Below are 121,700 nucleotides of genomic sequence, written 5' to 3'. Positions count from 1 at the left end.
TCCTCTCTCTCTTCTCCACTCGTCCTCTGTGGGCCTCGAGATAACCATGGCAGGCCCAATGCTGTGTGGCAGCAGCGCGCGCTGTATCGCGGCGACCGTTGCACAGGCCTAATCTGAGCCCGCTGTTTTCTAGGTGGGCTGAGAATTTTTCGTGGTGGTTTTTTGATGTAATCCAATGCGCGGCGGGCGTACCATGTCGATCGAGCGAGGCCCGCGCGGGCCACGTCTGCATTTGCCTGGCCTGGCCGCCGCCAAGTCGCCAACCAAGCGCGTGCGGCGTACAAACAGAGTCAGGCGCGCGAACTGTCGATGGATGAGTCGGGCGATGCGACGCCGCTTTTAGCCAGACGAACAAACCAGCATGCAACCGGTAGGCCACGCACACAAAAGTCAGCAGAGAGGTGCATCATCACGATGGATGCGTACGTCCTCGCCTCGATCACCTAGGATGGCAATGAGCACCGGTTGGATCTGTATCTAGTGACCAGTTCGATTGATCGGTGTCAGTGGAGTATCATTCTGCACTTCCACCTGAATTCGACCACCCGCCAGCTTTGCTTCCGCGTTCGGAAGATCAGGTGACGTGCTACTACCTCTCTTATCCAAACCAACTATAGCATACGCATGCAACCGTAGTATCAAAGGATGAAGCGTCCTTGTCTCGCCGGATGGCAACTGGCATCATATATATGCAAGTTGTACACGAAGCACCACCATGACTAGTAACCAAAACTCAAAAGGAAAAAAAAACAACAATTCCGCAAGAACTGCATTGCTGGATATCTCTAAAACCGCCGTCTAGATTGCGGCTCACGCTCAAATGGTTGTACGTAAAGTGTGGGAAATTACTTCTTGTACGCATGCATTTGCCAATTTGATTAAGCATGCACCAATTTATCACTTGCATCTCTGAAAATTCCCTCGTTAGCTAGGGTCATATGACATTCCTAATATAACCATATTATGTGTTAAATTAAATGTTTATAGGATTAGAACGATTAATTTTGTCAAAATTGTTATCATTTTAGTGACATCCTTAAATTAGATCTCGCAATTAATCAACTCTATATAATCCCCTGAATTAATGTACACTACTCTAAATGCATTGCAATTCAACCTCCTTCGATTCCAAACCAAAATGCATGGATGCTCCTCACCTAGCTTGCCTCCCCGGACGGCAACCAGCACTAGTTGAATTGCAACCGCCGCCGCCACCATGACCAGCAACAAAACTGAAACACTCCGTTCCGCAAGGTTTGTCCATTTGTCTCAGAGGATATCTTTAAAACTCCCGCATGACATCTTTAAAACTTCCGCCTAGATTGTAGCTTGCCCTCAAATGGTTGTACACTATGTATTTCTTGTGAGTATACTTTTAGCGGATCTCAATCAGCCACGCAACAATCTTTCGCTAACACACTTCTTAAATCCTTCATCTGGGGTGAACCGAATGACAAGCATTTTATGTGCATGCATGTGTCCAATGTCTATATGACCGATTGAGAAATTTTACTAAAATATTTGGTTACTCTATTGACGCATTTGAATTATATGGTGTAAACTCATTGACCGTATATTAATTAACCCTCTTAAATTAATATACAATACCCTATAGGTTGCACTTGCACTGCATCAAGCACCTCACCTCACCTCACCAGATGGAAATAACACTTGCATGGCACCTGAAAGCACTGGCATGGCTAGTAACCAAAACAATTCAAACACGCAAAGCTCGCATGTTGTCCCACTAGACATCTATAAAACCATAGTCTGGATTGTGGCTCGCACTCAAATGGTTGTACACAAAGTATTTCCCCTACGTATTTTTTTTCTAGATCGATCATGCACGCAACAATTTATCACTAACATCCTCCCGAAATTCTTCATCACAGATGCTCCTCATCTTGCCTCACTAGATGGCAAGTAGTTAGTTGCCATGCAACTGAAGCACCACCATCACCATGATTAGTCCGTTGCCTTCACAAACATCTCTAAAACTGCCGTCTAGATTGCGGCATGCACTCAAATGGTTGCACGCAAAATATTTGCCACACGCATACATTGATGTGGATCGATCGAGCACGCAAGACTTTATCGCTAACATCTTCCCAAAATCCCTCATCAAGGTCGGGTTCGGGATGACATACGTTTTAAGTGTAGTTGCAAATGCTCATACAACCGCCCAAGTAAATTACTAAAATTGTTGTTGTCCTAGTGACGTCTTCAAAATTCGTTCAAGTTCATGAGCCGTATATATATATAATTACCAGCCCCTTGGAGCTAGGTTCGTTGCACCTCGTCAGGAGCTTGAAGTACTGAACCGCGCCTAATGGCTAATGCGTCGCGCATAATTCGTCGCGCACTAGGGGGTTGGGGACGCCACCGGGGGACGCACTACTCGTGGTGGCCACGCGCCCATCTGAACTTTTTTTTGACAACAAGGGCCGCACAGTGCACGTTCCGCAGTTTTTATATAGGAGATGGACACCTCTCTCGTCTCCATCGAATATTTTCTGTGTCTCCCACTCGGCACTTGACTGTCATTTCTTTGGAATAAAAGATGCAGAGATCGCTACAGTTTTCGCCAATTGCCACACCCGAACGGCCTAAAAGTCCAAAACAGCCGCGCTGTGCGCAGTGCTCAACGTGGATTTCTACCACCACTACCAGCTAACAAAGTTAGATCGATGCTAACCCCACGAGATCAGTGGTAACCCGGGCAGTAATGCGCTCCGACTAGATCTACCAATGCAGTGCTAATTAGGCCGGCCAATTTAAACAACCATAGCTCATGGATGGATTTTTTTTTAAAAAAAAATAGATACGCCTGTTCTGATGTACTGTTGGTCACGCATTAAATTTATAGTCAATATAGTAGAATATTTAAAAAGATTACGCACTCATTATAGTTTTATACTACCTTGTATCTTTTATAAAAGAGTTTTACATTGAATGCGTGCCGCGTCATATTATAGCCTTGGATATCGGCGGCAACAGATGTGCCGCCGTGTGCGCGGAATCCGCGGGTGCGGCTGGGCTCACGTACACGGCACACATCAGCACGGGGCGCGTGCTCGGCACAGGGCGGGGCGATCGCGGCCCTCCATTCCTGAGAACCCTAGCGGATTCCGCTATAAATACCCCGCCCCGGGGCGTGTGCCAGCCACGCTCCAATCCCCATCTCCATCGATCTCCACAGCCGCACGCAGTCCTCTGCACACTCCTCGGCCTCCAGCCGCCTCCGCTCGCCTGCTCGGATCCATCCCATCCCATGGACCCTCAGCTCAGCTCCCACGTCCACGCCACCGCGGCGGCGGGTGGCAAGAATGCGGGAGGCGGCGTGCTTCCACCGGCGGCGGTCGTCATCCTCGACGTCGAGGCTAACGCGGCCGCGGCGGCCGTGGCGGCGCCGGCCGATCCGAGCGACGGCGGGGACGGCGGCGTCGACTACATGGCCCGCGCGCAGTGGCTCCGCGCGGCGGTCCTCGGCGCCAACGACGGCCTCGTCTCCGTGGCCTCCCTCATGATCGGCGTCGGCGCCGTGAACGCGTCGCGCAAGGCCATGCTCGTGTCCGGCATGGCGGGGCTCGTGGCCGGCGCATGCAGCATGGCCATCGGCGAGTTCGTGTCCGTGTACGCGCAGTACGACATCGAGGTCTCGCAGCTCAAGCGCGACGGCACCGACGGCGACGAGGACGCCAGGGATGGCCTGCCGAGCCCGACGCAGGCCGCGCTCGCGTCCGCGCTGGCGTTCGCGTTCGGCGCCATCCTGCCGCTGCTCTCCGGCGGGTTCGTGGCGCTGTGGTGGGCCAGGCTCATCGCGGTGGCCGCCGCCAGCACCGTCGGCCTGGCCGCGTTCGGCGCGGCGGGCGCGTACCTGGGTGGCTCGAGCATGGTGAAGTCAGGGCTGAGGGTGCTCCTGGGCGGGTGGTTCGCCATGCTCGTCAGCTTCGGCGTTCTCCGGCTGTTCGGGGCGGCGTTCCACATGGACGTCTCCTCGGTGTGATGGCTGGGGTTATGGGGGAATGGAATAATGAGAGCCAGGGGCCTAGTAGCTCTTGCCATGGGGATGTGAACGAAGAACCCTGCATGTCTTGAGTATAGCAAACTAGCAGTCGCCTGGACAGGGAAAGGGGAATAATATGGGTGCGTATGTGTGTAGCGGATCTATCTACCTGATTGTAATGTAATGTCAGGGCTAATGGTATCTGACGAGAAAATCAAAAACAGAAAAAAAATTATAACTATATTATATAATACTGATCGTCTCGTTTGCCAATTGTTTGTGTTTAAGTTAATTCGTCTTGAGATCTTGGAAGGTTCATAGACCGTATATGCGCAATGCTGCGTGGTTTGTGAAAATCAAGGTCTACACGTTTTCGGCTTCACATGCATTTTAACAAATGAACTAATTTGTTCAACACATACCCATGTATTTGCAGATAAAAAACAGTAGTTACCCCCCCCCCCCCCAAAAAAAAAAAAACAGAAATTTTATCTGGCCAGATAAAGTGAAAGAGAGAGCTTGCTTTGCTTCTGCTTTTCTGATTGTGCTAGTTTCATGTTCCCATTGATCAGCAGAGACTTTTAGCTGCCGTTCATTTGGATAGCCAAATACAATCATACAAGTAATTCTGTTTTGGAAATGACGCGTGACACATTTCCTCCCACATCATGGCTACAGATGGATCAGGATGAGTTGTCACGCACCTTCCAGTTTATCATGCCTCAGCACCTATCCTGACGATTGTTGGACGTTGAACAATAAGTAGGCCGGTTTGGAATAACAAACCAAGAAAGAATGTAAGAAACATTTCTGTACATGAATGATGAACATGTAGTGGACAATCCGGTAAAGTTGGGCCTTGCAGTGCTCGCATAACCTTTCTCTTAAAGTGCTTACTGTCATTGTCCTTTTAGCACTTCTTGGTTACTTCAGGAACCAAGACAATGAAGGTTTGCTAAGAAAACAAAAGGAGAGAACCTTTTATGGTTTTGCCATTTGATGACTGGGCTTCTTTCCTTTTCCTTTTCTTTTCTTTTTGCTATCTGGTACCTGAATTTTTTCTTCCTCTTTCTTCTTCCTGAGTAACATGCATGAAGGGGATGGAAACAAAAATTGAGTGTTATTAGATTTTAAAAATTAAATAGACATGCATGGTGTAACTAAAAGTACAGTATCCAACTCCTCTCAAATACTTGATTTTTCAACACTTTGATTCAGGTGCTAAACACATAAAAAGTTTCTGTAAATTCAGGAACTATATATGGCTAGAAACACCGGCCGGTGTTAGCTTGCTACTCCCTCCGTTCTAAATTGTAAGTCATTCGAACTTTCTTGGAAAGTCAAAACATCTCAAATTTGACTAAAATTATGCAATAAAGTACTAACATTCATGATATCAAATAAGTATCATTAGTTTGTTCGTTAAATATATTTTCATAGTATATCTATTCGGTGTTATAAATCTTTGTGATCTTTTCTACAATTTTAATCAAATATAAAATGATTTGCAATTTGGAATGGAGGGAGTAGGTTGCAACCCCAACTTCCATGCACAGCCAGCTCAAGTCACTCTCAGTAGCTCGTCAGCCTTAAACGCTAAAGATTTTCCGTACGGAGGTTGCATGTGAGCAAATACATATATGGATTCTGCTTCTGCCTTGGGCAACGAGCATGACAGCACGCAGTATCATGCTAGTCCGGTTTCATTGCACTGTTTCTAAGGATGTCACATCATTTCATGAGGTGTATTTTCATGAATGAAATAGGGAATCCCAGTGCATAGTTTCATTTCATAATTTCATAGGATGCCCATAACATTTAATTGTGAGGCATGTGATTGGATATGATTAGATGAAATGAAACACTATAGCCCCCAGTGCAAGTTTCAATAGGTTTCATAGTCTTGGAAACCGTGTATACACAGTTTCATCCTGATGAAACTCCTTCCCTCTCTCACTTCATAACTACCATGCCATATCATCACATATGCTGATGTGTCACCGTATTTAATGTACATGAAACCTTTATAAAACTCGCACCGAGATTAACATCGTATGAACGATCAGCTTCATATGATTCGTAGCTGGTGCACCGTTTAGTCGTAGCTATCTCGTCGTTGTGCGGGCCTGACGAGGACCTGTTCGTTTTTAATTTGCTGCCATAACGCATTGACGGCTACAGTTTTCCATACCGGCCTCCCCTCGATTCCTGTTGAATTCCCGTGGCCACCACAAGTTTTCACTGGCCGAACCGCCCCGCCAGGCGCCGGAGCCGCGGCAGAGCCGCGCCCACGCCGCCATTGCCGGCCGGCTTCGTTCGCGGGCGCGGGGGGATCGGGTTCGCACCGTTCCCGTGGTCGCCACACGCCCCTGGTTAGTTTAGTCTCGACCTGCGCGTAGGATTCGCACTGGGTCGAGCAGAAAGCTGGCTTTCTGCGTGGCGGCCACGCGCCCGGCGATTAAGCTACTGCCCTGTTGCGCCATGGGACGCCGAACCTGGACGCTTGACGCGAACTGCTCCGCCCGCCGTGACCTGTGAAAGTTTACCCCAGATGGCTATTATAAGCTCCGTTCTGGAACGCGTTAGGTGATGGCAAGAGGTTTTTAGCCTTGATTTTGGTCAGCTTCTGCTTATTGGAGCATCAGCCTCGGATCGGAGATGTCTTCTTCCTCGAATGGTCCTCAGATTGGTCGGTCCAAGATTTTTCTTCATCGCACCCACCCACCGCATGAATGAGGGCATCACGCGAGCATATACATTTCTGATGATAGTCCAGTCACCAACTTCAGGTTAAGAAGTGTGAGCAAACTGACGTGCAAAGCTTTCGCACGTTCGAAAAAAGAGAGGTATAAGCAGACAGCATTCATTCCAGCATCCACTGCCGTGCAAGATAACACCGCTTTTGCAAGCACCAGCGGGCCAATCTTACATATGCAAAGGCTATGCTAGCATGCTGGGCCAACATCCAAACGAATCTGTCAACAAGACTGATTTGAACAAAAAAAAGGGTCGTCCATGCACTGCGAAGTGCTCTAACGCACTGGCAAATAAAGGTGACAAGTACTTGCAGAAATTTATTGGGCAGAAACGAGCATGGAAGTTATGGAACTGTGGTTTAACATCAATTGCATAGTTAACTGATGCCAGAAATTCTGAAGAACTGGTGGAAGGTACTATCAACATATCCTGATAAGAAATGAAACACCAGCACTTAGCAAAAAGGAGCAAATATATCGAAGCAAAACAGCCGGCAAACACAAGTCAACAACAACTAGGAGAATTCTTCAGACATTATGCACCACTTACTGAACAAAAGGAAAGGACTATAAATACTGGACTCTTTGTTCATTGGGGTAATACCATTACTGACTTACTGTCCATAGGTAGTAATCAAGAACTCCAACCCACTGGGCCAACATCCAAGACGACTGTATTAACTGATTAGTACTACTGTAGCTCTGTGGTTCTAAGTTCTAACACCAATGGTGCAGCATAGTTACTAATTAAGGGGGTGTTTGGAGAGGGGTGCTAAACTTTAGCACCCCACTTTTTAGCACCTTTTAGCACTTGGACTCCCAAACAGGAGTGCTAAAGGCCTGTTTGGCAATCACGTGTTAAAGTTTAACACCCGTCACATCGGATGTTTGGATGCTAATTAGGAGTATTAAATATAGGCTAATTACAAAACTAATTGCACAGATGGAGTGTAATTCGCGAGACGAATCTATTAAGCCTAATTAGTCCATAATTTGATAATGTGGTGCTACAGTAACCATTTGCTAATGATGGATTAATTAGGCTTAATAGATTCGTCTCGTGAATTAGCACAGGGTTCTGCAATTAGTTTTATAATTAGCTCATGTTTAATCCTCCTAACTAGCATCCGAACATCCGATGTGACACTGTTAAAGTTTAACACCTCGTATCCAAACACCCCCTAAAAGGGGTGTGCTAAAGTTTAGCACCCCCATTTTCTTTAGCACACTCAAGGGGTGCTAAAAGGTGCTAATGGGTGCTAAAAGTGGTCCCAAGCCCATTTTTTACCCTGTTGCCCCCCTCTCTCCTCTATCTCTCCTCCCCGCCACCTGCCTCTTCCACCTGCCCTGCTGCCTCCGCCGGCCGTGCCTCTGCCGCCCGGCCCCGCTGCCTGCGCCGGCATGCCACGCCGCCTCCGCCGGCCCCACCTCCTCCGCTGCGGATCCGACCGGCGCCGCCTCGCCCTCTCCGGCACCGGCCGAGGACCTGGAGCGGGAAGCCACAGAGCCCTGGTGGAGGCGGATCTGGCGCCTGCCATCCCCATCCACTCCGCCTATCCCGTCGCCTGCGCCCAAGCCGCCAACGAGGTCGAGGCCGTCGCGGATGATGTTGCTGAGGTCGAGCGCCTTGACGGCGCGATCGAAGAAGTCGGCGACGAGGCGGTCAAGCGGAGGCCGGACGGCGGCGCCAGCCTCAGGGCCGAAGAGGAGGGTGCAGAACTCCTCGAGGCAGAGAAGGAAGGCGTCGAGGAGGCGGGCCGTCCAGGTGAGGGAGAGGAGGTCGTCGCCGTTGGGGGCTAGGAGATCGTCGAGGAGGTCAGCGACGCGGCGCTGGAAGGCGTCGGCGACGGAGGGAGCTGATGGAGCGGCCGATGGAGGCGAGCGGTGCGGCCGGGGAAGAGGAGGAATCGGTGGCTGAAGGAAGAAATTGAGGAGGGGTAAGGAGAGGAGAGAAAGGAGGGGTATAATTGTCTTTTGCCACTAAATGTGCTAAAGTTTAGCACCCTATCCAAACACTCCAAGGTGCTAAATTTTAGCTCTTCATTTGAGGGTGCTAAACTTTAGCACGGTGCTAAAGTTTAGCACAAGGTTTCCAAATAGGGCCTAACTGATACTAGAATTCTGAAGAACTGGTTTGTGCCTATATATAGCTATCTCCCGAATGTTGTAGGGTGGAAGGTACTATCAACATGTTCTAATAAGAAATGAAACATCACCACTTAGAACAAAAAGGAGGAAAAAACATCGAAGGAAAACAACCGGGCAAAGACAACAGCTAGGAAAATTCTGCGGACGTAACACGCCACTTACTGTCTTACTGAATAAATGGAAAGCATTATATATAAATACTGGACTCTTTGTTCTTTGGAATACAATACCCCTAACTTACTGTATGTGGTCTAATTTTACTCAGTCTCTGACTGTCTTCCTGATTCAGTTACAATAAGGCCGGTCCGCGCAAATTTAGTAAGGACTTCAATTCAGGCTATCTGATTCCCTTTGGCTTCCTTGTGCTCGCACCACCATCGTCTAAGTGTTTAGAGCGCATCATCGTACTCGCCACATGCCTCGAGAGTAATTTAGTTCCTAAGATTCCCGCTACCCATCAGACTATTCAAGCCTTCCCGTGTCAGCCACGCGCCTCGGATTAATTTAGTACTAAGAGTGCCATCACATGAGCTGGATACATCTTACTTGGTCACTCCTCTTTTAACCCAGTGGCACTAATTGGTCCATCCTTGACCAGGAAAAGTTTCTCACCTCATTGGCAAAGTGCTAGACAGTCCAGATGGATTAGGTAGGAGGTTTCGCCAAGTGCTGTGAACTTGTGATTATAAAGAGCTGTGCCCCTAGATGTGTCCTTCACCACTTACTCATTTCATAGCACGCAAACCTTTCAGAGCAAGAGAAGAGAGCTAACGTCAGAGTCGCATACCTTGGGGGAGAGTTTATAAGGTAAACAGAGCTGTTCCAAGTTTTAGTTTTCTTCTTAACATTTTTCATATGACAGGTGTTTACTGTGTCAATATATAACCTGCATAAACTGCACACAGATATTTGGGTTGTTTGTTTTCTTTTCTTGATCTTGTGGCATATTCCTTTTCATATCTCAAAACACTGAAACAACTACACTGTATTGTGATTTGTGACAAGTAATGGTTCAGTAAATCTGATCTGTTGCCTCATTGCCGAACATTTATCTGACATTTTTTCCTTTGAAGAACAGATCATCATATGGGATTAATTAATTTGTTTCCATGGAATCTATCATCTTGCGGTACAATTACAGAAATTGAAAAAAAAACCTGATGCCCATCATCAGATACTGTTAGTATTTCTGCTGTCAGAATAAAACCAGAATGTGTACTACCATCTCAACAGGCTCTCAGTTTTTTATGAAACAATGAATACATGATCTATCCTCTGGACATGAAATTTCCAGATCCAAGCATTAGGACAAAGGATGCATTGATCCTTATTATTCAGTTATTTGTATATACTTTTATATGATTCGAAGCATGCACTGTCAAAAATCCTAGTGCCACATGTTACATCTTGCAGTTCTTGTTAACATCTGATCTGACATTACCAAATGCAGCTAGCACAAGGACAACCATCGTCAGCTCTACTGAGGTGAGGTCTTCAGGCAGATCAGGCACCATGCAGCGGTGGACTCGCAACGGGATGCTCAACTTCTCGCAGCCGTCGGCGTCGTCCCCGTTCGGCTTCTACGACACCGGCCAAGGAGCGTCGAGCAGCCCCGGGCGATCGCACGGCTGCCGGGGCCAGGACAAGGAGCAGCGCAACCTGGAGAAGAACCTGAGCAAGGTGCGCAAGGAGTGGATGAAGGTGAAGGAGGAGATGGGGTACGCGCGGCTGCTGAGCGAGCACCTCAGCGAGACGGTGACGGAGGTCGACCGGAAGGTGGCCGCCATGCTGGAGGAGCTCGACCGGACGGACAAGTACATGCACGACGTACTGTCGTCGTCATCGTCATCGTCCCAGCATAAGTGATTTAGCCGTGGTGACGCTGACGCGGATGCTCTCTTTTTTGCCGGATGTTGGTGTGTTTAGCTAGCTAGAGTTTCTCTTTGTCGGGGGATTTTGCCATTTGGTATTCTTGTAGATGTCCATGCTGGTCCGGCCGGCGTATGTGTACATCATATGTGTAGTCGACGTGTCTGCTGATATGTTATTCTTCAGTTCGCCTATATAGAGTATTTGAGTTCAGTTCAGTGCTCAATGATTATTATGGGCTAGCTTCATCTTTATCTTCACATAGCTTGCCAAATTTTAGGCCCAAATCCTTCAAGTGCTTCAAGATTTACTACCGTTGACATATGCGAAAGCGATGAACAACCTCGCTTCAGCGTAGGAGCCAAGTCACAGCATCCAGCGTGTACGGAAAAGGAGTTGCTATCTTCCACTGGATGCGCACAGTGTGACCATCTGTACTACACGGAACGTACTCGCCGTACGAGTATTGATTTGACCTCCAAAACTGCAAACGCAAACAGGAGAAACTCTCTCTTTCAGAAAGGGACATCATTAGCTCATAGCTGACAAATCAGGCGTCCACTTCTACCAAAAAAGCTCAGTAGTCATTTGCAGAAGCAGGCGACAACAAGATCTCGCGCTGCCATAGTTTAATGGACGCGATGCAGCTTATTACCCACTTGGGAAGGCGGCTGCATTATGAAATCAGCAAAAACCGGTTTAGGGTTCCTAATCCGGTGGGCGGGCTTCTCTTTCTTGCATCGCATCACATCACACGCATGCCAATGGCGATGGGTGTGGCAACTGGCAAAGTGGCAAGCCAAGCCGGGCGCGCGGCAGCTCGTAGTTTTAGCTCGGGTTGGGGCCACCACGAACGGAATGGGGTGTGAATTTTAGCTGGGCTTAACTTGTCTGGGCTGGTCTTGCATGCTTCGTGCGCTCAGGGCCCATGGGCTCGTAAGCTCATCTGTTGTGAAACCGCGCTTCCCCAACCTCTGAACTGTTCACCATATAGCAAACCAGCATATTCCTAAACACGTCAGTACGTCAACAACGATAGCGCCATCCAGCCATTGCCTCGCGTGACAGAAACATGGCTTTGTACTATGTCCGTCATGCACAGGCAGACGTGGCGAGTGCGTGGCATGGTACCAGGCCATCAAAACTCATGTGCAGTACGGGAGAGAACTGAGCTCACAGGTCAGAAAAGGCGCGTGCGACAACGAGATGAAAGCAAAGTATCTGGTCGCCGGCGGTAAGAATTGGCAGCCGTTCTGCCAAGAAAAATGCGCGCAAAACTTGGTAAAAATATCGCGAGTTTTCTGCGGGTGCTTGTGGGCCATAGTGCAGGCCTCCGAACTCTCAAGGTTGGCGGTGTAGGAAGCCTTTGTGTGGTGGGCGCCTGAGCTGAGCACGGGAACGTCCAAAGCTTGGATGACTCCTGCGGTCTGGGGCTGCATGGACACTCGTGGTCGGAAATGTGGAGACGTGGCCGCTTCGCTGGCACCATTTGATCCTACTCCATTCCTCGGTTGGGAGAATTTGGGTTACTGCTGATCAGATTGTTTGTGTGGTTGTATTTTTTAACCCAGGTGGCAACTGACTGAATCTCAAATTACAGTGTTTTTTTATACTGAAATTACAGTGTTTGAGCGTACTTTGGCAGAGCTGCGACATGGTTTGCGCTTTGGATATACAAATACAAGTTCACAAACTTTATAGTGGCAGGATCGCAGGAAGAAGAGGAAAGGCTGCTGATTATGCAAGCGAAAAAACTGGGGAAAAAAAAGTACTGTAAAAAAGAAGCGCCAATCCAAAACGTGAGACGGGGAGGCGTCCTCCTCGCTGCACCCGCTGCTCACATTATCCTCAGCCTCAGCGGCCGCCGCTCGCGCGCATAAAACCCACAGCCTTCCGCTCGCGACGGTCCTCGCGGCGCAGGCAGGCGAGGCAAGGAGAGAGAGCTCGCGGCGAAGAGCCACGAAGAGAAGGGACAAACACTAGGAGCAGTCTCCATGGCAGCCGAGGCGCCCGTGCGAGCCCCCGCCGCGGCGGCGCGGTCCGCGCGCCGGCTGGCCGCCGCCGCCGTCTCCGCCTCGTCCGCCTCGCGCCTCCTCCTCGGCCACCGCCCCTTCCTCGCGCCGCGCTTCGCAGCCGGGCGCGCCGCTGTGGCCGGCCCCGCAGCCGGACTCCGCCCGCGCCCGCGCAAGCCGCGGCTCTCGGTCGTCGCCATGGCCGGCAGTGGTGAGTGAGCGTAACTTTCCCTCTTTATTTTCGTTCTCTTGTTGCGTGCGCCGTTGCTGTAGTGCGCTGGTGCGAGTCTTGTCGATGGCGCGTGAGTTCTATGCGTCGATGATGTTTGTGGAAATGACCAGGAGAGTATCTCTGTAGAGTTGTGGTTCATTGCAATTTAGTACGATGAAATTAAAATTGTTAATTACTGTTTGTGCTGCTTACGGCTGACCGCCTTACCCAAAGGGAGCAGTTTGCTTGTTGAGGACCTTATCCCCGCAGCGCTTCTTTCATGCTTGTTAATCGGCTGTTAATGGGTGTGCTTTAGGCTCTAGCAGATAAACATTTTAAAAGTTGTTTCATGGAAATTGATGGAACGATACTGCTCAGAGTTGTAGTAAAAGCAATGCTGGACGTCATTTCTGTACAAGCTGTTGTGCTAATTAAATTTGATTCTCACGAATGAAAGTTAAATTAGTTGTTGCATAGGGAGGTCCAATAATGAAAGTTCTGCAAATATTCAGAAAAAAAGTGTCTGAGACCTTGTAAAATGGGTGTGGCTCTCTTTTCATTTGATTGATGTGAATTTGCTGCAAGTACAGAAGTGAAATTAATATGCTGTGCTGTTGATGCCACTTGATACTAGAAGTTTCTTCATATGTTACTCGCCACTTTGACTGGATATCAATGCTAAAACCTTTCCATACAAGTACATCTGTAAGAATCACCAAATGCATCTCTGAAAATTGCAAGTCACTTGTTTTTTGTTTACATGTTCTTGTTGCCACATCCACCATTTTTGTTCGAAATAATATATTGCTTTGTCCACTTTGTTGGCTTTATGAGTTAGATATTCACTTGCTTTTGTTGTATATCCAGATCGCCAAGTGCCCTTGGAGGATTATCGCAATATCGGTATTATGGCCCATATAGATGCAGGAAAGACGACAACTACAGAACGCATTCTGTATTACACTGGAAGAAACTACAAGATTGGCGAGGTTCATGAGGGAACAGCTACGATGGATTGGATGGAACAAGAACAGGAGAGAGGAATAACCATTACATCTGCAGCAACCACGGCCTTCTGGAACAAACACAGGATCAACATTATTGATACTCCTGGGCATGTCGACTTCACTCTTGAGGTTGAACGTGCTCTCAGGGTGTTGGATGGTGCAATATGTCTCTTTGACAGCGTTGCTGGGGTAGAACCACAATCTGAAACTGTGTGGCGCCAAGCAGATAAATATGGGGTTCCAAGAATATGTTTTGTGAACAAAATGGATCGCCTTGGAGCTAACTTCTTTAGAACTAGAGACATGATAGTTGCAAACTTGGGTGCCAAACCTCTGGTGATTCAGTTGCCTATTGGTTCAGAGGACAGTTTCCAAGGAGTTGTTGATCTAGTCAGGATGAAAGCTATTGTATGGACAGGGGAGGAGCTGGGTGCGAAATTTGAATATCAAGACATACCTGCTAATCTCCAAGAGATGGCTGAAGACTATCGTGTTCAGATGTTGGAAACTATTATTGAATTGGATGATGAAGTTATGGAGAAATATCTTGAAGGAATTGAACCAGATGAGGAAACTGTTAAGAAACTAATCAGAAAGGGAACGATTTCTGCCAGCTTTGTCCCAGTTTTATGTGGTTCAGCCTTCAAAAACAAGGGTGTCCAACCATTGCTTGATGCTGTTGTGGATTACTTGCCATCTCCACTTGATCTACCTGCAATGAAGGGTACTGACCCAGACGACCCTGAACTGGTCCTTGAAAGGAACCCAAGTGATGATGAACCATTTTCTGGCTTAGCTTTCAAGATCATGACTGATCCATTTGTGGGGTCACTAACATTTGTTCGCATATACTCCGGGAAGCTGGTAGCTGGTTCATATGTTCTGAATGCAAACAAAGATAAAAAGGAAAGAATTGGAAGGCTTCTAGAAATGCATGCAAACAGTAAGGAAGATATAACAGTTGCTGTGACCGGGGACATAGTAGCGCTTGCTGGCCTGAAAGACACAATTACTGGTGAAACACTATGTGAACCAGATAAGCCTGTAGTGCTTGAACGTATGGAATTTCCTGATCCTGTCATTAAGGTTGCTATTGAACCCAAGACTAAAGCTGATGCTGACAAAATGGCTACTGGGTTAATCAAGCTTGCTCAAGAAGACCCATCATTCCACTTCTCTAGAGATGAGGAAACCAACCAAACTGTTATTGAAGGAATGGGAGAATTACATCTTGATATCATTGTAGACAGACTAAAGAGAGAGTTCAGGGTTAGTATTCTGACTAGCTGTATTTGTGCAGCACATTCATATGCTTCTTTATTTCGATATATGTTTATTTTGGTTGTTAACTGTTGTTATTATCAAAGAGTTTGTACCATGTTGCATCACCCCTAACTCTTTTTGGAAACAATCTGTACAGGTTGAAGCAAACGTTGGAGCTCCACAAGTCAACTACCGTGAAAGTATTTCCAAAGTCGCAGAAGTACAATACGTCCACAAAAAGCAGTCTGGTGGATCTGGGCAGTTTGCAGACATTATTGTGCGCTTTGAACCTTTGGAAGCTGGAAGTGGGTACGAATTCAAGAGTGAAATCAAGGGAGGGTCAGTGCCCAAAGAATATGTACCAGGAGTTATGAAGGGATTGGAAGAAAGCTTACCCAACGGTGTCCTTGCCGGTTACCCAGTTGTGGACTTCCGAGCAGTGCTGGTTGATGGCTCGTACCATGATGTTGATTCAAGTGTCTTAGCATTCCAAATTGCAGCCAGAGGCGCTTTCCGTGAAGGAATGAGGAAAGCTGGTCCAAGACTTCTGGAGCCTATAATGAGAGTTGAAGTGGTAACTCCTGAAGACCATCTGGGCGATGTTATTGGTGATTTGAACTCTAGAAGAGGTCAAGTTAACAGCTTCGGGGATAAGCCTGGTGGACTCAAGGTATGAAATAGTGCATCCTCCACCTTCATAGCCTAGTTTATCAGAGTCTGCTAATTGAAGTGTGGCCAGAAACATTTACCTTACAATGCTATTGATCACAGGTGGTTGATGCGTTCGTGCCACTTGCCGAGATGTTCCAGTACGTCAGCACCCTCCGGGGGATGACAAAGGGGCGTGCATCCTACACGATGCAGCTTGCCAAGTTCGACGTCGTCCCGCAGCACATCCAGAACCAGCTCTCCGCGGCGAAAACAGAGGAAGCTGCTGCTTAATTTTCATTTCCCGTAGATATACCCACACGCCGACAGCAGAGCAGGTTTATAGGAAGGACATCAAGATGTATGTAGCGTTGTAGCGAGTCCAACCCTGCGAGGGGACATTATGTGCCATTGATTTTGGACCTGGTAATGGCCTTGTCGAGTTTTCTCAATGAGAAAAACAGTAATTGTAAGTTTTTTTGTTTCCTTGCTCCAGTTGAGAGTTCGTGCGTCATTCTCCCGTCTTCTTGTTCGGTTCTCCATTTGCTTGTTGCACTTGCATCTTCAACAAAGATACGTTGTCTTTCACATGTGACGTTGTAAAGACTAATGCATATGAGCACAGCACAGAATACTGCTTACCTTGACAACAAGGTCCTGATCATTTCCTGTGGCTCTAACAGAGTACTGAGTTAGCACTATTGTCGTTATAATCCTATTCATATGAGCATTCCTGCAAGAAGGCACAAGTTTGGACATTGGTATTCTCCTGGAAACCGTTCGGCACCTGCAGAAAACATCCGCCATTAGATAGTCGGCAAAGGTGAAATGCAGCTTGTCGTCTGGGATCTTTCATGCTCCAGTCGAGTCCAAGAATGGGGTGAAACTTTGCCTCACGGACGTCCAACTCTGATGTGTGTGAGTAGCGGCGAGTTTATCAGTATAACGGATGCTAAAGAAGGGGAGTTTTCTGCATCCTGATGCGTAATTCTGCAATGTTACGAGATGGAGGGGAAAAAATATGGAATGGCAGTTTCTCAGGCTCACGAACCCGAGCTAGCTTTACTAAGGCCACTCCTCTTCTCATCCATGGCGCCATGGCGGCGTCGAGGCAACGGGTAGCTCCAATTGAAAGCGGCGGCGCGCGTGGGGCTGAAGGAGTGGGGGACGGCGCCGGAGCCGCATATGGATGGTCGCTGTTGACGAATAGTGGCGCGGAGCAAACGGCGATGGGGCTGCGGTGGTCGCCGGTGGCCGCTTGACCTCATCATCCGCCATGTCGCCGACCTGGAGATTTTTTGAGAAGATTTGGATCGCTATTAATAATCGCGATCCAATATAATACGAAAAAGACCCTGTATATTTCCAAATAGCCCCTCCTTCGTATGGGCGGCTCCTCCGTCTTCTCCTCCCCTCTCGACGGCCCAGCGGCGCCGACGACCGCCGCAGTTTGCGCCCGCGAGGCCCTACCGGTCGCCATCTCACCCTCCCCCTCCTCAATCCCTAGCATTAGCTCCGATCCTCACTTCTCCGCTCCTGCACAAGGACGGAAGCGCGGCCTTGAGGAGCCGCCTCGAGCACCCGACGTACCGCGGCGCGCGGCGGGCCACGCAGCTCGACGCGCAGGGCGGAACGGCCTGCCCGCCGGCGGCCACCATTCGAGGATGAGGCGCAAAGGACAGGCGCACGATACCGAGCATAGTTCCACACGCAGGCGGCGGGCTCCCGGTGATGAAATCGTTCCACACGCAGGTGGCGGGCTCCCGGTGATGAAACGCTGCCCCTGCCGCTGCGGCTGTTTGCCATTCCATTCCCGACCAACAGGCAACAGAGCATGGTATCGAAGGCCGCATTCCATTTTAACAGCTACAAACCAGATTCAGTTGCCACTGTGAAAATGATGATCAGAAGTTCACATTACGTTGATCATCGGTCTCGTCCAGGTCTTCCCGGATCAGTTGTTGGCCTGCAGGACACGCTCGTCTCTTGGCATTATCAGATCGTCATCGGGCTACTACATGGCTATAAACCTACATTTCAGATCAAATGCAGACGCCCGATGGTACCTGCCGCATGGTCGGATCAGTCAGAATGGCAAGCGCAAGGCCGCACCTACCAATCCCGCCTACAAGCAGAGTTCAGGCTGCAAGCGCAAAGCCTGACGAGCCGAGTCGATGCGAGCGTGGCAGCTAGCTGCTGACGCTACCATCTGCTCGAATGCGAGACGGAACACCCTTCCTACTCTCACAAGCATTCCGGGATAAAAACAAGGACGGATCTGAAGCATGTTGAGTGGAAAATCACATGGAACGTTAACACCGCCATGACCAAGCTATGCTTACACGACCCGGTTCAGGGGGGCCAAAATGCGATCACGGTATATTCAGTAGAGGTCTCAACTCTGAATCCGGACCTAGCAGCAACAGTCTATTTCATCTGAACTATCCCTGCGCTAACGAGCTTCTGGATCTTTTGCATCACTCCGGGGTTCTTGAGGTGCGCCTGGGCAGCCCTTGGGTTCTCCTGCAAATCGGTCAACACCTGCAGACACGCTCCAACTAATCAGATCATCATCAGACTTATCCCAACATTTCGAACCAAATGCAGACGTATATTGTTACCTGTCGCATGATTGGATCAGTCAGGATGTTCTGGATTTCAGGGTCTTGCATAGCTTTGTTCTGCATTAAAAAGAAAAAGGGGTGATCGTTAACCATTGTGTTCTTGCAGCAATAGTGGATGGAGTGACTGATGAGTGCTCCACAGTGACTGAAGCAAAGCTTTTCAGATGAAGAGTCAATTCACCTGTCTCTCTTTCAGTTCCTCCTCACTGAGTTCGCCTCTGCTTGCCTTGTTGATCTGTTCAACACACCTGAACCAAGAAGATAGCAACAATTACAACTGTTGCTTAGTGAAAACTAACATCTAAAGATGGGCATGATCTCTTCCATTAGTATTATACCTCCTTACACCATCAAGCAATTCCTGGTTCTTCGGATCATGCTTTAGGCCGGCTTGGTAAGTTTCCAGTGCTTTGTCATATTCCTTCATGAAGAATTGGATCGCACCTTTCCTTGTGTATCCCTTGGAGAATGTAGGATCTAGCTCTATGCACTTCTCAGCATCTTTTAGACCTTCAGGTAGGGCTCCGAGCTTGGTGTAACAAGCAGCCCTGTTGCTGTATACCTGAAGAACAACCCATGAAGATAGAGGCTTAAAATATGCCCAATGCATCAAGCACAGGACATATGGACGGTAGAAAGTAGACCTAACGTGTGTGTACTAGCATTATATGTGGAGTTCAATATATAACACCAATTCATGCTTCCAGATGATCAATTTCCCAGCAGATGTAAAGGATCTGTATGAAGTAGGCTTCAACACTCAGCTGAACTAATTGACAGTGGAATGCTAAGAAATTACCCTTGGGTCCTTTGGGTTTCTTCTGAGTGCTTCAGTGTAATGCTTCACTGCTTCTGGATATTTCTGCTGCTTGAAGAACTCATTACCTGCACAAGATTAACAAGAGATATGGTTCATCATTAGCATCACCTAACAAAAAATAACTGCATGGACGATGAATGAGTGATAACAAACAGAATGCCTGCGCAAGCATACCTTTCTCTCGCTCCTCATCAGCAATTTTTGGATCATAGTACTCCTGTTGCTCCAGCTCTTTCTTTGCTCGTTCAGCCTCGTTCAGTTTCTTCAGGGTATCTGGGTTTCGGTGCTCAGTTAACGCCTTCTGAAAAGTCTCAATGGCAACATCATAGTCTTTGGATGACTTGGCAAGTTTGGCAAGAGCAGTCCCTTTTCGGGTCAGTGCCCTCGAGATCATCTTGAAATCAGCATGTAGTTCCCTTCCCCTCTCAACAGCCTTATCACAATCCTTAATGCACTCGTCATACTAAAAATCAAAGATAAAATATTAGTTTTAATCCTATGACATCATATAAAACTAATACAGTATAGGATTGAGAAAATCATAAACAGATATCATTGAATTGTAAACTTGCTCGGAAACAGGGCATGCCCCAAAGGTTTCCCCCAACTACAAGCAGTTCTTTTTTTAACTCCTCTACTGCTTGTGCATGGAGTGTATCATCACATCAATGGGAACAAATGTAGCTGAGATAGTTTCTACCAAAGTTTACTATAGTACTCCTCATTTATGAGCTACCAAATTAAGGTTCACAGGTAAGCAAAATTCACAAATAAGCCTTTGGCATTGATGTCAAAGCGTATTCCAATGATTCATTCACAGGTTGAGGTAGTAAAATACAAGGAATCACTTCGACGATAATCATTCTGGCTTGAGCCAACACATCAAACTAAGTGGTCCCTATCAGAATTTCAGGAATAGGGAAAACTAATGAATGATTGCCCACTTATTATCGCGATCATCAACTCCTACCACAAAGCATTCTTAAACACGCAACTCAAGTTCTCGAACAATGCAAGTAGATCTGGAATACTATTTGCCTCTATTACTCCAACAGAGCAGACGATAGTTATCCAATTCCATATCTAAAAGCTGTTTGCAGTATGTCGTGAAAAGGTCTCAATATTATCTGATCGCATTGACGAATTCACAGACACTATCCCAAATTCGTACGTTTCTTTACTATTTAGAATTAAATTGCTCGTAAATTCGAACGAAAAGGGCCTTACCTTTCCCATCTCAAGATAAACAGCAGCACGATTGGTGATGTAGGAGATGTCCTCGTCGTCAAGCTCCATGGCCTTTGTGTAGTGCTGGATCGCCGTATCGAAATCCTTCTTCTTGTAAGCGGCGTTGCCCGCTTCCTTCTCCTTCTGCGCCGCCGCCTTCCTCTCCTTCCGCTCCTTCTCCTCCTCTGTCACCTCCATCGGCTCGGGCTCAGGTTCCGGCTCCGGCTCCCTTGCCTTCGCCTCCGGCTGCTGCTTTGGCGTCTGAGGGGCCGATTGCGCTGACGCCGGCTCAGACGCCCCATTGCTCTTGTGCTGGATGTTGATGTTCAGCATGAGGGTGAGCACCTGGACCATGCGCTGGTCAGAGAGGTAGGTGTTCAGGCTGCTGGGGTTCCGCTGCACCTCCCGCAGCATCTGCACGAAGTCCGGCTGGTCGAGGTAGCCGCGCGTGGTGGGGTCGGCGGCGATCTTGCTCCAGAGCTCGGGGCCCTGGAACACCTTGCCAAAGGCGTCCGCGCCGGAGCCCCCGGGGCGGCGCGCCGCCGACGCGGCCTGGCGCGCCTGGGCGAGGCCGGACTTCAGGGCCTCGTTGGACGGGTCGAGCGCGAGCCCCTTCTCGTACGCCTCGACGGCCCCGGGCGCGTCGCCGAGCCCCAGGCGCGCGGCGCCGAGGCGGGAGTAACCCTTCGCCCAGTCGGGCCTCAGCGCGACGGTCCGCTCGGCGTCCGCGAGCGCCTCGGAGTAGCGCCCGAGCGACGCGTACGCCGCCGAGCGGTTGGAGTAGAGGACGTGGTTGTCGGGCGCGAGCGCGATGGCGTCGCCGAAATGCCGGGCCGCCTCATCGAAGCGGCCGGCCGAGAACGCCGCGTTGCCCTTCGCCTTCGCCTCGTCGGCCATCGCGGCGGCGGCGGCGGGTGCTGATTGGCGTGCGATCGGGGAGGTGGAACGATCGAGACCGTCTGTTTCGGATCGGTTGGCGTGCGCTTTTCGGGCCTTTTGGTGGGATCGTCGAGGAGGGGGGCGAGTATAAAGACGGGGGAGGACGACCGGGTTCTAGTCCCGTCCGGTCTCGGAGATTCTGGAAGGTTCCGGAGGGCGGGAGGAAACGGGAAGTCGCGAGACCGATCACCGATGGTAGCCTTGCGTGATTGCGTCCCTCCCGGCGGGTTCCGTTCCGACTTCTGGCTCCCATGATGAGAGCGACTTTGGGTTTTGATTTTTGACTTGCTTTGTCAGTATTGAAAACTGTGTGTTTTTAAGGTGTGTTTGGGACTGCTCCGCTCCAGATTTTGTAGCTCTGCTCCAAAATCATTCTGCCAAACACCTCCAGCTTCAACAATACCAATTCCAGGAAAAAGGTGGATCTAGGAATTAACTCCAAATTTTTTTTGAGCTCCTCACAAGGGGCTCAAAAATAAAGTTTCATACCTTTTATTAGAGTTGGATGAAAATCATCCACCAATATGATTGGTTACCAACTAACCTCTTCGCGAGGGAGAAAAGAATTGATTTGCTCCCTCTGGCGGCCCCCTACCCCTCGCGAAACAGTACCGCCGTCACCCCTTCTTCCTTGCTACGGTGTCCAGAAATTCAGCCAGGTCCTCCATAATCCTTCCTGCATGCGCGTGTGTAGCTCTGCCGCATCGACGTCGGCGAAGCGGTTCTTGGGAGCTAGCAGCCCAGCACTCCGTCTGGGTCCCTCGTCCAGAAGATCTCCCTGGATGATGACGCCGCGCTACTGCCACCCCACACGCCGAAGACCCTTGCCGACATTGTTGCTGCCGGCGCCGCGCATTGGTGCACCTCCACCCCACCCGCCGCCGCGTAGCCCCTCCGGCTGCGACACACAAGGAAGCCAAGAAAAACGGAGCATCAGCAAATGAGATGCACATACGGACAAGAGGACTCCGGTGGAATCGGAGACCGGCATTGGGCACCTAAGCATGAGCAACATGGCGACAGGAGCGCACGACATTGCTCTATGCTCCCTCGGAACCACCGGGGACTAGGAGAGTGGTGATGGTGTGCTCTGCTTTTAGGCGGCGGCTGTGCTCTACCCTGCCAACTAGTAGAGCTCAAAAGTGCAAAAAACACATACCCTTCTTTGATGAAATTCGTCCAAATCAAACACCAACTCGCCATGAGCTGGTACAAACAGCTACAAGTAATAGATATAACTTTTGCTCCAAAAATCAATAGATTTAAAGATACAAACCGCTGAAATTTGAGATCAAAAACACATGGCTGAACGTGACTCGTCCGTCCGTAACTCAGGAAATGCTTTAACAGTGTAAAGTTCAATCTTGGACCTCCAATTTAAATATCCAAACTCATTTTTCTATGCTCAAGAACTACCGAGATATGTTAACACGTACCATTTTTAATTAACTTATCCGAAGTGTTCACCGCTTAACACTGTAGCAGTTGCGTACTGTAGTTCACGAAAAAAACACTAACCCTAACCAAGAGCAATGGAGACTATTACGACCAATTCCTACAATTTCTGAGCCGGAGTTTACACCATTAATCAAATGGGTTCATGGCTCCCTATCTGGAGTTGGTAGAGTGAAGTAAAATAAGTGAAGTTGGTGGAGCGGAGCGAAACAGTTACAAATGCCCCCTAAATGTCACCCGCGATCGATCATATCCCCTTCTTTTCTCCATTTTCACTGCCTCACGGTGTTCCTCCATTCATGTTAAAAGAATAAAGTGGAGCGCGTCCCATTCGATAGCGCTAAAGAGCGATTTTGGCGAGCCTGCTATGAACTCAAGCTGATTTAAAAGCCTGCTAACCCACGCATCAGTGACATATAAACTTTTCGACTGACATTGATACACCGATGATGTGTCATTAAATTCAGTGTACATAGCAAACGGTAAGTTATCCGTTTTCATCTATGAAAATCTCCTCGTTTATCATGGTCATGGACTCATGGAAGTCCTTTTTAAGGGATTTTAGTTTTCCACGATTTGGGCTTCCAATGTAAAATTGCTGTCATAGATATATGGGCCTATTACGCTTTATCTCCTTGATTTGGTTCTGTAGGGCTTGTTGTGTCCGGAGTAGTTGGCAGCAGTTCGGTGGCCCAGGTAACTGCAGAGTAGGCTGTTGGGCTACGAACTCCCGAACATATTAATGGCCCAAACAAATTTGGTACGAAAATGTCTAACCTGCAAGGAAAAATATTCGGAATACCAAAACATGCCTTCGCCTACAAGTCAAAAGGAATTCCGGTCAAAAGAGGACTGCAGGAACGATCTCTCCCAACCGTTGACCATCAGTTAAGACAATGATCTCTGATCATCTTGATCTCCTGCGTGGCGCATACCAAAATCCGTGGTCGATCGATCTCATCACGCGTGAAGCAATCGCGTTGCCCTTTCCAGGGCATTCACCGCCCCCGTAGGCAACATCGATCAAAACCTTTCGCAAAGGCAGCACAAAAAGCACGCCCGTTCCCTCGAGAAGAGACGGAAACGTTCCAAGATCACCTGCAGTCTGCAGGGTCATAGCCCACCACTGCCACTTTCGCCATCAGGAAGCGTCGGCTTCGCTGCTTTTCCACCTCTCCCTTTCGTGGCGATGCTAAAAAAGCTCAGCAGATCCGCGCGGTCGCCGCCAGCTCTTCCTCTTCGCTTGATTAGCTTCAGCAATCTCAGTTGACGACCCGATTTGCGCAATTTTTTAAGGCGGAGCCTTCGGAATCTTATCCTGTGACCACGCAGCGGGCTCGTTCCAGGCAGCGATCCTTCCAGTTCCGGGCGCTGCTGCTCCTGCTGCGCCTGCGCGCTGTGTGGGGGGCGTGACCGCGTGACCGGCCGCGCAGCGGGGACCCCGCCGCCCGCCCCGGCTGCCTCGCGGGCCATGCTGCCGCCTGCCGCCACGACACGTCAGTTCGGGTAGTTTTTTAAAGGCGCCCCCCCTCGGGTCCCAGCCTCGCCGTCACAGCTCTCTTGGCACCTACTCGGTCGCCCTCGTCTCTGGCGCCGCCCCCCCTTGGTGACCGGTGATGGCAGCTGCTGCGTGGCTGTGTGGGCTCCTCTCGCTGCTGGCGGTGGCCGCCGCGGCGTCGGTGGATGGGGCGGAGGAGGAGTGGGAGCCGCTGATACGGATGCCGACGGAGAAGGGGGGTAACGCTGCTGCTGCTGCTCCGGCGGCGGAGGAGGATGAGGTGGGGACGAGGTGGGCCGTGCTCGTCGCGGGCTCCTCAGGCTACGGGAACTACCGGCACCAGGTGAGTCCGCGGCGGCCCCATCAGTAATTCAGTACTGCTGTGATCTAGTATGTGAAGTTGGGGAACTTAGGAGAGCCAGGGTATGGGTCAGATACTAGCGAGTGGGTTACATTTGGGGACTGGGGACTAACAAATTTTGAATTCAAGCAGTCGGTCGATTTTCCCCAATTGCAGTCTTTGCATGCCCGTAGCTTTGGTAGTATTGTGACTTTCTAATCGATTCAAAGCGTTTAGAGTTCCGCTGCTTCGAATTTGTTGGATATTGTAAACTGATCTGCTCTTGCGGTCCCTGTCTGAGTTTGAAATTGCCTGTGTAGGCACGTTTTACCCGTGGGATTTAGGTATGGAGGACCGGATTATCCAATCATTAGTTGCCTTGCTTTGCTTGAAGTGTCCATACATGATTTGCCTCAGCTGATTCGGGTGGTTTCTGTCTAGGTGGATAATTTTAGGTGAGAGACATGCTTCGTTGGTGACAGAAATTTTGTCTGCCTGAATATCGATTAGTAATGTGGTGGTGGTGGTGGGGGGGGGGGGGGTATTTGGGATCTTTTTTATATTATAGGCTACTAATGAATAATGATTGAATGCCACACATGGAAAATTGTTCTGTAGTGCTTTCTGTACAGTTATATTTTTTTTATTGCATGCTTGCTAAAAAATTGGATGATATGAAATCATGATCTCAGTGCTTACTTATGGTACAATTGTACACTTGATGCTTGGCAGGCCGATGTATGCCATGCATACCAGATACTGCTGAAGGGAGGAGTGAAGGAGGAGAACATCGTGGTGTTCATGTACGATGATATTGCCCATAACATTCTGAACCCAAGGCCTGGGGTTATCATTAACCATCCTAAAGGTGAAAATGTATATCCTGGTGTTCCAAAGGTAATAGTTTCTTCTATTCAATGTTAGTTTCGCACAAGATCTTGAGTAATTTACTCTTGAAATCAAAAGATGATTGTGCTTTGTGATCATATATGGATTGACAGTTCCTTTTTTTAGGGAAGGATTGACAGTTCTTATTGCTCATGTTTTGTAGTTGTTGATCAACTTCACATGCATTGCAGGACTATACAGGTGACCAGGTCACTACTGAAAATTTCTTTGCTGTGCTCTTGGGCAATAGAAGTGCAATTACTGGAGGGAGTAAGAAGGTTATAGACAGTAAACCAAATGACCACATATTTATCTATTACTCAGATCATGGGGGTCCTGGAGTTCTTGGTGTGTATTTGTACTTAATGCATAAGGGAAATTGCTTAGGTTATTTTCTGTTCGGTGCTTACTTAACTGATCAAATTTATAGGTATGCCAAACTTGCCATATCTCTATGCTGGTGACTTCATCAAGGTTTTAAAAAAGAAGCATGCTTCCAATAGCTACTCGAAAATGGTATAGATTCTTCATTTTTATTTTCCCCTTTAAATAAGGTTCAGTACACGTCTAGATTGAAACAAAAAATTTCATGCTATTTTTCAGGTTATATATGTTGAAGCATGTGAAAGTGGCAGTATCTTTGAGGGATTAATGCCACAAGATCTAAATATTTATGTCACTACTGCCTCAAATCCTGTTGAAAATAGTTGGGGAACATACTGTCCTGGGATGGACCCATCACCCCCTCCTGAGTACATTACCTGTTTAGGTGATCTGTACAGTGTTTCTTGGATGGAAGATAGGTAAGATCATAAGACTCATTTGAAATCCATGGTGTACGACATTTATATCGTGTTAGATCAAAGCAGGTTCCATCTTTTTATACTTGTGGAAGATAAATCTTATGGAGCCTAAATATTTGATATGCTGTTTTGCTCTTTGCTGTTTTGCTCTTTTCCTTCAATTATGTAGTGTGATACAATTCCAGTTACATTAGGTATTTTTATGCTTGAACTATTGTGTCATTGCCCATAATGAAACCGTCTTTTGTCATGATTGGTTATTTATTTTATCTTACTATATGTTCATTCTGCGCAGCTGAACTTTGTATACGCACTGTTATTTGGAACCTATTCATTTGTTCATTTCTACATTTGTACAAAACATTTCTGTCTTTGTAACTTGTTAAAGAAATGCTATTACCTATGAAGGTATATGCGGGTGTTAGTATAATAACCATCCACTTTAATATCATAAAAGGTATTTACCGAACACAGTGTCTGTAAGCGGTAATAGAAAAATACATGAAAAGAGCAGATAATTGAAAAGGACAGGGAAGTATTAGTTGCCGAGCAGCAACAGGACCGTTGACAAGCAAAAGCATATTGCTTTTGTGCTTATCCAAGCTTGGTAGCGATTATTTATGACTGGTATACCTACTAAGCCTGCTGTTTTGAACTGATCTGATTCTAATTGGCAGTCAAACCCACAATCTAATGAAGGAAACAATCAAGGACCAGTACGAAGTGGTAAGTCTTAAACACACCTCCTCCATATTGGTAAATTGCAGCTTGAGCTAGTCACCTGCTTTCTTAGGAATATGGAACAAAGAACTTCAAAAAAAAAACAAATAATTTGTTGGACAGGTGAAAACAAGAACCTCAAACTTGAAGAAGTACAAAGAGGGTTCTCATGTCATGGAGTATGGTGACAAGACCTTCACGAATGAGAAGCTTTTCCTTTATCAAGGTTTTGATCCTGCTAATGCTAACGCTGCAAACACGCTGCTTTGGCCTGGCCCAAAGGGTGCAGTAAATCAGAGAGACGCAGATCTTCTCTTCATGTGGAAGAGGGTAAATTCTATTCTTTCAGTCTCCCCCATAATCCTTTAACTGCTCCTCTAAAAGAATAACTGAAATGGTATATACTTGCTGATTATACAAAAAAGACGGATGCTGTTCTGAGTAATATCATGACAAGTAGAACTATTGGTTTTTCGTTATTTTTAATTCTTGTCCTCTACTCTGTTGAGCTAAAACATGATATGTTGCAACAGGCAACATGCATAAACAATTTCTTAGACGAAATATTTCATTTTAAATGATTTGTTTTTTGTTGTTGGAAAGTATCCTACATTGTCTGAAATAAATGGAGTCATAACATTGTGTTGTTACAATAATATTTTTTTTCTAGTTTTATAACTGTCCTTATACCTAAATCTATGGATAGAGTTATATATTTTCTGTTTACTTGATTGTCTTCCAGACATTCTTATCACAGAAGATCAGATTTTTCTTTTGGTGTGTTGCTGGTAATAAGTACCACAGATCTGCTTTAGTTTTTACAACCATTTTAAATTGTTTTATTGCCACGTGCAAATAAGTCCTTAAATGCGCTTATTTGAAAAACCAGCATAGATGCTCGCAGCTGACGCATTTTATACCTCTGCTTTACAAAATTTTTTTTTTTGGTGAGGAGCTTTAGAAAATATAATTGACAAGACAGTTCAGAGAAGGGGTTTTACTTGTTCTATCACTGGCCAAAAGCTTTGTGCCTTTTCCTCCCAAGTTCACGCTATTACCAATAGAATATTTGGCTTGTTTGGTGTGGCTTAACTAAGTCTGATAGATGGGCTTCTTCTTATAGAAGATAGGAAGAAGAACTAACTTAATACAAATGTCCTCTTGTTGAGAAGCTGTTGTGATAGCACTTTGATATAGCACCGCACTTAGAGCTCATACACTCATTTCAATGTCACTCGCTTCTAAGTTTTGTCAATCACTTGTGGTAGCCTCATATTGTTCTTGTTTGCTAATATTCACTTCTTGTTTTCAGTACGAGCAGTTAGACGGGGGATCTGAAGAGAAGCTGAGGGCTCTCAGAGAGATTAAAGAAACTGTTCAACACAGGAAGCATCTTGATAGCAGCATCGATTTCATCGGGAGACTTGTCTTTGGATTTGAGAACGGGCCTAAAATGCTTGAGGCTGTTAGGGCCTCTGGTCAACCATTAGTCGATGACTGGGATTGTTTGAAGAGGATGGTGAGTATACTAACCTTTCTTATCCGGCACTGACATAAGGCATGCATGAAGTTTCCGTTCTATCACATCTTCGCTACTTGCACACTTGCATTCAGGCTGTCCCCGGTTGAACTTATTTCATCTTGACTGCTATTGCTAGGTGCGGATTTTCGAAGCCCAATGCGGCTCGCTCACTCAGTACGGCATGAAGTACATGAGGGCGTTTGCAAACATTTGCAACAGTGGTATATCTGAGGCAAAGATGAGGGAGTCAAGCATCAGCGCTTGCGGCGGTTACAACTCGGCGAGGTGGAGCCCAATGGCTCAAGGACACAGCGCTTGATCCGCTGCAGCCTATAGCAAAGGTCCCCGAGGTCTATGAATTATGATGACATCCTTTGTGCGAACTCGTGTGATCTGGGGAATGTAAGCCGCTCAGAATGTGCGTTGGTTGATCAGCTGTATATATTGCAACGTGTGCCCGTACCATGGTAAAGTCTGATTTGCAACCAACTGCCGAAATGATTTAAGATCAGATGCGAATGTTTTTGTGACAAATGATCGCTAAGTAGGCCACTACCGGTGGACCACAAATGATGACCCAAATCAAGACAGTGCTCCTCAGATAGCCGGCCCACATCCCATGCTAACAAAATGACCCACATCTATTCCTAACAAAATGAGATTACATGTTCTTCACCAAGCTTTTGGAGGCTTCGCTAGTTGATCGATCTCTTTCGCAAGCTCAGCCCTTTGTTCTCATGCCATCATCCGAGAGTGGAAGCAAGGTTCCAGTGGCCCAGCTAGCCTGCATCGAGACACCAGTTTAACTGAGGCTAGTGCTACAGACTCAGGGACACCGGACACCCACAGATTGTACAGGACGACACTTGTGAGCATAGAACTATAGAAGATGCTAGTTACATGTTTTCCTAAGGAAAGAGATGAAGACCACGAAGAGTGCCAGCCCCGCCATGATGCCGACGACGATGGCGAGGGTCCTCCCGATATCGTCCTGCGAATAATCTGCGACAAGAGGAGATCAGATCATCGGCTGCGTGCAGGATTAGAATAGCATATTCAAAGAAGCCGCGCACTCGCCCGAGTGCTGCCTTTGTTGGGGAATATATTCATCGGCATGGATGAGGAGTGGTTGGCTTCGGCTGCCGCCGTCAGGCCCCCCAATCCCACAATGTGCGTGCCTATCGCGGCCTCCACGCAGCCCTAAACCCGATTGATATGCTTGGACATAATTGTAGGTGTTTTCTTTTAGTGGCCCAGTGGATCAGGACAACCCTGTCGATCGGTATATACGGCGAAAGAAAAAGAACTCGACGGGTAGCTTAAGGGTGAGAGTGCTTTGCGTCTGCAGGTGACGATGCAGGAAATACGAATCTAGCATACTCGAAATGTCCTTTTGTTACTGTCACTTCAAAGCGTGCACGTCCCTGATTATATATACTGGGTCCAATTGTAATGTAAGGTCCACTAGAAAGTTCAGGGTGATTAGCGTAGCGAAACCCGTAATCTATTGGACACCAGAGAGTGGTCTCTGGCAAGTGGCACGTCTGATCAAGGCATTTGATATTTTTGTTGGAGTCACTCGGAGTGAGCTTTCCGGTGAAACTTAACTACTCCCTCCATTTCAAAATATAGGTTGTTTTGACTTTATTATATTTATAGACTTTGTTATATACTTAGGTACACCCTATATCTAGATGCGTAATAATATCTATTTATTTAGAAAAATTAAAATAACCAACGGAGTAGTCGCTGGGCCTCGGACATTCTCTGTCCTGACCTTCTTCCACTGACAGTCTGACATGCCCACGGGGAGAAAAGGACTGTCAGTGGACATATTCTGCCTCACCTCTTTAGTAACTTTGGTAAGTTTACCCATCGCGCAATAGAATCAATTCCTACTGCAACTCGTGCTAAGAACTCGCAAATTTGTAATTTTTAAATTATGCACAAGAAACAGTAGAAAATAGCACCGAATCCGATTGATTGTCTGAAAAAAAAGGAAGAAACCGCATGCGTACCTTGTGTCGGGCGGAAGTAGTAGCCGTCAGCCCAGTACCTGACGTAGCACTGCGCCAGGTACACGTCGGCGGCCAGCGCGTTGCCGCAGGTGCCCTTGAGCTGCCCGGCCGCCTGCGCCAGGCACGCCGTGCAGTCGGCCGCCGCGAGGTCTCCCAGGCACTGCGCCAAGCCCCGCACGCTGCCGGAGCTGGCCACCTTGTACCCGCCGGCGCCCACGGCCTGCAGGTCCCCGAGCACGGCGTCCCGGCTCCTGAGGAAGTCGCCGTCGCTGCTGCTGCTCGTGCTGCACTTGCGGTATACCATGGCCGTGTCGGGGGCGCCGACGAAGTTGCTGCTGTCGTAGCGCACGTAGCACCCCTCCAGCTGCAGCGACGCCGCGTACGCCGCGGGGCAGACCTGGCCCAGCTGCCCCACCGCGTCCCGCACGCACGCCGCGCAGTCGCCGCCGTCGAGGTCGCCGCGGCACTGGTAGAGGCCGTACGCGGCCGGCGCGCCGCCCGTGCCGTTGGCGCCCGCCGTGAAGGTGTTGTACCCGCCGTTGAGGGCCGCGCTGGAGATGGAGGTGAGGAGGGACTCCAGGTTGGCCTCGAACGGGGTGCCCGGCTGGTACTTGGACGGCGAGCACCCGGCGTAGATGAACGTGCCGGTGCCCGCGTCGGCGACGCCCGCCGCGCACATCAGCGCGGCGAGGACGGCGGCGGCGGCGACGCGGGAGCCGCGGCAGGGTTGGTTGTTGCAAGGCCGATGCATGACTGATGAGACAGAACTACGCGCGTTGTTGCCGTGCGTTGCCGGCTCGTGTGAAGGGCGTGGGGTGGCTTCGATGGCTGGATGGTCTTGGAGCTGGGGGCAGCGGCGATCGCCCGGTGCTTTTCCGAGTCCTTGTCTGGGCAGTGAGGAGAAAGGTGGTGGGGAGCTTACAGAATAAATGCGCGCCTTCGCTAGGACTTGTGGTGCGCGCGGCGTCTCTGGTAGAATCTTATACGCCGGGCGGCCGGTGGCTCTGGTCGGGTTCCCGTCCGTCCACGAGCAGGAGGCATCAGGCGAGACGACGCGAGGTGCAAGCACAGGGAAGCGGTCAGTTGTCGTCCTGCTCGCTGGTGATAGGATGCACAGCATGGGTAGTGGCGTGGCGCGAGCGCGACTGCCTTCGCGCGGTACGATTTGAAGATAAAACCGGTGGAATGGCCGATCGTTTGCTCATCGGTTCACGGCGATCGCGACACCCCTTTTTCGCGTGATTGGGTGACTTGTGTCCGCGTACCTGACGACCGGTCCTGGGCCGGCGACGCGGGGTTTGGGTCGGTCCATCGTTTATTACTTGTCCCGGTGTGAGCCGCTTCCATGACTGGTAACAGTAGCACGTACCGTGTGACAGTAACGTCGATGGAGCGATTACCTCGGATGTTTCAGCAGCAAGCCGGCACTCGATCCCCGGCTGTTGGTACGCGCAAGCTCGCATCGGATGTGGAATGATGGATGCAGCTACGCGTGAAATTGGGGGCGGTGCAGAAGCGTCCAGAGGCCAGGGGCACGATCAAAGCGCTTTGCCACTTACTGATGAAACCTTGCAGTCACTACTAAGCCCATGACTGCGAGGTAAGTGTTGGGGTTGCTTTGCTAGATTCCTCGCGATAAGGGGGTGAGCACTGAGCACGTACCAGCTAAGGTATGGGACGAGTCGAGACCGGACTGGACTCTCGCGACAGACGGGCAGACAGCGACGGCACTCTAGTCTCATCCCCCGCCTTTTCAGCGCATTTGGTTGTTCCCGAACGTTCCGACGCCACGGGTAGAACGTGGAAGGGCTCCACCCGGGAACGACCAGCATGCACCTGGGAACACGCGAGTCCTGGCCCCGTCTCGGCTCCGCGGCGTCGCGTCGATTTCGTTTAGCGGCATGGTGAACGGGGCAGGTGCAAGCGCAACGCGGGCAAGGGCGCACGCCCGAGATGAAAGCGCTGAGCGGTTTCGTCCACTGGCCGGCATGTGTTTCCGGCGATTTTCAGCCATCCTGTAGGGCGATGACCTGAGTGGCTGTCACCTGACGGATGGAGGGGCGGGCCTCTGAAGTCTGAACACCGAACTGTTATTTGGACTTGGACACGGCCACATCTCTGGATGGGCTGGAACATACGGGCCAACAAATTTACGCCGAGGGCCCAACTTCTTTTGTAGAAATATCTGGTTTCAGAAATGTTCTCCGATCCAACCAACGCCTGTCCCCTGTGCAGTCTGGTATGTCAAGGCGTACTGGCATGTTAAGCGGCCGGGAAACTCTCGGCAAAGCTGAAAAGTTTTCCGTCCGATCTCCGAAACCAAAGTGCTGGATGATGGGAAACATGCATATAACTCCACAGTTCGTCTTGCTCTTCGGCATTTCAGTGGGAGCGGCTGTATCAGATTCCTTCTTTTCGCCTGTCATCCAGACATCCCCAGTGTCCTGTGATCTGACGCTGGGAGTTCTTTCCTCCGGAAGTATCAAATTTTTACACCATAAAATGCTACTTAAAATGCGCACTAGCTAGATCAACCAAAATTAGCTCAAACAGCGTCCCTCGCCCGACGGATCGGTAACTCTAGCTCACTTGCCTAGCGTCAGAAAGCTGTTTTCGGCAACCCTGTATTCTGTATACTTCTGCCGAAGTTGCAAGATCAACAGCCGGGATCAATGTATGCAAGGACTTATCATTGGAGAACTTCAACTGGAGCTGCGAGGTGCGCTTTGTATTCCTTTTGGCGGTGGCGTATCCCTGCAGCAACCAGTCCATCCTTCTTGCTGGTATTGTGCCAGCAGCCTGTGCTCTCAGGAGGAACAAAGCCAAGAAATCTATAAACTGAGCCGTTATGCTGGTCAGTAATTTATAACTGCATGCACACCAATTTGCCCCCAAGTTTAATTGTGCTGTATCAAATGTTGATGAATTTCTTAAATTGAGATTCCCTGCGACTTTGGCGTTGAACTTTACCCCAGATGTACACAAGATCTGGCGAGGTTGCGTCAAGGGTGTATCAGCAGTCGATGGCATCTCCTTTGCGTACGCACAAGCAATAGTTCGTGGCCTCTCTTAAGCCGCGCCCCGAAGAGATGCCATTTGTTTAGTTTCTCCCCATTTGACCAAGCCCATTGTTTGAAGAATTTATACACGAGAAAATCGACCCGCACTTATACATTTCTACCGGGAATTCATGACGGGACCAAAGGCTGTACCTTCCTAGATGTACGCCTGCTAATGACGAAACAAATTAGTGAACGCTACTTATTTTCTTTTGCATTAACAAGCCATATGTTAGCTTTCAGAGAGAGCAAAGCGGCCGGAATCCTGCATGTGTGGATGCCTCAGTGAGGCAGTAGTATAACTAAGGTAGCTGCGTGTCTATCTGATGCGCGATAGCTACCATCCTGTGGCCAAGCCGTCAGCCATGAAGAACGACAGAAACAAGCCCTTGGCCTTGCCTCATTTACGCAGGATACTCCTCTTCGTGCTACCACTACCAGTAGCGCTTCTCTTCTTCTCCTTGGGTTTTGTCCTCGGCATGACCTCCAGCGCAAGCGTCGAAAACCTCTACTTCCCTTTCGTTACACCCTCGCCCTCTGCTAAGCCGCCGTCGACGGCTACGTCATTGCCACCGACCACGATCAGCGCCATGCACAACATGACCGACGAGGAGCTGTTCCGGTGGGCGTCCATGGCAACGAAAGTCGACGGGACGCCGTACCACCGGGTGCCCAAGGTCGCCTTCATGTTCCTGGTGAGAGGGGACCTGCCTCTGCGACCTCTGTGGGAGAAGTTCTTCGAGGGACACCATGGCCTCTACTCCATTTACGTGCATGCGAATCCCTCTTACACTGGGTCGCCGCCGAGGGACTCCGTGTTCCACGGTCGCATGATCCCAAGCCAGGTAACTAAGATAGAGTAGTCTAAGCCATTGTCAAAGAAAATTTCGTACACTGCAATCTGACGCTATACTATATGTTCGGTGGGCGCAGAGAACGACGTGGGGAGGCGTCACCCTCGTGGACGCGGAGCGCCGGCTCCTGGCGAACGCGCTGCTGGACCTCGGCAACGAGCGCTTCGCGCTGCTGTCGGAGTCGTGCATCCCCGTCTACAACTTCCCCACCGTGTACGCCGTCCTCACCGGCTCCGGCGGCGCCAGCTTCGTGGAGAGCATCGCGACGCCGGCGCGCTACAGGCCCCTGTTCGCGCTCCGCAACAACGTCTCCGTCGCGCAGTGGCGCAAGGGCTCCCAGTGGTTCGAGGTGGACCGCGCCCTCGCCGCCGAGGTCGTCGCCGACGGCGCCTACTTCCCGACGTTCCGGGAGAACTGCGCCGGCGAGAGGTTCTGTGTCGTGGACGAGCACTACGTGCCGACGCTGGTGAGCGTGCTGGGGTGGGGGCGGCGCAACGCCAACCGGACGCTCACGTTCGCGGACTGGGACCCGAAGCGGCGGACGGGGTCCCACCCGCGCACCCACAGGGCGGAGGAGGTGACGGAGGAGCTGATCGGGAGGATCAGGAGGGGAGGGGCGGGCAGGAGTAACTGCACCTACGATGACGGGGCGAGCGGCGTCTGCTTCCTGTTCGCGAGGAAGTTCGCGCCGGACACGCTCCAGCCGCTGCTTCGTTTGGCTCCAAAGGCCATGGGGTTTGGGTGAGATGAAGGTCGTCGACAAGGTTTGTCAAAACAAAATTGCGTTGGGATGTTCTAGGGTAATAAGCTCATAAATGTTCTTAATAAGATTAGGAATGCAAAATAAAGACAATCCAAAACATATCCACCCAGGTAACTAGGTAATCATTTTAATTTAGGATCGACTAATTGTTATTTTAGTGATAGCCGATGTTCATATTGACAATTGCCTATGGTGACCTTTTTCATTCTTAAGGTATTCCGGGACCAACAACAGGCACACCACATCCACATTTATATCCCGGCATAGCTTGATTAGGCCCCTTTCACTTGGAGTTTCATTCTCCATCAACGAGATGTCACATAGGCAAATATGATGACATGACATCAGAATTATGGGGGAGAAACTCAGTTCACACAGCTTTCCAACACATGACACCTTCCATTGAGAGTTAGAGGTTCATTTTATTTGATCATGTGTTCAGTGAAAAAATTTTGTGACATACATGAATTAAATATAACAGCTGTCTATAAAACAATAAAAATGAGAGTTGCATTGTGGGATATTTTATTTCACTCTAAATGATATGGCGGTTCTGAAAACAATGAAATGAAACTCGCCAGTCTTAGGATGGAGGATAAGAGCGGGCGGAAAACGGAGTGGAAAGGTCGCTGGAAATGTGGACGGAATATATGCGGAGACAGGAAGGCCGGCGAGATGATGAATTTCAACTTACTGAACTTATGGAGATGTGGGCGACGCGCGGTTGGCCAAGGCTAACAAGATGCCTTCGCCATGGCCCATGGGTTGGCGTATATGGCCTGGATGAGCTGAAATGGCTGCTGCTGTGTGCCGGGCAGGAGTGTCTCTGTTACACACCGGCACCACAAGGCCCATTACATTGTGAAATGAGAGGGTCAGAACTCTTTCTGAAACAAGGCCCGGCATTCGAATTGGAAACATTGCGGGCCAGCTGGTGTGCCGGCTGGCCCAGTTCTTCAGCCCTTTCCTAAAAAAAAAAAAGGTCCTCACCGACTGGGTAGGAAATGAGTTCCCAGATTGTCGTCTGAAACTCTGAAGGCGTCAGGTGAGGCAGCTCTGCAGCTCGGTATTTTGCGACTCGATTAGTTCCGACGGTGCCTGAGATGGCGGGAAGCTGCAACCCCGCTGACGGTCTCGAGGAATCGGCAGTATCAGGTTCTTTTCATCTGCCCAACTCCAACTTGTGTGCTACTAGCCTACCGAGAGTGCTAGATTCTTTACGACTGAGATATGAGATATGGCTAGAAATCTTTGTTTCCCCTAGAGGCCCTAGTTGCCTGCTCTTGTCATTTTCCAAGAAGATCTTGCGATGCCGCCGGGATATTCCCTCATAGTTCGTTTGCCGTCAAAGGTTTGGCCTTGCACTGAAATGGTAGTTCTTAGGATAAAAAGAAGAAGAAAAGAAACAGTAGTTGTTGGCTCAGCCATTCCTGCACATCACAATATCACATCAGACTGAACCGTACCCGTACTGTAGGCCTGCAACTACGCAATCATGCACTGAATATTAGTATTATGATTCATCCGGGTCTATCTATGCTTGTTGTTAGTCTGCTATTTCTTTTTGACATTTCTCGGAGCTGGCTATACATCTAGGTCAAAATAAACATTTGACGCTCCTGCAACCACATGAAAACACCGTGTTTTGACTCGATCCACAGTGAAGAGGATCAAGAACAAGAACTACTGCTATGAACACCGTGTCTTCCTCTTGTTCTCGTCCTGTTTTCCCAGTGCAGAAAGAATGAAAGATACATACGGATAACACCATGTAACCCGGTCCATATACAGATATAGTACCATCCGGCACAACACAATGCCACGACGGGCTCGCGCATCGGGATCTAAGCAGCAACGGATCGGAGCTGCTTGCTTTAGGGTCCGTTCGGTTGGGTCCGAAATGTAGCCTAATTCGGACGGATTGGAACGGCTTGGAATGGAGTCAGATCTGGCTTGGATTCGCTGTTTGGTTAGATCTAATTCAGAATGGAAACATATCCGATTCAATTTCCCCCTCTACTCACGGTCCGAAATCATTCCCCACCTCCTTCCCTCACGAACAGAGTCTAGCCACTCGCTCGACTCGACGCTCGCTGCTCCCCCGCGCCTCCGCGCTCCATGGCCGGACCCCGCCGCTGCGCCTCCACCCGCAGCCCTGCTGTGCCGCCGCCTGCACTTCCGGGCACCTCCGCACCCCATGGCTGCCGGCCCGCCGCTCGCGCCCCCAGCACCGCCACCGACTCGATGCTGCCGGCCTGCCGCACGCACCCTCCAGCCACGGCTGCGCGCCCCTCCGCTGCACCAGCTGACTGGCCGCGCTTGCTGGCATCGGCGTCGGAGAAGAAGCCACGACTATTTGAGTGATTTGTTTGTTCGTTTTGAGTGGATTGGCAGAATTAAATCACGATTAGATTAAGTGATAAAGGTGCAATCACTGAAATCAGATCCGGAAATAATCCTAGCCGGAATTCAATCCGGCTGAGACGAACTAGACCTTAACCTGCTCGCTTCTCTAACCGTGCTGCGCTCTCCTCTCTTCGCTAAAAGCAGAACGGAGCCGGGAAACTGGAAAAGGACACCACCGTTCGAGCCGTAGGCCCTGCAAAGACGACCGGTCTCTGTCTTTTTTTTGGAAAGATGGACGGCAGATTTTCTAGTTCAGCTTTCCTGATCGCCTCAATAACGCACACTAGCAGCAGGAACATCGTTTTTTTCGCGGACCCGGCAGGTGGTGTGAAGTGTGAAAGCAGATATGCCCGTGCGGCCGTGCCCCGGGCCGGGGCGGAGACGGAACCAAAACTCGAAAAGGGACGGGATGGAAGGCCACGCGCGCCGCGCGAAACGGCGATCACAACTTTATCTCGCAGAGCCCCGGGGAGATGTCGCGGGGATGCGCCTGCACCTTTCCGTCATATCTCCGCCCGCGGCTGGGCTGCGCTTGCGTATCGTGGTGGTGGTGCGCGGGGCTCGCGGCCGCATGATGGATTGATATGATTGCGTCCGTGCAGCGCCCACGCCGGAACGGTGAGCGCGCGAGGATGGGATGATGGCAGCAGGGTGTATCTGGCTCCCCTGCGCGCCTGAGCAGAGAGGGAGGTCGAGATCCTGGTCCTGCCCGGCGATAAGACGGCCGCGTTTGCCCCGTGAACGGACAGCGGCGTCCTCGTACGAACCCATGATTGCTGCTGTAGAATTCTGGTAGGGCACGGTAGCCACTGGGCGGCCGTCCCTGTCGATCAGGCACCGGAAGATCCCGGCCTGCCGCCACCGCCAGGGCGGTGCTCTGTACTTGCCGGGCACACGCACCGCGGTTGCGCTCCGCTTTGCACCTCGCCGCCACGCAAGTACAGGAAGAAGTGCTTGTGCGAGCGGGGCATGACGGTAACGTGCTGACGCGCCGTCGCGTGGTTGTTCATGCCGAGCAAGCTGACGCGGGTGAGCGGGGCAGGGCGGCAGGCACACCGCACACTGGCGTGCTGCGTGAAAAGAGTGGCACGGCCGCAACAGCGTGCACCAACTGCCGAGCTGATCGTGCGTGGGGTGGGGTACGGATGGGAGGCGTACGGTTCGTACAGTGTTGGCTTGTTGGGGTACCGTTTCCACCGTCCGACGGAGCTGAATGGCACGCGTTTCCGAGCATCCGATTCAGGAGTAGTAATTGGCATGAGACAAAAATGACGAATTGAAGAGCGAGAGTGGGTGGGTGCTCTCCTCTGCCTCTGTCTCGACTTCTCATTAGAGTTTTGCAGGTTGCAGACTTTGGCTTGCAGTCAAACGATTGAGGCGAACAGAAAAACAGAGCATGCTCGTACCAAAAGGTCGGGGTAGCACTCCTTGTGGGCGAGATTTGGATAAGCTCGGCTAATCGGCTATGTGAAACTGCCGGTGATTGATGGTTACTGGAATTGGCGAACGTGGAATCTTCATCGCGCTCGGGTCAGCCGTTGGATGCTTGGATTCGCGAGAGAAGCGAAATTCTAGTGATTTGATTGGAAGAACAGATAACCAGGGTGTTCTGAAATCTGAACAAGAATAGTAATAGCATCGAGAAACAAAGAACAGCAGGAGGCATCAGTCAACACACATGACCAAGAATCGAACGAACAAAATCAGCTAGCTAGCTAGCCCCTTTCCGATGGAAACACACATATGTACACCATCCGCCGCCGCCGCCGCCCGGCCGGCCGGCGGCGGTCAGGGGCATCTCTCCCTCCCTAACCGACTGCTGCAGCGACTCCCCTGCTACTACCACTACCACCTGGCGAGTCCCTTCTTCCCGGCGGCGGCCAGGGCGGCGGCCTGCTCGAACCGCGCGGCGGGGCAGGGGATGGTGATGCCGCCGGGGTGGTGGAACCCGAACTCCTCCTCGGCCTCCCTCAGCAGCTCCCCGAACATGGGGTGGTTGAAGTACACCACCGGCACCACGTACCGCAGCGACGCCTCCCCGCCGCCCACGTACACGGCCACCTGCCCCTTGGGCGTGGTCACCGCCGGCTCGCCGCCGTCGCCGCCGTCCTCCAGCGCGCGCTTCCCGCCGGCCCTCCACCCGAGCCTCAGCCGCCGCGCCAGCGACCGGCCCCACCGCAGCACCGGCGCGAGCCTCCTGGCCGCGCGGTCCCCGCAGTCGCCGCCGCCGCAACGCTGCTGCAGGCGGAGGTAGCCTCCGTGGCGCCGGCGCTGGCCGCAGAGCGCCCACCGCCACACGCCGAGCAGCTTCCGGCCCAGCCGGTAACCTCCTTGGGACTTCCTTAGCATGGTGACTTGGTGAGGATTGCAAGAAACCGCGGAAAACAAAAGGTCCCTTCTTTCCTCGTCCCCCACTAGCAAGTCCTGAGCAGGGAGGGCGTTAATGGTGGGGTGGGAACCGGAACGCGCAGGAGACGAGACGAGACGTCGTGAGGCTGAGAGGGAGGAGTGGGACGAGAGGGGGACCCAGGCCGTTTTATAGGCCACAACACTGGGCGCGAGCGAGTGATCCAGCCGCGGTGTTTTGCCTGTGCTGTGTGTCCCCTGAGTTGAAATTCGACGGTGTTTTGTTTGCTACCCCCGAGAACTCTGCTTGGCCACTGGCACGATTCATTTGGCTTGGATTTGCCGTTGTTTCGTCGTGGCCAGGCGGCGTTTGTTCGGTAACGGCTGGAGCGCCTCGGACGGGGGCGTGGTGCCGTGGTCCATGATTCCTTCCGCTCGACAGAGAGGTTGCACGGCCATTTCCATTTGGCGGTCTAGGTTGTTTGGTTCGCGTTCCTGAGACCCACAAGAAAAAAAAAATTCACGTACTGTTTATGTTGTCTTTTTTTTTCCTTCTTCCTGACAGCTTTGTGTTCGTGAATCGTGAGCACACACATGGTTGAGCTAGGATAGCGCTAGTTTGCTAGGCTCCATCTAGCTTAAAAAGTGTTGGTTTATGGGAAGCAAAAATACAGTTTTCTATGTCGCCGGATAGCTTGCGGCTAGTCACTGATGTTAACATTATTTGAGATTTTAAGTTGATGGCTTGTCAAAGCTACGTATGTTTCTTCTGTCGGCCATGTCGGTCTCTGATTGGATCGAGTTCTCTTTTTCCATCTAAAGTGTAGATTGTTTAGTACCAGGAACATTTATTGTTGTAACCGGCCGGGAAGCTATCAAGCTAATCACCCTTTGTTACTGCTCACAAATTAGTAATCACGTACGGATCGCCAAGCTCAGGTCCAAATCCACCTCATTTTCGTACGGATCGCCGAAAAGTTGTCCGCACTGTCATTTTTCATCGGGGTGACTGAACAAGCGCACTTTCTGGCTGCGTATGCAAAAGCTTATCTCTTCATACACTTTTACTGCCGAGTGACAGCGATAGTGGACATTGAACTGTGCCTCCAATCAGCTCTACTCTGAAAAAAATCAGAGTGATGAATCACGGCATTTGCTGGGACCTGGGACACACAGACCTTATCTGGCACACGTGTGATCAGCCTCCCATGCTGCTGCGAATCTGCGATGAAGCCGCACAGGGGCACAGGACAGGCTGCTGTGAACTGAGATCCGCCGATCCGTACGGTCACAGGCCAGGCGACAGAAGCTTCTGCCCTGCCCTCCGATCTGTCTGTCCCAAACCCAGAACGGTGTCAGGTATTCATGGAGCAAAGTCTGAACTGTTGCCACGGATTTACCCAACACCTGCTAAATGTTGGGAATTTCAAAATCGGAGCCGTGTTGGCCACGTCCGGGACAGGAAGCAAGCTAGGGACACGACTAGCGTACCCGCGGGCAAAATTCAGGACGAGGATACGGGTTTCTATTTTGTCCCACGTGTAAGGGTACGGATTTGAGTTTGTGCCCGCGGCAAAAAAATTAGCGGGTATAAAAATATCTTACTCGTGCCCGCAGACCCGTGAACTCGCTATATGGTGCCTGACATGTGGACCCCTTACAACTATATAAGCGATTTATAGGGTCTCTCCTACATTCCTTCCAACCGCACGTCCGCACCCCGCACACCAAGCGGCCACCGCCACCTCCCTAAGATCCCGACTCCCGCTCCCACAGTCCCCCCTCCCCCTGAGGCTGCTCCAGCGCTCCCCGCCACCTGGTTCGTTCGTCGCCGCCCGACACCCGGCCCCCCATCACCCGACGTTGATTGCCTGGCGGACACAGGGATACCCGCGGGTGACGTGTGCGGACACAACTTCTTATCCATGATGGGCGGCGGGTGCGGACACGGGTAAAGGGTTTGTCTCGCGGGTGAGGGTCTGTAAACCCTCTGCCCGCGAGTAATGTATCTGTTATGTATCTGTTGCCATCAATACACACGACTTGTGAATCCCCTGTCCGGTTGCGTTCTCCCATGCCAGTAGCGAGCTGCTCAGGTTGCCACTCCAGACCGAACGTTCCTGGAAGACCGTTCGAGCTCAGTGGACTAAACTGAACGGGGAACGGCCTTTTCAGATTTGTCAATGGGTTAACACCACCTGACACCATGTGTTAGGCATGTGCTAGACCGCGATTAGTATATGCATGCGTCAGCGTCACTCTCGGCGCCTGCAGGGCGCAGGCTGCTTGCCCGGTGAGTCATGAGTCATCCCGCCAGCTGTGCTTGTTGACTGTTTGGGCCTAGCAGAAGCAGATTCATTCACCTACCCGGGTAAAAAATGTTTGGAGACGACGGCACGGCAGCGTGGAGAGAGACGCCTGTCTTCCCCGCGAGGTGAAAACACGCATCGTTAGTTCACTGGTCTAAACTTTAGCTCGAAAATCAAACACACCCTTAGATCGCTCTCGATAAAAAAAGTAATTTGTCCTGTCGATCCAGATGGATCCTGAATCGCCTGCTAATGCAATCTATCCCATTCCTATGACTGTTGAATGGTTGTTACTGCTCTCCGGTAGTCCAGTTTCCACTGTGCGTGATAGTGTGAGTGTGTAAGGTGACACGGACAAGTCGACGTGGCGGCCGAAAAAAGAATGCCGTGTCCAAAGGCATCGGAAGGCCGAAGTGGAACGTCGCGGTAACTGCTGGATGAGTGAATAGAGCGTCTGATCGAGTGATCAGCGACAGGGCGATGCTGATATGTCGTTAAGAATCTCCACACAGTTGAGTTCACGGCGATGCGCCATGCGCCCAGATGGCCCCCATCCAATCTAGTACCCGACAGTACGTCTCCCTTCCTCTCGCGTACGGAAATATCTGTGCGCGGCGCGCGCGTCTCCCATCAGTCCATTCCATCACGACGTTGCGCCACCGGTCGCGTAGCCGCCGGACGTTTTGGCCGCGAGGAATCTCCGCGGAAAAACGCACGACTCGCCCCCGCTACTTACAAACGAAAAACGCCGATTTTCCTCTAGCCCCCGCCGCGCGTGCGCGCACGTCGTCGTCCTCGGCGAGCCGGCGCCCGAGCACAAGTTTGCGGGCCTGCGGGCAGCGGGGCGCCTACGGCGAGCTACGGCTCCCAGGAAAAGATTACGGAGGTCCGAGGGCCACGCGCGAATCCACCCAGATTCCGGGCGCACCGCACGCACGGCGCCGACGCGAGCGGGGTTTGCTGTTTGCGCTGCGCTGCTCGCTTCTTGCGGTGCCGGGGAAGGTTGGTAGAAAGTGACAAAAAGAGACGCCCCGAGGCAGCAACCGGGGGAGGCAGGCAGGCACGAACGCAGGCTGCGGATGAGCCGATGTCGACGGCCGGGCGCATCCGTGCGCGGCGCGAGTAGTTGCGGCCGCAGCCGCCGCAGCGCCGGGACCTTGGAGTGAGCGGGGGACAGTTAGACAAGGCGCCTCACCGGGCTGCCAGCATGCCGGCGAGGGGGGTAGTACGGACCACTTGGCGAGCGGACACGAGAACTGCCTCCGTGTCGACCCGCCCGTCCTCCTGCGTACGGCGTCGGCGACTGACAACACGTTGACGAAGGCTTTTGAGCATTTTATTTCCAGCTGGTTGTTCTCTGCTCCTGCTAGATCTCGCTTTCCTGTACGGCTCGATCATGTGCGTGCGTACATGGGCAGATCGTTAGAAATTTCCTAGGATGTCACGGGTCGCGACAAGCTTGGAGGTGTAGCATGGGGAGACAAGTCAGGTGGTGTGGACGGAGAGGAGACACCAGCTCAACGAGCATATTCTATGTTTGTTGTGGCCGGGTGCATGCCGGGAGCAGAAGTGCAGAACGCACCAAACATGGCCAAGCAGGTTCGCGGCAGGTGTCAAGTGCAGCCGGACACACACACAAACAAGGCAGAACTTTGTCTAGTTCCTGCCTTCTCCGGCGAGGATTGGGGGAAGTACCGATCAAACTCGTCAGGTTCAGCGTATCAAGTGTTTCAGATGACTGGTAATTAAGTCCCGGCGTTGTCAATTCAGCATTTCCGCTTCCTGGCGCTTGATTCATTCGAAAATTTGGTGATCGGCGTCTTGATTACCATGGAGGTAGCAATCAAAACCCGTTGCGATCATATGGATCTCTACATGGATGTGGCACACACAACATTTCCTAGTGCCGAAGTGCGATTTGTCTAGCTAGTAGCTCCATGATGCATGCATATGCACTTGCACTGGTCCCCAAATGGTCAGCGCCAACTTTACGAACACTTGGACCTGAAGAACTGCAGCACAAAATCCCTCTAGCCTACTACAGCCTACAGGATAAGGCAGGCCCTTTTTCGTGAGGTGCTGAGGATGCAATTATTCAGGCTAGCTAGAGGAAGAATCCAAAACGTATCCATGATCAGATACGCACGAAGCCGCCAAGACTAGTCCGCCACTCCCCCAACTCGGCCACTCACCAGTAACCTACTGCACCACAAGGCCCAAAGATCCAAAGCACCAGCACCACTTGGGGTCCAGAATACTCGGCCGTGTTTGAGTAACACACAAGCCTTTTGACTGGCGCAGCAAGGAACACTGGAACAGGGCTCAAACTATTCTCCGTGCAACGGAACCGTACGGCAGCGGCTGGTTCTTCACGTCCGTACGCGCGCGGCGCAAAGTCTAAAAGATTGGCAGGATTAGCCCGCCGATTGCCAGTTTATTATGTCCCTGGATTAGGCAGAAGGGAACTCTACGTAGGGGTGGTAATGGATCATGGTCCTCCTATCTCCTTCACCAATCCAACTCAACGCTATCTAGTTCAAAATCATATAAAATTATGGTCCGGCTCTTGTTAAATCCGATCCTTAAATTTGCTAGACTAAATTAGAAGGTCATTTACCACCCCTAACTGTACGTGCTCCAAAAGTCTTCTCTTCTCAAGGTCAGCTCCTGCAATCTGTTTTCCTTTTCCTCGAGACGAAAGTCAGCCGCTCAAAAGAAAAAAAACGAAAGTCAGCTCCTGTAACCAACACAAAACACATCAAAATAGCACAGCCTGTACGTACAGCGAGGTGCCACCTCAAATCCTCAGACCTCAATGGCAAGTTGGCAACCGACGGACATCGGATCGGATCGGAACGTAATACATCAAGACCCCTCGATAGTCATCCTCATAAGAGATTGTGGGCTTGTACTGGTTTGTACCGGATCGTACAGTGCCATGCTCACAAGATCACGTTTCGGTGAGTACTGAATCGTGCGTCGGCAGCGAGGGACATCCGGTTTGCTTGTCAAGATGGGGAGACAGCTACGGGTAGAAAAAGGCGAGGGGCGTGCGCCACGCATCGCCACTGGACCACGGCCTACTGCTGGGCTACTCACTCGATCTAGGCATCTAGCAGACGGGCAACCATCGGATTCGGCGGAGCCGTACGGCGACCGTACTCTCCACCTCCTCGCACGCCCGCCTGTACTGTACGTGCACCCATCGATGGACGCGAGCCGCTGACTTTGAACAGTCCAGTTGAAATGAAATGGTGGCGTGCTAAAGTTTAGCACTGGACGCCGGACACCGGACACCGGGTTGCTTAAACTTGGAAAGCACAACCGCACGAACGTGGAAAGCACAACTGACATGAGGCTGTTTGCAGCTCTCTGAGTCTCTGTCCTAGCTAGTGCCCTAGGGTGCGTTTGGTTGGTTGTATCATTTGATTCATGTATGAAATGATTCAAAATAATAATGATCCTTTTGTTTGGTTGGGTGAATTGAACCAACTCATCCAGGATGAGTCCATCCCACTTAATACATTATTCTACTAATTAGAGTGAACCATATGGTACAAGCAAATTGGTTGAACCATCCCATCCAGGATCATCCATACATGCATCATGTGGTGCATGCAACCAAACACACCCCTAGTCGTTCGACCGAAACTGAGAAAACTAAGCGAAAAGTGCCCTTTATCTTTCGGGAACGGATGTATGGCTGGCAAAATCTTCGCTGTTTATCTGCATGCAGAATCCACAGTCGCACATATTCAGTGGTGCTGGGAAAATTGGGAGTTTTAGAAGAGAGAAAATACAGGCACACGTTCCCTTGGTCCCCAATGGCATGCAGTACATGAGGGTCTTGGGTTTTTGCTCCACGGGAAACGAGGTTGCTGAGTACTCCTTTCGTCCCGAAAACAATGCAATTTTGGAGAGTGTAACAAGCTTACTTCACATCAATCGTGCCTCTGCTTCAAATGCCTGGTTTGGTTGGTTTGCTTATTTTTAAGCACCCATCACATCGAATGTTTAGATACTAATTAGGAGTATTAAACGTAGACTATTTACAAAATCCATTACATAAGTGGAGGCTAAACGGCGAGACGAATCTATTAAGTCTAATTAGTCCATGATTTGAAAATGTGTTGCTACAGTAAACATTTGCTAATGATGGATTAATTAGGCTTAATAGGTTCGTCTCGCTGTTTAGCCTCCACTTATGTAATGGGTTTTGTAAATAGCCTACGTTTAATACTCCTAATTAGTATCTAAACATTGATGTGACACTTGCTTAAAAATAAGCAAAGGGAACCAAACGCCCCCTTTGGCTGGACCTGTCATAGGATTTTTCATCATTTGGGTATGCAGGTGCCAGTTAACGAGCTCTAACTTTCGCGCCAGCATGAAACTATCGCGCTCCGGAAGTTAAAGTGTGCACAATAAACGATACTAGAATCGACAGAATGAACGTCAAAGATCGAAATGGTATATGCTTCAAACTTTCCGACAATGCACACAGCTAGCGTTCGGTATTTGAATGGCAGCGGAGGAGGGCTGGACAAAACTTGCTCAGCGGCTGTTACAAAAATGTTTCAATTATATTTATTTTTATTTTGAACTCATAATTAGGTGATTTTCTGCGAAAGTCAACTTCAGCTCGACTCGTCGTTAGGCTTGTCTTACTATATATATTACTAATTGGAGGCTCCTTTTGAAGCCTCCAGATGAAGCCACGTAGGATTCCTAGGTGGACACTCTAGAAAAAGAGAGAAATCCTAGAAATTCTCACAAAAAAGCAAAACATCCGACCATCAATTGACAGATTCAAATCATCATAACCATTGGATCTATTATGTTTTCTAAAAAATTACCCACCTATGCCATTATGAAAATAGCCTAAAGTAACCCCCTAAATCTATATATAAATTACCCACCTCTGCCATTATATAAAATAAACTAAAGTAACCCTCTAATCTTCATCAAAATTACCCACTTATGCCATTATAAACAATATTTAAAATAACTCTCTAATTTGCAACTGAATTGCCTACCACTGTTACTTTAAAAAACTTAAAGTAACCCCTTAAATTTGCATCTATATTACCCACACATGCTATTATTAAAAATAACATGAGGTAACCCTACGTTTGAATCAAATAACCTTAATTAAAAATATACAACAATATATGATTCTAAATCGTCTATATCTAACACTATTGGTATACGATATAATAATTAAGGTCTATACGCATGATGTGTGATGTGTGTCACCATTTATAAGGATATAAAGTTATGGGAATATACATTTGTATGCTAAAATTATATTTAGTATTATGGATAGTTCTATTAAATTTATGAGCACTCAAACCTAGGGTTCATTAAACAAATTCAAGCCCATACATGCGGTCCAAAGTGGGAAGTTAAAGATTATAAATGTGGATGAAAATATTATAGAGTAATTACTAACTGAAATCTATCACAATTGGATGAAGATATTAAGTATAATATCTACATAAGTATTGTGTTCGAATATTTAACAAACGAGAGGTAGCTTATGGTAATAGTTTTGTAGCAATATAATCTCATTTTTTCCATTGAAGCCTCCGCATTAATTCCAATGAGACAAGCAAGAAAAAAGAGAGATTCTCATAAAAATTAAAAACATTAAACACAAATCCTGTAAACTCTAATAATCATAGCCATTGATTTATTATATTTTCTAAAAAGTTATCCACCACTGTCATTATGGAAATATTCAAAAATGAGCTCTAAACCTATATCTAAATTACCAAGCTCAGCTATTATAAATATAATCTAAAGTAACCCCGTAATCTTCATCCAATTTACTAATACACATCATTATAGAGCATAACTTAAAATGTCATTCTAAAATTTTATCTATGTTACCCACTTATGTCGTTATTAAAAATAACCTTAAGTAAATACCTAAATCTTAATCTAATTATCTTCATGTGCATCATATAGAAATGTCAAAAAGTAAACTAATATATGATTCTAAATTACCTATTTATATCATTGTTAATATAAAAATGCTACATTAAAGTATATACACGTGATGAGTGCCACCATTAGACCATGTATACATGTATGTGCGGAATCGATGAAAAATATTGATTTGTATGCTAAACATAATGTATAGAGGATTGGAGGTGCGATGCAAAATGGAAAAAGTATGAATATGAATGAAAAAGTGCATAGAATAATTATTAATTAAAAATCAATCACAACTGGACAAAGATAGATACATATCTATATAAGTATTATGTTGAAATATTGGAAAAATAAGAGTAGTAGGTAAACAATTTTGATTATTAGCTAAACGTTTAATTTCTAAATAATTTTCAAATCCAATAGCTTATAAAAACATTAGCCCGTGTGGGAGCACGGGTTGATGGACTAGTTATAATAAATAAGAATAACTCATTTTTTTTTATAAAATGACCTCTAGTCTAATGGTTAGAGCACCTGAGTAGCACCCAGCAGGTATGATTTCGACTTCCCGTGAGAGCGAATTAAACGGGTTTTGAATAAAATAATATGAAAAAGTGGATGTATTAGCTCATTATCCACCTGGCGTAGTCTTAAGACATGAGAAAATTTATCTATCCTATAGGGAAGAAAATTTGAGAGGGGCGAGCGCTTGGGAGTGTCTGACCATCAGCCAGTAGCTCTGTACCGGCAGATGACTAGTCAGCATAATGGCTTATACCGCCTCTTACGTAGTCGGTGATATGGAGCTATGGTATAGTGAGCTGGGGCGCTCCCTCGTGTGCCGCCAAGGATTCGCTGACTAAGAAGCTGTTCGTCGAACTGCTAACTAAGAACATGCAATTCTTTGGTTGGCTGCTCGATCACGAATGACCGCATTCAGAGTAGGGAAAGATTGCAGGTAAAGAAGATTGTGCAAGATTCTACTTGTGAACTGTGAAGTCTGTGGGCATGGCGTGGAAACTGCAGACCACATCATGTTTGAGTGCCCTTTCTCACGTTCATTCTGGGCGGCTTTGGGCTTCTGTTTGCCGGCTGCCCACCAACTCCGCGTTCTACACCGAACGCCGAGGCCGGAAGGCGTTCCAGCAGAACACTTCGAGACATTTGTCCTTCTATATAGTTCTATGCTGCTGGCAACTCTGGAAGCGCAGGAACGTGGTAGTCTTCCAGAGTGCAACGACGACTATGCGTCAGACTCTGCAAGCGTGCAAGAAGGAAGCATGCCTCTCGGAGAGCATGATGCCGCGCAACACATCGAGTGTTTCCCAACAATGGTGCCTTTTGTTTTTGAATGCAATGTAAAACCTTACCTTACTCGTTGTAAGCAAAACTTTGTACTCAATCACCCGGGCCGGTGGGGGTCATGAATCAATGAATCAAGGTGGTAAAAAAAACTAAGAATATGCGTAAACAACAATGTTTTACGATGAGTACTCAGCGAGCTTGCTCGGGGGCAGATTAAAAAAACGAGCCACAAAGAAATCCAAATAAAATGATGATTGCATTATCTCAAAGATTCACCAAAATGGCAGGCATCACTTCATGTGTCTACTGTTCTATAGGATCATGCCTAGCACATAGGAGACCGAACACAGTAAATTATATGCGGAACACCTCTAGCAGTGTCGTCCGTTCGTGGGGCTGGTGGCAGCATCAGACAATGCCCTTCGGCTGGATTGTTGCTAAAACTCGAATCTGTGAGGATTGGGAGGTGGTAATAATCCACAGCATCCGGATGAAATGTAAGGCGACCCGGAGATGGATCCGATGCTCCGACCATGTTCTCTTTTGGCACATCAACCGAATGCTACGAACATCACCACCAGGACATATTCCTATTCATAGAGCGGAAGAATTACCCGTGCAGCGGAGGCATCAAGTTACTGTGCGCTATTACTGTATCTACCTCACGTCCCAGTCCACATGGTGGAAAAACGCATCGGCCAGAGTTATCTTTTGACTCGAACACTGACATGTCATGCTGCTAGACCAGCTGCCATTAGTTGCATCAGCTCCACGGTGGGAAACGTGTGTCAGGATTCTGGGTGCCCCATCCTTGCCTCGCGAAGAAATCGACGCAGTGCGGACTTCGGGGACTGGGGAATCGCCAGCTCGTCTTCTCCACTCTTCCGATGTGCCGTGCGCCCGCTCGCGAGTGCATGCGCGGCTAAGGTGCCACTACGCGCCTACAACACATCCGCTTCTTGATGCGCCGCGCCGCCGTCTTCGTGCTCCCATGCAACCGTCCCTCTATTGGATCTGCCGCTTCTATGGCCCCAACTTCGTTGGCTCCGCGGAGGCCTACCATGCCAGTCTGGGCGGCGAGCAAGGCGGCCGAGCGGCATGGATGGTGCAGGCGTTCTTTCTTCTACGGTGGAACGACGTTGGACGCGAGTGGTGGATGAACGGCCGACCGGTGTACCTCGCAGGCCTAATCGGTGCCTCGGTGGCGCAAGCGGCACGGCCGGTGATCCCTTAATGGCTAGAGCATTTTGCCAAGCGCGAGATCCATGACCATGGCAAGATCGATCCAGTAACATGGCGCCATTGTCAAAGCAGGTGACCGGCGGTGGTCTAATCTATAGCTCCCAAAACCAGAAATTGCAGCCTCCATGACTTCTCCCTTCCCTTTTCCCTTTTCTTTTAGTCATCTTTGCTTCTCAATGAATTGGTTCTACGCTAAAATCCCTTGCTCTACTCTGTTATTGCAGCTGCTGCCTGCGGAGTTGCTGTGGTAGGCAATCCATGTGGAGTAATCCAACAGCATGTGAAGTAATCCAACAGTAATCTAACTGATGTGTATTTTTTTTGTTTATCTGTATTCCACGAAGTTGATTCAGTCTAAAGAATGAAACTGATGATTTTTGACAACCCCTATATTGCATCACTGTAGACATTGCTATTCAGTTTAGTAAGTGTAACCAATTTCCATAGCCAGCCCTTTAAGGGAGACCCTGCATATCTTAAAACTTTTTACCCAGCATATGGTCCTTCACACAATCAGATTATATAGATCCTCCCTACAGAAACTATAATTAATTCAGATTATGTTTTCATTGGCGTATGTAATTGAAATATCTTCACGGACAGTTTAGATCATGATATTCACCCTCTGACTAGATATGAAAGATTAGTCACACCTCACTACTCGCATACATTTTCCTCTTGGTTTGTGAAGAAACAGAACAAATTCTTTCGCAGTTGGGTATGCTATACAAGGATGTAATAGTCATCGTTAGGATTAGAGATAACAACCAAATATTAGCATTTCTGTTCTCCGGAAGCTCAGCTCAAAGAGCACCTTCCACCATGTTCCATTCACACTCATGTGGGCTGTGGCACTCCACCCTCCAGATTTGGTTGCAACCTGCTGCCTCTCCTGCTCCCCAGTTGCATTGTATGAGTGGTTCGTCAAGACACATCACAGGCCTCTGCGGCTCTGCCTGTATGCACTCTATCCTTGCTTCCACTTTCCCAGCGCAATACATGTTCTATATTGCGCATGAATATATGAGTATAAGAGCGTGTACTGCAGGCGCGCGAGGCGAAGCGCGCGTCCCGTCCTAGTGTGTATCCAAAGGCCAGTGGAACTCTCCAATCTTCACGAACGAGGGCAACCAGCTAGAGCTAGTGATGCACTGTTTTTTCTGGATAAGGATGTACTGGTTCTTGCCTGGCAGTTGGCGGTAAGGCTTACTCTTTCTGCGGCGGCCTGCCGGTCTGTGTAATGTATCTATAGGGGATAGAGCAGAACTTGTGCATAATCAAGACATTCGCACAGGTGCTCTCTACATTTCATAAATCTTCTGCTTCCTTAGGGGTCCCTGGAGAAAGGCAGCGAGGAGGCACGGACGGAAGCAACAGATGTCGCGAGCACATCCTCATTGTAATTCTGAATTTGGAACCTTTGGTGTCCCTCGACGTAGGGCATGAGCAGACACAATATAGTTGTATGAATGTACAAATGTACCCTTAATAATTTTATTAAAGGATTTTAGTTAGCATGTACAAAAATATAGAAATACCCGTAACTAGACTAGATTGTATATAGTTAAGCCAAAACAATATAAATAGCCTCCTCGAAACCTAACTTTCTGGTGACCTGCTTGTTAGGTGTTTGCTTGGTCATTGGCTGCTGGTTTAAGGAGAAAAGGAATGGCAAGCACCCCGAGTACCCGAACAAAATTCCCATTTCGTTCGGTGTTCATCATTCCTCCTCTTCCTCTTCAATTCATTCTACTAGGCTAACTTCATATACATCAAGCAATGCATTCAAGAATACTTGCAAGTGCTTCTTAACCTTACATCTTGATAGAAAGAGTAAAATACATGTATGATTGTTGTACTCGTCTTTATGTTTCAATTTGGTCATCATACTCATAAAAGTGTAAATCATGACCATCAAACTTGTTCGACTATGCCGATACGGCTATGTACCTGATAATTCTATGTATTTTTATTTGTATAATGTAGTTGTGTATAACTGATGAAGGGCAAATCACAATAAACATATTTCCCTTCACTTTCACTTTCTCGTATTTATGCCTCTCCTTTGTTAGTTCTTTCCACCTATACAATTATCTATAGCCCCTTCGATATTGTAAAGAGAGAGCAAATCACTTATCTATGTGCAGAAGAATGAGACATAAGGCAATTTCACATGATGATTGAATTACCCAAATCTTATCTTCACATGCTAGAATATGAACAAATGAGACACATCCTACCATTGCTCTTTACTAACTGCATTGTTCATGTCACAAGAATAAGGCGATGAATGCACCAAGATGTTGTAATTACCTAGTGCTCCTAGTGCACTATACCCTAATTAGCAACTCTAGCTTGCTCTGCCAGTCAGGGGCATGAACCCGACTCAATCCTTGCATGCGAACGTGTCCTACTTCAGCATGTTCTCATCCTTAAATTCCCTTTCTAACACAAATTCAATAGTAATCTAGTACCAGCCTGAAGTCGCCAACAAATAGTATTGAGATCTATGAAACATGAGCAATGAAATTAGTTAGCCATTAGTTGCCAACATGCTTTGGATCTTTGGACATGTAACTATTCGTTAATTATACGTATTCAAAAATATGAAAACAATATGTACATGCCGCCATAATTTGGCCATCTTGGATGAGCAGACATAGCCAAACTTAACATATATCATCCGAATATGTATATGATTCATGATCTAATAACCGTATCAGTGTAGTCGACCCAAGTTTTATGACCATGATTTACACTTTCCTGAGTATAATGCCCAAACTGACACACGAAGATAAGTACAATTGTCATACATGCATTTTACTCGGACAGAAATATTATGACTGATGAAAGCATACAAAAGAGAAGAGCAAGTGTAATTACTTGCACATCTTAACATTTCAAGTGTAATTACAATTTTGATGCCTTAACAAAGTATGCCAGTTGACTCCTCTCAAAATCTTTACCTCACTAAGAAGATTTCTATAATGCTATTTAAATCAAATAGATGTATAATTTTTTCAAGGTAATATAAAAATCATGTAGCTCGTTACTTTTAAAGATGTCTCTAGATAAAATATTTAATACACACAAAGATATTTTCATTGCTACATAAAAATGATAGTGTATATTTTTAAATATAGTTATAGGAGAGCACTAGTTAATTGTATATGTTTCAAATAAAGTTTTATAAGGGTAGTAGTAAATATTGATATTTTGTTAGGAAAACTACAGTGTGACTGATAATAAAATATCTACATAAGCTAATTGATGAAGTGACCTCCTCACTGCTGAAGTCCGGGAGTGTGTCTATGGGATATGTTGCCGTGGCACACGTGAAGTTAGAGTGATCTCATGAACTTTTAGAACTTGCAAAGTATACAAAGACTATGTGCTTCTTTGCGTTTATGATTGCTAATAAAACATGATTTCCCTTTAAAAAATTATAAGTTTTGTTGGAAACAATATAGTAGAATGATATATATTTAGAAACAAAACATGAATATTATGTACACCCATTTGTAAATTTCCACACCTGCCACTAACATAGGGGATCATTCCCTCGAGGGGATCCCGTGCTGCTCGGTGATGCACTATTTTCAGTGAGAATCTCTTTGCCAGCAGATAGTGTTAGGAGCTTTTTCAAATCAACGCCAAAGTCATTGCTCTTGAAAACACTACGCAGCTTCGTTGTGAGAGCATCTGAGTATGCATGTACAACACAAGAACCCTCTGTATAAAGTGGGAAAAAAAATTCAGTAAAACAGTTACAAGATACGTCATAGTGGATTTATGGTTTGTAATTTATCAACATTCAGCATGGCTTCACGTCTGATATGGTTTTGTCTCATAATATGCGGAAGTATCAATGTGATTTTATAGTCATTCGTTCTGAATTCTACATGAAGAACATAAGTCAGATGACGAACGTGAAGACCTCAGCTGTAGAAGATCATAACACGAGCGATTTAGCGGATTTAGATTTCTTTTTTTTTTGTATATATCTACTCATGTGGTATCTTGCCAGCATTTGACCGATCAGGTTGATGAGCCAAACCTAGAACCATGCCAATTGGACACCCGCAACGTATGTCATCCGCACTTTCCTTTGAGAAATCCTATAAGAGGCCATGAAATTCCTCATAGAAAAGAGGAGACAACGTACTAATTTTTTGGTACCAAAATATGATGGAATATTGCTTTATTTTTCGTAGATTAAAAATTAAGAAGCCTACAACAATAACCATTATGCTCAATGGAATGCATATAGTTTTATCAAACATTCATCAATAAAACGTGAAATTACTCATGAAAAGAGGAGAGAAACTTCCTAAATTCTTAGGACAGGAACTTGCTGAAGCAATATTGCTACAAATTAGATAGACAGATTTAAAAATAAGAAGCCTAGGACAAGAAACAATTACGATCCCTGACATACATGTATTTTTTATTAGAATTCATCAACAAACCTTTAAATCCCTTGAATTTCTTGGTACGAAAATGTGCATCATTTATTCGCATCAATTACATAAATGAAGTATATAAAGGCAACACTAGAGCATGTCTACATTAAACTGACTAGAAAGGCAACTGCTTTATTTATTTGTATCTAGTGTCATTTACCATAGTTTTCAGGATCAAGATGCATCAATTGGGCAGAAAATGGTGGCATGTTGTTCTCCCAGCTTTGAGAGTGGAAGGGCTTCCACATATGATCTGGGAGCAACGCATCGAGAGGCTCCTCCATTTGATCTAGTTGTTAAAGCTTCTTCAGCAACAACTTTTGCTCCGATCCAAAGATGCATTGCGATTAGTTTCAACTCTTTGCTGAAACCCATGATGTTTATGGTATGCACACAAGTGATGTAAGCAGATGAGAGCTTTGTCTGGAGGAATGCCAAAGTAGCTAATGATGTATCTACTCTTGTAGTGAGAATTGGTGTTAATGGAACTATTAGTCTCCTGCAGATGGTTGATGAGTTGAAAGTAAAAATGAGAGTTTGGACATTATGCAGCCCCGAAGAGGTTCGAAAAAAATTGCAAATTGTTATCGCTCTTCTTCAGGATGGAGTATTCCACTGAAGTTTTGGTGCAATGGTACAATTAGTGCACAACCATCTAAAATGGGCTTATTGCAGATACACTCTTGACGCTGCTGTAGGCAGATATTTTTAGTTGTGAAATGTGCAGCTTTATTTGTCACTGACAAATGCAATTCGTTATATTACCAGACAGCAGCCTCTGCGAGACATCTGCTTCGCCTTCGTGACTACAGGCAGAATAGTTAGCCGCATGCACGAGCACATCTGACCCGACAACAGATGACGCGCAGCAGAACTATAGTTTTTCACCGGCTTTAAGTTGCCAGGGATGCACAGCCCCGTTGTCACTCTAACTACTATATCAGCTCAGGGCCGCTCATCCTGCATTAACATGGCCATAGTTGCTACTTGCTAGGTATCAGTATGCCCTGCAAAACACGGTGTGGCCACATACGCAGTACAATAGATGAGATCAGATTACCATTATCTAGTCATACAACAAAATTTCCTTCAGGGATTCATGATAGCTCATTCAGGGATTCATGGCAAACAAGACAAACGCTGCAGGTGCAAAAAGAGACGTCAAAGATTGAGTGTTTCTGGATCACGAATTCATGACAGCTCATTCAGTATGTTTTTGGTTCTGTACCAGAAAATGTCCAATATGGTCCAAAATTCCTTCAGGGTAACAAAGTAGGGACAAGAGTCAATGAAACGTCAATCCACCATCCCAGTTGTGAATTTTCTGAAAGAAATCAGGAGCAAGCCAGCCATCACTGCCTCCTGCCCCGTCCTTTCTTTGATTGTTGTTGCTCTGCCTGTTCCTTCCCCGAAACTTCACTGATATCAGCTGCACGATCCAAAGAATAGGAACCCAAATTAGTGAAATGATAAAATTCAGCGCTTCTTCAGTGATTGTAACGTTTGGTGTAAACACAGCATAATACCATCAGGTCCACGAGTCATGAGAGCAAAAAAGATATTGTTGAGCTTCTCCATCTTCTTTGCATCCTGAGCTTGATCTGTCTTGAACTTCAAGCACTGTGGGCAAATACACTTCGTCAGCAAAGCAGGGGATGCTTAATTTCAACCAAACTTCACACAACATGCGGCATGCCAGAATTAACACACTGGCTAGCAATCAATGACCTTTCAGCAGCTAGTAACAAGTTACACAACTACCGTCTAGGTTTTGATATCATTAGGTACTTTTCTCAGCTTAGAATACACAATGCTTGCTCCTGAAATAAACAAGCAAGACGCAACACTACTATGGGAAGTTCAAAGTTCTGGCTTTCATTACAGCACATAAGAACTGCATCTGCAGTACAGTGGCGAATACAAACCAACATTAAACACAACCTTAATGAAGCAATGATGAACAATGTTAACTGAAGCAATGCCTCGCACTGGTAAGCTTATCTCAATGCATAACATTCATATGGGAACATATTTCAATAAACAATTGATTTTTTAGATACCACTGATTGGATTTTGTTGATAATTTATCTCAGTCTGAGATCACAAGGACAAGCAAGTAAATATGATCCAGTAAACCTTCAAAGATAACTCTATTATTTGCAAGTTGTTAACTATGATGCAGTAGATGTCACATTTTGAAGGTTCTGCAAGTCAAGTGCTTTCTTAATGTTTATATGTTAGCTCAAGACATTCTAAACTCAGTACCTTTTATTTCATCATCAACATAAAAAAGTGTTTCTTCTAGCTGAAGAAGGTTTCTAATAAAATACCTATCCCATTAAAGACTTATAATATGAAAGTAAACCTTCCTTATAGAACTGTAACAACTAATCATCTATTGTAGAAAAGCAATGTCCAGGCATGTATTTGTTCTAGGAAACATATGCCTACGTAGTTCCAACATTTATGTTTAAGCATTAGCAAAATTTGCGTTTACTGGGAGCAATCTGCTGCTTGACCAGCATATGGTGACATTTTATGGCAGTGCAATTATGCAAATACAGAAGTGGAAGGCTCCAGAATAGTGAAGCAACTAGCTGCATTAGTCTACTGAAGCATATGTAAAAGATGCGCAGAACACAGTGTTCCCCAATAGAATAAGCACCTTTCGAGTTTGAGCTAAAACAGCACCCTTCAGTATTGTACAAACAGAAAACAGTTCACATATGATGGTCACTCAAAAACTAACTAGCTGGAAGCAAGAGCAGTTGACTTGTAAATAATAATGACCTTTTGAAGTACAAAGGAAACCTACGCATGCCAACAAATAGTACAGATCTTCACAACTAATTTTGACTATCGCCACACAAGACTAATATTCACTAATGCCACATAATCAATCAGATTTGAGATATGAACAAGTCACTTCAGAACAATTGGCGCCAATCTTATTCTTAATTTTCCTATCCTCGAACAGATGCTGCCAATGGTCCAATACATTTTCAGACTGCTGAATTTTAGGTCACATACTGCAACGTATCCAGCTTTCACATCACCCAATCAAAGCACCCAACTACAGCGTGAAACACAAGGTGATTGCTCCAATAGTCCAATGCAAGCCAAATTTGACAGAGCGCATAATATGTAACACTTGATCAGCACAGTTCCGCTGCAATATGCGCAATTGCACAGCCGCCCTAGCGATTGGCATCTAGAACACACCATCTACCAGCCATCCATGTCCCAAACCAACAGCGCGGAAGAAAAATCTTAGTGAACAAGTCACGCGCGGTACCTCGCGGTCGTCGGTGACCTTGAGGACGAGCTTCCCCTCGCTGTGCCGGTACTTCATCACATAGCGGGTCTGCAGAGAGGCGCACTGACAGGTTCGGTTACATCGGACACAGGGAACGAAGCGGGAGGGGATTCGGGGGAGAGGAGCGGATCGGGGTCGCGGCGGCGGCGTACGGCGCTGGGGTCGGCGCGGAAGAGCTGCACGGATCGCTCCACGAAGTCGTCCCACGAATCCAAGTACACCATCGCTGCGGCGGTGAGGGACGAAGGCGGCGAGGAAGAGCCAACGAGTATGCGCGGAGACGGAGAGTCGGAAGAGAGCAGAGGTGAGGGGAGGACTGGAGGAGCGGCCTACCGTGGGCCGAGGTGCGAACTCGCCTTCTGTAAGATGGGCTATTGGGCTGCCTATGGTACATGAGGCTGCACATTTGTTCATTAGCTAATCTAAAAAAAAAATTATTCATTAGCATTTTTTTGGATGATCATTTGTTCAGCGCTAAACTCACCCTTTTTTTGCGGGTAATCTCACCTTCGCTACAATATGAAACCATCGTGCTCTGAAGTTAAATGTGCACAGTACAGAGTACACGATACTAGAATTGACAGAATGAACGTCACAGATAGAAACGGTATATGCTCCAACTTCCAAACAATGCACACAGCGTTCAGAAACTGTATTTGAATGTCAGAGGACTTGAGGCATCTTGGCTTGTGACTATATCTATCCTATAGGGGGAGAAATTTTGAGAGACGGCGCAGTGGTTTTACTCGCATAGGGTTAAACTCTATTCTGTACCGGAGCAAAGAAAGAAAGAAAGAAAGAATTATGTCCAGTCGAGCACCTACAGCTCGATTGGAAGAGGGGAATACAAGACAACGGAGAAGCGTATCGTCAGGGCTTTGTTTTGCAACACCTCATCAATTATCTACACTAGACCTTTAGACCATCTCTGTTATTGCACTTCTTCCCGAAAATCATTCCTCTTCCTGCGGCCAAAGCCACATCTACAGAAGAATTCAGGGACTGGCCCCTTGTCCCCAGCAACCCAAGGATGCTCAGCCGCAGCCTGCAGGGTGATGCGATCCCCCGGATCTGCAAATCAAGCACGTGTGGAAACAGAAAGGGCATCCGTTAACAGAGCATATCTGGCACCAAAGCTCGATTTATCGAAACCATAGGGTGGTAAAGCAACCTTTGCAGAGAAGCCTTTGGAGCAAATCAGCAAGTTGGGGGTTCATGTCGTCAGGTATTTGCACAGGATCATTGGCAATCTATTTTGTAGCAACAACTCAAGTGAGATTCATGCATTTGTCTAAATAAAATCAAAAGGAAAAGGAAGAGGCAGTTTTTTTTGCACCTTATCATAAGTTTCCTGCAATGTATCTCCAAGAAATGGATATTGCCCAGAAATCATACAATATAAAGTTACACCAACTGCCCATGTATCAGATGCCCGACCATGGTAGGCTGAACCTGCAGTAAGGTAAAGAGATCACTTCACCATATTTAGCAAGTTTATAGCCGATAGCCAAAGAAAATTTAGTAATTTTGAAAATGGCAGAAAAAATTCTGGTCTTTTGCATACTCGCATTTTCATTTATTTTTGATTCTGTAATCATGTAGCTATGAAAATAGAGCATCTAAAAGCCAGTCTTGTATCGATAGATAGTCTGACGATTGACTAATTTTATACGCAACATTTAGAAATTAAACATCAAAGATAGCTAGTACCTTGACAGCACTCTGGTGCAGTGAAAACAGGAGTGCCAGGAGATCTCCAAAGCATATCATCATCATCCTACGTTGCAAACACGTCAGCACCACTGTACCCATTTATCAGTACACCAAAATATGAAAATAGATAATCTAGAAGAATTCACCACAAGAACATACCCATACTTTGAAAGATCAAGTAGATTTTACTTGAGTTGAAGAATGAAACAAGTTTTATCCAATTTATGGGCCTACTAAACATTGAACATATTTCCAAAAGAAGAACATGGAAGTTATCTTAAAAATCCTAGGGAAGACAGGGAGTGACATAATTAAAAGTGTTTACATCAATACAAACCTGATTTGAGAAACTCTGAATATACAGAGCCATTTTTCATCAGAGCAAGAGCAATTAACAATAGATAGCAGAAATTAGGCATTTATCTCTTTCAAGGGTGAGGTCATTCAACTGAAAAGCATTATTTCCTGACAGGAATAATAATAATTATTATAGAATACACAAAGTTACAGGACTATAGACCTTACCTCAAAAACCTGGCTTACACTGAAATCTCCTATCTTCACATTGCCAGTACTGGTAACCAAGAGATTGTCTGGTTTAATGTCACCATGAATAACATTCTGTGTATTAGGGAAAAAAAATACAAGATTCAGTGTCTCAATCAAGCTGGGAAGCACACAGCATACAGCATGGCATAGAAAAACAGGCGATCAGAAATGCATGTAAATAATATGTAAATATGTCCAAAAATGGGGTACATAAACCTCAACTGGGAAGCTTGGAACCATGGGATTTTTGTTTTTGTAGGCAAACACAATTTTGAACTGTGGTTCACATTGGAGTTTAGTGGTTTCCTGATGCGAACCATGAAACATGGTTTGCATCAGGATTGTTACTGCGCAAATGATGGCCAGATGGTGTTACTTGAATTATGATATTATTACATGATTGAGATGAGAGACTTGAAGGCTTGAGAGCTAGCAAACAGCAGAGACTGGAGGAATTATTTCTTGCTTGAACAAAACTCAAGTGCACAGCTTAGTTAGGATTCGGTCTCTGACACTAGCTTCATCTCTAACTGTCTTCTAGAACTTAAATGGACTCAGTTACTAACTAGATTTAGCCCTCCTAAATTCGTGTTGCAGTGCATGCCTAACAGACCTATGTCATACCCTCCATTCTAAGCCTAACTTGACTGTTGAATGAACCACATTGTTAAACAGGTAGATGTCTAGCAGCATGCTGTTGCTCCTTCCAGCACCCTCCAGTCCACCACAGCAGTTGCTTGCGTTGCACACTGCTGATAGGGCTCAAGTGCACAACGGGCAGATAAATAATATGCATGACAGATAGCTGGATATACTACCTGGAGCTTTATTCAACAACAGAAACCAATCTCTGGGGCATGCCACCATCCTAAATGTTGATTGTGATTTGCCTAGTACTCGAGCGAGGACATTGCCAGATTTTTTAATGAATTCAATCAGTCCCTAAAAACCAAACAAATATCACTTCACTGGGCTTAAGCTTATGGAAGCTGAACCCTCCAAATCCAGGAGTCAAGTGAACTTATATGTGTGTAGTGAGAAGTAGCTTGCAGAAATCTATTGATCCTTCATAATCAAGCAATGAGCATGCATTACAAACCCAAACTAATATTTGCTCATGCAATCAGTTAACTTAAATACTGATTGAGGAGCTAAACAAGATGCGCAGTTGCAATTTGCAAATCAAAAGGAGGGAAAAAAAAAGCAAGGCTGATTGCTCAGAATCTGCAGGGAATATCAGTTTGCTGTTCAACTTGGCCATCAACTATAATAATCAAGTCTAGTGAAAGGGGGGGTGGGGGAGGGGGGGGGGGGGGGGGGCTTTGTGAAAGCAAAAATAGGCTGCTTGGATTAATAAGTGCAAAACAAACAAAGAGATGCTCAAATAAAAATTTCAAAATCCCAGCACTTTAGAAAATTGTGTTAAACATAATATAGAGCGACTTATACAGCATTTGTGTTCCTAAATTGTAAACTTTGATATGGCAAAGTATTCACCATGATAAACCAGAGTTATCAGAAACGAAAAACTGACATCTTACATGAGAGTGAAGATACATAAGACCAGATATTATGTCTCGCAAATAATTTCTTGCAGTAGCTTCTTCTAAACCGTTATCACAAACCATTTTTCCTTCAACATACTCAAGAACTGGCAATGCAAATGAAAAAATAAAATGTAAATGGCAATTGTATTAAAAATCAATAGAATGCATAATGTCATGTTTAAGTAATATAAAATGAAAGGTATAACAGTGGGAACATAATTACATACCCATGTAGAATTTATCTATGTTTGGGTCATCAATCACCTCAACAAGATTTACAATATTGGGGTGATTCAACATTTTCATTATGGATACCTGTATCCAATACAAAAAAGGGGCAAGGAATTAGATACTGTAAACAATAAACAATGAAGCAAATTAACATGTAAAATCAGGATGCATACACTGCACCTGGGGTGTGCTATAGTGCCAGTGACCAATACAGTATGCTTCTACATTTTTACAGGAAACTTTCCACTGATTCTAACAATATTTTGACCCTAATCCACCTATATTGGTGATGGGTATCTATTTAGCCTCTTAAGGCAGCTCAAGACTAAGAGTGAATTTCATGACTTTGGAAAGGAAATGAAGCTACAGATCAGCCTATTCGTGGTAGTTATTGAGCTGGGGATTCATCCAGCAAAAAATCATATGGCCAATGAAACTGGAAAGGAACCAGCAACGGCAGCAAATAGAGTTTCCAAATAAACAAAAGATATATGAATTCTGTAACATTCCCATGAATCCTTTTCTCTTCAGAGGCTAAATGGGTTACTATTGCACAAAGTGTACAGTTAACTGCTGATCTATAGCTGGGAAACATGGACTCATGGTGTGATCATAAGAAAACTATACTGCAAATATATGCTTTTGGCCACCTTTATATCAGATAAATGCATCCCAAATATGTGAGCTGGGCATTCTCATATGCTCAAGAGCAGGGTGCCTAGTTGTTTTTACTTAAATTAAACGTAAGTCCATAAACAGCAGAAGCCCCAAAACATGATATTCCGGTAAACTAAATAAAAAATCCTTCCAGTCACTAACCAAATACTTCAAAATGTTTATTATTTTATCAGGTTCAAGTATCGGACAGAACAACATCAATTAGCATTTTTTTTCAACTGGTTAGCTTATGTATGTAGATCCTAGAGAGATAACATCATCAAAGCACGCGCAACAACTTTAAAATGGAACTAAGGTACACATGCATGACAACAAAACAAGTATTACATGGACAGATAAGCTGACAAAGTTACCTCACGAAGAACATCTGTCATGGCAGTTTCTGATCGTACAACACGTATTTTCATCATGTAGGGCTTATTCAGAACCTGAAAGAGAAGGGAAAGGACTAAAATTACATAAGTGAGACATCAGCACATGCACCCAGGACACATATAAGTGTTAACAGTAACAGTGTTGAGCAAAGCAAAGATGCAATACAGAACAGCTGATTGCAAAGTCCTGAAGGAAGCATAGCTAGCACCCAAAATATGCCCAAGGTGCAACATATTAGAAAGAAACAAAGTGTAACTAGTAGCTACCAGAAGAAAGTGCATATTCAGCAAGCATACGCAATCGTGAAAGGGTTTGATAAAAAGATACTTATGCTAGTAACACAAGAGAGTAACAGAAAGCAATACCTTCACTGCATATAGCTTCCCATCTTTAATGTTTCTGTATAGAACCTTTTTCAGCATCAAAATAAAAGGAATTTAGACATCTATTTGGAAAACTTAATTATTAGCACATACAAGGTTTCTTACCACTTTGCCATAGCTTCCAGAACCAATCTTTCCCAAATGGACATACTGATTGACCATCTTATAACCATTTTCATCCTTAACATGCCAAAAAGGACAGCGTTACTGTAGTGTCCAATGTAAAAGGTAAAATTGTCTCATACAAATTGCTATCCTTCATTGGACATGCTAAATTATGTATTGGAATTACTTTCAAATGCTTTGTGCGTATCTTTAAACAGGTCAGATTGTTGACGGGAAGTAGAACGGGCTTTTCCTATAATGCAATAAGAAGGTTGGACTGGTTGTTTACCATTCCAGAAAAGATGCATTACTTCCTTATCATTCAGACAAAAAAGGGATTTATTTATGCAAAATGGAAAGAAGATATCACCGGTCATAGTCCATCACCAGTGTTCAGTTCAAGTTGGGACAAAGTTGTAAGAATGATCCATAGTACAGTTTTGCATTTTGAAGAAAAAATGCTTAGCCAGTCCACCTTTTTTTAATAATCAGACAGTCTTCTTTTGATAACTATTGATGGCATGGATAACATTTAAGGATAACAAAGCTCATTTTCAGAAAGGTTATGTGCAATTACTAAGGGGGAAAGGCCGTTCTGATATACCAAGTCAAGTCTACATCTTTTTCGAAAAGATAAACTTAATCAAAGGCCAAATGGTAAAAATATCTAAATTAATGGGAGGTGCCAGTTGCGTGATATGACAGAATCCAAGTTCTTATGAGAAGCTCATGCATACAGTGGGCATAGTTAGGCAGGATCTCAATAGACATAGTTTCAAATATGGAAATGCAAGTGCACGTACGCAGATAGCTGGGTAAAAAAAAATGAAGCGTTAAAAATGTTACCTCTGAGCGGAATACTTTTTTAGTCTCTTTAACTGGGATCTCTCTACATGCAAAGCCATTTTGAGCTCTTGACTGTATAATATCTTCAGAAGTCTTCCTCGGTGGTCCATCATCACTTCCATGAAGATACTCAGCATCATCTCTATCATAGAAGCTCCTATCAGGATCATCCCCATTGTAGAAGCTTCGATCAAGATCATCCCCATTGTAAAAGCTTACATCAGGATCGTCTCCAGTGTAGAAACTCCCATCAGGATCTTCAGCTGATTGGCGCTTCAGCAAATCTTCAGATAGTATGCCATCAGCTTCCCGAGGCTGACGTGCAGGTACACTGGGTTTCCTCAAAAAGCTAAAGCAACTGCAGCAGCCTATGTCCGTAAGGTCTGCCATTCAGAGCGAGAAGGCACCAGAAACCCTAGAATCAGGGGCGGAGGCAGAGTATAGGACCTGGTCAGATAATTTTGCACAGAAAATAGAAGTTCGTAGGTGAAATACATGGTCAGATCCGAACACAAATTGCAGGGGTTTGGGTGTCAGATTTCGCACAGCTGGAAGGGAAATGAAGGAAAGGGAATGGGGGCGGGCATACCCCTACCGGACGCCCGTCGCCGGAGAAGCGCCCGACGAAGAACTGGCCACGGGCGGCGCGGCGCCACTGGCCCCGCCCTGTCGTCGACGGGAGCAAAAGGCCGGCCGAGACCCCGAGAGAGAGGCGAAGACGAGAATGCGTGGGAGGGAGGAAAAAAAAGAGCAGGAAATAGGGTGTGTTTGTTTTACGGATCCAGATCCTCTCCACAGTATAGCTGTTTGCCTGTTTCTGCCTCCAAGGGACGAAGGGGGCCCGATGCCGTCCATCACACATCTGACGGCAAGCAAGACGAGGCCACCCCATCTCTCTCCGCTCGCTTTGCGGTTGCGGTCGCCGTTTCGCGCTCGCGCACAGCACATGAAACCCCCTATCGGCCAATCCCCATCGCCGCCGCCCGGTAGCTGCAGCTCGTCACTTCCCCTGGCTCGAGCATGGGTGGAGCAGATCCCAAACTTGAGGAAGCTCCCTCCGCCGACGCTCTCCTCCTCCCCAACCTGGCATCCTCTTCTGCAGGTCGAGGTCTGCGGCCACGGTGAGGGCTCCCACAGCTTCTGGTTCGAGGCCGCGACTCAATTCAGAATGCGATGATTGAATGTCCTTTTCAACTTGAGAGTGTAATTGTTGTGTCAATTTGAGAAAACAGATTTAGACTTCAGTGTACAAAAGGATGCCAAGCCTGTGTTAGCAACCCCCTTCCTTAATCCAATAGAAACGACACAGGCAATCTGATACAATAGTAGCTGATACAAGTATGAGGGAAATAGAGTTTGGGATAGGAAAGCACAGCAGGGGGATCGAGATAGTAGAGCAGCAAGATCTAGAGATAGAGAGAAATCAGAATAGCTGAGGATCTAGAGAAGAAAGAAGAACATGAGCCAGAGAGAGGATAGGAGAATAGGAGACAGACTTGTTCTGTGTATTTCAGAGATGTTCGAATCCTTGGATTTTTTTTTTTCGATCTGGAGATGGCGTGGAAAGAGGAAGTGAGCCGGAGTGATTTGTGGCCAATTTGCTTCAGCAATGGTGGCTGCAATAGCGGCGCCTGCAACCTGTTCGATGAAATGTCTGCAAGTGATTGGAGATCGCCTAGCCGAGTTCTGCAGGTCACCATTCACCAGGCTTACTATCCCATCACTGAGGAGGTTCTCCATCTTGTGTTTGATCCGTTTGGCGAGGTGCAGCATGTGCAAGTGCTTGGAGGATCAGATCATGTGTTGGCTCAGGTTGTGTTTGAAACAAAGTATGGTGCAGCAGAAGCATTTGGGGAGTTACATGGCCGGTGTGTGTATACTGGCTGTTGTCAGCTGGACATCAAGTGGGGGTCATCTCAAGACCTGAGCTGCTGTGACACCATGGCAAGCTCATCTTCGACCATGCTTGGAGCTTCTACTACATCCACCATCATCGAGGGGCATGACCCAGACTCCAGCCTTGCTGCTGTGGCTGCAACGACCATCAATTTTGTTCCCAACATCACCAGCATTGAGGCGCCCACCACTGGTTCAACTCGGGGCCTCGATGTCGATGCCAGCGCCAACCACAAGATAACTGCGTTTCCACTTGTTGAAGCTGTGTCCGAGGACCATAACTCTGAGAAGCTATTTGTGGAGGCTGATGCAGCTGGAGGATGTGCAGAGGTTCTTGCTATTGCAGGAGCACGCGGTAGCATCGATGTTGTTGTCCAGTCCATGGTCGTCCTGGATGTCATGGACCACGCCGCCGTGATGAGCTCCAGGTGCCTGCTGTTCCATTGGTCACCAAGAATGTTCCAGCATCGAATTGTGGTGTAGGTACTGCTCTAAACTTCTTCCACCTAGATGATATGATTTGTGATGTGGTGATTTTATGGGCTCTGTCAAGGAGGTACACTGACTGGCAGCCATGGCCGCCATCAATGCCATCGGGCAGTAGTTCTGACAATGCTGATATGCGTCCAAGGCCATGGTCGTCTTTCCAGATATTATTTGATGATGACTTCGTGAGGTGGTCTTTCAGTTTTCATAGGAAGCCTCCATGGCCACCTCCAGCTCAACAAAATTTCTCATCCTTGACCTCTCTGCTAATTATGATGATGTGTGATGGACCTACTCTGCATCCCATGCAACGGTCGCCGTCGATACCCATGGTGTTCATGTGTGACAGTGCCAAGATTCGGCCAAGACCATTGCCACACCATCTCCCACACGTAGATGGTGGGATTAGTTCTTTTTGGTGCTTTGACTGGCTCCATCTGCCCCCATTGTTGTTCAATCCTTGTATACTTGGGCAATGTTCAGGAAAAGAACAAGAATTGTTGTGGGAAAATATAAACGCCAGGAAGCCACTATTGCAGAAGTTTAGTCTGGTAGAGTACACTGTGATGCATTCCTGGAATTCTGGAATCCAGAGGCAATTGCTTAGAGGAGTATTCAGAAATCAGTTCCAACCTTATGGCTTTGACATGGTGATGCTTGCTACTGAGACTAAGAGGTGATATCAAGAGTTTAAGCTATGCAATCCAGGAATTATCAATCTAAATTTGTTATTTGCACGAGAGATGAAGCAGCAAAAATGTTGTGATGATATTCCTGATTTATTGGTTCAGTTTTGGGATTTGCCAATGGCTTTACAAGAAGTCAGTGTTACTGTTGTTTTGCCTTCCCAGGTTCATAATTGCTTCAGTTTAGCAATTGGTGACATTGTGGTTGAGCTAAATACAGGGGCATTCCATTCTCCTAGGGGGGAAAGGAAAAACTGGATGGAATTGTTAGAAAATGCAGTGCTAATAAATATGGACAGTCTGATAGCAACATTATATAACCAACCATGTAAAAGGTTCAGATATGAAGCACATGCAGAAGTGGTTTTCAGTCATCAGGCATGGCCATTCTTATTGCTGCTGATCGCCAAGAATCTGCAACTGCCATGGGATCCAGGTGGTACTATGATTTTGATGAAGATTTTATTTCATCGACTTGGGGGCAAATCGGATCTTAAGAAGGGGGGAATGTTAGGGACTGACTATTGGGCCATATGGGCCATGAGCCGAGGGAGTCCAAGAGGCTGGGTCTGGAGTGCAAGGGCACGAGCTGCTTCAGTGATGGGCATCGAAGAAATACACAGAACAAGTCTGTCTCCTATTCTCCAATCCTCTAGATCCTCAACTATTCTGATTTCTCTCTATCTCTAGATCTTGCTGCTCTACTATCTCGATCCCCCTGCTGTGCTTTCCTATCCCAAACTCTATTTCCCTCATACTTGTATCAGCTACTATTGCATCAGATTGCCTGTGTCATTTCTATTGGATTAAGGAAGGGTTGCTAACAGCCTGCCCCTTATCTTCCAGCACAGCTAAGAGAATGCATTGATGAATCATTATAGCTATTTCCCAGGTACCAAAAGTCAGAAGACATTCCGTCAGTCTCGCGCGCCGTTTTCCCATCCTCTGCCTGCGTCGGATGGGCCGCATCGCGCTTCTGGGCCGATGATTGTCCTTTCTTATACGGTCCACAAACTCGTCCGCGCCGTCGTCATTCACGAGTTGTACATACTGGCCCATTCGCCCATGAGATATTAGGCCCAAGCCTTCTCACCATCGCCCAATGAAAGGCGCCACATTATTGCTATCTCCTTAATATTTTTGGTCAAGACGCTTGCATCTTATTCAAAAATTATGTAAGTACAATTATCAAATATATTTTAAACATTACTTTTTTATAATTATAATAAAATTTTAAAAAAGATGAATAACTAAATATTGTGAAAAGAGAGTCAGCAATAAATATTTCGATAGATAGAAAGAGTAATTGACTAGGTTGCCTATATGGGTTGAATGGCGGACAAATAAGAAAGGCTCCTGGCCTCTACTTCAGTGGGCTCGTGGACTGACCTATCGGTCAACAAAAGTCAAAAGGTAGGCTGCCTATATATGCCTCGGTGTGTATTTGCTTGTTGGTTTCCTGCTTCATGCGTTTTATCTTCGAGTCCCTATCAAAATGAATAGGAATTTCAAAATGAATAGTAATTTGAGATGAAGGGAATAGAACCTAAATCGGAATTGCTTGTCCCGCGACGTAGGTTCTCAGGGCTCTAACATAGTGTCATCATGAGATTTGAGAGAATTAGGCCAGTCTCAGTGTACGGTTTCACCAAAACTGCCATATCATTTTTTTTCAAAAAATGAAACTGTCACTTTTAGTGCATATTTTTATTACATAGTTTCATAGACAACCTGCAACATTTAATTTTTACGTAGAGTTATTATCAAATGTGTCATGTGACGAAACTATACCATCCTCGGTGTAAGTTTCATTGTGTTTCATTGGACTTGGTAACTATCATGTGAATTTCATGGGGATGAAACTCTCCTCTTCTCTCCTCATAATTAGGTTGCCAATTTAGCAAAACTGCTGATGTGGCATAGGATTTAATGTCCATGAAACCTCCATAACACTCCACCAAGACTGGCCTTACCCACTACATTTACTAGTAGATTCATTACATACATATCTGATACATCCCGAGAGAAATACAACACCACCAAATGCACTGATGCACTTCTAGTACGTTTATGACCAATGCACCTCCTGGCGCGAGAAGTTGCAAAGTTACCCTTACGCTGCGATGCATTTCGATTAATCGATCGCACTGGTGGAGCTGAAGTAAGAAACAAGCAGCAAAAGTTACTGCCGACCAAATCGCTGCACTCGATCCGCGCGTTTCACAGTTTTGCCTGTTGCGGCCTGGACACATTCTGCGTTGCGCGCTGCCGTATATGGCGGTGGCCGCCGATCCATCCGGTTGGTGGCGGCAGACGCTACGCTACCTCGTGCTCGACTGCTCGTGCGCGGGAGGGGGCAGCCATGATGGGCAGGTGCGGGTGCGCGGCGGGGCCCGAGGAGTATTGCAGCGCCCGCAACGTTGTTCGCCATTGGCTGCCCGCACCCCCTACCGCGGCCAGTAAGGTGCCGCCACGGCGGACGCCGCGGAAGGGGAAGGGACCGCGCGCACGTACGCACTCACGGCGGCGCCAATGATTCGTGCGGCGGGCCGACATGGGCCGACCGGAACTGGCCGGATAGATCGATCGTTCGGACGTGTGGCGCTGGCCGGCCGGCGGCCGCTCCGGTTTGCGGCCGTTACGAAGGTGCCTCCCCGATACTAGCTCGGAAGAGGTTTTATACAGCCGTGGCAGCTAGCAAACTTTGAGCTCCGATCGAGCAGCTGATCGATCGGTGGAAAAGCAAGCTAAAAGGTGAGCCGGTGAGGCAGCTCCATCGCATGATTCCTTCTGCATGCAAGTGGATAAGGAGGGCCATGGCACGGCGTTTTGCTGGTGCCGAGTGCCGACTGCCGAGGGCACTGATGATGATGCCGCGTGTGTCTTGTCGATGCATTGCATTAATTGCAGCAGGAATGCATGCGACGGCGAAGGTGCGGCGCCGGATGCACGTCGATCCGGCACTGGACCCGGGCCCGGGTTCGATTCGGATAATCGGATAAGACTAGCAGGGTAGCTTGGGTCCGTAGCCACATATCGTGGACGCCTTCGTTCGCCATACGGCCATAGTTAATACAAATGGTTTCTCACATGACACATTTCTGATCCAGTAAGATGCTGTCCTCTTCATCAGGCGTGCCTTGAGCCTCGGCAAGTCGGCGTCCTTACTGCCGAGTGTGTTCTCTCTGCACCATGCTGTAGCTGCAAACTGGAGTTCTGATTTCTGAATAACAGATGAACCAAAAGGCATGCAGACATCGCTACTGGAGGAGTAGTAGTAGTAGTAGTAGTATACTCGAGCGTGCAGGAGAACACAGAAATGAGCACGCGCCTGAAACCTTTTTGACCAATGCCTCACGCTTGTCCGCCGCCTTTTAACAGAGACTGACGACAGCCACTGTATGCATGCTCAGTCGTTGCTGCAAACCAGACCTTGCTCCATCTGCTTACAGCTCGAAATCATGACCGGAAGGATCGCCTACATGAAACCTGCAGGATCTATAGCTAGCTCGAGTAGTGGTCGAACCAAGAGACCTCGACTCCTCGAGTAGCTGGTTCCTGGGAGGCTGTGACCTCGACCGTATTGCGTTACTACAAGAATACACCAATACTCCGGTATACACATATATAATAAGAAAATGCAACTGCTAATGAGATCATAAAAAATGTCGAAATTAGGGGGGGGGGGGGGGGGGGGGGGGGGGGGGGCAGCGTGACGTCGGCATGCAGCTGGCCAGGATATATATGATGCGCCGTGTGTCGCACAGTCCTTTTGCTTCACTTCTCCCCCAGATCAAGATGCAGCGCACCACTCGCAGCAAGGCTGCTGTCCACCCAAATAAAACATCCGAGAATGCATCGCCATCCAAGCGGCCAAAAGTGCATCGGCATCTCCAATTCTATCCACTTGTTCCGTTCTTTGTGTGCTCCCAAAGGATGCGAGCCAGCCAGCCAGGCCAGCTCTGGGCATCGCCATCTGTCTCCCGGCCACACATTAGTTTAAGCACGCACCAAGTAGCACGTGTCGACTGCCAAGAACCCCTAGCAGCCTTCAACCAAGACGCCATGGCGATGAGAGCAAGAAACTTAATGATCGAGCAGCTGGAGTAGCTAGGGGCAGCCACGTCTAAGGGTTGGTCTCGTCTGATCGTCTCGTCCTGGTCGTGATCGACGATATAAGAATTGAAGCACGTGGAATATGTGTGTGGTCTCACACCACCGTTCGTTGGATCGGTTCGAACGAGTATGTGTAAATTGATCCTGCAACAGCGGCGTGAAAATGCCAAAAGCTAGGGCTTAGCTTTCATTCTTGCGTGCGAGGAAAGGGCGTGCATGGCACACTGAGGACCACAACTGTATTGAGATAGATCAGTTGCTTCATATAGCCAAGGGGTGTGCTTGCAGAAAACTGCGCGCTTGTTTGCTACCTGTTTCCGTAACACACGTATGATTGCTGCCAGCAATGCAATCCATCTGATACGAGTTTGATGTTTAGGAGTTTAGCTAACAGATATTCTGCTCTACCTCAGCTTGTTTTTCGGACTGCCGAACAAGGAACAACCTAGGAGCTTGGGCTGTTCAGAGTCTGGCAGTGTGTGGTGTAAATGCTTGGCTCCCGACAACAAGCTGCCATGCCTAAGGTTGGGTTTGCAAAAAAAAAAAAAACTTGGTGAGTGTTTGGTTCTTGACTAAAGCAAGGCTCGCCACAGCCTCCTAGCTCATCCACCACAGCTTTTGCCAAGGAAAGCGTGGCGAGTTTTTCCTGCGCCACGCTCCCATGGCGCGCCACTGCTGCCAAAACATTCCACCTGCCGCGAGTTTAACACCCCCTGATTAATTCACCACAGCTCCACGGCGGCTCTGCTTCCTTGGCAGGAGATTAGGTGACGTGGCGTCAATTTGTTTAATCGATTGATCGCCCCCGACGCTGCTTGAGCTTGACGGACAGGAGCCTGCATATCCTACCTCTAGCTCCTCTACCTATGGGAAATAAGCTGTCGTTTTTTTCTTCGTTTGGCGGCAGCGATAAGATTAGTTTGGTCACCGTTTTGATCAGATTTTCACAATAAAATCAAGATGAGGTATCGATTTTAGTTAGATATATTTTTTCTTAACTAATATATGTCGTTTGGCAGCTTGTGTTCTGTGTTACTCTTACTGATATATATTTACGCTAGCAACCAAACATGTGCCACAACTTTTTGTCAAATATTTATGGTAAGAATCCAAACAGCAATCACAGTGATTTTTCAAAGCTTAGTTGCGAACCGAACAGTCCATTTTTACCACAAAATGTGGCTTGCCATAATGTAGCGCGTACCTAACCTTAAGCGTGGTAAATTGTGATCAGGAACCAAACATGCCCACACTCTCACTGACTCCATGGGCCCTGTTTCAGAGCTGCCATAAAGCAGGGATGGATAATGATGAGGTCGAGCCCACGCCGGACCGCCCGCCGGCGCCTCTGCGAACCTCAGCACCACGCCGGCCGGCCCCACGGCTAGCCTTCATCATCTTATCTGGAACTGCTTTCTTTGAAGATTAAAGGGATGTAATCAGGTTTAGCATGCACTCTACTGACCACCGTACTTCGCATCTACGGATAAACACACCTCACTAAATAAGAACCAACAGTAGTCCTCCTGTCTGCCTTACACAGCTTGGTCTAAAACAAAGAATTGATTCCATGACGCATACAAAGCAAGTACATGCAGGTGCAAGCGTACATCGTATCAGATGATGGCCGGTAGACATTTAGTTACAGTCACAGTGTACATCAGCAGTACCCATCAGCCTTGCCAGGATATGGTAAAATTAAACAGCTAGTGACACATGACATTAGATAGCTCTAGCCCCAGCCCTGCTGGTCCTGTTTAATTCGTGACGTGTCTTGAAAGGCTTGGGATCCTTGCTTTTTGGCCTCTTTTTCAGGAAGGATACAAGCCGGAGTAGTGTGCGAGGGGCTTGCCTTATGTGGCACCGGGTTTCCATTTGGAGGAAGGTCGCCATCCGAAATATACTTAGGTCGGTCGAGAAACGGGACCGGCCGCGGCTGCTAGCCCACCTGAGAGCGACCATCGAGGATGGAGTGTGAGAGATATGTCTGTAACAAGGAAAGGATTCGTACTGTTGTGATCTTAGAGATTGACTCAGATTGCTTAGAGATAGGTTCTTCTTGTAATTCAAGTTATAAGGCAAACGAGTTCTAAATGATCACAATAGTATTCATGTATATCTCTTGGTGAATTTCACCCTATATAAACGTGTAACCGTGACCGGTTAAGATAGGCAACCACGTTTCCTCCTATTCTTACATGGTAATCAGAGCATCCTCTTCCACAAACATCCACAACATCCCAAACTAAGCCCATGGCGTCGTCATCTACCCCAGCACCGGCGCTACTAGGGGTTGTCTCTGAGAAATTAACTCGAGACAACTGCCTTCTATGGAAGGCTCAATTCCTTCATGCCATACGAGGAGCTCAACTCATGGTGATCCTAGATGGATCTACCCCTGAGCTGCCCAAGACTCTGGAGGTGGTCAAGGCAGATGGCAAGAAGGAGATCGTCCACAACTCTGAGTATGATTCCTGGGTTGCGAAAGATTGGCAAGTACTGAGCTACCTGTTGAATTCTCTCACCAAGGATGCATTGGCACCGATGGCAACAGCAACCACAACAGCAGAAACATGGGAGGCGCTTGAAAGGATGTTCTCGGCGCACTCCAAGGCGCGGATTGCAAATCAGCGCGTCCTACTCTCCACAACTAAGAAGGGTAACATGTCCTCCTTAGCTTCTTTCATTAAGATGTGTTCTTTCAAAGATGAATTAGCCACGGTTGGAAAGATTATGGATGATGATGAGATGGTTCACTTTATCTTGAATGGTCTTGACTTTGACTACAATCCTTTTGTGTCATCAATGCTTGGTCGTGTTGGCTTTCTCTGCTTGAGTGATTTGTATTCCCAGCTACTCACATATGATCAACGCATGGAGATGTATCAAGAAGGGGGTCAGTTCAAGTCATCAGCTAACATGGCTGGTAGAGGATGCGGCTACAGCTAAAGAGGTCATGGCCGTGGCAATAACAACAATCGTGGTTGTGGCCGCGGCAATGGTGGTCACGGTGGATCATATCATGGCAGCAGCTCCAACCCTAGCAACACCAACACGTCCAAGCAAGGTGGACCCAATAACAAGACGGTTTGTCAAATTTGCAAGAAGGTAGGACATGAAGCAAATCGCTGCTGGTATAGATATGATGATGATGAAGATCAACAAAATCAGAAGACGGCAGGGGCGGCTACTACTGGTTATGGCTATGACACAAACTGGTATGTAGACAGTGGAGCTATAGTTGGCCATTTGGCCCGGGCACTACGGGCCGGCCCAAGCATGGCACTAAGAAGCATGGTCCAGGAATGGCCTGGCTCGACGCCCATCGTGCCAGTGCCTAGCACGGCCCGTAGGTAGTGCCGGGCCTGGGCCACCAATCTGGCCCACAGTGCCGGCACGGGCACGGCACGCTTAATGGGCTGGCACTATGCTGGCCCGATAAATATCAGTTGTTGGATCTCCTAACTAAACCAGAGCCGTTAGATTCACATCAAGTCATATATAATCGTGGAAACCCTAGAGTTCCTCACTCTCTATTCTCTTCCTCGTCTCTGTTTTTCCCACACAAGGCGGCGGCGGCAGCGCCTTCCTCCCTCTGTCCATGGCTGCCCCCTCCAATCCTCCCCTCCCTCTCCATCTCCTCCACCAAAAAGGAGCGCCCTGACCACGGGCGGCAAGCTCTAGATGAATGGATCACCTACGACAGCCACCTCGTCTGGAGCGGCACCGACAGCCAGGATAGGAGCGTCGCCCTCAGCACCTGGCACCGCGGCGACGATGGAGCGGGTAGCGTGACGTCGGGCCAACGCGGGCACGCCGAGCTACCGTGCTCGATAGCATGGCACGACACGGCTAACCGCCCATAGGGCCGTGCCAGGGCCGAGATGTCGGCACGGTGGCACTACACGGCACGGCACGGCTAAGCCACCGTGCCGCATAGTGCCATGCCGCGCTATGCCCGTGCGGCCCGGTTGGCCATGTATAAGTGGAGCTTCTGATCATGTTACTAGTGAACTTGAGAAGATGACAGTCCATGACAAGTATAATGCACGAGATCAAGTACATGCGGCCCAATGTAACATGTATAAAAATTAGTAACATTAGTCATACAACTTTACATACCCCTAGCAAAAATATTATTCTAAAAAATATCCTTCATGTTCCTAGTGCTAGCAAGAATTTAGTTTCTGTTTACAAGCTAGCTCGAGACAATGATGGCTTCATAGAATTTCATCCAAATTTCTTTGGTATAATGGATCAGGAAACGAAAAAAGTCATCCATCAAGGTAGATCCCGATGTGGTCTCTCCCTTAGGATCTCATCTATCTTCAGAAGATTCCAGAAAACAAGCCTTTGTAGTCAATAAGCCTTTAACTACACGATGGCATAGTAGACTTGGTCATCCAGCTCTTCCTATTATAGAAAAAATTCTTAGTTTAAATAAACTTCCGTGTGCTAGTGATAAAGATTCAGATTTTATTTGTAATTCTTGTCAGATGGCTAAGAACCGTCAGCTTCCATATCCTATATCAAACAGTTCATATGAATCTCCCCTTGATTTAATTTTCTCTGACGTGTGGGGACCTGCTCCCTTATCTGTGGGCGACATAGCTACTATGTTAGCTTTATTGATGATTTCAGCAAATATACATAGATCTATCTGCTAAAGAAAAAATCCGATGTATTTCAAGTTTTCCAAAATTTCCAACAACTTGTAGAAAGAAAATTCAATCGAAAGATTAAGTCTATGCAATCAGATTAGGGAGGACAATATGAGAAGTTAAATTCTTTCTTTCAACGCACAGGAATAACACATCGAGTTTCTTGTCCTCACGCCCATCAACAAAACCGTGCTGCCGAAAGGAAGCACCGCCATATAGTTGAGGTAGGTCTTGAAATATTGGGATCATGCTTTTCTTATTAACCTCCTTCCAAGCAAAGTCATTGGCTATAATGTTCCTGTTGCTTGGCTTCTTCAAGAAATTCCAGATTATTTGTTTGCGCTTGTTGGCCTAATTTGCGACCATACAACTCACGAAAGCTTTCTTTCCGCTCTACTCGTTGCGCCTTTCTAGGATATAGTGCTATGCACAAGGGGTTTAACTGTCTCGACATCTCTACTGGACGCATCTACATCTCTAGAGATGTTATCTTTAATGAGGATTTTTTTCCCTTTTGCCCATCTCAATCCTAACGTCGGTGCTCAATTGCGCCAAGAAATTATTCTTTTACCCTCGCATTTGCTTAAACATGGGGATGTAAGTTGTGTAACTAATGTTACTAATGATCTTGGTGAGAATGTTGATGATGCACAGGTACCTCATCTAGCAAATTCGGAGTTAAACAGTGGAGAAGAAGCTGCATAGGGTAATAATGCAGGCGTTGGTGGAGTTCCAGCTGCAAAGGATCCTAGCGGCAGATCCCAGGCGGATACACCTGCGCTAGCCACCGGAGGATCGGGCGCGGAATCCTGGGCGGATCCACCTGCGCCAGCCGGAGCCGCTCTGAGCGTGACGCGTGGAGGGGGGCAGGAGATTTGTCTCCCATGCGTGTCCCCCGGGCCTCCCAGTCGCCGACCGCGCACGCACCTTGGGCCTCTCCGTCGCCGACACATGTCGCCTGGTCCCCATCCCCACCGACAACTCCAGCGGTCCTGCCTGCGAGCTCGCCTGGTGGATCTTCTGCGCCTCCCACCGGATCAGCTGTGCTGCCGCAACCACCAGAAAATGATGTTCTTCCTCAACGGTGCACACGACTTTAACATGGTATTGTCCAACCCAAAAAGTTTACAATCCCACCAGAAAATGATGTTCTTCCTCAACGGCGCACACGACTTCAACATGGTATTGTCCAACCCAAAAGGTTTACAGATGGGACTGTTAGGTATGGAAATTTTTGTGCTACCTAAGGATGACATAACCCAAGGATGGCTACAACCTAATTGACTGCAAATGGGTGTACAAGGTTAAAAAGAAGGCTGATGGGACAATTAATAGATACAAGACACGATTGGTAGCAAAAGGTTTTCGACAAATATATGTAATTGATTATGAGGACACATTTAGTCTAGTTGTCAAGATTACTACTGTGAGGCTTGTCTTGTCTTTAGCAATGTCCAGAGGTTGGTGCTTAAGACAGTTGGATGTTCAGAATGCGTTTCTGCATGGTGTTCTGGAAGAGGAGGTATATATGAAACAACCTTTAGGTTTTGAAAGAGTTGATGCTCCACATCTAGTGTGTAGACTTGATAAAACAATTTATGGTCTGAAACAAGCTCCGCGTGCTTGGTATGCAAGGTTGAGCTCTAAGCTTATTGATATTGGGTTCATAGCTTCAAAATCAGATAATTCTCTATTTATTTATCAAAAATCAGAAGTTGTTATTTTTATGCTTATATATGTTGATGATATCATTGTCACTAGTTCTTCTAGTGAAGCTATTTCGGCCCTGCTATCAGATATGAGGAAAGAATTTGCTCTAAAGGATCTTGGTGACTTGAATTACTTCTTGGGAATTGAGCTTCAGAGAAGTGAGGAAGGATTGTTGCTTTCTCAAGAAAAGTATGCGCAAGAGATCTTGACACGGGTTGGTATGGTGAAGTGTAAAGGCTCTCCAACACCATTATCAAGTTTGGAAAAACTCTCAAGTTTTGAAGGTGAACCGCTAGGTCTAGAGGACGATACACTTTACATGAGTATAGTTGGGGCATTGCAATATCTTACTCTTACACGGCTGGATCTAACCTTTGCAGTTAACAAGGTATGTCAATTTTTGCATGCACCGACATCTATTCATTGGACTGCTGTTAAACGAATTCTTCGTTATGTTCAATATACACTGAATGTTGGGTTAAATATAAAGAAGTCAAATTCAATAACCTTGAGTGCCTTCTCTGATGCTGATTGAGCTGGAAGTGTTGATGATAGAAAATCTACTGAAGGATTTGCAATATTTTTCGGTCCTAACCTTGTGTCTTGGAGTGCTAGAAAGCAGGCTACGGTCTCAAGGTCTAGCACTGAAGTAGAATATAAGTCTATGGCTAATGCTACTGCAGAGTTGATTTGGCTAGAGTCATTGTTATTGGAACTTGAAGTGCAATTGACACAGCCGCCTATTCTATGGTGTGACAATTTGTGAGCCACTTATCTTTCAGCAAAATCCGATCTTTCATGCTCGAGCAAAATATATAGAAATTGATTTTCACTTTGTTCGAGAGCGAGTAACCAAGAAGCAACTGCAAACCAGATTGGTATCTACACATGATCAGGTTGCAGATGGATTCACCAAAGCTTTGCTGGTTGGTAAGCTAGAAGTTTTCAAGAACAATCTAAATCTCAAAAGGAAGAGAAGTTTAGATTGAGGGAGGATGCTAGAGATATGTTTGTAACAAGAAAAGGATTCGTACTGTTGTGATCTTAGAGATTGACTCGGGTTGCTTAGAGATAGATTCTTCTTGTAATTCAAGTTATAAGGCAAACGAGTTTCAGATGATCACAATAATATTCATATATATCTCTTGGTGAATTTCACCCTATATAAACGTACAACTATAACCGGCTAAGATAGGCAATCACGTTTCCTTCTATTCTTACATGGAGAGCCAGCAAAAGCTCCCTCCAGAGCTTAGATGAGTTGCTGTGGTACTGACAGCTAGCTATTGTAGACACGACCAACCGAGGACAGGTGCAGCTAGCGTGGGACTCAAGTGTGTCCACGGCATGGATTACCCAGCAACAGTAAAATTTGCACAGATCAGTGGGGGCTAGCGTTAACTGAAGAGAAGAGCTCTTAACCTACGATGAACGCACTAAAAGATCAGAAACCATGTACATATACATCGCGTTTTCGAGTGCCTACAGGAGCTATGATTCCACGTATAATTGCGAAGATCGATCGATGGTCCTGGACCACGCAGTCAATAACAGGGAGTGAGCTGTGGATTACATGTGACGACGTCACTTGCATTGTTTAACGTCTGGTTCAGGGAGCCCGGTGATCGCGCAGTGCAATCGATTGATCGATCGATTAGTAGGTTACAATCATGAGAATGCATCCCACCATTGCCGTTGATGGCCATGATAACTTGGCTTTCAGGGCCACACACGCCGGTGCACGTTTCGGTTAAGGCTCGGTCGAATGAGACAATTGCCCATCACCGACAAGCGAAAGGACTGGAGCAGAACCTTTTACCAGCCACACCGTTGCACTACTACTCCCTCCTCCAGGCCTGTCTCTGAATTTCAGAAGAATAATGGTGGCAGCAGCTGCTCTGGCCTTTTTCTGCTGGCTCGCCTCAGGCATCGGCCATCATTGCTGCTGCTGCCTGCCTGCAGCCTCCCTCTCTGCATGTTGCACCGAAAGGCCCTGGACTCGCGTGTTGCTAAACTTGCTAGCGCACCACTACATAAGCTAGCTTCGCTCACGGCAGCGGCCGGAACCAGTCTTGGCGCCGGAGGAGGCGAGGTGATCGCTGAGAGGCCGGCCGGCACAGACAACAGACAGCGCGGGGGGCGGCGGTCGCTGTCGTCGACGGGTGAGGCGAGGTGGCGGTTACGGCGAAGAAGGCCAATAGAAAAACGCGGGGGGAGCGAGAGATCGGGGGAGATCTCCGCGTCGCTGTCCGCCCGTGCTGCTCCTGGATTGCACACTGAGCCTTGGCCTGCAATCCATCCGCGCTTTCCGGCGCCACCCACCACCGGCCACCGCCATATATACCCGCGCCGCGGCCTTATCCCGCCTCTCGATCTATCCATCGATCCATCATCGGCTGACGAAAGCGAGGGGGGCGCCGGGCCGGGGCTTCCCAGCAAGGTAGCCTCCAATCCTCCATTTCCTTCTCCTCTCGATGATCTCTCGCGCTGTTGCTCATTTGCTGAACTGCTGATGCATGATATGTGCGCGCACAGTTGTTTCTTCGTCTTCGTCGGCGAGGTAAAGGGAGCGGCGAAACGTTGGCCCCGGTGCTCCAGTACACTTGCAGACGACTGAGGCCTAGCTTTGGCATTGGGCACAAAAAACAAGCTACCTCCAGGTAATTAACCAGCTAGGCGCTAGTTCACATCTCTAGGTTCCGAGATAGTCCCAGCTAAGTACTCCAGTCTATTGATCGTATCTGAAAGACAAGCCAATAGTAGGGATCCGTAAGGACATACTAGACAGTTGTCTATTCTTTGAGAAAATAACAGAAGTCAAATTATGTTTGGGGATTGTTTACTGCAGTCTTTACAATATCTCCTTTTGGTTTAATGGGGAAAAAATGCCCTAATATGGTTCAAGGCCCTTAGGGTGCCTTTATCAGTAATATATGATGTGTTTCCCTCGGGGTTTGAATTAGTTTTTGACAGCAACGTTGAATTGAACTGTGTTTTGCAATTTTTCCTCGTTAGCAAAATGAGCCTTGAAAATTTTCTTTTACCATGTTATCATTTGATCGGGTTTCTAAGTGGGTGTTCTGACTGTTCGATCTATTAATTTAGCATTTGTGAATCCAACGTAAAGTTTCACGTGGGCAGAAATCTAGCTTCATTGACACAAAAGAAACATAAACAAAAGCAAGATATTGGATTTCGTATGGGTAATCGTATGATGAAAGTATAAGCCTGCTTCTGCCTATAGTGCCACGTACAATGATTCTCACCTTTTTCCTATACAAACATTTTTTTTTGTTTCTTCACAGCTAAATAAAGAATTATATTTAAGAGCTTTGGTCGATCAATCTAAGGTTTGACTGCTAGAGCAAACAAAATTATCTAGATTGGTATCCTTTTGTCTCATATGCTTGACGTTTCCAGCTAAAATTCTTAAACTCTGACTAATAACTTTTTCAAATATATAGTTTGGAAATATAAAAACCATATGCATAGATTTGTTTCCAAAGTATCTTTATAATCTCATAAATTTATTAGATTATATAAATATGTACAAATGGAAAATAGTGACGAATATTACACTCTGAAGGCCACAAATTTTATGTTCTTTTGACCGGAGGGAGTACCATCAAACTCTAGGGGAGAAGTGCATTGATAAATATAATGTAAATGTTGTGTGTCACGTTCTGGTTTTGGCCATATTTTTTCCAAGTAATTAGCCTATTACGTTTAGGCTCTCAATCCCTGTTTAGCCATTGCCACTGCGTGTGAGATCTTTGTCTCGTGTACGCATACTGGCACTGCTGCTACAGAGATCTTTGTCTCGCATCCTAGCGTTTAGACATGACAGAGGATCCGAGGCTTTCATGAATTAAGGTGTGTTCTGCTCGAGGAGATTAGTGACCGCTAAGAGAAGACATTTAAAATAAGTAGTCCGCATTGCGACAAAAAGACTGCGCGATTGCGCGTAAAGTAGTCAATGAGACTTTTCTGCCTTTTTAGCAAGGAGAGCGCGTGTTGCCGCGCATAGGATTTGTGTCTCCTTATGGTGTAGCCACTGTGAGCCTCCAGCACTCAGTGCACCAAACCCGTGGCCGCAGCCTTCGAAATTCGATGTACCGAGCCTGTTGGTGGAGCTTATGAAACTCAGTGCACAAAACCCGTGGCTATAGCCTCCGTAATTCGGTATACCAAACCTATGGTTGTCGGTTAACATGCCCCAGGAATAATTGGCAAAGTATAGCTTTGGAGGGTAATTTCCGTCAAGAGGCGTACACAAAAAAGTACTCGGCGCGTTGTCCTACATGCGGAAAAACAAGCCGGAAAAATTATATGGAATAATTAAAAAAGTTATTTAGCTTGATTCGTAGACGATTGTCGATGAAGCCGTGACGGCTGTCTATGAAGCCATGATGATTGTTGATGAAGTTAGTCGGAGTCGATTCTAACTAGTTGTCGATGGTGTGACGTCCGTCCTCAACTAGTTTCTAGTCGAGACGAGTAGTCGAGGTAGCCGTCGGTGAGTCGCTGCAGCTGGTGTTGCCGATTGTTGGCGTTACCACGCGATCGAAGATCTCCTCTGGTAAATCTTAGTGTGTAGGTAGCAATTTGCTTCTAATTTAACTTCCAGCAGGGAACAGCGTTGACCGCGTTGATTGTTTCTTGATTTTAATACTTAGCTTTGATGCCTTGGGAATCTCTTCACCGCGTCGAACTTGGCAACTGGAGGCAATTCACTGAGATTGCATCGTCAGCTCCTTGCACATCGTTCAATTCAACTCGGAGAAGGCAGCAACGAACGCACAATAGCTGGTACTTATGCGGAATTGCTCCGCACGCAGTGCGATTTTTTTTCGAACAATGACCACCACGGTGAATTGCTGGTGATGGGGTAGATTTGTCTGCTTCGATCTCCAACTCGGCGACTCCGCTTTGTAACATAATAGAATCAGGCTTGGAATTGACGCAGGAACTCGTCGAGCTGTTGATTGGTTGAAACAGAACAACCTCACCGCCCGAATAGATTGATCTTGATGAGTAGGTCCTTCAAGCTCGTCTGATGATCTCGACGATTACCCCTACCTGGTGCGCCGGATGTCGATGTTTTATACCTGGCAACCTACCGAGGGTTATCTCGAGGTATTAGATTGGTTGGTGGGGAATCGTCGGACCTGGAACTCGAAGATAAAAGCGAGGACACAAGACAAAGATTTATACAGGTTCGGGTCGCCAGAGTAGCGTAATACCCTAGGTCCTATTTTTAGTGTTATATATTGCGCCTTGCGCTTGGGTGTTGTTTGGTATTGAAGATTTGGTCCTCTGTTGTGTTCTGCCGATCTAGGTACCCCTACCTTCCTTTATATACTTCAGAGGGTGAGATTACTAGTCGGTTACAAGGTAGGAGTCCTATTAGACTTATAGGGTATGAGTTCTAGTAGGATTACAGGGAATCCTAGTATAGGGTATGAGTTCTAGTAGAATTACAGAGAATCCTACTAGGAGTCCATCTTCTTTCTTCTTGCGGGTACTGAAGATCTATCCCTGACAGTAGAGAACTGATGGTCATGTTTTGCTAATTGCATCGGAAAATTGTTCCTTGTCCTAACATTCATATATTCTTGAACAGGATTGAGTCTCGTCATGCATGTATTCTTATCACTGAGTTAATATTATGTTCTCTGGATTAGTATAAAAGTAGCCAAAATACTAGCTGATAAACAAAATTGTGTCTAGACGATAACTTTTTTAACCACGGTGCAGTGAGGTTTGGTCAACATCCGGCAGAATATAACTTGGACCGGAAGAAGAAGATGGACGCCTTCACCCATGTTCCTCCAGGTTTTCGTTTTCACCCTACTGATGAGGAACTCGTTGACTACTACCTTAGGAAAAAGGTAGCACTGAAGAAGATAGACTTGGATGTTATAAAAGATGTGGATCTGTACAAAATTGAACCTTGGGATCTACAAGGTAATCACAGCTCCACTGATGCTACAAGCTTGCAAACATTGAAATCTACACTTGAAACATGAGTATAAATGATACGCTTCTTATGAACTCACTCATGCATCTGAAACTCCTCAATGGATGTAGTAAGCTCTAACCCAACTTTCTATACATGATTTTGAACCAGAAAAATGCAAGATTGGAAACGAAGAGCAGAACGAGTGGTACTTCTTCAGTCATAAGGACAAGAAATACCCTACGGGCACTCGCACCAACAGGGCAACGACGGCCGGTTTCTGGAAGGCCACCGGAAGGGACAAGCCGATCTACGTGAAGAACTGCCTCGTAGGGATGAGGAAGACACTGGTTTTCTACAAGGGCCGGGCGCCCAATGGACAGAAATCAGACTGGATCATGCACGAGTATCGCTTGGAGACCCACGAAACAGGAATCCCACATGTAAGCTTCACAGTCCCAGGAACTGATGCTCATCTCCACATGTATGCCTGACGCATGTCAGCATCCTACGCGTTCGTTGTTCTTCAGCACGTGCCTAACAAAAGGTTATATGCATGTCATTCAGGAGGAAGGCTGGGTGGTCTGCAGGGTGTTCAGGAAGAGGCTCGCCACTGTCCAGAGAATGGCAGGGGACTCGCCTTACTGGTTCAACGACCACGCCGGGTTCATGGCGCCGGAGCTGGGCTCGCCGAGGCAGGTGGCGCATCACCAGCAGAGCGCTGTGATGTACCACAGGGCCCAGAGCAGCTACCCTTGCAAGGTGGAGCTGGACTACCACCACCTCCTTCCCCAGGAGCACTTCCTGCAGCAGCTTCCTCAGCTGGAGAGCCCCAACAAGCTCCCTGACCTCATCGGCCATGTAGCCACTACTCTCCAACCATGCAGCCTTACGCCGGAGCATGGCGCCGCCCCTCGCTACACGGTGGAGGAGCTCCATGCCGAGCCGGTCTATCTGACGGGTGGGGATGCGTCAGGCACAGATTGGAGGGCTCTCGACAAGTTCGTGGCGTCTCAGCTCAGCCACGGTGACACTGACACCACCCCGAAGGAATCCAGTTACTCCAATCCGGTGCAGGTGTTTCAGCAGGCTGAGGAGAAGGAAGAAGAGGCCCTGGACTACGTGTCAACGTCAGCCTCCTGCGGAGGGGATAACGACCTGTGGAAATAACAGTGTCAATGGTATATACACACTAAATCACTGATGCATTGCATTGTACAAGCCAATAACGTTGTGGTGTGATTGATGTAACGTAGTGTATAACTAGCCAACCAATTCATGTGTCACGGTAAAGAAAAGTACCGTACATAATAATGTGTAACCGATCGACGAAGTTACACTTCTATGAATAAGTTGGCATAAGGTCTGATGTTGATACGGTTAGCAACTGACCTGGCAATTTGTGAAGATTTATAGTTAAAGTGCCAAAAGACAATGCCTATTTGTATTGTCCATGTATACAGGTGTAGCTATTGTCATTCTTCATTTTACCATCTTGTGTGTGTCTTTTGTTTAAGGAAATAAAAAGAACTCCGTCCCTCTCACATTATAGGTTGATATGACTTTTCTAGATACATAACTTTTGTTATGCTCCTAGATATACGCTATGTTCAAATACATAACTTTTCTACGTTATGTTTATAAATGTAATAAAAACTAAAAAAAATTAAAACGACCTATAATTTGGGATAGAGAAAGTATCTCTCAATAAATTTTGATTCTGAGGGAGGCTGCGACATGTGCGACAGTAGTAAATATTAATTAAGTAAATAAATTAGAAACACACTTCCTATACTTCGACACAATAGAGTGGTACGCAACTATACGCCACAACCTGTGAAGAACTAATGGCAATGTTAGGGTTTTAGGATCGATGGTGTTAGGATGGGGATCGGAGGTTCTATGCATGCTAAGCTTAAGAGGGAGACATTTAGAAGATAGGCCGATGGTGAAGGATGCGGCAAAGTTGAAGTTCCGGGACGGACGATCAGAGGGGAGGGTGGGACTCTCCGAGAACAAGGTCTATATCCCGATTACCACCTAAACACACTTCGCTCCTAATTGCTAAGATGACACAAGTTAACTTGTGACAAACTCACCCTAGGAACGATTAGAAAGGCTCAAAGCGACGCGGAAGCTTAAAAGAGCTGCTCACAAATTAACATCAGGCTCAAAAGAAAAAGATCGGAAGCAAAGCTTCAAAACTGATACTAAAACTATCTCCAGCTACTGAACTGAATGCATGTCAAAAGGCTACCTGAGCTGCTACTCGAGATTCTATGGAAACAGAAAAGCTACAGGTGCAGCAATGCAAGGCAGAGATCGAGCTTGACAGGAAAAGTGCAGCTGAGTAATTAAACAGGCAACGATTAATACTTGCAAGCTCTAGAACTCAAACCAGAAAGATGCTCAAGCACACAAGCTAGCTGGCCGACTGAACAAAACAAAAACTGTCACAGGATCACCATTTCACACTAAACAAGCTCACACAGCATGAATTGTTCAACGAAAAGGTAGAGCCTAAATTGCCTTGCAATGATTACTTACTGTAGCATGACAATGACATTGCTTTTGAGAAATTCTGATCGGCAAAACAAAAGAGCATTATCTAGGGGGGCAAGTGCTAAACTTCAGGTCGCATGAAATGGTCGGATGCTAATTAGAAAGACTAAACATGAGCTAATTATAAAACTAATTGCACATATGGAGTCTAATTCGCGACATGAATCTATTAAGGCTAATTAATCCATCATTAGCAAATGGTTACGGTAGCACCATATTGTCAAATTATGGACTAATTAGGCTTAATAGATTCATCTTGCGAATTAGACTCCATCTGTGCAATTAGTTTTGTAATTAGACTATGTTTAATACTTATAATTAGTATCAAATATCCGATGTGACAGGTGCTAAAGTTTAGTAGGGGTATCCAAACACCCCTAATTAGTTTAGGGCTTGGACTCTGTAGCATGAAAGCAACCTTTCAAGGTACTACCTGCTGCTTGAGCTGCTTACCTGCGTGACCTGCAAAACCAAAAGATGCAGTACCTGCACTTGCCGCTGGAATTCAGATGGCAACTAGTTCCTTCTCTGTTTACCTGCACAGGCTGTCGACTGCCTGAAGGCCAAGCTGCAGCTGCAGAGGAGGTGTTTTGTTCCTCGAAAATTAGTCCGTGTCACATCGAATAATCAGAGGTTAATTAGGAGGATTAAATATGAGTTAATTATAAAACTAATTGCACAAATAGAGGCTAAACGGCGAGATGAATCTATTAAGCCTAATTAATTCATCATTAGCAAATATTTACTGTAGTAGCACATGGTCAAATCATGAACTAATTAGGCTTAATAGATTCATCTCGCCGTTTAGCCTCCATCTGTGTAATATGTTTTGTAAATGCTCTACGTTTAATATTCCTAATTAGTATCTAAATATTCGATGTGATAGGTGCTAAAAATAAGTAGCTTGGCTCCAAAGACGAACGGCACAGACAGAGAAGAAAATGCACAGCTGAGGCTGCTACTGTACAAGAAAATGGGAGACCCAAAGCCGCAGCCTGCACTGAAGAACACACAATCGAGTCGCGCAAGAAGCTGCTGCAGAAAACTGAAAGCTTGCTGCTGCGAACACAAGCTGTGGTCACCACTGAACAAGTCAAGCTGCAGGCCGCCTGGGATCACAGAAATCGAACAACGGCCAGGCGATGCACTCGACGCTCAGCCAACAGTCGGACCAGATGCATATGGTCACACCTCGATGTGCTAACGGGTGACCCTCTGGTGCACGACACAGCAAACAGAGCAGAACTGGAGCTCGAGCTTTACACCAAATTCACCAAAAACCAATCAAATCAGGACCGATTCACACAGGATTTTGGACCGCGATCTCCTCACATCATGAGTGATCCAAGAACAAGATCTCTAAAAGATCAAGAATTCACAATCGATTTTGCAATTTTCGGAAAACCCTAGGGAAAGAACAAGTTGGGGGAAAACCCGAAATCGAAGGTGCTCACAAGAGGATTAGATCAATTTATGACACCCACCAAAACCCATCAAGAAATCTGACATAAATCGCAGCAAGTCGCAAGAACGAAAAAACACCAAAAAATCACCCGGAAAAGATAAAACACTCGGGACGAAGAAGTGGAGCAACTGTGCATGAGATTGAGACTTGTATTACTTCACCATGTTTAGTTACAAACCACTCTTAAGCATAATCAAAGCTAAGATGGTAAAAAAAATCAAATAAAAAAAATCCTCCCATGCATCTCTCTCCCTCTCTCTCACCTAAAGGCTTTCACAAACAAATGAGAAGTCCCACTCCTCGTGTGTGTGTATATATATAGACACAGACATATATATGCGTTTGACAAATGTCCAAAATACTCTTACATGAAGCTACAACCCAAATACCCCATAGGGGTAAAATTGTCCAACTTTTTGTCGGTACATCGAACGGACCTGGCGCCTTCACGACTTCGCTTCGCCTCGACGCAAGCTTCACGATAGTGCCATGCGTCCTCCGACTCGACGCCGTCCGGCCGCACCGGACTCGTCCCCGGTTTTGAGGCCAAACCGGTCAAACTCTCTCGCACACCCCGCCAGGCATGACTCACCCCCGGTTTTGAGGCCAAACCGGTCAAACCCTCTTGCACACCCCGCAGGCGTGACTCACTCGCGGTTTTGAGGTCAAACCAGTCAAACCCTCTTGCACACCTCGCAAGGCGTGACTCACCGATGTCGACGTGTGTCCAGCCTCCGCCAAACCTTCGACGCCTCCAGGTCTTTTGCTCCCGTTCCCAGGCCGCCTACTTGATTTTCCTCCGTCCCGCTTGACTCGATCGACGCCGTCTCCATCCCGTCCGTATACTCTTGCTCTTCCGTGCACCATGTGGATCGCCCATGACTCCGCCCGGACTCCTCGATTCCCTCGATCTAAGCCTACTCGTGTCCACCCTTCACAGCCCTAGTACATCGGTATGAACCTTTCGCTTGACCTTCACCTCATGCCGTCGACCGCCATGTTGCATCCATCACCTGCACATCACAAGCCAAGAGACACAACACACAAGATATGTTTTACACAAACACCACAACAAAACACACACACTTCCGGTTAGTCGTTAGCATAATCAAGCACATATGGAATATGGACTCAACCGGTAAAGTCTCAAATCATCCAATCAATCACTCATCATAAATAGATCAAGGCACATATCAACTTGATCTCTAGGCATGCTAAGCTTAAGAGGGAGACATTTAGAAGATAGGCCAACGGTGAATGATGCGGCAAAGGAGTGAAAATGGCTGGATTAGTTAGTGCGGCTGCAGATTATTGTGGTAGAGACGGGTGGGGTGGGGGTGAGTGATTGTGTTGCTTGACACGAGTAACACAAAAGAAGGGGCGAGGTAGAAGATGACATGTCCACCGTTGAATAGGAACATATAGCCGATTGCAAAGTTGCTCATTTTAAGATAATTGACAAATAGCATCTCTCAATTAGAAAATACTGAAATGCCAAGTATTTTGACATGGAAGGATGAAGTTAAAACTCGCACGATTGCGCCAAACTTTGGTTGCACAAAACCATTTGTCAGTGTCGTGTAGGAGAATGACATATGAGTAAATCACTTTCTAGGCATGAGAACGACAATGCCATATATGACTCATCGGAGGACGATCGACAAATGCGCCGACGCAGAGAGATCTGATTTATGAGGCCCGCGCGCGCCGGACGGCAGGCGCCCTCAGCCTAGCTGCCTATGCGTGACATGACGCGCTGCTCATCTCGCGCCGCCCGGCGCCAGCAGTCTCGAAGCAACGCCAAAGCCGCGGCGTGTGGGACTGGGAAGCGGCCTGATGTAGTCGGCTAGTCGCCATGTTGTATCTCGGCATGGTTCATCAATCATCAGGTCCGCCTCCGGCGGCGAGTGGGGAGTCCGCGTGACGGCGTGAGGAGCGAGGACACCACGACGACGACGACGGGTGGAGTAAAAGGAGCGTCATATGATTTATTTGGGCCTCGATACGCGTTGGGCCAAGATTACGCTAGGCTTCGAGCTTGTATCGGCTTAGTGAGTCAACATGGATTTATTTCTCTCCTATCTTTGTGATCGGCTGATCGCGTCATGTACATATAGCGCCTTCACATCGAACGAGGAGGAGCTTTTTCTTTCCTCTTCTATTTTTTTCCTGACACCTGTGCGTTCGTTTTGCTGTTCCTGCCACAACGGTTTGACCTTTGCTTCTGCCAAAGTACTCCCTCCATCTATGGAAAAAAAGCAATTCTAAGATTTGAAATTTGTCCAAGAAAAGAATACAACTATAGCATATGCCAGCTAGCTAATAAGCTACTAGCTATGCACGTTGCAACTCTCAATGAAGCAGAGTACTCTTCAGGCCTTCTGTTAGACTCTGTTTGCTGCAAGCCTGCAACCTCCTGTAAAGGCCACTATTTATTTACAGTTACACCTAGCTTAGGTTATCCGCACCGCGGTGCGCTATCCCCACCTCAACTGCAAATTTGCCGGTCCCTCTCCCGCACCGCGGTATGCTATCCCACCTCCTATCCTACCGATTGCTACAGGGCACCGGCAAATCCATAGGCGGACGAGGCGAATGGTATCGCTCTCTCGCACCATCCTGGAGAAAGCAGGGAGGGAGGGAAGGAGGAGGCCGTGGGTGGCGCCGGGGAGGAAGCCGCGGCCACCGGCGGGAGGAGGCCGCGGGCTCCGAAGCCGACGAGCTCGCCATCCGCCACGTGCTCACCAGCGCACGGCCATCGAGGAGGAGTTGGTGATCGGGGCAGGAGAGGAGCAGGAGATGGCGGCCGGGAGGAGGAGGAGCCGCGGCGGAGGAGGCCGTCGTTGGGGAGGAGGAGGCCGCGGGTGGCCGCCGAGGGCCACCACAGCGCCGACGGGCTCCTCGTGCCCTCACCGCATCGGATTTGGAGAGAGAGGGAGGCGGCGGGGAGGAGAGGGGGTGGGGTCGAGGCCGGAGGTGGCGCCCGTCGTCATCGTCGAGGTTGAGGTGCGGGGAGAGAGGAGGTCACCGTCTGCCGACAGGAAGAGGCAGCGGCGGGGAGGGAGGAGGCCACTGGCGAGAGGAGGCAGTGGCGGGGAAGGAGGAGGCCGTCGGCCGCTGGCGGGAGGAGGCAGCGGTGGGGAGGGAGAAGGCTGCCGGCCACCGGCAGGAGGAGGCAGCGGGGTGGTGGTTGGTTTGCAGGTGGAGATAGAGGATGGCGCGGTGCAGTATTTTTTATTTGGAGATGGAGCCAGAACCTCCTGTCATGTGGGCCATATGGGCTATGGAGATGAAGATAGAGGTTCGGCGGTGCGGATAGGCCGCTGGCCACCGGCAGGAGGAGGCAGCGGGGTGGTGGTTGGTTTGCAGGTGGAGATAGAGGGTGGCGCGGTGCAGTATTTTTTATTTGGAGATGGAGCCGGAGCCTCCTGTCATGTGGGCCATGTGGGCTATGGAGACGAAGATAGAGGTTCGGCGGTGCGGATAGCCTTAGCGTCTGCAACTCGTTCACAATCCTTGCCTCTAGGATTTGAGAACTATGCATTAGGCTTACTCCCTTCAATTTTTTTTACAAGGTGTATTTTGTTTTGTTAGAATAAGACTTTGACAAAAAGCTAATCTATCACTATTTCACACAAAATGTATTTTTAATACGAATCTAATGTCATCAACTTTTGGAATACTAGTACAATAATTATTAGTCAAATGCTTGTCCTAATGAAATAAAATAAAAAAACTTATAATTTCAAACAACTCGAGTATTTGACTAGCTCGAAACATGCACATAATGTATTTCAATATTGTTGCTACACCACGCCATTCTATTATTTAATCCCACAAAGCAATTAAATGTATGGAAATGCAAGAAGGAAAAAAGCACATGAAGAATAACCTAAGTTGACTTTGGTGAGTGCAGGTAGCGTAGAACCTAGACAAGGCAAAGTTGCGGTTAGCCTGCTGCGATAAACTGCGTAAACTGTCAAACACGCAGCAGGTAGCCTTTGTAGCCCGTCCATGGAGGTCGGTAGGCCTCGATGGATGCGGCTACGTACTCGTACGGTTTCTTGCGAAGCGTGAAAAAAGAACTCGTAGCATGGTATGCAGAATGTACACGCTTTTACACGACAGGGAATTCCTGCCTACTCTCCCCGTCCCAAAATAAACGCACACTCCCAGGAGGCTCCGGCAGTAAACTAGCTACTACCCTGTCTGCATCAAGCATGCATGCATCCTGTGGACACTGGATCTACTGTAGTAGCTACCTAGTAGCTTGCAGCCATGCAGCATGCAGCTAGCGTCTCCGGCAGATTGCAGGATTCTCCCCAAAAAACGTGTCGAGCAGACTGAATGCGGAAAGGAAAACGTGACGCGAGCTCCGCCTGAGGGTATCTTTGTGGAATGCATGCAGGCACCAGCCGGCCGGGCTGGGCTGTCCACAGTTCCCACAAGCAGATGAGACCGATATATATTCCGGCACGGCCAGCATGGGACCCGACACCGGAGCTTAAGCAGTTAATAAGCTGGCCTAGAGCGAGCGAGGGGGCCATGCAACGCGCTGCGCATTTCGCTGCCGCGCCCGGCGCCCCCCAGCATCCAGCATCCAGCAAGCGACGAAAGTGTACTGGCCGGCCTCGGCCTGGCCGGACCGGTCCCGGCCGGCGACTGATCGCCCTAGCTACCCCTCTGCCGCGCCTAACCTGCTTTTGTCTCCATTTAAGTCGTTTTCCCCGGGCACCAATTGCGGCACGGCTCCTAACTAGTTACGGGGACCATTCCGTCTCGCCCCAGCCCCCCAACCCGACAGGCCTGTATTCTTTGTTTTTTTTTTAAGCGTAACCCGAAGGCCTGTATAGCTGATCGCGGCCACAGGGCACGCCGCGGCGCGCCTTGTCATCGACGCAGGCTACGGGTAGGCGTACGTGCACGCAGCTCGCTCGCTGCACGTCCAGGTCCAGGCATGCAAGGGCACGGGCGGATTGCATTTCTGTATTGCTCGCGCGCGTTGGGGGAATCAATTCTGGCGCAGACCGCCCGCCGTCTAGCCCTGCCGGCTGCCGATGATCCTGCTTTGGCATGCTGCAGTCGCCTGCCCGGCCGGCTGGCCGGCTGACGCCTCTCTCAGTCTCAGCCTTGGCAGACGGCGAGTAGATAGCAACAAAGTTTTGAGGTACTGGCTTACCTAGCGCGGGACCGAAATCGGAAGGGACCTCGCGTGGCGTCAACGGTGGCAACTCGCCGGTAGAAAACAACCTTCCATCCTCAATAAAAATATCGATCGTTTCTAAACCTAGGACTAATTTTGTGGTCCGTGTAGACTCCTTCAGTCCCGATTGGTGACACCAACATAGATTAAAGCATCTCTGAGCTTTAGTCTCGGTTGGTAACACCAACTGGGACTAAAGAGTCCTCCACGGGTAAATTCAAAAGGATAGCATCCCCTTCTCTGGATGTGCCGTGTAGGTAAGATGGTAACGAAGCTATGCGCAAGGTAAGAGGTTGCGGGTTAGAATCACACCCACCGTGCACGCGCATATTTCGCATGAAAAATCACGTGGTGGAGCCTCCCGGGAATTTAGAATATTTTTTTAGCGCAAAAACCCTTTAGTCTCGTTGGTATTACCAACCGGGATTAAATGTTTGCCCCGAATAATTAGTCCCGATTGGATTTTCGAGACCTAAGCGTCTCTCCAGCCGGGACTAACCGCGCACACGCATATTTCGCGTGAAAAATCGCGTGACTTGCGATGTGCGCGTGGGGGAGCCTCCTAGGAATTTAGAATATTTTTAGCGCGAAAAACCGTTTATTCTCGTTGGTATTACCAACCGGGACTAAAGATGGGGATCTTTAGTCCCGAATAATTAGTCCCGTTTGGATTTTGAGACCTATGCGTCTCTCCAATCTGGACTAACCGTGCACGTGCATATTTCGCGTGAAAAATCGCGTGACTTGCGATGCGCACGTGGGGGAGTCTCCCAGGAATTTAGAATATTTTTTAGCAAAAACCCTTTAGTCCCGTTGGTACTACCAACTGGGACTAAAGGTTTGTGTTTAGTCCCGGATGAAAGATCCCGAACTAAAGATGGGGAACTTTAGTTTCAAATAATTAGTTCTGGTTGGATTTTCAAGACCTATGCGTCTCTCCAACCGAAACTGATACTCAATTTTCTACAGTGTCCGTTCTCTGATAGGGCCGCTTCTTTGTGAAGGCGCACGAAACAGTGCACACCTAGCATCATGAACACCTGGATTGGAACTAACATGTCCGAGCTAGATTGTCCATGGGTAGTGCTCGATGGCGATTGGCGACAGCGTGCATAGCCAGAACCCAGAAAAGATTTTACGCAACGCAACACGCAGCGATGTGGGCAGTTAATCGGTGACCGAAGACGGTACTGTGGCACACTGTAACCCCCGGCGCACCGAACGTGTCGAAAGTTTGCGACCACACCGGCGGACAGGACCAGACCAGAGATACCAGACGGGACGACCACGTCATGCAGGCCGATCACTAGTTGGGCGCGGGCGCGGGGCGGGCCGGCCCGGTGGCCCACTGACTCTGCCGTCCACCACCGATCCCCACCACTCATTCCGGCCCTGCCCGCTTTTCAGACAAACAGTCGCTAGCGGCTACTGCTGCCGCTACTGTTCCCACAGCCTTGCAGAGAGACCAGACCAGCCACAGAGAGAGAGAGTCCGAGAGAGAGGACGCCCCCTCGGCTTTGCTGCCCGGCCCTGCTCTGGGCTCGACGCCTTTCCCATTTTGCCCTTGGCCTGCGCCCATTCACGCACCCATCCGAAGCAAACCAGCCTCGCGCCCGTTGTCTCCCTCTGCCTGCCTCTCTCGGCTCGGGCATCATTCATCAATCAAACCGGGGGCAGCAAGCAACAGGCAACAACAACAGATCCGAGGCTTTCTCGAATCGGGCAGGTCCGTCAATCAAATCCGCCAGGTGACGAGCCGCTCTCACGTACCACCCGTCAAATCCAGCGCCGATCGTTGATCAGCTCGTCACATCGAGATACCGCACCCACATCCAGCCCCAGGGGGGGACCGAGCCGCCCGGCACGCCCCTATATAACCCTCCCTCCTCCCATCCCCGCTCTCCCGTGCTCATCCATCCATCCACTCTCGCCAAGGCAGGGCCTCCTTCTCCTCGCTGTGCTGCCCCGCAGCTGCAGAACACTTGCCTCGCTCTCCAGCGCGCGCCCGCCCAAGCACCGGAGAGCTCGCGCGGCAGGCACACCCGCCGGCCGGAGGGGGGGCTACGACTGTTCTGTGCAAGCACGGCAAAGCTTGGCGCGATGATGTCGTCGGTGCCGGAGGCGGCGTTCGCCATGGACCAGCACCTCGCGCCGCCGCAGTTGCAGACGGCGGCGGAGCAGGAGCAGCTCTGCTACGTGCACTGCAAGTGCTGCGACACCATCCTCGCGGTACGACGTACACGCACATGCCGGATTCAGGCATGGTTTTCCGACCGTTTCCGCCGCGACGAGAAAACTAACCCCTAGCCCGTACTGCTGCTGCATGCAGGTGGGCGTGCCGTGCAGCAGCCTCTTCAAGACGGTCACCGTGCGGTGCGGCCACTGCGCCAACCTGCTCTCCGTCAACCTCCGCGGCCTCCTGCTGCCGACGGCGGCGGCCAACAACCAGCTCCCCTTCGGCGGCCAGCAGCAGGCTCTCCTCTCTCCGACCTCCCCGCACGGCCTACTTGTATGTACTACTACATATATACTGTAACTTCGCAGATGTTTTGGATCTGCACCCGTCTACAAACAAACCAATAACAATCTTCCTGCAGGATGAGATGATGCCGTTCCAACAAGCGCCGAGCCTGACGAGTGCTGAACCGGCGAGCGCTTGCGTGAGCACCATCACCAGCATCAACAACAGCTGCGGCGGCCGCAACAACGCGTCGGCCATGTCCATGGCGCCGCCGCCGCTGAAGCCTGCACCGCAGGAGCCGCAGCTGCCCAAAAGCGCGGCGTCCGGGAACAGAAGTGAGTGCCTCGTCGGTTCTCCCATTTTCCTCTTCATCGTTTTAGTGCACTAGCAATAGAGAAACGATCGAGTTAGTCGAGAGAGGAGAGCTCCACAGGCTGAGGGCTGCACATAGTTGACAGTTCTTGTGAGCACGCCTGCAAGCATGTAGCTTGATTCCTCTTGTCTCTCGAGACTTTGAGCAGTCTTTTTTTAGCCCACTATTTTTCTTCATAGAGGATTATATTTGAGAGGTCAAGAGAGAGATGAATAGTTTGCACGTCAGCCAAATAGTGCCTTCTGTATGTGTGATTCTTTTCACAGTACGTTCACGGTAGGCTCTTCCCAATCCCAGAGTTCAAAATTATAATATGCACAGTGCGAAAAAAAATAGACCAGAAATAAAGTGTTGAAATATGCAAGTGCTAAACACAGGAGATCCAACAGTGATCTTTAGGGATCGATAACAACAGACGTACAGAACGTTGGCCAGTCTGCCCACATGTTATCTGACACTATTTGATGTAGTTTTCTCAGTCTTTGCAAAATAGGTTTGTTCATCATCTGTTCTACTGTTGACTCGTGTGCGCGTTTTCTGCAGCTGCAGAGAAGCGGCAAAGAGTTCCTTCGGCATACAACCGATTCATCAAGTGAGTTTATTAATCGTTAATTTCAGGAACAAGTTAAGTTTCCCCCTTTAGCATCATGCATATATATTTGATGAGCTTGCCACTCATGCGTTGTATGTTGGCCTTGTAATGCATAGAGATGAGATCCAGCGCATCAAGGCCAGCAACCCGGACATCACTCACAGGGAGGCTTTCAGCGCGGCTGCCAAGAATGTAACTCACTCCTCTCTTTTTCTCAAGCGCAACCGATCTTCTCATAGTCCAGATTTAATTTGCAGTGTATGTAGACTTGGTATTGACTGTTCGATTCTTCCTGTCTATGCATCAGTGGGCCCATTTCCCACACATCCATTTCGGTCTCATGCCGGATCAGGGCCTCAAGAAGGCCTCTATGCAAAATCACGTAAGATCTTAACGAAGACCTACCAAACCCTAATCATACACTGCTACTGTGTAGAGTAATCTGAACTCTAAGCCAACGCACTTATGCTGCCTGATGAGCAACACTTTTTTTTTTAATTTCTCTTCCTGTGCTTTGTAGGAGGGAGGTGAATGCATGCTTTTCAAGGATGGCCTCTACGCCGCCGCCGCCGCCGCAGCATCTAGCATGGGCATTGCTCCCTTCTGATCTTCACGGACCGGGATGATCGACAGAGTTCTGCCTTTGTGCATCTAGCAATAGGGCACAGCTTAGTGTTTCTGCCTCGTTCCCTCGTATCTTGTTGCTAGCTAGTTAGCTTTAATGTTTCCTCCGGAGGATCTCGAAACGTATCTCTCAGTAACCGCATGTCGGTATCTATGCGTACTCTTCTTCTTCTAGTTCTGCTTCCGTTCCGTTTTTTCAGTTTTTCTGTAACCTGGACTCCTGGAGAGGTTGACATGTGCGTATGCTGCCTCTTATATAATATGGACATAATTCTAGCTGGATCTTTGGCTGAGCCTCTTTGACTTTAGCTTTTCCTAGTGTTCACCTCCAATCCTTCGGTCACAGAAACATATACAATTTTATTCTGCAAAAAATACAAGTAGGAAAGCTTCAAAAGGCAGTATAATAATGGCTGTAAATATCTTTCTGGAATACTAAAATAAAAACATGGAAAAGTCATAAATAAGTATTTTCAGGATTTTTTAATAATATCACAATTTATTAATTGGTCCTCATAAATAGACTACTAAAGACGAAGTTGCTAAAAATTGTGTTTCTAGACCTTAGTTCACAATTTCGGCAGTATATACAACATGTAGTATTTATTTATGCATAGCAAAGTGACTTTCTATAGATATGGTGAGGGCACAGTACCTCGAGGGCCATACCTACAGGGCAAAAGGTGACATAATAAGTCGAGGGTGGCGCTAAGAAACAATACGGACGAACTTGCACAATACACGATCATGCTTTAGTGTGTAATAGAAAGTAAGTCTAAATTTTGTTAAGGAAGTTAAGTGGACAGAATGGATTGGTGAGAGGAGCAAAATGGACTTTTACCAATGTAAAATACATCCACCAGTTCGTTGCCAACCCTTGTGGCTACTTCTTTTTGCATCATTAGACATAATTTTGCAGCTTGCTCAAGCTCATCTACGTTTGGGATCAGCTTGGGAGGAACCAACATGTGGCCTATATATTTTTCACCCATATATATCGGTCATTATGTGCTTTTGCAGCAATAAAATATCAACAAAAACAGTGGTTGTGTAATAGAGAACAAGGGCAACGGTCAATCATGGCAAAAAACCGTCTATATCTTTATTGCCTGCCTACTTACAAAGGTACACGTAGCTAGATCGAGCTCGACTTCAAAGCCGGACATATATTTGGTTGGTGTCCAACTTTCATTCTACTCTTGAAGATTGCTAGAAAACATGTGACGAACATAGTAGCGGCTCATAGCAAATCATGTAAAAAATGTGGCACGAATGTGCTGGGTGCACCCGGACATAGAAAAAATTCATAATCTCTTCTCATCTCTAAATTTTTACCATGTTAAATTAAACGCCCACATATACTATGAAGGTGCCGCACCCACGAACGAGCCTGGTGTGATAAGCAAACACAACAAGCCGCTAATTTAGAACGCATATCCAGCGTCCCCAAAGCCATATCCATCTTCTTGGCGAACCGCCGTGACGAGTCCCTTTCCCCGGAAAAGTACGTGCCTATACCCCCCCACGACGACAAGAAGACAGTGCTCCACACAAACATACAACGGCGCCACGCGGGTGCAGTGCGGGCGCGGGCGCGCGGCGTAGGAGCAAAGCAAAGCAAGCAAAGCGTCTCGTTGCGCGTGCACGGCAGGCGCGCGGCCGGAGAGGAGGCGGCCAGCCTCTCTACAGCGTGCCGCCTAGATCCGGCGCTAGCTGACGATCAGAACTGAGGCAGCAGGCAGGGGGGCAGGCAGCAGGCGCAGAGCACTGGCAGGCTGCGCGCGGCTGCCACTGCCAAAGCCTGTGCGCGGCGCAGGCGGCAGGCCGGAGGAGTCAGTCAAGGGCGCCGGCCGGCCGGCCGGCCGTCCGCGTGAGGTAACAGTTTGGGGAGACGAGCACAACCAGGCCAGAGGCCAGGCCACTGCTAGGCCCGGGGCGGTTTCGCTCCCGCTGCTGTTAGCCCGGGCACAGCTAGCGGCTGCTGCGCTGCACGCGGTGCGCTGCCTCTGGCGCAAGCGCAATTATGGAGGGAGCCAGGAAGGAGGCTAGCGAGCCGATGTGATGGAACCCTTTGCGCACCAGCATCTACAGGCTACAGCTACAGGGATATAACGGTGCGACCATCTGCGTATGTCCAGAGCTAAGCTTGCCTTAGCTGCACTGTTGCGACCTAACCCTAGCCTCTTCCCCCCGGGCCTGCACTCTTTCCCCCTCTGTCGCGTGCTGTTGCTCTCATCTGTCCACTCGCCACCCGCCGGCCCGGCCGGCCCCGTCCCAGGAGTACTCCACTCCTTCCCTCCGATCCCATAATTTTAGAATTTCAGGTTCAAAATTTATCTCAAAACAAATGCACATATTTAGCAATGGGATCATCCAATTCTACTATTTTCTCTCCTCCCAAAATACAATAACTACATCTTTATAGCGGGTATATATCTCACCAACATTTTCACCCAAACTCTAGAAGTGCATTTATTTTAGAATCGGGGGTACTCCGATTCCGGTTACATGCATGGGATGGAACCGATTGAGTGATCGGCGCTTCATCGGTTTGATATGATCGCGGTTTGGTTTTCCCTCTCATGGGTCAATGATTGCTGTGTTCCCGGTTGCCGTGTTGCCAGCACAGTTCGCGCGCGGCAGCATCGGAACTGTCACGTCGATACGATCGCCCCCGGCCGTGTGGAGTGTGGACGACACCAACGCGCGTCCGCCGCCGGGCCGGCCACTGTTTCGATCGACCCCAGCAGGTGCCTTGGCGCTTTCCGCCGCGCGATGATGGCCTATGACGAGCCGTGTCAAGAAAATAAGTGGAGTACTGTAGTACGTAGCGGTGTAGTACTGACATTTCCTCTCGCTCTTATCCAAGGATGCTACCGTGTTTTGTTTTTTTAAAAAAGGATGCTACTGTGCACGCGACGGGTATAAATGTATAATGGGAATGATATGGGAAGGTAGCCAGTAATATGTTAAAGAGAAAATGGCTTTGCGGAGCATCTGATCAGGTCATAGAATCGATATGACAGTTTAGATTGGTCGGCGTTCCATGTCAGTGCTGGCTAGCTCGCATATCGTGTCAACTCTGAACTGTTCACAGTTTTTAGAGACAGTTACCAGTTCTTCTAGAGATGGAATTTTTTGCGGTTTCTTTTGACACGGATATTTTACGGTTCTATACATTTTACAGTTTTAGTGAGAGGGAGACTGGGAGAGGCAGGGAGCTACGACTACAAGACTTGCCTTTTTCCTAACAGTCTTCTATTATAAAGTGCCCAACAGTGATAGCGCATTTGGTTCAATAGCTGCAAAAACTGTGGGCAATGAGTTTGTGGGGGGTTTACATTGTTGGTAATTACCAAAATTGTAGGAAAAGATGGTAAATTATACAACAAATACTGTTGGACATTTAGAAAAATATATAAATGATGCTAACACTGTACTCTTTTGTAGTGCTATTCCAACCCTGAGAAAAACGCAAGAGAAATTATTCCAATCCGGAATGTTATTCAACGCAAATGGTTGCTTTTATGGGCCGAGTTAGTATTTGCATATTGGGCCTTTTCAAGTTGGACTATCCAGCCCGATGAAAAGTTACCAACCAGGATCACCTTTTGGAGAAAATTATTAGGGATGTTTGCCACACTCCAGAAAAATTAGCTCTACTTCACCAACTCTAGAAAACTAGCAGCCAAACACGTCTAGCTCTAACAACTCCAGCTCCAAAAAAAGATGGAGCTAGAAGTCATATCCATATTTTTTATGAGACTTCCTTGTGAAATTGGTGGTTATTTACCCACCGTGGCCACTCAAAATTGGTGGTTATTTACCCACCGTGGCCACTCAAAGCACAAACTTAGGTCGGATCGACAAAAGAAAAAAAAACATCGAGGAATCCCGTCGACCCCCTCATCTCGTCGCCGCCTGCCTCCCGCGAACCCTAGCGGCGGCGCTGGTCGCCTTGGCCGCCGCCGGCCGAGTCCCCGGCGAAAATGGATGGCGATGGCGACCCTCCTCCACCCAATCCGGTGATTCCTTCCTTATCACCTCCAACCGGCTCGATTTTGTCCTCCGCCCATGCCGCTCAGAGACAACTCGCGCTGGGCCATGGCGGCCTTGATGGCCTTGGGTCTCGTGGCGTCGAGCGGCGGCGTGCTCACGCTCGCGTTCCTCTGCAACAAGGCGCTGCTCCCCGTGAGGGTCCCCATCACCATCACGCTCACGCCGCCCGTCGCCAGGGCCCTCAACCGCTGGAGGCTCGTCAAGAGCTGATCTGTGAGTCCGTCCACCGATTCGGATTCTCTGCAATTCTAGGATCAGAGCAAAAACTGATGCAACCTTCACCTACTTGTAGAATGATGTGGCTGTTGTTTAATTCGAAAGAGTTCCTGTTGAATAATGGTGCTGTGAAGCTGAATTCTGTTCTAGACAAACATGAAATTGGAGAGCAACAGATCAATTTTTTTGGCCTTGTTAGTGATACTGTCATTTGTCAATCTGTCGTTATACATGGTATTCACCATAACTGAGTGGATTTCTGTAACAATTATCTTTGGGTCATAGCAATGCTCCAGATGTCTATGTTTACTTCTTTTTTATAGTGTCTGGGAACTATTTAGTTGATGTCCAACAAACCTTCAGCCATCTATTGGCCAATTTTATTCCTTTTATGTAGTTTTATGCAGAGTTTATGGGGATGAGATGCTTGCATGACCAGAGCCCAAAGACTGAAAATGCTGTAAAGTACTCGTGCTGCTGCGTGGTGCTGCAGATGCGTTTGTTAAATTTTGTATCTTATCACGGATGAAAGCCTTGGAGCAAATGTCTCATTTTATATCATGTCATGCTCACTGTTGAGCTAGTTTTTATTTTTTCCCCCGAAGTACTGTAGTGATAGTACTGTAGCATGTGACAAAAAATAAAATAAAAACTCTCCAAAATGCTTAAAACACAAACAGCCATCCACCATGGGCAAAATAGAACATTCCCACCAAATCCTTATATTTCTGGAGCTGGAGCACTACAATTTGCCAAACACGTATAGCAGTTCCATATTTTTCTGGAGTTGGTGGAGTGGAGCTGGGAAAGTGTGGAGCTGGTTTTTGTGAGGTGGGGTGTTGCCAAACACCCCATTAAACTAGGGCCATACAGTTTTTGTCACTTTATTTTTTTAACCTGATGAGACTCATGAGGAGATGGTCTGTGAGATATTAGTTGATGCACTAGTAAAATGAAGAGAGAGAAAACGTTACACAAGTTTCTTGAAGCGCATTATTCATGCAATAGATTAATTATTGTTGTCCCAAAAATTACACTTGTCTCTTCCATCTTCTCAATTCGTTGCTTGTGCGCTAGTTCCAGAGGAAGAGCTAGAAAGAAAACCAAATAATTAAGCAATACTGCTCTACAAATGAGTTCATACACAGGCACATCTGCCTGTCGCTCTACTCATAGAGAACTCGCTGAATACGGCCGGATGTAGGCGGAGTTGAGCTGCCAGATCTTGACGGACTTCGCGGTGACGTGAACGTTGGTAGCGTTGTTGAAGAGGAAGACGCGGGCGGAGTCGTAGATGGCTCTTGTAGGGTACACGCGCGACGTGATGCACGTCCGTCCGCCTTGCGCAAAGCTCTCCACGATGGAGTGATCAACCTGTAAAGCGATACGCAATGTGATGAACGAGTGTTCATAATAATGGCCAATCCATAATACTAATATATACTGGCATATGAACACGGGAGTTCTTTTACACTACATAATACTACTGCTCAGTGCTATAGTATAGAGAAGATTTAACCTTTGGGTAATTTAATAATTATTACTCCATCCGTTTCAAATTGTAGGTTGTTTTAGCCTTTTTATGTACATAGTTTTTACTATGCTATGTGCATGTAATATCTATGAATCTAGAAAAGCCAAAATGACTTATAATTTGAAATTGAGGAAGTACGTTGTAAAAGTGAGATTCCAAATAGAATGATCTTGTAAACTTTATACTAGTGTCAAAAAATATCATAGTGATGTCATTTGTGTTCTTATATGCTAACATACTATAGGTGAAGGTGAAGTTTCCAATAATATACAATTAATCTTGACCATCGGATATTTTTATACTAGTCATTTTCGAACACTAGTATAATAGTAAAAATGCTCACTGGGTTATTGGCTTAACACGGCAAAGACTTACCAGTATTCTTACTGACAGATTCTCCCCGTTGAGCACAGGTACCACGCTTCCGTAGACTCTCTTAACCAGATCGTTCGCCTTCGAGCCCCTTGGATATTAAACAAACAAGAATTAACAAAAAAATGTAGCTAGTGAGGCTTCAATGGCATGGAGTCTGTAGTTCACAAGTGCGCGTCGTAAGTACCTGAGCTCGTCCTGGCAGAAGAAAGTCTTGAGGCTGCCGTCCGTGCCCTTGACAAGGTAGAAGTAGACGGCGGTCTGCTCCGACCGGTCCTCGTCCGCAAGCACGAGCAGGCCAAAGGGCCCGAGCATGCCCCGCCCCGCCGCGCCGGCGCTGGTGCTGCAGTTGAACCCGACCTCGGCCTCCGTCACGGCCTCCACGGCCGCCGCGTCCACCTCGAACTCGGCCTCGATGTCCAACTGATCGATAATGCACGTACACGATCAGCTAGCGAGCTAGAGGAAACGATCGAGAACGTGAACTCGCTGCTGCTGATGTTTGCAGCTCGGGTGTGATATTACCTGTGTCGCCTTGCCGACGTCGAGGGGCACGACGGAGCCGCGGCCCAGCGCGACGCCGCCGAAGCTCTTGCCGCCCATCCGGAGGTTCTCCACCTCCACCACGGGCCACTGGAGCAGGTTGCTGCCGGTCTTCGTGTCCAGGAGCACCGTCCTCGGGATTGACTGCTCGTGCATGACGTGGAAAATTTAAAATGGGACGTGCGTGGTAATTATAGCAAGAAGCCGATTCATGCTTTTCGTGCGCATCGTGCATAATCTAGACAGATCGTGGCTCCAAGAAAAGTACAGCCCGGGCAATGAGTTGGTGAACTGCAAACGTGGCCACTGACCTACCCCGATCTGAGAGGTGATGGTTAAAAGAAAACAAAAAAATATCAGTTAAGTTTATCAATTCCATTTTTCACAGATAGACATTAGGGCGCATTTTTCCGGACCAATTTGTTCAATTATTTCGGATCAATTATATTCATGTTGCAGCCGGGCAAAGACAGTGACTCTAGAACGACTTGAACCCAGTTCTGGAGGCAGCACCCAAATAATTTAAGCTTAGCGTGCAGAAGCTAATATGCCCTCCACGCCTTCAACAGCATATCGGCAATGACGATTTATGTTGAAAAAAATAATGGTAACGGCGACAGCTTCACGTCCATTATCAGTGATATATCATTATGCACATGCCCACCTAATCGGAAGAAGCAACCCTTTGAAAAGTTCAGTTTGAAGAGTAGCCCTCCAGAACTCAATTCTCAACTCGCCTTTTGCGTCAACTAATAACAAAGCACAAAATTGAAGTACGCGTGCATGCAAGGCACGCCAGACAGAGACAAATAACTCTTCTACTCCACTCTTCAATATGGCTGTTTTTTTTTTTATGAAAACTCACCTAGCTCCCCTAAGTTGATCTAATTTTTTTTTCAAATATGATTGTATCCTCACGGGGGGCTTTGACTCCAGCCCTCCTGCTAGCCTGCTACGCTGGACGAGACGTGGCAGCAAGCTAATCCGAGTATCCGACCATGCCTGCTTGCCTCTCTCGGCCAATCAGGAAGCAGGTCACGGTCGCACGCACCAGAAAAATATTTCCCCGATTCGCTTACGCCATCGCGCGGTCGCGCCCGTGTTGTTTCTCGCGTGTCCATTGGGCGACAGGAAATCGCCGTTGGGCCCTGATTTTGGCCGGGCGGGTTGATTGCTTGCGAGCGAGATGGGTTGGACTGTTTGTTGTTGGAGGGATTAAACAAATCGGATCGTGGAACTCGTTTCGGATAAAATGGCCGTGCCAGGGCCCACGCAAAAGATTATCGGATCATACCCTCCCTTTTATTTATGGTTTCGATGATCCAGATACAGGAAGAAAACTCTAAAGACGTACCTATTACAGCAAAATTCAAAATTACGTGATTCACCTTTTCGAAAGTCTAAAGTTTTGTAATGTATAGAGTTTCCAGTAAGTAAGGAAACAAACCCGTTGTCAGAATTAATTAGTAGTGCTGTCATTATACGTAACCCGTCCTTCCCTATCGCAAAACCAGCCTGAAGTACGTTACGTGACACCATCACCCATCATAAGGCAGCCCAAATCATCAATTTACCAGCTGATTATAATAGCCGCGCCCCCCCCCCCCCCCCCCCCACTTAAAAAAAAACAGAGAGAGAGAGAGAGTTATCAGATCAATATTACTACGTACCTGGAGGGACGCCCAGCCCTTGAGGATGTCCGCGCGCTCGCTGTCGGTCTCGCCGACCCACCCCCACAGCACACGCCGCCGGAGCACGGGGTCGTAGAAGGTCTTGGAAGCGTAGAACTTGCCGTAGTCGTACCGGAGTCCGATCCCGACGTCGTTCACCGTGTCGTCGGGGGTCCAGGTGTCCGCCGCCGCGTCGTAGGTGCCGATGGCGTAGTAGTCGTGCTTGTCGTCGTCGAGGCTGGCCTTCACCACGTGCTTCACCCCGGGGCCCGGCGGCGCCGAGGTCTCCAGCCCGCTGTTCTCACCGGCGCCGCCGCTGCCGGTGGCCACCGGGTAGAAGTCCACGCACTCCCACATGCCAGTGCCGGGCACGACGTGCATCAGCGCCGGATCCGGGTCGTAGCGCACGAAGTCCTCCGTCCGGTACACCAGCGCCAGCCCCGCGTGGCTCCGGTCCTTGGACCCGATGGCGACGCGCCACGCCGTGTCGTTGGGCACCCGCCACGCCGTCGTCGGGTCGCGGAAGTCCTTGAGCCCGATGCCCGGCGGCGGCACCAGCACGGGGTTGGCATCCGACTTGACCCACTCCCGGAGCAGCGGGTCCGAGGGGTCGGCCGGCTCCGCCAGGTTCTGCACCTGCACCGACTCCGCCGTGGACCCCGTGTAGAGCATGACGATCCGGCCGTCGGGAAGCCTCGTCGCCGACCCGGACCAGACGCCGTTGGCGTCGTACCAGTGGTCGGGCACCATGGCCAGCGGCAGGTGCAGCCAGTGGACGAGGTCGCGCGACACGGCGTGGCCCCAGGTGATGTTGCCCCAGACCGCGGAGTGCGGGTTCCATTGGTAGAAGAGGTGGTACCAGCCCTTGTGGTACAGCGGACCTGCACGAGGGGGTAGCCGGCACGTGCCGAAACGTGTCACGGTTCACGACATCAATACGAGCGCGAAAGCTTTCGCTAGCTGATGGGGATCGCCAATAATGCCATACGATACGATTAGTACGCGCGCATCAATGCGACCCGTGGAATGCTACGAACCACGAAGAAAAGCATGCTCGAGTTCACATGTGAGATCGATATATGGCCGATCAGGGCCAACAACTTACCGTTCGGATCTGGAGAGGCCGGCCGGTCGAGGAAGATGAGCAGATGACAGATCGGGGCAGCGCCATGTGCACGAGGCGTCCGTGACAGGAACGCGAAACGGAGTTAGCGCCAGATCGAGAAAAAGGAAACGATCGCGTGAATCAGAGATGGCGACGGGCCTAACCGTTCATCCAGTTCTTGGGGGGCTGGAAATGGAACGCCGTGCGCTGCCACGCCAGCATCGCGTTGGTCCAGGAGTAGTCCCGGAGCGCGCCGGCGCCGCCGAGGAGCGGGGCCGTCGACTTCTCGGACACGCCCTCCGCCACGCCGCGGGTGGCGGCCACCTCCACGACGCGGCCCGCGGCGGCGGCGACGTCGCCGCCAGCTGGCGGCATGACGACCCGCTGCCCGTTGTCGACGTGCTGCGACGCGAGGATCGTGACCACCGCGAGGACGAGCAGGAGCACGGCGGAGACGACGGCGGGGAGAACGGTCGAAGACGACGGGCGCCTCTGCCCGGCGCCGCCGGCTGGGGCCGCAGCACGCCGAGGGTCGGTCGCCGGGAGCAGCGGCGAGCGAGCGGCGCCCTCCAGCATCGCCGGATCAGCAACGGGCGGGATCATGGCTGCCTCCGGAAGCACCAGGCCGGCTTCCTGGATATCTAGGGTTCAATTGCTTAATGGTAGAGGAGACCGAGGCATGCAATCGATGGCAAAAGGAGCTTTATGTTGTGGCTGTCATGGAGCTGTTCATACGCAAGGGAAGTCTGAACTCTGAACGAGAGGTGCGAACGCGAGAGAGAGGTGGAGCGTTGGAGCAAAGCTAGCAGTATTTATAGCCAGCCAGGCTTATTTGGAAGGACAGAGACGATGTAGTCTGGCGGAGACACTCTTTGCCAATCGTCTGGAAGCCAAGCGCGGCTACCGTACCGGACGAATCGGGCAAGAAAAAAGAAACCGCGCCCCTCTCTGTCGTCATTGGCCAGCCGAGTGGATAGGAGGCCGAGTCAGCGAGACCATGGCCCGATTCTTGTGGGTCATAGAATCGACAGAACAGCGTAGAATATTGATATCCTTAAGCTAGCGAATTCAAAACTTAGTGCCCAAAGTCTACATGAATAGAGACTTGAGGGAGCTGTATTATTTATGTTGATTACTACCTCTGTCCTCAAATATATGAGATTCTATTATAAACTTAGATACTAGTACTATTTATCCAAGTGTATACATGGAATCTCTTGTGTTTTCAGGATGAAGGTAGTACCGCAAAATTATGCATAGAGATTTTCCAGAGCCGAGACATTCCTTTAAACGCAAAACATTCGGTGGCTAATGCTGGCGCAAAATTAATAAGCTTATGTGGTAAGAAAACGGCAATCCACAAAAACATGATAAGCCTAATGTCATTGGCAGTTACGTTTGAAGGCCCATCCAATGAGGCTTCCCAAGCCTAGTGGTGCATGTGGAGCCATAGGAAAAATAGGTGGCACTATCAGGATGTCATTACTCCAGATTATACTTCCCATCCCACCGGGTGGTTGCCATTATGAGTAATGAAGTAGCACGTGATGATCGCTAGGGTAAAGTAGGATGGAGGAACAACACTTAGATGCAATCAAGGCCCAAGATGCCCGAATAACGATCCTAGTACAATAATAACCATTTAACGAAACACTACTCCGTGTAATTGTTCATTTGAATTTGCTTAGATTCAACTACGTATGGCATAACTATATAATTATTATTGGAGTTGTTTGACCACACCAGTTCAAGTGCATCAGTTTATTAAAATTCCTCACAACTCACGTAAACTTTTGACAACGGGGTTTAAACTTTTTAAATTAAATGATTTTTCCAATCCAAAGGAAAATTTTTATCTATATTGCAAAAATCTGAAAAAATCTTGAATTTCAACTCGACAAAGCGTTTTTTCAAGTTTTTGTGCTGACCTTTCAACCCACGAATTTGAACTGCGTATGACAGATTTTTCAACAGCTAAATTAAAATTTTTAAGCGGACAGGCCACAACGATGAAAATTATGCACGCCACCCTTTGAACAATTGTTAATAAGACGATAAACAAGCTTAGTTACAGAAACTATGAGGCTTTTGCTAAATGAAACTTTTGACTGTGAGGCTTTTGCTCAGTGGCAAAAAGGCGATCTTTGCTGGTAGATTATGTCTATTTGCTGGACGGCACAGTTCCTCATCTTTCAACTAAGATCCATTTTCTCAGCATTTGCTGAATGATACTAAAAAACATGTCCCCCAACAAGTATCCACGTAATTTGATACATAATTTGATATGTGACTGTCAACCCTGTCAATTTCTGCCAGCCATGCATGTGGGAAAAACTCCTTTCCCCGATAGCTACTCCATACCATGCGTTGGCTGTTTTCATTTATTGATTCTGTAGGTCTATATTTCCACATGTGTTGCGCTTGATGAGATAGATGCAATCAAATAAGAAGCTGTCTGTGTGATAAGACATCGAAAACGATCGTTTGCTGAATTATTTGACTAAAAAAATGGTCCACTATTTTCTGAAGACACAATTGGAGTGTCTTGTGAAGGGTTCTTTTCAAACTACTATAATTTTTTATGTACAGAGTGTCCGGGCCTAAAAATATTATCCACATCTTTTACTTTGCTGAATAAAAATATTACCAGTTGTTTTTGTTTCGTACGTCGTGCTTCCTACCATCGAGTTTGTGCTTCACTCCAAAGCAAAACGCGCGAAGCTTGGATAATAGGATGAGAATTGAGACAAGCAACTCGAGAGATGTTGTAATTGTACGTACGTATAGGTTGTGCATCTGCTTGACCACTTGGTTTTCTGATAATATAATTTAAACGGACACTTTGTGTGTAAGATCCGGCGTAGAAACTCGCAGACGATCGATTATTCCGTCGTGCGGTCATGGGATGGATCAAGCAACAATTCTGCGAGTGTATTTTTTTATGTAGAAAATTGTGCGAGCTAGCTGGAGAATTCAAGAGAGAGATGAAGCTGAGGAGGTGACTATCTGAAACAAGCAACTGTGCCAAATCAGCCGGTGGAGCGAGCGGATATACACGAGATCCGCCGGGTCATCGCGCGTTCGTGATCGATCAAATTAAGCCGCGACAGGAAACGGATCGGCCTAGCTGGACAGCCAAATAATTAGGTGTTGCGGTCAGGTGTATTTCGTGCGACGTCCTGTCCAAGTGTTCGAATCGAACTGGGAATTTAATACGTAGACAGCTTGGGAGTTGGACATGGATGGATAGGAATTGGATGATGTGCAGTAAACACAGCACCGATCGATCGATGTGTGCTTGTGGGCCGCCGACCGGTCTCCTCCCATCCGGCGACGACGACGACCCTGCCGGTAGTCGGTGGCCAGCGTCCACCAATGGGACGATGCACTCCTTGTCATTTGACAAATGCTGCGATGTAACGTGCCGATTTTGAAATCAACCCAAGAAGAAAGGTTCATGAGCCGACGATGTTATTGTGGAGTAGAAAAGTTAATTTGCATGTGCTCGGGAAGCTCTCGTCTACGATTAAACGATGCGTGCGTGCCAAGGACCAAGGTGATATGGAACCATATGGCTAGTCCAAGTCTCGTCGTGCCACCCGATCGATCCCCCCATCGACCGCTGACGACGACGACGTGTGGACATCTGTATCTGCCGGTCAAGTCTGCAGGTTATGCGTTGCACGAGGCAAAAAAGGCCATGAGGTCGCGGACATGTCCCCAAGTCCACGGATAGGCACCGGACAATAGAAAAATTAGACGAAAACCTTGATCCTGCGTGGGCAACCGTGACACGAAAAGTTCCGAGCCAAGCAATGAGGTAATCCGTTTCTGCCGTGCACATCTTCGGTTTGTTTCCAGTTCCACTCTATGCATGGCGTCAATTCTTCCATGTGGTTGAGCCGTATGGACCGACAAGTAGCCGTGTACGAACGCATCACATTCCACCCGACATTCAGACCTGCCTGCCGGTTTCGTCAAGTTCTTGATGCTTTGTGGCTCACGGTTGCTGAAACTCCCGGGGAATGAAACCGTACCTTGCTACGGCTAAGTTTCTTGGCGGGTCAAGTGTCGTTATTACGAGGTAATCCTGTCCAATCATCGCAAATACAAGTGGGAATTGAACTTGCCACCTGCCACGCGGTGGTGGAAAAGTTTCTTCAATTCATCCTTGGCATATTTCTATCATAAGCATTCAGCAGCTATATTTTATACACGGTTGACCAACATTATAGTACCACAGGTCACAGAATAAACACCATGCTTTTCAATAACAAAAATTAACATTATATTGTCGCAGAGCCAGCCGCAGAAGCCTGCTCAGTGAGCCCAACCCGGTAGCAGTCAGTGGGCCTAAGCCCATTAACTGCTACATACATTTCATGGGCCATGGAATCACACGGCGAACCAACAAAACCAAGCCTTCGGCTCTGACGACCGACACGTCGGCGGCGGCATCCCGGACCCCGAGCCGGCCGCCGCGTCCTGGAGCAGTGCTGCTGAGCCGGTCAAGTCCACCCAGCGTCGGGCGGCGCCCCACTCCCACCTAACCCCGGATCAACCCGCGGTAGGCGCCATGAGGAAGACCTTCTGCTTCGGGGGCAGCCGCGTGGCCAAGAGGATATCGGAGCGGGCGCCGATGTCCGACGGGTGCGTGTTCTGCGACATCGCCCGCCGCGCCCCCACCTCCACCACCGCCCTCCTCTATTCCGTTCTGTACCACTGCTCCCATCACCACTGCCGATCTAGTGCTGGTTTGGCTCCTCAAAATGCTAACCCCCTTTTATTTTTTCTCCCTTGTGCGCAGGATGACAAGGTCGTTGCGTTCCGGGACATCAACCCGTCGGCGTTCAGGTACTTTTCTGAGAATTTGTTCGTTTGTACAGCACCCTATTGATTGGAGTGGTCTTGATGTCGGGTTACGTGTGATCAGACGAACTAGGGCGGCTTGTGTTCATTTCGTCGAACACCTGAAACAATGCATTTTAGGTTGAATTGGCCATCTTTAACAGAGTAGGGGAAAGTGGAAGTATCCGATTGGAGCTTATTTTTTTCAGTGCTAGCCTGCCACGTTCTGTTTGTCCACTTGAATTGTTTGTCTTAAGCTTGTAGCTTGGTCTCTTGCAGTCTTGCTGTCTAGTATTACTGTGTATCCTGAATCTATTCGGGGGTTGGCCTTCTAAGCACCTTATTTTTTCATATAGATTGATAGATTATGTCCTCAATGTTTTCGTTCAGTTTCACAGACATGCATAAAAAAATGATGCTGTTCCTTATTGCTTAGAAGCTGGCAATACTTAGCCATCTATGCCTATCTCATCTCAGTTGTTATATGAGTTTGGGTGTCCTCTCGAACAATAGGTGCCTATACACAAGTCTTGTTCATTTTTATGAACTTCAGTGTACATGAGCAGAAGCATCACATTTTCTTGCAAGAAGTTGTCAGGAAAGGAATATTTGTCCAATACATTATCATACATTTTACTACCTTATTGAGATCAACATACTGTTTTCGTTGTAATTAGGTGTTTTAGTTTGCATGTACTAATGGCATAGTTGGTTTACAATTGAAGATCTATAACTTGTGAGAAGAAACATTGATGTGTGGTTGGTCACACTCCCACCGTCATGTACATGATGCAAAGTTATCACTAAAGATTGACCTCTTCCTGGCTGTTTGATAATTGTTTCATATGCTAGAGACAAATGAATTCAGGTCTCCTATTCATTGCCAGAAGAAGTTTTTGATTCATCATTACTATCTGTAGTACCCTATTTTCACCTTCTTTTATCCTTTTTTTTGTTTTGTTCTTGTTGAGTTTCATCTCTAGCCTCCCCCAACTTGCTTCCAAGTTGTTGTGTTCTGAGAGCTTGTACTTGCACATACCCAATTTATTTGCTTGAAGATTTGTTTTATAATGTATTATTCCTTGCCATGTTTGCAGGCACTATCTTGTCATACCCATTGATCATATACCAACTGTAAATAGCCTCCGCAAAACAAAAGATGATCACCAGTTAGGTGGGTAATCTCTGGCTTTTTCCATCATACGACTGGCTTTGCTACTGCAGTGTACTATGCATTATAATGCAACCCAGACTTGAGCTGCAGCATTTTTGTTGTTGTTTTTTTTTTCAGTCAGCCACATGGTGAAGGTGGGGAAAGACTTGCTCAATCAAGATGCTCCCAATTCTGAGGAACACAGGTATTGCCAAGAGGAGAGTATATCATCTGTTCTCCTGTATACTTTCAAAGCTGTTTCATATGCAGGCAATTTTTTTTAAAATTGCTTATATATTTCATACATATGTGACCTGCATTGTAGGCTTGGGTTTCATCAACCGCCATTTAATAGTGTTGATCACCTTCATCTTCATTGCCTCGCACTGCCATTTATGCCCAGGTAATTGAGTTCAGGGGTTGATGCTTTTGCTTTTTGAAATAGTGAGACTGATACTTTGAACCAGCCTTTAATTCCCATTTAAAATTATTTGCATGCTTCATATTACAGTTGGAGGCAAGTGAAATATACCCCTCTGGGACCTTTAGGGGGTTTTCTGGAAGCTGAAAAGCTATTGGAAAGGATAAAACCAGAAGCAGAAGTGTACAGTTAGCATCCATACTTTGACCGGTACCTGCTATTCCTGCTTTTATTGACTACTTTGTACTATTCTTTCTGGTCCGTATACTCTCTGTATGTGATGTGTTTATTTACATCGTTTCCTTTTTCTTAAATCTTGTGTCCTGATTTGTACTTATTGTGTTTTATGATCACTGTTTAGACTTCTGGAAATACAAAAGACTAGATCTGATATTTTAGAACTGAATGATCCTAGCTACTCTAGAGGTTGAACTGAGTTTTCATTCTGTGGTTATGTATTGAAATTTGAATAAGTGCCCATCAGCACAATATTAATGAGAAGTTACTCGGCGATTTTAATAGGTAAGAAATCATAACTTATCCCTTGTGCTTTGGTACCTGTAAATCTCAGTCAAACAGATACTGGTGAGCAAGCCATATAAATGTATGAGAAGAAACAATTCCTTGGTAGAACTTTCTTGTTAAGTCAGGAAGTTAAGTATGGGGATGAATGCGATAAAGAACTTCAAACAGACCTGCTATGTGCTTATGACTCCACTGGTGTTCACTGAAGATCTCTTTGGTCAGCTCACATCAGGCTGGTATACTTGCTATTGCATCAAGCCTGTTGTATAGGGAGTTTCCTTTTAGGTCGGACAGTCCGTGGCTAAAAAAAGGCAAGACAATCTACCTTTGGATTTGGTTCATGGCATGTTGCAGTGTCATCACCATTGATTAGGCAGGTCGCAACTATCATATGATTGTTCCCAGTTAGCTATTGCTGTCTCATTCAATCTTGGAACTCGTAAAGAAATGCAGCTTGTGGACTTTGGTGTCCAGCTGAATGCATTATTGGAAGTACCACAGCATAGAGACCTTGTGGTAATGCTGATGGGCACGTAAACCTGCTCTCCTGCAGCAGTACTTGGGAAGCACCAACTGTTGTTTGCCCCCTTCTAACATCTCTTTTTATTGCATAATTGCCATCTTCCCTCTGCTGGGTCCCATTGTCTGCGGCTACCTGCTACAGGTCTGTTGCCTGGCTGCCAGTTTGTTTTTGTGTCTTATTGTGGCATGGATGCCATATGATTACTGCTTAATATAATTTCTATCTACTAGAGACTAGACTGCTACCAATGATCTTGTAAGCAAATGGGTAGAATTCGTCATGTGCCCATTCTCCGAAGTTTTTTTTTCCCTGAAAAAATAATGTGGCTGCCTCTACCAGCTTCCATCACCAACGGGCCGGGCAACCAGGAAACCAGGTGATGATGACAGCTTGTATCCTAAAGTGATCGATAAAACAAATGGGTTTATCACTATATGATTGCAAGCAAACAAATACTCCCTCCGTCCCAAATTACTATTCGTTTTGACTTTTTTTAAATACTTATCTTTTGATATGCATGTCTAGATACATAGCTAAAGTGATATCTAGAAAAACCAAAATGAATAGTAATTTGGGATGGAGGGAGTAGTAATGATGTAGCCTCTTGCTTCCACTTTGGTCGAAGCGTGCGATTTAGCAAATTTTGCTTTTGTCGCAATTCTTAATGATCAACAGCACATAGTAGTGCTTCAGCAAAGCACTCAAGATTCAACCACGCCCGGTTGCAGAGTGCGTGTTCGGGTTTTTGATCATTATAAAAGGCTATCTATCATATATAGAAGGTGGCATGACCCACGAGCCAAATCCTGATGCAATAACAATGGTAAGATGACGAAGTTTTAACTCACATGATATGTGTTGTGCACTTCTGCTCCACTTCTGTGCACACCATCGGTTGCATGTGCATTCGCTCTCTTCCGTGCACGCAAAGTCGGACAGTCTTTGAAGTGACTGCTACGTCTCTTTTCTTATGCTGCTGCTGGGAGAATTTAGGCAGCATTTCAAGTCATATGCACCACTGCTACCTCGTGAATCAGAAGGTAAACGTGTCCCGAGCCCCAAACATTCCTCTAGGGGGCGATTGGTTGGCTGCAGCAGCCTCGGGTCAGGCTCCTGACCTGGCCGACGCATGCAACGGAGCCAGGCTCGCGGGAAACAGACTTCATCTGCGTTTCCCGCGAGTCCGTTTCCCGGGAGCTAGGCTCAGCCGGATGCAGGAGCGCGCTAGCTAATAGGTGATTAGCGTGTATTAAGTGATATTAGCGTTTTCTAAGGATGATTAAAGTTTAATAAGGTAAACTAAGAACTATTAAAATATATTTATGCAAGGTAAACATCGTAAGGATACTCAGTTACAAGATTTTATCTCATACGACGTATCCTTATACAAGCAATCAAACAGTTTCTATTCATAACCTGGTTGGATAAATACATGCAACCAATCAAACTGCAGTTGCATTGCGATCTTACTTTGTCCCGCGTTTGGTTTGGAGACAGGTGGGACGGAGACATCCCTATGAGGGAATATACCCTCCAGATTCGGGATGCTCCCGTCTCACCAAAACGAGCGGACGGGGGCATCCCACTTTGCCCCCATCACGCGCCGTCCGCCATGGCCGTGGACGAGCCCGCAGCATCGCCGGCGGAGCTCGAGGGGAGGGGGGGTGGCGCGGCGAGCCCGCGCGGTGGAGTCCGAGGGGAGGAGCCGTTGAGCATGGTGGAGAAGATGAGGTTGGGAAAAAAAGAAAAAGAGGATGACATGTGGGTCCCACTAGAAACTGCAGCTAACGGTGTTACCAAAACCATCCATCCCTCATTTTCAATCCATCGTACCAAACAAAGAATTAGGATGGACCCATCCCTCTTAACTAACACCAAACAGGGATGATCCTATTTCAAAGGATCGGCACTGTTCCATCCCTATTGTCTTGGAACCAAACACATCCTATGCTATGCTATGGTTCTCAGCTGCTTTTGCGTTCGCGGCTGTGGACACGGACCAGAGAGTAGTAGCAGCTCTAGCTTGCCTCTGCAGGGTCCCTCACTCCCTCCCTCGTCCTCTGCCATACGGCAGTATCCAGCTGTCCACAGCTGTTCTCCTCCGGGCAGCGTACGACGCATATCGTGAGGAGGGCAAAGCAGGACAGCAGATGAGCTCATGAGCAGACCCTCGCCTCTTCTCTCTTCTCGTGTCCAGATGTCCTTCACCGAGAACCCTGCTGCCATGGTCATGGAAGCCCCCACCCGGCCACCCGCCGCCGTATGCGAGTCCGTGTCATGGACTCATGGTGGCCTGGGAATCCGAGACAGGGGGAACGCGACGGAGGAGGGAGGTGACATTGTGACAACGTCCTCGCTGTCTCTGAGCTTGCTTCTCAACCTGCTTTGGGCCTTTGGCCGCTGCTGTCACCTGCTTATTGGGTACAGCATGCCCCACATACCCCTGGCCCCTACGAGCCTCACGTCCTTCGCTCCGTACACCAGCTACTTTGCACGAATGGGCGTCGTGCTCTGTAAATCAATGCATCCTTCGTTTTGCAGGATGAATCGTGCATTTGAAATTTGAAATTCTATGGAGAGAGCTCAGTCTAGCATGACCCAACAGAAGACGTTGCAGAAGAGTAGATGATTTTTCAGACAATTTAGCTTGCAAGGCAAGTACTGACCCTGTTTCCAAATACTTCCTCCGTCTCATAATAAGTGCATTTATAGAGTTCAAAATTTATCAAAAATAAGTGCACATCTAAAAATGGGACCACCTAACTCTGGTTGACTTTTTATACTTTTCCTCCTCCCAAAGTGTAATGATTACATCTTTATAGAGGTATATATGTAATTTCTCACTAACATTGATCTCTTCACCCAAATTCTAGAAGCACATTTATTTTGGGACAGATGGAGTACTGGTCACTTTTGACTACTTTATTTGTTTCAAAATATCTGGCACTTCACATTTCCTAAGAAATACTTTCTCATTTCGCCCTTGAACAAATATTGTAGTTTTAAAATATTTGGCACTTCACATTCTCCAAGAAACACTTTCTCATTTTGCCTTTGAACAAATATTATAGGAACGTCCTGAAAACACTTAAATGTTGCTTTGTAAGGGTATTTTGGTCATTACATTCTTGAAAAGGTGAATTGCCATGGTATCTGTGTTTGGTCAAAATTATCAAGTATTTAGAAACGGAGGTTGGTACTCGTTTACGTTACGAGGAGCCGAGGATGTCCGTATTCGTACCTCTCGCATTGTGTATTTCGAACAGGATGCGTACACCGCTACAGTCGACGAAGCCAGGACGCTGCATAAACAGGGGCAAAAGCCTTTCCGAGAGATGCTGCGCGTACGCCTTCACGGCATGAAAAACGCAAAACCTGGCGCTACATTTGGTTGGAGCACACTGGCTCCAGCTCACGGTTCTCATGATAACGCTGCCACGTACGACGGCGCTTAATAATTCAATGGAAACACTATTCGGCGAAAGATCAATCGAACTAATCCACTTCGGTGGGGCCCCCTAGAGGCCCTTTCGGCTCTTGCACAGGAGTGTGTTTCTGATTCTGTTCATCTTGCATGGTTTAGTACTGGTAGTCTGCTACTACGATAACGAGGAGACGGGAAAAGTGAACGAAGTACGGTGATAGCACTGATTTTTTAGTGATTTGATCAGTGCAATCAACAGTTGGATCCACCTAAACACTGATGATCGCTGTGCATCTGGGGTCCCTGTAATTTATCAGGACGCCTTTAGTTTGATGTAACAGCTCCTCCTACTTCAAAATGCTTAATCGTCCTGGTACTAAAATTGTGTTTTTCCTCCGGACCTATTACTAGCTTGTCCATTCCTTCTTTCTTTGTTTGTTTCTTTTTTCTTTTTCCTTAGGCGTTGCTGGTCTATTTGCTATCACCTGGTACGCTTCGTGCAAATAATTGCGCTGAGCTCAAGTGAGGGAAAAAAGAAACAGAAGTATTATTCATGCGTGCAGGTTTTCTGGAACTCATCAAGCATGCAATGCAAGTACGCTACTACAGCACGGAAAGCCCCGCCATTGTTTTACGTCGAGAATCGAGAAGCACGCCCTGAAATCTTTGAGCCGACGTCCCTACTCCGTCAGGCCGGCCGCCACAGCAGAATGACCCCAGCATTGCGCTTGGCACTTTGGGCCTTTGGCACTGCCACTCCCCGCCTCCTCGGCACCAGACACCTCGCTTCCAGGTCCGGCATTCCCCTGCGCCGGCCGCTCCGCTCCGTACCGATCGCCATTCGCCAGGAAGCGGCCGCCGCGGCTGCGTGTCCTCCATGCACGCACCGTCCCCGTACGGATTTCCCGCACGCGCAAAGATTCACCAGTTCACCACCCGGCCCCAGTCGCGCCGCGCCGTCTCGGCGCTTCAAAACCCCCGTCCGTCCCCTAGCAAGTAGCAAGCCAAAACCCCACGAGAGCACCATCGCCATTTGCCAGGCCCAGAAACCCGACGGTTTCGACCGCGACAACGCGGAGCCATGCGCCTCCTCTGCTTGGCCGCTCTGCTCGCCCTCAACCTCCTCCTCCAGCAGCAATGCCACGCCCTGCTCGTCCCGCTCACCAACACCCTCTGCTCGCTCCGCGGGGCCAACGGCACCACGCCCCTCCCAGTCCCCGTCCACCACCTCATCCGCTCCTCCTCCCTCCGCTCGGCCGCGCGCCACCGCCGCCACCGCGCGCGCGGGGGCACGCAAACGCCATCCCCCGGGCACCACCGCCAGCTCTCGCTCCCGCTCGCCCCGGGCAGTGACTACACGCTGTCCCTGTCCGTGGGGCCGGCGTCCGCCGCGGCCCCGGTGTCCCTCTTCCTCGACACCGGCAGCGACCTCGTCTGGTTCCCCTGCGCGCCCTTCACTTGCATGCTCTGCGAGGGCAAGCCCACGCCGCCGGGCGGCCACTCCGCGCCCCTCCCGCCGCCGCCCGACTCGCGGCGCGTCCCCTGCGCGTCGCCGCTCTGCTCGGCGGCGCACTCCTCGGCGCCGCCCTCCGACCTCTGCGCCGCGGCGGGGTGCCCGCTCGAGGACATCGAGACGGCCTCCTGCGGCCCGTCGGCACACCCGTGCCCGCCGCTCTACTACGCGTACGGGGACGGCAGCCTCGTGGCGCACCTCAGGCGGGGGCGCGTCGGGATGGCCGCGTCCGTGGCCGTGGAGAACTTCACCTTCGCGTGCGCGCACACGGCGCTCGCCGAGCCCGTCGGGGTGGCCGGGTTCGGGCGCGGCCCGCTCTCGCTGCCGGCGCAGCTCTCGCCGTCGCTCTCCGGCAGGTTCTCCTACTGCCTCGTGTCCCACTCCTTCCGCGCCGACCGGCTCGTCCGGCCCAGCCCCCTCATCCTCGGCCGGAGCCCGGATGACGCCGCCGGCCTCGGCGCCGCCGAGGCGGGCGGCGGCGGCGGCTTCGTGTACACGCCGCTGCTCCACAACCCGAGGCACCCGTACTTCTACTCGGTGGCGCTGGAGGCGGTCTCGGTGGGCGCGACGAGGATCCCGGCCCGCCCGGAGCTCGGGCGCGTGGACCGCGCCGGGAACGGTGGGATGGTGGTGGACTCGGGCACGACGTTCACCATGCTGCCCGGCGAGACGCACGCGCGGGTGGTCGAGGCGTTCGCGCGCGCCATGGACGCGGCGGGGTTCGCGCGCTCCGAGCGCGCCGAGGCGCAGACGGGGCTCGCGCCCTGCTACCGCTACGCCGCGACGGACCGCGGCGTGCCGCCGCTGGCGCTCCACTTCCGGGGCAACGCGACGGTGGCGCTGCCGCGGAGGAACTACTTCATGGGGTTCGAGAGCGAGGGGGGCGGCGGCGTGGGGTGCCTGATGCTGATGAACGGCGGGGACGGCGACGACGGGCCGGCCGGCACGCTGGGCAACTTCCAGCAGCAGGGGTTCGAGGTGGTGTACGACGTGGACGCCGGCCGCGTCGGGTTTGCACGCCGCCGGTGTACGGACCTCTGGGACTCGCTGTCCCGCCGGGGACGATGATACGTACACCCGTTCATCAGACATCAGTGTCCGCGTGTTGTATGATCACTTAGCTTAGCGTGTCCCCGTTGTACAGAGCAGCCGCCGCCGCGTGTGTTTACTGTTTAGTGCGATGGGTGTGTAGTGTTAGGATCATCTCTTCTGTTTGTACTGTGTGTTTTTTATCCTTTCTCATGTCGTTCTTGTAGGTAAATGGAAGGGTAAAGTCCACCTTCGGTCCTCTGTCATCCCTGTACTCAAACTCTCAAAATGCACTATAAAATCCTTAAACTTGCTAATTGTACCATGCAAGTTCTAGTTCCTCACAACTTATGTTAACCCGCTTGTATGGCACGCTGATTGTGCTACGACGTGGATCTGACAGCTAGGTTCATGTGCCAGCATCTCTCTCTCTTGGTGCTGCTGCTCTGGTTGCTGCCGCTACTGCTTGATTAAACTACGGTGGAGGAGCAAGGTGCTGGTGGTTGCTCTTTCCTGAATATGAAAAACAAAAGGGAGTCGGTGCTGGCAATTAGGAGATAGACATGACCTTGAGTGAGAACAGAGAGGAGTACAAGCTGTTGGCTTGATGTGTGTGCTGCTGTGCTTTTGGCCTCCTTGGATGCAGCTGCAAATCGATGGCAGCTGGGAGGCTGGGCGGCCGGCGCCCAAGGATATCTGTGTTCGTGCACAAGGATATCTGTGTTCTGGCCAAGATCGAAAAGGACTCCACTCCACGGGTTGCTACCAAC

General features: G+C 48.0%; 15 protein-coding genes and 1 non-coding gene across 20 annotated transcripts; 10 read left to right on the top strand and 6 right to left on the bottom strand.

Annotated features, from left to right (window-relative positions):
• Positions 1 to 3,086: 3,086 nt before the first annotated feature.
• On the top strand, positions 3,087 to 4,257 carry LOC117863889 (vacuolar iron transporter homolog 2). Its single transcript, XM_034747796.2, has one exon. The coding sequence runs from the start codon at positions 3,272 to 3,274 to the stop codon at positions 4,004 to 4,006; it is 735 nt and encodes a 244-aa protein (XP_034603687.1). The 5' UTR covers positions 3,087 to 3,271; the 3' UTR covers positions 4,007 to 4,257.
• Positions 4,258 to 9,562: 5,305 nt separating this feature from the next.
• LOC117863890 (uncharacterized) lies at positions 9,563 to 10,992 on the top strand. The gene is made up of 2 exons (XM_034747797.2): positions 9,563 to 9,717; positions 10,361 to 10,992. Exon 2 carries the CDS (start codon positions 10,423 to 10,425, stop codon positions 10,774 to 10,776), a length of 354 nt encoding a protein of 117 aa, XP_034603688.1. The 5' UTR covers positions 9,563 to 9,717; positions 10,361 to 10,422; the 3' UTR covers positions 10,777 to 10,992.
• A 1,718-nt stretch (positions 10,993 to 12,710) lies between these two features.
• On the top strand, positions 12,711 to 16,434 carry LOC117863885 (elongation factor G-2, chloroplastic). The gene is made up of 4 exons (XM_034747790.2): positions 12,711 to 13,002; positions 13,870 to 15,278; positions 15,430 to 15,942; positions 16,044 to 16,434. The coding sequence occupies exons 1-4, from the start codon at positions 12,774 to 12,776 to the stop codon at positions 16,212 to 16,214; spliced, it is 2,322 nt and encodes a 773-aa protein (XP_034603681.1). The 5' UTR covers positions 12,711 to 12,773; the 3' UTR covers positions 16,215 to 16,434.
• A 1,747-nt stretch (positions 16,435 to 18,181) lies between these two features.
• On the bottom strand, positions 18,182 to 21,595 carry LOC117863886 (hsp70-Hsp90 organizing protein). The gene is made up of 7 exons (XM_034747791.2): positions 20,592 to 21,595; positions 19,539 to 19,827; positions 19,344 to 19,429; positions 18,883 to 19,106; positions 18,726 to 18,792; positions 18,542 to 18,601; positions 18,182 to 18,461 (listed from the first exon to the last, which is right to left on the bottom strand). The coding sequence occupies exons 1-7, from the start codon at positions 21,486 to 21,488 to the stop codon at positions 18,348 to 18,350; spliced, it is 1,737 nt and encodes a 578-aa protein (XP_034603682.1). The 5' UTR covers positions 21,489 to 21,595; the 3' UTR covers positions 18,182 to 18,347.
• Positions 21,596 to 24,117: 2,522 nt separating this feature from the next.
• On the top strand, positions 24,118 to 29,267 carry LOC117863887 (vacuolar-processing enzyme beta-isozyme 1). The gene is made up of 9 exons (XM_034747793.2): positions 24,118 to 24,826; positions 25,556 to 25,720; positions 25,903 to 26,059; positions 26,142 to 26,227; positions 26,315 to 26,514; positions 27,192 to 27,240; positions 27,358 to 27,564; positions 28,547 to 28,753; positions 28,893 to 29,267. Exons 1-9 carry the CDS (start codon positions 24,602 to 24,604, stop codon positions 29,073 to 29,075), a joined length of 1,479 nt encoding a protein of 492 aa, XP_034603684.1. The 5' UTR covers positions 24,118 to 24,601; the 3' UTR covers positions 29,076 to 29,267.
• On the bottom strand, positions 29,235 to 31,992 carry LOC117863888 (plasmodesmata-located protein 8). 2 transcript variants are annotated; one of them, XM_034747795.2, is made up of 3 exons: positions 30,775 to 31,992; positions 29,657 to 29,758; positions 29,235 to 29,540 (listed from the first exon to the last, which is right to left on the bottom strand). In XM_034747795.2, the coding sequence occupies exons 1-3, from the start codon at positions 31,892 to 31,894 to the stop codon at positions 29,536 to 29,538; spliced, it is 1,227 nt and encodes a 408-aa protein (XP_034603686.1). In that variant the 5' UTR covers positions 31,895 to 31,992; the 3' UTR covers positions 29,235 to 29,535. The 2 variants fall into 2 exon arrangements, with proteins under 2 accessions (XP_034603686.1, XP_034603685.1); XM_034747794.2 differs by having other exon boundaries at positions 29,235 to 29,758; positions 30,775 to 31,985.
• Positions 31,993 to 34,175: 2,183 nt separating this feature from the next.
• On the top strand, positions 34,176 to 35,626 carry LOC117865575 (glycosyltransferase BC10). The gene is made up of 2 exons (XM_034749800.2): positions 34,176 to 34,678; positions 34,767 to 35,626. The coding sequence occupies exons 1-2, from the start codon at positions 34,199 to 34,201 to the stop codon at positions 35,430 to 35,432; spliced, it is 1,146 nt and encodes a 381-aa protein (XP_034605691.1). The 5' UTR covers positions 34,176 to 34,198; the 3' UTR covers positions 35,433 to 35,626.
• A 3,921-nt stretch (positions 35,627 to 39,547) lies between these two features.
• LOC117863088 (auxin-responsive protein SAUR36) lies at positions 39,548 to 40,507 on the bottom strand. The gene has a single exon (XM_034746673.2). The coding sequence runs from the start codon at positions 40,203 to 40,205 to the stop codon at positions 39,702 to 39,704; it is 504 nt and encodes a 167-aa protein (XP_034602564.1). The 5' UTR covers positions 40,206 to 40,507; the 3' UTR covers positions 39,548 to 39,701.
• Positions 40,508 to 56,605: 16,098 nt separating this feature from the next.
• LOC117863520 (signal recognition particle 9 kDa protein) lies at positions 56,606 to 59,127 on the bottom strand. The gene is made up of 4 exons (XM_034747282.2): positions 58,927 to 59,127; positions 58,754 to 58,822; positions 56,985 to 57,078; positions 56,606 to 56,887 (listed from the first exon to the last, which is right to left on the bottom strand). The coding sequence occupies exons 1-4, from the start codon at positions 58,996 to 58,998 to the stop codon at positions 56,811 to 56,813; spliced, it is 312 nt and encodes a 103-aa protein (XP_034603173.1). The 5' UTR covers positions 58,999 to 59,127; the 3' UTR covers positions 56,606 to 56,810.
• A 224-nt stretch (positions 59,128 to 59,351) lies between these two features.
• Positions 59,352 to 65,969, bottom strand: LOC117863519 (serine/threonine-protein kinase GRIK1). 3 transcript variants are annotated; one of them, XM_034747278.2, is made up of 12 exons: positions 65,791 to 65,969; positions 65,202 to 65,648; positions 64,356 to 64,430; positions 64,233 to 64,277; positions 63,846 to 63,920; positions 62,811 to 62,898; positions 62,578 to 62,687; positions 61,013 to 61,108; positions 60,485 to 60,551; positions 60,111 to 60,226; positions 59,946 to 60,024; positions 59,352 to 59,845 (listed from the first exon to the last, which is right to left on the bottom strand). In XM_034747278.2, the coding sequence occupies exons 2-12, from the start codon at positions 65,589 to 65,591 to the stop codon at positions 59,706 to 59,708; spliced, it is 1,281 nt and encodes a 426-aa protein (XP_034603169.1). In that variant the 5' UTR covers positions 65,592 to 65,648; positions 65,791 to 65,969; the 3' UTR covers positions 59,352 to 59,705. The 3 variants fall into 3 exon arrangements, with proteins under 3 accessions (XP_034603169.1, XP_034603168.1, XP_034603170.1); XM_034747277.2 differs by having other exon boundaries at positions 65,202 to 65,616; XM_034747279.2 differs by having other exon boundaries at positions 65,202 to 65,616; positions 65,797 to 65,969.
• Positions 65,970 to 75,115: 9,146 nt separating this feature from the next.
• On the top strand, positions 75,116 to 75,254 carry LOC117866078 (small nucleolar RNA Z247). Its single transcript, XR_004642771.1, has one exon. It is a non-coding gene; the product is annotated as a small nucleolar RNA Z247 (small nucleolar RNA).
• A 5,578-nt stretch (positions 75,255 to 80,832) lies between these two features.
• Positions 80,833 to 86,205, top strand: LOC117862871 (NAC domain-containing protein 7). Its single transcript, XM_034746411.2, has 5 exons — positions 80,833 to 81,196; positions 81,292 to 81,416; positions 84,514 to 84,723; positions 84,887 to 85,158; positions 85,283 to 86,205. The coding sequence occupies exons 3-5, from the start codon at positions 84,564 to 84,566 to the stop codon at positions 85,883 to 85,885; spliced, it is 1,035 nt and encodes a 344-aa protein (XP_034602302.1). The 5' UTR covers positions 80,833 to 81,196; positions 81,292 to 81,416; positions 84,514 to 84,563; the 3' UTR covers positions 85,886 to 86,205.
• A 9,449-nt stretch (positions 86,206 to 95,654) lies between these two features.
• On the top strand, positions 95,655 to 98,277 carry LOC117862845 (protein YABBY 5). Of its 2 annotated transcripts, XM_034746372.2 has the most exons (7): positions 95,695 to 96,174; positions 96,275 to 96,454; positions 96,543 to 96,741; positions 97,323 to 97,371; positions 97,488 to 97,563; positions 97,679 to 97,753; positions 97,892 to 98,277. In XM_034746372.2, exons 1-7 carry the CDS (start codon positions 96,046 to 96,048, stop codon positions 97,976 to 97,978), a joined length of 795 nt encoding a protein of 264 aa, XP_034602263.1. In that variant the 5' UTR covers positions 95,695 to 96,045; the 3' UTR covers positions 97,979 to 98,277. The 2 variants fall into 2 exon arrangements, with proteins under 2 accessions (XP_034602264.1, XP_034602263.1); XM_034746373.2 differs by lacking the exon at positions 97,679 to 97,753 and having other exon boundaries at positions 95,655 to 96,174.
• Positions 98,278 to 103,249: 4,972 nt separating this feature from the next.
• LOC117865261 (beta-fructofuranosidase 1) lies at positions 103,250 to 108,365 on the bottom strand. The gene is made up of 7 exons (XM_034749419.2): positions 107,659 to 108,365; positions 107,495 to 107,503; positions 106,390 to 107,270; positions 104,702 to 104,863; positions 104,364 to 104,599; positions 104,180 to 104,267; positions 103,250 to 103,644 (listed from the first exon to the last, which is right to left on the bottom strand). Exons 1-7 carry the CDS (start codon positions 108,095 to 108,097, stop codon positions 103,441 to 103,443), a joined length of 2,019 nt encoding a protein of 672 aa, XP_034605310.1. The 5' UTR covers positions 108,098 to 108,365; the 3' UTR covers positions 103,250 to 103,440.
• Positions 108,366 to 111,921: 3,556 nt separating this feature from the next.
• On the top strand, positions 111,922 to 114,446 carry LOC117862581 (bifunctional adenosine 5'-phosphosulfate phosphorylase/adenylylsulfatase HINT4). The gene is made up of 6 exons (XM_034746076.2): positions 111,922 to 112,205; positions 112,302 to 112,348; positions 113,440 to 113,516; positions 113,634 to 113,700; positions 113,821 to 113,898; positions 114,007 to 114,446. Exons 1-6 carry the CDS (start codon positions 112,071 to 112,073, stop codon positions 114,107 to 114,109), a joined length of 507 nt encoding a protein of 168 aa, XP_034601967.1. The 5' UTR covers positions 111,922 to 112,070; the 3' UTR covers positions 114,110 to 114,446.
• A 4,922-nt stretch (positions 114,447 to 119,368) lies between these two features.
• Positions 119,369 to 121,247, top strand: LOC117862803 (probable aspartyl protease At4g16563). The gene has a single exon (XM_034746325.2). The coding sequence runs from the start codon at positions 119,470 to 119,472 to the stop codon at positions 120,967 to 120,969; it is 1,500 nt and encodes a 499-aa protein (XP_034602216.1). The 5' UTR covers positions 119,369 to 119,469; the 3' UTR covers positions 120,970 to 121,247.
• Positions 121,248 to 121,700: the final 453 nt, after the last annotated feature.

This window comes from Setaria viridis, chromosome 7 (genome assembly GCF_005286985.2).
Source record: "Setaria viridis chromosome 7, Setaria_viridis_v4.0, whole genome shotgun sequence".
In the NCBI taxonomy this organism is placed as follows: domain Eukaryota; kingdom Viridiplantae; phylum Streptophyta; class Magnoliopsida; order Poales; family Poaceae; genus Setaria; species Setaria viridis.
Note: the sequence above shows the minus strand (reverse complement) of the source record. Positions and strands in the feature narration are given on the sequence as shown.

Excerpts from the sequence above, each read along its gene's own strand:
- LOC117863889 (XM_034747796.2), top strand. The coding sequence starts at position 3,272 with ATGGACCCTCAGCTCAGCTCCCACGTCCACGCCACCGCGGCGGCGGGT.
- LOC117863890 (XM_034747797.2), top strand. The coding sequence starts at position 10,423 with ATGCAGCGGTGGACTCGCAACGGGATGCTCAACTTCTCGCAGCCGTCG.
- LOC117863885 (XM_034747790.2), top strand. The coding sequence starts at position 12,774 with ATGGCAGCCGAGGCGCCCGTGCGAGCCCCCGCCGCGGCGGCGCGGTCC. Across the intron at positions 15,279-15,429 it reads GACTAAAGAGAGAGTTCAGG|GTTGAAGCAAACGTTGGAGC; the intron begins GTTAGTATTCTG and ends CAATCTGTACAG. Across the intron at positions 15,943-16,043 it reads ATAAGCCTGGTGGACTCAAG|GTGGTTGATGCGTTCGTGCC; the intron begins GTATGAAATAGT and ends TATTGATCACAG.
- LOC117863886 (XM_034747791.2), bottom strand. The coding sequence starts at position 21,488 with ATGGCCGACGAGGCGAAGGCGAAGGGCAACGCGGCGTTCTCGGCCGGC. Across the intron at positions 19,107-19,343 it reads GAAACCCAAAGGACCCAAGG|GTATACAGCAACAGGGCTGC; the intron begins GTAATTTCTTAG and ends GTTGTTCTTCAG. Across the intron at positions 18,462-18,541 it reads CTGATCCAATCATGCGACAG|GTGTTGACCGATTTGCAGGA; the intron begins GTAACAATATAC and ends GCGTGTCTGCAG.
- LOC117863887 (XM_034747793.2), top strand. The coding sequence starts at position 24,602 with ATGGCAGCTGCTGCGTGGCTGTGTGGGCTCCTCTCGCTGCTGGCGGTG. Across the intron at positions 26,228-26,314 it reads CCAATAGCTACTCGAAAATG|GTTATATATGTTGAAGCATG; the intron begins GTATAGATTCTT and ends GCTATTTTTCAG. Across the intron at positions 26,515-27,191 it reads GTTTCTTGGATGGAAGATAG|TCAAACCCACAATCTAATGA; the intron begins GTAAGATCATAA and ends TCTAATTGGCAG.
- LOC117863888 (XM_034747794.2), bottom strand. The coding sequence starts at position 31,894 with ATGCTGTGCATCCTATCACCAGCGAGCAGGACGACAACTGACCGCTTC. Across the intron at positions 29,759-30,774 it reads CTACTTCCGCCCGACACAAG|ATTATTCGCAGGACGATATC; the intron begins GTACGCATGCGG and ends CTCTTGTCGCAG.
- LOC117865575 (XM_034749800.2), top strand. The coding sequence starts at position 34,199 with ATGAAGAACGACAGAAACAAGCCCTTGGCCTTGCCTCATTTACGCAGG. Across the intron at positions 34,679-34,766 it reads GTCGCATGATCCCAAGCCAG|AGAACGACGTGGGGAGGCGT; the intron begins GTAACTAAGATA and ends CGGTGGGCGCAG.
- LOC117863088 (XM_034746673.2), bottom strand. The coding sequence starts at position 40,205 with ATGCTAAGGAAGTCCCAAGGAGGTTACCGGCTGGGCCGGAAGCTGCTC.
- LOC117863520 (XM_034747282.2), bottom strand. The coding sequence starts at position 58,998 with ATGGTGTACTTGGATTCGTGGGACGACTTCGTGGAGCGATCCGTGCAG. Across the intron at positions 58,823-58,926 it reads TCCGCGCCGACCCCAGCGCC|ACCCGCTATGTGATGAAGTA; the intron begins GTACGCCGCCGC and ends GCCTCTCTGCAG. Across the intron at positions 57,079-58,753 it reads AGGTCACCGACGACCGCGAG|TGCTTGAAGTTCAAGACAGA; the intron begins GTACCGCGCGTG and ends ATTTGCCCACAG.
- LOC117863519 (XM_034747278.2), bottom strand. The coding sequence starts at position 65,591 with ATGGCAGACCTTACGGACATAGGCTGCTGCAGTTGCTTTAGCTTTTTG. Across the intron at positions 64,431-65,201 it reads AAAAAGTATTCCGCTCAGAG|GATGAAAATGGTTATAAGAT; the intron begins GTAACATTTTTA and ends TGGCATGTTAAG. Across the intron at positions 61,109-62,577 it reads TTATGTATCTTCACTCTCAT|AATGTTATTCATGGTGACAT; the intron begins GTAAGATGTCAG and ends CCTAATACACAG.
- LOC117862871 (XM_034746411.2), top strand. The coding sequence starts at position 84,564 with ATGGACGCCTTCACCCATGTTCCTCCAGGTTTTCGTTTTCACCCTACT. Across the intron at positions 84,724-84,886 it reads TGAACCTTGGGATCTACAAG|AAAAATGCAAGATTGGAAAC; the intron begins GTAATCACAGCT and ends ATTTTGAACCAG. Across the intron at positions 85,159-85,282 it reads ACGAAACAGGAATCCCACAT|GAGGAAGGCTGGGTGGTCTG; the intron begins GTAAGCTTCACA and ends CATGTCATTCAG.
- LOC117862845 (XM_034746372.2), top strand. The coding sequence starts at position 96,046 with ATGATGTCGTCGGTGCCGGAGGCGGCGTTCGCCATGGACCAGCACCTC. Across the intron at positions 96,175-96,274 it reads GCTGCGACACCATCCTCGCG|GTGGGCGTGCCGTGCAGCAG; the intron begins GTACGACGTACA and ends TGCTGCATGCAG. Across the intron at positions 97,754-97,891 it reads AGGCCTCTATGCAAAATCAC|GAGGGAGGTGAATGCATGCT; the intron begins GTAAGATCTTAA and ends TGTGCTTTGTAG.
- LOC117865261 (XM_034749419.2), bottom strand. The coding sequence starts at position 108,097 with ATGATCCCGCCCGTTGCTGATCCGGCGATGCTGGAGGGCGCCGCTCGC. Across the intron at positions 104,864-106,389 it reads AGGGCTGGGCGTCCCTCCAG|TCAATCCCGAGGACGGTGCT; the intron begins GTACGTAGTAAT and ends ATGCACGAGCAG. Across the intron at positions 104,268-104,363 it reads TTCTGCCAGGACGAGCTCAG|GGGCTCGAAGGCGAACGATC; the intron begins GTACTTACGACG and ends TTAATATCCAAG.
- LOC117862581 (XM_034746076.2), top strand. The coding sequence starts at position 112,071 with ATGAGGAAGACCTTCTGCTTCGGGGGCAGCCGCGTGGCCAAGAGGATA. Across the intron at positions 113,517-113,633 it reads AAAAGATGATCACCAGTTAG|TCAGCCACATGGTGAAGGTG; the intron begins GTGGGTAATCTC and ends TTTTTTTTTCAG. Across the intron at positions 113,701-113,820 it reads CCCAATTCTGAGGAACACAG|GCTTGGGTTTCATCAACCGC; the intron begins GTATTGCCAAGA and ends CCTGCATTGTAG.
- LOC117862803 (XM_034746325.2), top strand. The coding sequence starts at position 119,470 with ATGCGCCTCCTCTGCTTGGCCGCTCTGCTCGCCCTCAACCTCCTCCTC.